This window comes from Colias eurytheme, chromosome 18 (genome assembly GCF_061535395.1).
Source record: "Colias eurytheme isolate Ceu_HAF_F1 chromosome 18, ilColEury1 Martin Lab GWU primary, whole genome shotgun sequence".
Taxonomy (NCBI): domain Eukaryota; kingdom Metazoa; phylum Arthropoda; class Insecta; order Lepidoptera; family Pieridae; genus Colias; species Colias eurytheme.
The window spans coordinates 6,446,867-6,555,572 of record NC_142997.1 but is presented as its reverse complement, the minus strand read 5'-3'; the positions used below and the strand labels follow the sequence as shown (position 1 = coordinate 6,555,572).

The 108,706-nt window shown below is 33.7% G+C and overlaps 18 protein-coding genes and 1 pseudogene across 31 annotated transcripts; 12 read left to right on the top strand and 7 right to left on the bottom strand.

The window, feature by feature from the left end:
- Positions 1 to 7,669: 7,669 nt before the first annotated feature.
- On the bottom strand, positions 7,670 to 9,366 carry Pcd (pterin-4a-carbinolamine dehydratase). Its single transcript, XM_090112243.1, has 3 exons — positions 9,093 to 9,366; positions 8,740 to 8,949; positions 7,670 to 7,921 (listed from the first exon to the last, which is right to left on the bottom strand). The coding sequence occupies exons 1-3, from the start codon at positions 9,270 to 9,272 to the stop codon at positions 7,838 to 7,840; spliced, it is 474 nt and encodes a 157-aa protein (XP_089968369.1). The 5' UTR covers positions 9,273 to 9,366; the 3' UTR covers positions 7,670 to 7,837.
- Positions 9,246 to 15,955, top strand: spn-B (X-ray repair cross complementing protein spindle B). The gene is made up of 2 exons (XM_090112242.1): positions 9,246 to 9,311; positions 15,038 to 15,955. Exon 2 carries the CDS (start codon positions 15,040 to 15,042, stop codon positions 15,949 to 15,951), a length of 912 nt encoding a protein of 303 aa, XP_089968368.1. The 5' UTR covers positions 9,246 to 9,311; positions 15,038 to 15,039; the 3' UTR covers positions 15,952 to 15,955.
- On the top strand, positions 11,978 to 13,091 carry LOC149900736 (uncharacterized). The gene is made up of 2 exons (XM_090112244.1): positions 11,978 to 12,397; positions 12,480 to 13,091. Exons 1-2 carry the CDS (start codon positions 12,055 to 12,057, stop codon positions 12,584 to 12,586), a joined length of 450 nt encoding a protein of 149 aa, XP_089968370.1. The 5' UTR covers positions 11,978 to 12,054; the 3' UTR covers positions 12,587 to 13,091.
- Positions 15,956 to 18,386: 2,431 nt separating the features above from the next.
- Positions 18,387 to 21,062, top strand: LOC149900734 (abscission/NoCut checkpoint regulator). Of its 2 annotated transcripts, XM_090112808.1 has the most exons (6): positions 18,387 to 18,591; positions 18,671 to 18,757; positions 18,845 to 18,918; positions 18,986 to 19,244; positions 19,929 to 20,171; positions 20,307 to 21,062. In XM_090112808.1, the coding sequence occupies exons 1-6, from the start codon at positions 18,544 to 18,546 to the stop codon at positions 20,514 to 20,516; spliced, it is 921 nt and encodes a 306-aa protein (XP_089968934.1). In that variant the 5' UTR covers positions 18,387 to 18,543; the 3' UTR covers positions 20,517 to 21,062. The 2 variants fall into 2 exon arrangements, with proteins under 2 accessions (XP_089968934.1, XP_089968935.1); XM_090112809.1 differs by lacking the exon at positions 18,671 to 18,757.
- On the bottom strand, positions 20,611 to 22,727 carry LOC149900733 (CCA tRNA nucleotidyltransferase 1, mitochondrial). Of its 4 annotated transcripts, none has more exons than XM_090112802.1 (6): positions 22,545 to 22,727; positions 22,229 to 22,428; positions 21,874 to 22,157; positions 21,350 to 21,670; positions 21,061 to 21,274; positions 20,611 to 20,928 (listed from the first exon to the last, which is right to left on the bottom strand). In XM_090112802.1, the coding sequence occupies exons 1-6, from the start codon at positions 22,584 to 22,586 to the stop codon at positions 20,628 to 20,630; spliced, it is 1,362 nt and encodes a 453-aa protein (XP_089968928.1). In that variant the 5' UTR covers positions 22,587 to 22,727; the 3' UTR covers positions 20,611 to 20,627. The 4 variants fall into 4 exon arrangements, with proteins under 4 accessions (XP_089968928.1, XP_089968931.1, XP_089968929.1 ...); XM_090112805.1 differs by having other exon boundaries at positions 22,637 to 22,705; XM_090112803.1 differs by having other exon boundaries at positions 22,229 to 22,454; positions 22,545 to 22,699.
- Positions 22,728 to 23,373: 646 nt separating this feature from the next.
- On the bottom strand, positions 23,374 to 26,178 carry Srp54k (signal recognition particle 54k). The gene is made up of 7 exons (XM_090112480.1): positions 25,874 to 26,178; positions 25,611 to 25,787; positions 25,078 to 25,307; positions 24,841 to 24,991; positions 24,463 to 24,611; positions 23,991 to 24,252; positions 23,374 to 23,907 (listed from the first exon to the last, which is right to left on the bottom strand). Exons 1-7 carry the CDS (start codon positions 25,949 to 25,951, stop codon positions 23,449 to 23,451), a joined length of 1,506 nt encoding a protein of 501 aa, XP_089968606.1. The 5' UTR covers positions 25,952 to 26,178; the 3' UTR covers positions 23,374 to 23,448.
- Positions 26,179 to 28,251: 2,073 nt separating this feature from the next.
- On the top strand, positions 28,252 to 32,228 carry LOC149900731 (26S proteasome regulatory subunit 4). The gene is made up of 9 exons (XM_090112807.1): positions 28,252 to 28,400; positions 28,483 to 28,770; positions 28,852 to 29,022; positions 29,108 to 29,236; positions 29,514 to 29,699; positions 31,018 to 31,118; positions 31,355 to 31,451; positions 31,631 to 31,840; positions 32,024 to 32,228. Exons 1-9 carry the CDS (start codon positions 28,398 to 28,400, stop codon positions 32,156 to 32,158), a joined length of 1,320 nt encoding a protein of 439 aa, XP_089968933.1. The 5' UTR covers positions 28,252 to 28,397; the 3' UTR covers positions 32,159 to 32,228.
- Positions 32,229 to 33,228: 1,000 nt separating this feature from the next.
- Positions 33,229 to 33,823, top strand: LOC149900730 (26S proteasome regulatory subunit 4-like). Its single transcript, XM_090112756.1, has 2 exons — positions 33,229 to 33,435; positions 33,619 to 33,823. Exons 1-2 carry the CDS (start codon positions 33,232 to 33,234, stop codon positions 33,751 to 33,753), a joined length of 339 nt encoding a protein of 112 aa, XP_089968882.1. The 5' UTR covers positions 33,229 to 33,231; the 3' UTR covers positions 33,754 to 33,823.
- A 1,430-nt stretch (positions 33,824 to 35,253) lies between these two features.
- Psn (presenilin) lies at positions 35,254 to 48,869 on the top strand. The gene is made up of 9 exons (XM_090112279.1): positions 35,254 to 35,558; positions 35,785 to 36,002; positions 36,170 to 36,379; positions 37,900 to 38,120; positions 43,010 to 43,108; positions 43,846 to 43,968; positions 45,430 to 45,630; positions 47,123 to 47,235; positions 47,502 to 48,869. The coding sequence occupies exons 1-9, from the start codon at positions 35,412 to 35,414 to the stop codon at positions 47,655 to 47,657; spliced, it is 1,488 nt and encodes a 495-aa protein (XP_089968405.1). The 5' UTR covers positions 35,254 to 35,411; the 3' UTR covers positions 47,658 to 48,869.
- A 1,448-nt stretch (positions 48,870 to 50,317) lies between these two features.
- On the bottom strand, positions 50,318 to 56,048 carry LOC149900727 (adipocyte plasma membrane-associated protein Hemomucin-like). Its single transcript, XM_090112214.1, has 6 exons — positions 55,833 to 56,048; positions 55,540 to 55,748; positions 55,127 to 55,415; positions 54,664 to 54,857; positions 52,022 to 52,239; positions 50,318 to 51,757 (listed from the first exon to the last, which is right to left on the bottom strand). Exons 1-6 carry the CDS (start codon positions 55,952 to 55,954, stop codon positions 50,852 to 50,854), a joined length of 1,938 nt encoding a protein of 645 aa, XP_089968340.1. The 5' UTR covers positions 55,955 to 56,048; the 3' UTR covers positions 50,318 to 50,851.
- LOC149900728 (transmembrane emp24 domain-containing protein 5-like) lies at positions 52,266 to 54,640 on the top strand. The gene has a single exon (XM_090112216.1). The coding sequence runs from the start codon at positions 52,508 to 52,510 to the stop codon at positions 53,216 to 53,218; it is 711 nt and encodes a 236-aa protein (XP_089968342.1). The 5' UTR covers positions 52,266 to 52,507; the 3' UTR covers positions 53,219 to 54,640.
- Positions 56,049 to 56,588: 540 nt separating the features above from the next.
- RpS29 (ribosomal protein S29) lies at positions 56,589 to 57,531 on the top strand. Its single transcript, XM_090112478.1, has 3 exons — positions 56,589 to 56,734; positions 56,839 to 56,938; positions 57,487 to 57,531. The coding sequence occupies exons 1-3, from the start codon at positions 56,673 to 56,675 to the stop codon at positions 57,493 to 57,495; spliced, it is 171 nt and encodes a 56-aa protein (XP_089968604.1). The 5' UTR covers positions 56,589 to 56,672; the 3' UTR covers positions 57,496 to 57,531.
- A 1,183-nt stretch (positions 57,532 to 58,714) lies between these two features.
- LOC149900724 (uncharacterized) lies at positions 58,715 to 72,108 on the bottom strand. The gene is made up of 7 exons (XM_090112185.1): positions 71,872 to 72,108; positions 65,579 to 65,744; positions 61,823 to 62,058; positions 60,813 to 60,989; positions 60,290 to 60,478; positions 59,160 to 59,338; positions 58,715 to 58,839 (listed from the first exon to the last, which is right to left on the bottom strand). The coding sequence occupies exons 1-7, from the start codon at positions 71,921 to 71,923 to the stop codon at positions 58,828 to 58,830; spliced, it is 1,011 nt and encodes a 336-aa protein (XP_089968311.1). The 5' UTR covers positions 71,924 to 72,108; the 3' UTR covers positions 58,715 to 58,827.
- LOC149900725 (NADH dehydrogenase [ubiquinone] 1 alpha subcomplex subunit 8 pseudogene) lies at positions 67,636 to 68,437 on the top strand (annotated as a pseudogene).
- Positions 72,109 to 78,720: 6,612 nt separating the features above from the next.
- Polr1C (RNA polymerase I and III subunit C) lies at positions 78,721 to 80,715 on the top strand. Its single transcript, XM_090112333.1, has 6 exons — positions 78,721 to 78,955; positions 79,039 to 79,339; positions 79,416 to 79,535; positions 79,899 to 80,081; positions 80,245 to 80,472; positions 80,544 to 80,715. Exons 1-6 carry the CDS (start codon positions 78,902 to 78,904, stop codon positions 80,651 to 80,653), a joined length of 996 nt encoding a protein of 331 aa, XP_089968459.1. The 5' UTR covers positions 78,721 to 78,901; the 3' UTR covers positions 80,654 to 80,715.
- Positions 80,716 to 84,727: 4,012 nt separating this feature from the next.
- On the bottom strand, positions 84,728 to 88,207 carry LOC149900722 (uncharacterized). Of its 4 annotated transcripts, none has more exons than XM_090112252.1 (7): positions 88,111 to 88,178; positions 87,281 to 87,460; positions 87,068 to 87,185; positions 85,644 to 86,623; positions 85,403 to 85,558; positions 85,100 to 85,311; positions 84,728 to 84,983 (listed from the first exon to the last, which is right to left on the bottom strand). In XM_090112252.1, the coding sequence occupies exons 2-7, from the start codon at positions 87,413 to 87,415 to the stop codon at positions 84,827 to 84,829; spliced, it is 1,758 nt and encodes a 585-aa protein (XP_089968378.1). In that variant the 5' UTR covers positions 87,416 to 87,460; positions 88,111 to 88,178; the 3' UTR covers positions 84,728 to 84,826. The 4 variants fall into 4 exon arrangements, with proteins under 4 accessions (XP_089968378.1, XP_089968377.1, XP_089968376.1 ...); XM_090112251.1 differs by having other exon boundaries at positions 87,281 to 87,546; positions 88,111 to 88,176; XM_090112250.1 differs by having other exon boundaries at positions 87,281 to 88,207.
- A 99-nt stretch (positions 88,208 to 88,306) lies between these two features.
- LOC149900721 (zinc finger protein 711-like) lies at positions 88,307 to 94,979 on the top strand. Of its 2 annotated transcripts, none has more exons than XM_090112248.1 (10): positions 88,307 to 88,750; positions 89,175 to 89,462; positions 89,597 to 89,747; positions 90,210 to 90,319; positions 90,709 to 90,896; positions 91,208 to 91,332; positions 91,646 to 91,854; positions 92,618 to 92,785; positions 93,406 to 93,528; positions 94,001 to 94,979. In XM_090112248.1, exons 1-10 carry the CDS (start codon positions 88,463 to 88,465, stop codon positions 94,196 to 94,198), a joined length of 1,848 nt encoding a protein of 615 aa, XP_089968374.1. In that variant the 5' UTR covers positions 88,307 to 88,462; the 3' UTR covers positions 94,199 to 94,979. The 2 variants fall into 2 exon arrangements, with proteins under 2 accessions (XP_089968374.1, XP_089968375.1); XM_090112249.1 differs by lacking the exon at positions 88,307 to 88,750 and adding an exon at positions 88,990 to 89,061.
- A 3,564-nt stretch (positions 94,980 to 98,543) lies between these two features.
- On the top strand, positions 98,544 to 100,885 carry LOC149900720 (3'(2'),5'-bisphosphate nucleotidase 1). 6 transcript variants are annotated; one of them, XM_090112143.1, is made up of 7 exons: positions 98,544 to 98,703; positions 99,064 to 99,203; positions 99,283 to 99,396; positions 99,472 to 99,616; positions 99,719 to 99,823; positions 100,120 to 100,406; positions 100,546 to 100,885. In XM_090112143.1, the coding sequence occupies exons 2-7, from the start codon at positions 99,084 to 99,086 to the stop codon at positions 100,804 to 100,806; spliced, it is 1,032 nt and encodes a 343-aa protein (XP_089968269.1). In that variant the 5' UTR covers positions 98,544 to 98,703; positions 99,064 to 99,083; the 3' UTR covers positions 100,807 to 100,885. The 6 variants fall into 6 exon arrangements, with proteins under 6 accessions (XP_089968269.1, XP_089968275.1, XP_089968270.1 ...); XM_090112144.1 differs by having other exon boundaries at positions 98,546 to 98,699; XM_090112146.1 differs by lacking the exon at positions 98,544 to 98,703 and adding an exon at positions 98,812 to 98,927.
- On the bottom strand, positions 99,907 to 107,997 carry LOC149900719 (luciferin 4-monooxygenase). The gene is made up of 9 exons (XM_090112142.1): positions 107,580 to 107,997; positions 107,287 to 107,494; positions 106,851 to 107,169; positions 105,775 to 105,958; positions 105,193 to 105,338; positions 104,660 to 104,786; positions 103,343 to 103,570; positions 102,909 to 103,079; positions 99,907 to 101,101 (listed from the first exon to the last, which is right to left on the bottom strand). Exons 1-9 carry the CDS (start codon positions 107,700 to 107,702, stop codon positions 100,973 to 100,975), a joined length of 1,635 nt encoding a protein of 544 aa, XP_089968268.1. The 5' UTR covers positions 107,703 to 107,997; the 3' UTR covers positions 99,907 to 100,972.
- Positions 107,998 to 108,706: the final 709 nt, after the last annotated feature.

The window sequence follows — 108,706 nt, the reverse complement described above, 5'->3', positions numbered from 1 at the left end:
TACAATATTAAAATATGTTACTACAATATTATAAATATGAGAATTTATGAGAATGGATAGATACTTAGGTCTATTTCACGGGAAAACCACTGAGCGGATTTTGATAATATGTACAAGAATAATACGTATAAGCTAGCTAACCTTAGTAGCTAATGTCTAACTTTTCCGTTCTATCACAGAATACATATTAGTAGTTAATTATAGTTCTATATAGGCCGTTTCCATCTGCAAGAAAACTTCCGCAAGAAATATCCGACAGTCTGTCTGACAGCAGCTTGCAAGTCTACTTGCAGGTGGAAACGCGGCCTTGGACTTGCAAGCTGCTGTCGGACAGACTGTCGGACATTTCTTGCGGAAGTTTTCTTGCAGATGGAAACGCGGCCTTAGGAATACGAACTCTCTGAGCTCTGGTAAAGAACAATGACATACTGTCACATCTTAATCATAACACAACATGAAGATGTAAAAACAGAAATAAGAAAAATACCAAGAAAGTTCACACAAATATTCATAATCACACAATGCATAAGGCAGCTAAAGAAATGAATGAACAAGAAACTAAAAAAGATTGTTTAGGCGAGGCGCCGGGTGTTCTTGCTAAACGAAATATAGTGCAGCCTGTGCCTTGGTGTCCCTTACCGGTATTCTGCTTGTTCTGCTCCCATTAGTCCAGAATAAATTGATTTATTTTCATAGATTGTATGCAATGAAACTTTACAGTACACAATTTTTTAGAAGATTAAGAAATATTAAGATACAAACGCGCTTTCTTATTTTTTTCAACTTCTTATCAAATACTTTTAGCTTGCAGATAATACATACATAGATCCTTCCTGTGACCCCGATAATCCCCGTAAGATAACTTACAAAGATGTGTCGAAGGCAAATGCTTTAATAAAGGAAGAATTTTCAGAAACTCCGCTATTGGTAGGTAAATTAAAATTAACAATAGTAATTTTATTATTTCCTCATGACCTAGTGATTATGAAAATAAGAATAAACATTATGTTTTTTAGAGATCCAAATGTTGTAAGCAATTTCAAATGGACGTTTATTACAAACTAGAAATATTTCACCATACTGGAAGGTAACGTACGAATAAATAAAAATTACTGTCTTGAGTATTAACGCATTCCTATTTTATATTATCCTTTATTATACGGCAGTTACAATGAGAGAAAAGCATTTTATGCATTATCAATGTTAAACGAAGAACAGCGAAGTCGAGGTGTTATTACAGCATCTTTAGGAAACTGGGCCCTGGTTAGTGTATAAAAAAATAATTTATGACTTCAAAATACCAAGTAATTTTTTATATGATCACGTGATCCATCCACTTGGTCTTTTCAACTTTACTGTACGGTTTACGGTTTGACTTTGAAAAACGAGTTTTAACATGTAATACTTTCAGGCTTTAGCATACTACGGTCAACGCTTGAAAATACCAGTTACTGTGGTACTTCCATCAAATTCATCAATTATCTATGTAGGAAGATGTCATGAATTGGGTGCATTTGTGGTCTCATTCGGAGAAAATCTTGACGAAGCTAAAGGACAAGCCTTCGTTATGCTTAAAAAAAGAGGACAAGTGTATATAAATGGGTAACTTTACTTTAAGGTTATCGTTACCGATGCTGATTCGAAAAGAGCAACGATATAATAGGTTAAAAGGAATAGATATTTAAAAATTGTCTAATTGGATTTATTTCTTGGTTAATGCATTGGTAATGAGCAATTCAGACGAGAAAGCGGACATTGAGTGAGATGGAAGACGAAGAAAACTAAACTGTACATATTATAACATTAATTAAATCATCCATCTGGAGATAAGTAGTTCAAGTTAATACTTAAATATCTTTGATTAATACCTCGTTGTGCTGATCTTATAGATACGACCATCCGAACGTTATCGCAGCGTCTGGTTCCATTGGGATTGAAATTCTGCGACAGCTTCCGCAGACTGACGCCATCATGGCTCCGGTTGGCGGTGGTGGTCTTCTAGCCGGAGTAGCTGCTGCTGTTAAACACATTAAACCAGAAATTTTAGTCTATGTAAATATGTATAGAATATAAAAAACCTTTTTTGTCATTTACTACTGTGATAATTGAGTTTTTTTTTTTTAATTTTACATAGTCACACATAATATCAACAATTACCCACTTCATTTAATTCGTTACTTTCTCTTTTTTATCTTAATAAAATTGTGTTTTCTTGAATTCAGGGAATCGAATCAAACAAAGCACGTAGCTTCTTTAAAGCTATGGAAAATGATGGGCCTCAAAAAACGACAGTAACTCGAGGATTAGCAACGTCGCTCGCAGTGCCTATTGTCGGTTATAACGCTTATCATACTGCTAAATCGTTAGTGGATAAATTGGTAAGTTAAGACGTTTACCACACTAAAAGGTTAAATAAACAATTTTGTATGTGAAAAAATATACAAAGAAAAAGCGATTATTCTTACTCTATGAACCAAAAAGCTCTCTCGATCTTTAAAACATGACATACCACCTCCTATAGATATACTGAAAAAAAGTGATCCAAAAATAAAATAGGATTGACAGGTTTTAGTTGATGATGATTGGATCGCACGGGCTATTTTAAATTTAGCAGAGGAGGAAAAGCTAGTTGTAGAGGGAGCAGCTGCTGCAAGCCTCGGAGCATTCATGGCCCTTCCTGATGTACTTCCAGAATTGAGACACAAGTCGTATGCATTAAAAAATATTATAAAGTTGATTATTATCGTAACACGATTTATTAGGAGCAGTTGCTCTATTACTCGATTGAATGACAATGAAACGTAATTGATATTAGTTATATTGTCTTTCGTTGAGTTTAGATCATACAAATTTGACTTGAAAAATCGAACTTGGTAATGAAAATTTTATATTCTTTATTAGTAGCATACTTCCCATTTATTTGGTTGTATTTAATTGGTTGTTCTACTATAATTAATGAATAGGTACATATATCATAAAAATAATAAACCTAAAAAACATAATTTTTATGCCAGAGTTGTCTGCATATTGACCGGCGGAAATATAGAAACAAAAACGTTGTCCCGATGTTTAGAAAGAGCAAAAGCAATTGAAGGACGCATAATAAAGTTAAGCGTAAGAGTTTCATACTAATTACTTCTAAGATTTACTTAATCAGTCTGCCAATTATTCTTTGGAATATCATTAATGCACTAGGTGCGCGTGCCTTCAAATGATCCACATGAACATTTACGGGTTTTGAGTATGATTGCCAACGTTGGCGGCAATATAATTAATTATTTCTCTGAGAAAGCAATGCCCGAAGAGGACGAGTATGGTATTAATTACGTGAGTCAATAATGGCGTTAGAAAATAAATACCTACATATAGTTACTTAAATAAGCAATTCTTTAATAATTTCTCTTATTCCAGCTTAAAATATTATGTGAAACGAAAGGTATAGAGCATGCTTGCACAATCAAAAGAGTGATGGAACGCATATTTCCAAATCAGTGTAAATTTCTAGAAGAACCTTATAGCCCTATCCCTATATGCGCCTGTTTTCCTCGAAGTATAAATTAGTAAAAAAATCTTTAAGTGAACTGCTATCAAAACCTTTTTTTTTCTACATCAAAATAAAATGTATCTAATTGACGTAAGGCGTCAATTCATTTTCAATAATCTTGCAGTTTGTAAATAATATTTCAACAAACATATTATCCAAATTCATAGTACTTATTATTCTAACATCTATGATTAAATTATAATCAAAACATGACTAGACGATACGTGAGTATGATGATTTAAATAAATAAAGTAATATCATAAAATCTGTAGTAGAACTGTAGAATTAACATAATTAAATTAAAATTATAACAACAGGAAGATTTTGATGAATTCTGTGATCCAGACAATCCCAGGACTATAACATATGACGATGCAGTAAACGCACAAGGCCGGATAAGAAAATATATGCCGGATACGCCTTTTACCGTACGCTAAAATTACTATAAATTTGAATAAATGATTATAATTAAAAAAAATACAATAACTATCTACCTAAGATTCAAAATATTTATTGCAGATATCGCATAGGCAACGAGAATTTGCAATGAATATTTACTACAAATTAGAAACTGTTCAAAAAACTGGCAGGTAACAAAGTGCCACTATAGGTACTACCAGTAGTTTAACCACCTCATAATAAATAATACATTTTTTTCTATAATTTATAATGAAATGGACAGTAAATATTTAAAAACAAACGCTTGCAATGAAAATTCCCACAAACATAATGAGATATATCAACGTCGTAATGACCTTCCTCAATTATTTCTTGTTTACCTAGTACCTAATTATGAATATTTATAACAAAATTCATACTGAATTAAAAAATCACACATAAAAAAGTTTATTATAATTTCCTTTGTGCAAACTTTACCTACATATTTTTAGTTTCAAGGAAAGAGGAGCTCTTAATGCATTGGAGATGCTACCTTTAGATAAGAAGAAATTAGGCATAGTTGTTGCTTCATTGGGTAATCAGGCTATGGGACTCTGTTATTATGGACATAAACTTGGCATACCTGTAACAGTTGTAATGCCTGTCTCTGTACCAATTGGTAAATTGCAACAGTGCCACAACCTCGGAGCCAAAGTTGTAGTACAAGGAGGAAATCTTTATGAGAGTCAAAGAATCGCGAGAGCAGTGGCCAGAGAAAAGGGATTAACTTATATTAATGGGTATGTATTACAATATTTTTTATTACTATCCAAAACAAATACCTAATAGTAAATAGCAATGTAAACGTACGATAACTTCTGATTTATGAATATTACGATGAATCGATTTATGACAACTTTACTGACTTATTTCCAGTCGTGATCACCCGCATATATTAGCTGGATATGGTACATTAGCGTTGGAGATCCTGGATCAGATCCCCGCAGTGGACGCGGTGTTAGTGCCGGTGGGAAGTGGCGGTCTGGTTGCTGCCATCGCCGCTGTTATAAAGCACGCTAAACCCGAATGCCTTGTTTACGTAATGTTACTGTATACATCATGTATTATGGTTCAACAAAGACTAATGTTATATTTAATTAAGCACGCGCCTCAATTTTTTTTTTCTATCACATCAAATGTTAACCGTCACGAAAATCTTTAAATTGTACCTACATATGCACCTTCTTATTATCTAGGGATTCACCCTGTTTAAATCAATACCATTTTTAGGTTTATTTATTTTTACAATATCAATTATTAACAGGGCATACAATCCGAAAAAATGCCGACGTTTTTTAAGTCCCTTGAATCCGGTGAACGAGTCACCCTCCCGTGGCAAAGTTCAGTAGCTGATTCTATAGCGATGCCAAACGTTGGCATCAATGCATTTCACACAGCCAAACCACTCCTTGATAAGATGGTAATAATCATTATAATTTCGATTTTTAATAAAGAAAAAGTTCTAAACGATCATTACAAAATTATAAATTAGTCTGATCAATATATTTTAGTTACTAGTAAATGAGGATTGGATCACAAAAGCAATTCTGCATTTAGTTGAAATGGAGCGTTTAGTGGTCGAAGGCGCCGCCGCGTGCACCCTATCTGCAATTTTAAGCAATCTTGTGCCAGAATTAAAAACGAAAAAGTTAGTACTTTTAGAGCGACGTTACACGGACGGCTCGAGCGGTCAGTCGTTGATTGCTCGAGCTGTCGGTACAAACCACGCAGTTGACGGCTTGAAGAGGTCGCGACTGCTCGAGCAGTCCATGAACGGCAGTGAATGAATGTCTATAGTCCACCGCGCGGTCGCTGCTTCAAGCCATCGGTCTCAACTGCTTGAAGCGGTCAGTGTACGGCCGCCCTTAAACGTACTTAGTAACATATAGTACCTACATATTTTAACTTGAAGTATTAGAATTTGTATTCATATAACCAGAGAAGTACACCGTACTAGCTTTAGATACAGTAAATAAACTAGGTTCCAATTAGATTAATTTTAGACCTATATACGGTATACCTTTATCCGTAAGTGACTTCGCAGTTACTTCAAGTACATCCAATCCACCACGCTGGCCACTATGAAGACCTCGGACTTCAATAGAAAAGTCGTGCAAGAAAATAATTGATTTTTCTAATTAATCCGTACATTATCCATATCACTGTTCGAAATGGTGAGGAGACCGACATGTCCAAGAATCAAGATGAGTATGATGCGAACCCGCACTTGGCCAGCGTGGTGGATTGAATCCCATGCAGCTGCAGTGGGAACATTATGGGGCTGATTATGAACTTTTATATTACTATAATTTCAGCGTGGTGTGTATTTTAAGCGGAGGCAACATCGATGCAATTTTGATAAGCCGATGCCTAGACAGAGGATTGGCAGCGGAAGGTCGACTTATTAAATTTAAAGTAAATATTACTACAAATACTAGTCACAAAGATTATCTAGACAAACAAATAATAATACATGTAGAATAAAGATAAATGTTAGCGAAAACTTACGTCGCAACTATTGCTGTAAAAGCCTGATAAAGAGTAGCGCTACTATAGTATTCACAGAGCCAGTGTAATAGCAAGTATCCAGTTAAAGCGTCTTCATACATTATAATTAAAGACTTCATTATACTTCAAGTTTAAAACTTCTTTCAGAAAACAAGACACTATTCCTATTAATAATTTCTTAACTACTATGTATTAAGACTTTATTGAATCTTTTTTAACATTGTGCTGTATCTGCTTTTAAGGTCCCCATAAAGGGTACTGCAGTATCATTCCAAAAGCTTTTAAGCTTTTTGGCAAAAGGAGGATACAATGTAAAACGGTTATTCCAAGATCGTGTGTGGGTGGAAAACGACATTTATAGAGTAGAGGTATCTCATATTTTAATAATGTCAATATCATTAGAAATCGTCAGACCACAAATCTTGAAAATATGGGATACATTTAAATTATCGTTAAAAAATTCCTTAAAATACGCGTCGGCGTCATGTTGTATTCAATATGCTAACTATTTAGGTATATAGACATAGAGCTTAACAAGTATGTCTGGCTATCATATAATAATAGCTCCCGAACGGATGGTTCGATTCGAGTTGTAATTTTTATGACATGTGGTACGTGGAGATGATCTTTTTCGAATAGATAGAAACAGATAAAAATATGCAATATATGAATGGAAAATCTTGATTTTGTATATAATAGATTTTCTATACCACTGTAGTACAGGGTAGCCTGTGTTGTGTGGTTTTTATTATTAACTAGCAAACCGGGCGAACTCCGTTTCGCCACCAGAGACACATTTTCTTTGCTATAAACCTCACGTAGCCCGAGACCTTTCCAACGAATGCAAAACCGTGGATATCGGTTCGTGCGTTCTGGAGTTATAGCGTCAGGAAGGAAAACCCGACTTATTTTTATATAGTAGATTTAATTTAATTTGATTTATAGGTTAAACTTGTATGCGAAACAAGAAATTTAGAGCATGCTCTGGAATTAAAGCGACTAATGGAGAGAGAATATACCAACACAGTTTTCGAAACAGAACCGTTCAACGATAAATATACATGTCCTTGCTATGTAAGAAAATGTTGTTAAATTAAATTACATAGTTATGAACTCAATATTTAAAAAAATGTTGATTTTTATACTAATATTAATATTAATTTCAAATAAAATTCAATCTCAATAATCACAAATTTTGTTTTATTTCTTATAAACAATTATACAATTAATATACTTGGCTTATTAAACAATAAATAATAATAACAGCAATATATTAGTGGTCTCCACTTGGTTCACATCTAGTATGCATATAAGTTTTATATACTTTCTGGAAGATTCCACATCACATTAGTTTTTAATTTTATCCATGAATGTTGCCATCTTGATATCTCTTTTACTGAGACCGTTTACATCATGAGATGAAAGTGTTACCTGCAAGAAAAATAAGGAAAACATAGAAAACTAAGCAAATTAAAATAAAATTGAAGGTACTTTTTATTCAATTTTCATAAGAAATGCATGCAATGCATTCAATTTTAATATTTTTAAAGTTGCATGAATTGAAGGTTATAATGAATTACATAATAGGTAATTCATTATAACCTTTGCATTGACATTAAAACATAAAACTATTTTTTTAACAAGGCTGAGAGAACTAATTATTATCAAGGTTGAACCAACAAAGATTAGAAAATAGCATAATATTGTATACTCCAGGATCCATAAGAAATACACATAAACCAACTGATAACACAGACTGGTTTTTAACTTATTTTATTTAAGTGGTAGACAATGAAAAAAATAAATCAACACTGTCCGTTGGCCAGAAAATGTAGGCAATCGAATGAGTTGAATCCTTTTTAAATGTGTCCATTTATCTTATGGATGAGCCCTGTTGCTTTGTTATCAAACTCAGAACGGTTTAAAAGATATTAATTAATATTTTATGAGAGAATTTCAAGTTTTAATCGTTCCCCATTCTATTTTTATTTTTCCATTTTTTCTTTACCGCTTGCATATAGAAAATTACTTTTCTCAAAGTATATATTTTTTTATTAGCCGCTTGAAAATGTAATTTACATTTCTTCTACTTTTTTTATCTTATGGTTTCAGCTGTTTGTAGTATAAAAATGTTAGGCTTGCACTTTTTGGATTTGCCTAACTTTTTTTTAAGTTTTATTAACTTAGCACTATTGGCCATTTATAATCTATTATAAACAAATTTCAAATGTTTAAAAGTACTGTAATACCTGCACTTTGTTGTAAACATTAAACCACTCGGGATGATGATCCATTTTCTCAGCGAGCAGAGCAACTCTAGTCATGAATGCGAAGGCTTCATTAAAGTCTTTGAACTGGAATTCCTTTTCAATAGCATCCCTGTTGCTTTGTACCTTCCATCCTGCTTTTAGCAATGAACTAAGTTGTGTATCACGGTCCTCCTGAGTTAATTTATCAGCCTAATAGAAAACAGAAATGATGAGCAACAAGTAATTTGAAAATCTTATCACTACAATATTTTATTAATCAAATAATAATAAGTCTACCATTAAACGGAATTTTTAGTAATTATAACAAGGTTGAATAAAATTAAACTACTTACCATTTTCCTTGTTTTCGCTGACGAAGTAGCACTAGCAAATCCGGCAATACAACTGCCTCGACTGGCAATGGCATTGATCGATTTCGAAACGATTGCGCTTTGAATGTTTGCGGCGGGGTGAAAGTGTATCGCTATTGAGCGCACAGAGTTGTATAAACTTCGGCTCCGAGATATTATCATTATCTTAATTTATAAGTTAATAAAAATTTGTCGACCTAGGTACCCAATATATTATTATCTATTTTCTTATTACAATTCCGAGGGTGATTTTATTCATATACCTACCTACCTTGTGTAGGTGAGATCTATGAAGTATGAGTTGAAACTTGAAACAGTTTGACGTTTCGTTTCGTTGAGGTTAAACTTAACTTAGAAAGAACATATATAAAAACAATTCAAAAACATAGTGCGGGCAGTTTTGTAACAAAAATATAAAATTAGTTTTAACCTACCTATTTTAAATACTTTCACACAAAAATTAAGTAGGTACCTAGCTATTTAATCACAATTGAGAAATCAAAATAGTTAGGTATAGGTACCTACATACATTGACAGTTAAGTGGTGCGTAAATTAAATAGAAGTGTAAATTATTTGATAGACTGACACTTTTTATTACAAAAATAATTCAATAAAAAAATAAATCAATAGCTAAATGAAAAGTCAAAGTTAAGTTTGTTAGTTTTTGTTTTTGTATAAGTGGTCTATAAATTCATACTGTTCCTACCAGGCAAGCTGTTTGGGCATATTACTAAACTGCAAACTTCTGAAGATTAGAAACAGTTTTATTTTGTGTAATGTACTAATGTGTAGTGCTTGAAGAGTGAAATTTGATTACTTTGAATAAAATAACTCTAAAAATAAGTATAAAAAAGCAGTTTGCAATGCACTTTTTAAAATAGGGTTATAGAACTTGTAAAATTTAACTGTCTACCTAATTAGAATATTTAGAACAACGTTCTTACCTAGTTATTTTAAGTATTGGAATTTGATTGGAATAAATATACGAAAAAGTGAATGACAATGAAAAAGCTCACATCAACCATTTTTTTTTAAGTTAAGGCCTTCACTGTGATTAGTGATTAGTGCAAGTGATTAGTGATTAGGAGTAAATGTGTGTGGACAGCATTGAGCTATTATTACTACGTATAGAGGAGACACCACGAACAAAATCTGTGCTGCAAGCGCGGCGCCTGGCGGCGCGGGGCGGCTACTGACTTACTGAGTCATAGTGTAAGTCCACACTGCGAGCCTAGCGCGGTTGCGACGGCGGGCGCGAAATATCAAACGTATGAAACGCGCCTTTGCGTCCACATTGAAATGACTATGGCGGAAGCCTAGTGCGACGGTAATGAGCGAGCCAGCGCGCGTAGTTTTCAAACTCTCCTATCCGCGCGTTCTGGCCACACTACGGGCCTAGTCAGCAAGCGACCCAATGCGCGGACGGCGGGGGTATCAAACCAGTTCGGTCTTGTCGCTCGACTTCTTATATTATATCCTTTATTGTTTTTCGTAAAATAGCGGTAAATACTTAATTGTTGAAGTGAAACTTCTTTATTTATGAGTGCGATTCAATCTAAAACACTTACATACACCACAGTAATTTTGTAGGGTATAATCTCAATTCTTCATATAAGATTCACACGTTATTCCTCTGTTTTATTTATTTCGTGTACAACTTCTAGACCGGGAGATACTGACAGAAAATTTCGAGTCATTTGTATCAGGATGGCGGTTCTACAGGGGTCTTAGTACGCAATGACAAAAAGAAAAACGATGGTGTGAACACTGGTACCGGGGGCTTAGTCGCGTGGGCGTTAGTCGAACTCGTCGGAAAAATAGCAAAGTCAAACGATTTGTAACACAAAAATTTTAGAATTTACCGATAGCCCATAAAAAAGAAGTAGGCGGTAGTGTCATGCCATACTTTTCCGGTGTGACTTACAGCGCGCCATACCGACGCGAATGTGTTGATTTAAAAAAAACAATTCAACCATTTGTACCGGGCTAACTTTTGCACAGGTAACCATCGTCGTGCAGCCATTTACGAAAATCGCCATGCCATACTTTTCGGACGATTCCAAATGGTCGCCATACCGCCGAAAATCTGCAAATTTTTTTTTTCGCCGAACCATTTGTAACACCCTAAATTTTTTTTTCAACAACTCCTGAATGATTATAAATAGAAGTGTGATAATGCCATACCTGTGGGAGGTGGCGAATGTGTATAGGATTTTTTTTTTTTTGTAAGATTTTATTCGTATTTTGAACGATTAGTAACAGTATGGAACTAATTTTTCCTGTAAGTTTGAGGTTCAACGAATATAAATACAAAATTTCAAAGATCTAGGTGGTGGAAATCTTCACTTATAACCAGATGTTTATTTTGTATAATATTGTACGGCTACTATTACTACTATAGACCGGGAGATACTGACACAAAATTTCGAGTCATTTGTAACAAGGATGGCGGTTCTACAGGGGTCTTAGTACGCAATGACAAAAAGAAAAATGATGGTGTGAACGCTGGTACCGGTGGCTTAGTCGCGTGGGCGTTTGTCGAACTCGTCGGAAAAATAGCGAAAGTCAAACGATTAAAGATAACGATATAAGCAAAATCCACGATGCATTGGGTAATAAAATGTGTCGTGCTTTGCCGGGCCTCCATGCGTTAACGGGCTGCGACTATACTCCTTGTTTTTTTCGGAAAGGAAAGAAAAGATCGCTGAAAATACTTCTGAAATCAGAAATGTATCAGGACGCTTTTCTGAAGATGTTTGAGGACAAAGAAGAGAGCTTTACTCAATTAGAGGCATTTGTTTGCAGGTAAAATATTTTTACTACTAGCAGCAAATTACAATAATTTATTGTTATAATTAACGAATTACACATTGTGGATATATTTTCAGGCTGTACAACCAACGAAAAATTGATGAGGTAAATGAAGTGAGATTTCATCTCTTCATGAAATCGTACAGCATGTCCCACGCCGGGCAGGATTTTATGAAAAATGTGAAGAACTTTGACGCTTCTTTACTTCCACCGTGCAAAGCCGAGTTGCGTCAACAATTAATGAGAGTCTTGTACATAAGCACTATCTGGTGTAATGCTCACCTCAAATACCCTTCTTCTCTAAGCCCAGAGGATTGCGGGTGGAAACTAGTGGACCCAGACCACTATGATTTCCATTGGTTCGACGGCGACGCCATGCCAGGCACCATAAGCGAGATCGTTATGACTGCAGCAAACGATGAAGAAGAGAAAGATGAAGAGGAAAAAGATGAAGAAGAGAAAGATGAAGGCGAAGGTAAATATTTACTAAATTATTTTTTTGCCAACGATTTGCAATTGTCTATTGCGCTTGAGTGAATAAATTAAATCATTTGTAGATACTGATGCAGTAAGCAGCGACGAGGACGAAGAAAACGAGTTCGAACACGCCGGGGACTCCAGTTTTAATGACGTTGAAAGTCTAAGTGTAAATCTTTCGGAATAAACTGCGTTACAATTGATATTGCATATATTTTTTTTATTCACATGTATAGCGTTCACGATATTACAGGTGGTTTTGGCACTTTACTATAAGTACGGTGTAATTTTCCCAGAGCATACTTTTTTCAAGTTTCGAAAATTTGAAATGCTATACTGAAACAATTTGGTCCAATTATTTTATTAATTTTTCTTGAGCGCGACAATCTTCCGCCCCATGGTAACATTATGGGATAATAATTTTTAGGTAGAATTCCATCCAAACGAACCGAATACAATGCTGCCATACTGTAACAAATGATTTTATGTCTTGCACCTTGAAAGCCCCTTGAAAAATCAAGTTTTTTGAAGTATGTTGCCCCTTTTTCCCTCTATTAAAAGTATGGCAAATATAATAATGGTCACATTGCATCATATACTTTCCAAAAATCCAAATGCCATACTGGTACAAATCGCCAATTCTTTTTATTTTTTTTTACGTCTTGGCTTAAGTCTTACAATCGTCCGCCCCATGTTTGCAATCTGCGATATTTTTTTTTAGGTAGAATTGTATACAAACAAACAGAATATAATGATCCCATACTGTAAAAAAAATATTTTACGTATTGTACAGTCGTATTTTTGAAACGTGACGAATAAATTAATTTCTCAAGTATGGCAGCACTTTTTCCCCCTACTAGAAGTATGGCAAATATAATAATGGTCACATTTTATCAAATACTCTCCAAAAATCCAAATGCAATACTGGCACAAAAAGTTTGGCGAAAAAAAAAATTTTTGCAGATTTTCGGCGGTATGGCGTCCATTTGGAATCGTCCGAAAAGTATGGCATAGCGATTTTCGTAAATGGCTGCACAACGATGGCTACCTGTGCAAAAGTTAGCCTGGTACAAATGGTTGAATTTTTTTTTTTAATCAACACATTCGCGTCGGTATGGCGGGCTGTAAGTCACACTGGAAAAGTATGGCATGACACTACCGCCTACTTCTTTTTTATGGGCTATCGGTAAATTCTAAAATTTTTGTGTTACAAATCGTTTGACTTTCGCTATTTTTCCGACGAGTTCGACTAACGCCCACGCGACTAAGCCCCCGGTACCAGTGTTCACACCATCGTTTTTCTTTTTGTCATTGCGTACTAAGACCCCTGTAGAACCGCCATCCTGATACAAATGACTCGAAATTTTCTGTCAGTATCTCCCGGTCTATTCTATAATGATCTCATCTCAAAATCGGACTGTCCAGTAAAAATAGCAAGTCGTCCCAAAGTTTGCAACACCCGAAAAACGTCGAACCGCTACTTGAGCTCGCGCGTCGGTGTGGCCACTAGGCATGGGCGTTGAATCAACGGACTAGTTAAATTAACCGTCTATGTACACTCAACGATTCGACTAGTCCATCGTTCATCAACGGACTAGTTGAATTCAACGACTAAACAAAAGAGTCGAAACGATCGTCAACGCGTCCGCGACGGTTAACTCTTCGACGTGTCCTTATAATAGTCCACCGTAGACGGCTAAACGACTCGTCGTAGACGGCTCGACGCGTCGCGAGTTGATGGTTCAATATTTTTACCGTTAATTCCGTTTGACTTTTAATGAGATTACTATGATCAATGCTCGAAATATTGAAAACAAGGAGATTAATTTGTATTAATTTGATATTATTGAATTGTCTTAAAAATCTAAGATATTTTTTTATTCAGTTAATTTATTACATATCATAAGGATTACCTACTTATAATAATATATTGAATAATGTTAAAATATCGACTATAACTAACGACTTAAAACGACAAGTTAAAACATAAACAAAAACTTGGTGATAAATACCTATATATGTAATTGTTAAAAAACAGCTCTGACTTTTTCTTTACTAGAGACAACCCTGACATTGAACTCTTTGAAAATCTATAATTCGTAATAACTTCGTTGTAAGAATGTGGAATTTTACATGTAGGTAGAGTGTAGACCTCAGTTCAAGGTAACGAACGTTCGATTACCAATACCGTCGCGCGTCGGTCGACCGTGTCAATTCGTTTCAGTTTACACATCGACTAGTCGAAGATTTTAACTAGTTGATCGACTAGTTGATGAACGACATTTAACGGTCTAGTCTCGTTGATGAAAAATGCGTCGACGACCCATTCCTAGTGGCCACCGCGAGCGCCCGCTCGTCGCGCCCGCCTAGGCCGCCGCCACCGCGCATTCAGTGTGGACGCACACATAGATTAAGCGATGTCATCGACTCACCGCTATAGAGGCGAAACTTTGCAAATATTTTGCTTATTACTTATCAATTAAGAACAAACGATAACTGAAATTAATAAAGAAAACCACTAAACAAGAATTTGAGCGTAAATGATATAGATAGATATAATAAATAATGATATAAATGATATATATAGATATACGTAAGATTTATTTATAAAATATTAATAGTTAACTTCTTTTTAAAGGTATGGAAGGTCTCAAGAGAATTTTGCCAGCAAAAATGTACGAAATGCTTGAAAGAGCTGGTATTTGTACACCGAAAGAAATAGTTACCCTATCAATGTGGGATTTAAAAAAAGCAACAAATATGACAGACCAAGATATTAATTTATTGAAAACTATAACAGCAAATCACATACGTCCATCAGTTCTAAGTGCGGTAGAATTAGAAAGTGAAAATTATGTTTTATCAGGTTGCCCTAATTTTGATAAAATTTTGAAGGGTGGATTTAAAAAAGGCACTCTCACTGAATTATATGGGGAAAGTGGTTCAGGGAAAACCCAACTAGCCATGCAAGTTGCTGCTCAGTGTGGGATGGATGGAAGCGTTTACATTTGCACCGAAGACATATTTCCTGTTAAAAGATTTAATAAAATTAGCGAAAGCGTTCATGGCAATATAAGCCATGAATGTCGACAAAATATGTATATTGAACATTTAACAGAAGGACAAGATCTTTTATCGTGTATTCGAGTTCGTTTACCGAAATTGTTGGGTAATAAGCGAGTATCAACTATTATTATAGACTCGATTGCTGCACCTTTTCGATGTGACAATTCAAATTATGTTCAACGAGCAGAAGATCTTAGAGAACTGGCGATATCATTACTAAGTATAGCTCAAAACTTTAATTGTGCCGTTATTTGTGTAAATCAGGTCTCATCGACCTTTGACGAAACTGATGATGTGCTACCTTCCCTTGGGTTAGCGTGGTCAAACATGATAACATACAGGATGCTATTAAAAAGAACAAATAAAGTAATATATTTTCAAGACTCCAATACTAATGTTAGAGAGTTAACAATAGTGTTTAGTCCCTGCTTACCAAATAAAATATCCGAGTTTATTATAACAGCAAATGGAATAAAATTCTTATAAGTAATGCTGAGCACTTTATTTTATTAAAACCTTAACCAAAGTTATTAAATCACAGGAAATTACCATGTGAATATCAGTTTCACTCTCTATAGCGTCCTAACACAGTATTAAAATAATACTGACCACATACTGACTTCATTCGACACAAAAGTCATTTATTCTCTGTCTACGCTCATTTGTGATGTTATCGAAGACTTACAAACAAACACACATAAGCTATAGAAGGTATTTTCTTGTGTTTGATTTGACGAATTTTTAATTAAAGACGAACAAATGACTCGACTAGCTGTGCCCTGTGGTTTTACATTAAAAAAAAGACGGGTTGCACTCCAGGAGTGCCGGCAGAAGTGAAAACTTGATTATTAACGTTGAGCATGTTTGATATTTTGGAATGGTATCCGTCTTACGCTTTTTCGATCAGGTCACGTGTCCTGACGCGAGTTTAAGATTTTATACCCATTACAGAAAAAGTGCTCAACGCCGCTAAAGAAGTTTTCACTTCAAAAATACATTTAAATTATAAACACCGTTAGATGATCTCGCGGAATTCCGTCCCGCGTAAAATCCCTCAAAAAAAAGTCAGCAGGTACCTATTGTCTGACAGTATTTTCAATATTTATTGTTTAACATGGTGTTTTAAATTACTTATAACTTGGGACCCATGGAAAAATGTTTAGAAACACAACAACTACGTAAGTCTTAGTGGAGAGATTAGTTTAATGTGTTTTTCAAAGCTACATCGATACATATTTATGTTTCGCGCAAGATAGAATTTTAGATATTATGTATCTGTCGTCGTCATCTTTTGATGGAATGGCTAGGGGCTAGGCTATAAGTTCACGTTGATTTAACAAGCGTCATTCACCGTGTTTTCCAATTACAGCACTAGAGCGCATTATGCGGCATAATGCTTAACGTTGAATGTTCCATCGATTTATCGTTAGTAATTATTAATTGTTGGAAAAAATTTTAAAGCTTTCGTTTCATTGTAGTTTTTTCGAAATAATCAAAGTTAATTCAAATTGTGTTAAAAAAATAAATAGTATGGATGAAGGTACAAACATTGAAAAAAATGTTAATGAAATAATCAAAATCCAAATTACTTAAAATAACCGTAAATATTTTTCAACCAATTATTATGTATACTACTTTATTTACACATTAATGAGGTTATTGCTAACTCTTTGAATATTTTTTTTTCAACACTGAACTTAGCGCAACCTGCTGGTGCGTTTCACGTTCCAATTAAGCATCAGCATAATTCGGCATTGTGCGTCACTGAGTCGCATTATGCTCTGTAATTGGAAAACAGCCTCAATGACCAACATAGCCCTTTGAACAGAGCGGATATCCGTTATATAATATTATAATATGATGAATAACGTTCAGTCGAGACGTTTCAAGGACGTTATAGTGCGTTTCACGCATGGTTTCACGCATGGAACTATAGCCATTTCTCTTTCACCACTTCTAAGCGTATGCAGCATGATGCCAATCTCTAAAACATTTATAAATTTCGGAAAACTTCGACAACTCTGTCGCTTCTTAGCTCGCTTCTTTAGCTCTTGCCTCTTTGACGTTTTTGACAGTCAGGTATGCCAACATAACGGCAGGGGAACTCTCTCGTGAAACGCACAATACATTCAACAACAACGAGTTGTTCCTTAGTCATTCAATTAATTAATATCGTCATTCAAAGAAGGCGCTAGTCATTCCATCAAATAGGAGATTCAAGATGAATGCGACTATCTATAGTCTGTCCACTATAAGAATTGCTTTTTGACAGCTCGACGGGTGATACCAGAAGTGATGTTCAAAAGATTATCGATTGTGATACCATTTCAATAATTATAAATTAAAAATATTATCATAAATCGAATCAGGTACGTAAATAATAATTACAACGTAAACGTACTAATAAGATATGTAATAATAAGACCACATATCTATGCATTGTATGTTAAAACTAAACTAAACTAATATTTTATTATTTATTGGTTTCTATCTTACAATTTGGTTGTCTTTACGTTTAAATTATATAACATAATAGAAGAGTTATTCTGCATCGGATATATTTTACAGAGTATTTCTATCGATTATTATAATCTATCGACCCATCATTGAATAATTCTGTGTAGACATCACTAAGTGGGCGGGACCTGTCCATGAAGAACGATAATTATTTGTATGACATTTTAACATAGACAATACAATCCTTCATAGGCGTGAAGCTGTCAAAAAGCAAATAATATAATGGACAGAGTATACGAGATTTTAAATGTTTTATATTGCCTAGTGATGAGTATTACTCTGTGGTGGGGTCGATGACAACTTTCTATACCGTATTTCCAAGCGTATTTCCGGATCTGACACAGTAATACTGTGACTCAAAAATGACAATGACAACTGACAGCTAATAAATAAAGTAGGTAATAAATCTAATTGTAAAATTTCTTCAAAAATCAAAAATTAAATTAATTAATTGTTGTTTGTGCATTAGAATAAGTTTAATAACAAATATATTATTGTTGTTTGTCAAACAACTAGCACAAAAGTATCTCTCAAGCTTCAATACTTAAAAAAGTTAAAAAAATGTCGTGCACTTCTTGTTTAAAATCGTATTCCTTTTTGCGTCCTGAAGTAAGAATCTTATTTTTAAATTTACCATATCAAATAATACTATCTATATAATTATTTTTATTATAATATGTATTTTTAGAAAGGTTGTCCTGGCTGCGGTTTTAGTTATTGTTCTAAATGTTTAAATAACAAAATATTTTTGCACAAAATCAATTCAGAGGCGAAAGTAAGTAAAATACCTATTGCACTGCTATTACTGTGGACTTTAGTTTATACATTTGAAATTTACTGTTTTAATTCTTAAAATTTTCAGGTGTGTGGAAAATGTAAAAATACTGCTAATTCTCAAGACAAAACTAAGTTCGATCCACCAGATGCTTACTTCAAGTGGGTATATTTTAAATATATTTATGTTTTTTAAATAATTTACTTATTCACCATTTGCAAATTACAGAAGAATAGGTGCTATTGATCCTCAAACAAATGTTAATAAAAATAATTTTGATGTAGAATCCAAGGATCCCATTGAAGAGGAAATACAAAATAGATTACAAAAATTAAAAGAAGGAAAGCAAGAGCCTTTAAAATGTACTGTTGAAGATATTACAGACCGACTTAACAAATTGAAGAATATTCCTACAACATCACAGGCAGAAATAGAAGAAAGATTAGCAAACCTTAAAAATTTGCCTGTAACAGCTCTACATAGTAAAGTAAATATTTTATTTTAAATCTTAAGTGCCAGATGCCTCTTTCAACATTCAACAATATTTTTCTAGGAAGGCATTTTATCTAAATCAGCCTTTCCCAACATTTTCCAAAGGCGGACCCCTAGCGCCACCTTACCATGATCTGTGGACCCCCAAAAAATCTTATTTTCATAAGTTAAATTGATTGATTTCTTGCAGTGTTTTTGTATGAAATAGCTTAGCCACCCATCACTTGACAGAAAAATTCCATCTTAAAACTGAAAAATACAAAGTCCGGCCGTCAAAATACTCTCTGGTCACTAAGGTATTCGTAATTTTCTTGATTTGCCTGCGGACCCCTGGGATATGCTTGCGGACCCCAGGTTGGGAAACGCTGATCCAAATTATCAACAGGCTCAAGTTTTTATCTCAAAAGTTTTATAGTTATCTTTTTATTTTTGAAATACATATATATTTTATTTTTAACTAGATAAATATATTTAGGTATATTTAAATGTAGTTTACCTTTTTCCAATATAATAAAAATTTGGCGTTATTAATAATATTTATTTATATACATACTGTATTATGGAATAAATGATATTAATAATAAGTTTTGCAATCATGTTATATGGGGCGAAGGACACTGGACACAAGTACATTACAGTACACCTAATTATTTAATTAATAAAATACACATAATTTTAGCCAATTTTACCATGTCCCGATTTAAGAACTGAGGAGGAGCAAGCAAATGATTTAATGAGACAGTATATGGAACAAACCGGTATTGATAAGAAATATAAGGATGAATTTGAGGAAAAAGTTGGTGAAATTGAAATGAGATTACAAAAATTGAAAGGAACGGCTGGCACAACCCAAAATAATGTTCCCGAAGAAAAGGAGGCGCCAGAAAACGAAGAGGATACTATTAAAAAAATTATTGAAAAGGTATTAATAATTTATAGTTGTTACACATGCAATATTCCGACCTATGTAATTTAAATTTTCTTTATCTAGGTACTCATCTTCTCATGCAATAAATAACTATTCACCACTTTCTTTTCAATTTGTTCATTATTTCAGGCAAAAAAGGAAGCTCTATTGGAAGATGAAGATGTTTCAAGTCCCTTAAATGAATTGCCATTTTGTGAAATATGTAATGAAGATGCAAAGATGAGGTGCCTGGGTTGCAAGTATTTGTTTTGCAAACAGTGCTTTATGGAACACAGGGATGAAGATGATGGTTGCGATAAATATGAGCCTTATACAGCACCAAAATCCTTTCAATACTGAGATATATTTCTTGTAATTAAATAATGCTTTTTTAATTAATAGATCAGAACTATATTTATAAAGAATATATAACTATTTATAACAAATAAATTATTTATAAATTATATTACTTTATTTTGTTTTACATTCATCAATTACACCAGGAATTAATGTAACTAAATCGTCACATGTTTGTTTATACTCATTATCTATCCATATATTTTTTAATTTTTCCATAATTCTTCCATACATCTTACCAGGCGGCACACCATTGGCTTTTAATGTTTTTCCATTTACTGGAAATACAGGTATCTCCCATTTATTTAATTGTTCAAGAAGATTTCTGTCACCTCTATATTTGAGGACTTCTTGTACATAGTCAATGGCATCCTTTTGCTTAATTTTCGTATTTAAAATTAGTTTTTCATATGGCCTGTGAAATATATAATTATGTTATGAAATAGGTATTTTATTATCTATGTTTATTTTCATTGTCTATGTTATTATTTTTGTAGGTGTCTGATTAAAATTATTTGAAAAAAATAAATTAAAACTGTGTACTTACAGCATTGGTCTGGATGCTTCTTTATCATCCCTATGTTCAACAATAAAATATGTCATATCCCGATCATAGCCAGAAAATTTAAGCCTGGCATTCAACAGAGTAACATCATCAATATCATTTAACAATGCTGCTAAATAACTCATTGGATGTAAATCTAGATGTTGACTCCTTTTCAGTAATTTTTCCAACTCATCAATATTAGGATTTGGAATACCTAAAATTTTCAGTATTAAAAAAATATTGAACATTTATAATATACAACAAATGTATGAAGTTGAATGCTACCAACCTATAAATTGTCCAATACCAACATTAAGCATAGTTTTTAATAAGTCACCAGCAAAATTGCCTTGAAGAGTCTTCTTCAGTTCCATCCAAATCCTCTCCCCAGATACATTCTGTAGACCAGCTACATTATTTGTAATTATATTTAGAGTTTCTTGTTCATGATTATTGGGTTTTTCTGCAATTCTACCGTAGAATCGAAAATAGCGCAAAATCCGTAAATAATCCTCCTTTATTCTAACATCAGCATCTCCAACAAAAGCTACTCTGCGGTTTTTTAAATCATCATATCCATAAAAGTAATCATATACAGATCCATCAAAGCCTGTGAATTAAAAATTAAAATATTAGTATTAAGAGAAAAAATAAATTTCCATAATTCAGCAAATTCACCAATAATCAGTTTATGCTATACTAGAAAATAATATAGAATGCCTGAATCTAGAAATGTGCTATTACAGGATTGAAAAGCCTTCATTATGGCATTATTCATTTCCAAATTACACATGATTGCATTATATTAATTACCTAAAAACATTGAGTTTATTGTGAGATCTCTCCTATTGGCATCTAATTTCCAATCTTTAGTAAATTCAACTTCTGCATGTCTACCATCAGTGACCAAATCAATTCTTAGAGTGGTCACTTCAAAATTTTCTTTGTCATTAATCCTTGGAGTGATAGTGCCATGCTTTTCTCCACTCATATTAATCATTCTAACATTTTCCTTCGTAAACATGTCTTTCATCTGATTGGGTGTGGCTGTAGTGGCAAAATCTAAATCTTTTGCTGGTTGACCCATCAATAGATCCCTTCAAATAATTTTCGGGTTATTTACTCATAAAACAAATAATTTTGTTTAATTAAAAATATTTATAGTTACCGTACAGCTCCTCCTGCAATTCTTATTTCATAATTGTATTTATCAAATATTTGTTTTAATTCTAAAACTTCTGGAGTAAAAATATTTTTAAATTCTGTACTCTCCAGAACTAAAACTACCGGATTATCGCGACATTTTAAATTTTGGTCCATTTTAGAACGAATTCTTTTTCGCACTGGCTCCTTTATAGTGCAATAATTCTAGAATTATATGCTAAATTTAAACACTGAAATAATAATGTAAATAAACTAAAAGGATTAATACAAAGAACGAGAAATCTCGATTAAAGTATTAATATTTAGAATTAGTTGCTTACATTCCGAAATAACCTAAAAACATTAGCATACACAATTTTCATAACGTATCAATCGAGATAATTTAAAAATATTATATAATAAGTTTTATTACATATGTGTACTGAAGATTGTTAAATGAAAGAAAATTTTAAAGTTGTTTTATAAAATGCGATTTCAACTTCCAGATCAAAATAAATCATAATGACATTTGACATGACAACAAAAAGTCAATGCATTTTTTTTGGCCATAGACAAAATTAATTTCTATTTTCTTTTTAGTGCTACAAGCTATAATATGAGCCAAAATATTTTTCTTTAATATTATAAATGCGGAACTAAAACATTAAAAAAGAAATGTGCAGCTTTGCCAGTTGGAGTTCATTCACCTATATTTATCTGTTTAGTTCCTTTGTTATTGCGCTTAGAATTTATTAGAATTACAATTTATTCTTTAAATTTGTGTTACAATACGTGCATCGATTTTAATTATGTCTCGACGAGAAGCCAAGAGGCTCGAAGATTGCAACCTACTTGCTATAATAATATGTAGAAGCTTGGTAGAAGCCGCAGAAGCCTTGCTGAAGCGATACACCGCGATTCAAAATTCAAAATTGTTTATTTGGAACAATACATTACAATATGATGAATGTCAAAAAATAAATTTTTTTGTATTTTTTTAAATGAGAAAAAACATTATATGATGAAAATTATGTATAGAAATGTAATGTTAATTGTTTTGTAGGGATTAAAAAATATGCAATTTATTCAATAATATTTGTGTAATGTTTTTAAAATACTTATAGTCTATTGAAAAAAAAGTGGAAATATAGAAACAGTAAAACGAAAATAAACCAATTAAAACTGATTATTGTAAACTTTGAATACAATGATTACAGTGGAAAATGTTTCAACTTAATGCTACTGTCATTTCCCACCCATTAAACTATTCATTCCACTGGAGCCTTGCTGTAGTTGGCGCATCATGTTGTGTAATCCAGACATGCCACCCATCTGTTGCAAAATACGAGGATCCATCATTTTAGCCATTTGCTGGTTAAGTTTAGCCATTTGTGTTTGATTGACATTCTTGGCCATGTCACCACCTTTGAACAGACCCTTGATACCACCCATTTTCTTAACAACAGCTGCAAACTTAGTGTATTGAGCTATCAAATCTTTGACGTCTCTCTCGGTAACACCAGCTCCCTGTGCTACTCTGGTAATCCGGGTGGGTTGTTTGGAGAAAAGCTTTGCGCCATCACGATGGTCTAGTTCACCTTCATTCATGGAATCCATTATTGTCATCAGACGTTTCAATTTTGCCATGGACTCTTGTTCACTTCCTTTTGACATAAGGTCTTGTGAAAAGCCTGGTATCATGCCCTGAAATAAACTCAACAAATTATTATACATATTTCAATTAATAAATTATGAAAAATTGTCTTGACAGAAAAAAATCTTTATACCATTATTTGTGAAAAAGGTCCCATTTTCATGATATTTTGAAATTGCTCATACATGGCTCTAAGTGTGAATTGTCCATGCTTTAACTTTTCCAATAGTTCATCATTATCATCTAGTTTTAATTCATTGACTTTGTCCAGCAAGCCTTCAATATCACCCATACCCAGAAGCTTGTTAATGAAGGGTTTAGTTTTGAATGGTTCTAGATCATCAATATGTTCGCCTGTTCCAATAAATATAATTGGACTCTGTGTTGCTGCTACACTGTAAAATAAATGTGTTTTTAATAAATTTGCTGCATAAAATATTACCACATTAAAGTACCCTCTAAACTTCATTGTTACATTTTTATGAAGGAAATAATTACGAAACTTCATATGAGTCTAATCTGACATGGAATCAAAGAACATACATGATATATAGCATGTTTGCTTATATATCGTATAACATTAAAATTTAAACCCAGATACTTACGCAGAAAGAGCTCCACCACCCTTTGCATGGCCATCCAACTTTGTGATTATAACGGACCCAATGTCTACTTTTTCTTTGAAAGCTCTAGCTTGAGCTTCACAAGCCTGTCCTATAGTTGCGTCCATTACGAATATAATGTTGTCAGGTTTCTGCAAGTAGAAACAATTACTTCAGAATAAATTACAAGCCATAAGAACTTTATATTCACTGCTGTCTGAATTAACAACAAAACATTTTAAAATACAGATGTTTGCTAAAACCTCTAAAATATGTTATGTATTGAATAATTACAAAATCTTTCATAAAAATTACATTTCAGATTAGACAAGAAGATCAAATTAAAATTGATTACTTTTACATAATTAAGTTCATACTCACAATAGCATTAGCAACTGCCAACATCTCTTCAAAAAGTGACTCTTCCTGTTTGTGACGACCACTTGTATCCACAATAATCATTTCAAATCCTTCTTTCTTGAACATGTCCACACCAGTGGATGCTATAACCACAGGATCAACTTCTGTGTAACTAAAATAAAAAATTAATATCAGTAATTTTTAGTTATTAAATGAGATAAAGCCGCAGCCAAATCAAAATAGAAATTAAAAACTAACCTGCCGTAAAATGGTATTCTTGCCTTAGTACAATTCTGTTTCACTTGATCATAAGCACCAGCTCTGAAGGTATCAGCACAAACCAGACATGACTTCCAGTTCTTTCTTAAATAATGGTATGCCAATTTTGTACAAGTTGTGGTTTTACCAGAACCTTGCAATCCTACAAACATTATAATATTTGGCTTGCCTTTGACTGGTTGGTAGGGCTTGACTCCAGGATCTACTAACTGAAATATGCAATATAAATACATAAATACAATTAAATATTTAAATAATTTGTATAAAAGTATAACATAACTTTTGTGTTTGGATATATACAAAAAAAATATGTGTGGCTTCGAGGACTGCCACATATTAATAACCATTGCTTAGCATCACATCGTTATGCCAGTTGGAGTGGGGGGTGTTAGGTTTTTTCGTTACGGAATTTTTACATTCGGTCGCCGCGCTCAGTCTGAGATAAAAGCTATGCAATAGCTTAGTAATCATATTGTAATAGTAACTTATTTCAGTAATAGAGACATTATTACCTTTACAAGTTCTTTGAAAACAGCGGACTGTATCATCCGTCGCTTGTTGAGTCCACCAGCCATCTCATCAAAATCAATAACAGCACGAACATTTTCACGGAGGTTTTTTACTAAACGTATATTAACATCAGCTTCTAAAAGTGCAGCACATATCTGCTTTAGCATAGAGTTTAAAACCTGCAAGATGGAATGTCTCGGTAGATCATTGTCATAATATCATAGGTATGTAAATATAAACGCACATTTCGTTATTTGTTACTTACCTCTTCATTGATAATAGTAGCCCGACTTAGGGACTGTAAAGCAGTGGTTATTTTACGACCTAAATCTGCTAAAACCATCTTGAATATTTATTGAAATACTGTGTTCAAACCATATATTTCCTGTTATAGTAAGCACTTGTTTGGATGGATTAAAAACAATCCTTTGTAATATTTCATTTCCTTCAAATTCTTATAAGCTTTTCTATAATTATGTGAGGCAAATTCTGTAAATTACAATTAAAAACAGTCACTAGGACCACGACGTAAGAATAAATTTCATTTTCATTTGACGTACATATTGACACGTCAAACGTCATCAGACAATCGTCAGACTTCATATCGCTTAAGGTAAGTCCACACTCTACACTAAACAATGCTTGCTACACTTAGATCAATAAGTAATGGATAACACACGCAGGCGCTTCCCCTTTTGCCGAGGTATAAGATTATTCGAATCGAAAAATCTTATGCTTTCATAAAAACTACTTGCGTAATCGATTACGAACACTCTGCGTATTCGTAAAACATCGAAAGGACGTCTGTGAGTGCTCCGCTAAAAATGCCGTTTTGCACTGTCAAGTCTTGCAGAAGCAATTCAAACATGTCGAATATTAAAAAAGATGGAATAACCTTTCATTTGTGTATATTTTTTTATTTTTTTAACGTACATTTCTAATTAAATGCAATTTCTAATAATCGTCGATGTATCGTTTAGCGATATGATCAAGACAAATAATCGAGTCATGTGTGTACTCGATCATTGATGCGGCCTCACGAGACTATCATGGAAAGAAAATATACAAATTTAATCTTTATGAACTAAGAGATAAAGTTGAATTTAAAACGCGATATTGAACCGCATTCCCCACGAGACTATAAAGCGATGTAACGAGACTATCTTGAAGAGAAAATATACAAATTTAATGTTTATGAACTAAGCGATAAAATTGAATTTAGAACGCGATATTGAACCGCACTCCCCACGAGACTATAAAGTGATGTAGCGAGACTATCTTGAAGAGAAATTCAAATTTAATCTTTATAAACTTAGTGATAGAGTTGAATTTAAAAACTCGTCGCTTAAAAGGTCGTAAATTTTTACGACTTTCTTAGTGACGGACTGCTTTTAACTTGAACGTCGATAAAAAAATATTTTTCTAAGTATAATTTGAAATGAGATGAGAATTAATCTTTTTTATATTAAAATTTTACACAACTGCATAAAAAGGAGTATAATGTTTATTTTGTAAGTATTGTATATATTTATTAAAATTTACGCTCGGTTACTTTTAACTGGCAGAACATTTTAATGGTACGGAACCCTTCGTGCGCGAGACCGACTCGCATTTAGCCGTTTTTTTTGTAATGTTAATCTTGTAACCTTTCTATTATGTAATCTATACTAATATTATAAAGCTGAAGAGTTTGTTTGTTTGTTTCTTTGTTTGAACGCGCTATTCTCGGGAACTACTGGTCCGATTTGAAAAATTCTTTCAGTGTTAGATAGCCCATTTATCGAGGAAGGTATACATATATCATCACGCTACGACCAACAGGAGTGGAGCCACGGGGGTGAAACCGCGCGGAGCAGCTACTTTGTTTATAATATGTATGTACGAATATTGCGTATATTTCAGATTTGCAAAAAATCCTGCTTTAAGGCTAAGGTGGATTGAATGCTGTGGGAGAAAATCAGAATGGACACCTCGGTACAGAAATAATAAAAATTTCTGGACCGATATTTATTTTATTGAATATAATATGTGATGTGTTGAATAAATACATATTCAAATACAAACAAAATGGCAGTTTATTGTTTTTTCGTATGCATATAATAATGATGAAAACGTTACAAATGACCTGTGTAGTATTTTTTATGAATATAATATTAATGTTATTTCTAATTTCAACAAAATTATTATTTTTGTAATATCGATATGGTTACATCCCTTTAGAGCGATTGTATTATTACGTATATGTATAGAGATTTTTCTGTGTAATCGATGTATGTGTGCAAAAACATGCTAGTCTGTCCATTTTGTAATAGTTTGAGTTTGTAAAGACACAAATTATTTTTGTGAATGTGTGATTGTGTTTCAAAGTGTGAGTTACCCTCCCCGCACCAAAACCGGCAGAAAGTTTAGTTAGAACATTTGCCAGCGTGCTCCATCCATTACTTAATGATCTAAGTTGCTACACGTTAGCGTTAGCTCTAATATAAGCTTGAGATCTTATATTACATAAATTAAAGTTAAAACTTTGTAATGTATACATAGTTGATATAATACCTATTGTTAAATAACAATAATTAATTTACACAATTATTTATAGTATCGTGTAACGACCAAAGCACGAGTATCCAAGTCAGTGAATAAATGAAATAAAAGAAACAATAATTTCGCTTTGTAATCGCTGTCAACTCAACATTCAGAGATGAAGTAAAAATTGATTCTTAAAATTTTCAATCTCATTGTTTGTGTTATAAAAGTATTGAAATAAAGTTATTACTTCTTTGATCTGAATTATGGTACGGTCAATTTTTATTAACTATATATTATATATTTGTGTACTTATTCATAAATCATTACTTTTACATTTCTTTGTATTAGGGTCAAAACCAATCAGGTGGTGGAAGCGGTGGTGACAAGAAAGACGATAAAGATAAGAAGAAGAAGTACGAACCTCCGATCCCTACGAGGGTTGGCAAGAAGAAGCGTAAGGCTAAGGGTCCTGATGCTGCATTGAAGTTACCACAAGTGACTCCGCATACGCGGTGTAGGCTAAAACTGTTAAAACTCGAAAGAATAAAGGATTATCTTCTTATGGAAGAAGAATTTATTCGCAATCAGGAGCGTCTGAAGCCCCAAGAGGAGAAGATTGAAGAAGAGCGTTCTAAGGTACTAAGAGTAAAAAAAACAATATATAAACAAAAGTAAAGTCCATTTAACAGGTCACTATTACAATTAATATTTTTATAGGTCGATGACTTAAGAGGAACACCTATGTCTGTTGGCAATCTAGAAGAAATTATAGATGACAACCATGCCATTGTCTCTACATCTGTGGGAAGTGAGCATTATGTTAGCATTTTATCATTCGTGGACAAAGATCAATTGGAGCCTGGATGCTCTGTACTATTAAATCATAAGGTATAACTTTGTTATAATTTTTATTCATATTTATATACAGGTATATGAAGGAAGTGTTTAATTAATTTACTGAATGATTTATCAGGTTCATGCAGTTGTTGGTGTATTAGGTGATGATACAGATCCTATGGTATCTGTTATGAAGTTAGAGAAGGCTCCACAGGAAACATATGCTGATATTGGTGGTCTTGATACTCAAATTCAGGAAATTAAGGTAATCAATTCTCAATGCCAACATGAACTTTAATATTACAGTAACAAAGATATTTATTATCTGTACAAATATTATAAAGCTGAAGGGTTTGTTTGTTTGAACGCGCTAACCTCACGAACTACTGGTCCGATTTGAAAAATTCTTTTAGTTTTCGTTAGCCCATTTATTGAGGAAGACCAAGGAGCGCAGCTAGTTCATCATATTTATGAATGTATATGAATGATCAAATTTTAATATTTTACAGTACAGATAATAATTGTTAATAATATCTCAACAGGAGTCAGTTGAGCTACCGTTAACTCATCCAGAGTATTATGAAGAGATGGGTATAAAGCCACCAAAAGGTGTAATTTTATACGGACCTCCAGGAACTGGTAAAACTCTTCTGGCTAAAGCTGTTGCTAATCAGACATCAGCTACATTCCTTAGAGTGGTTGGGTCGGAACTCATTCAGAAATATCTGGTGAGTTCATTACTGCATCATACTTTTGGTATTAATTAGGGATGTAACGATACCGATACCGATACCGATATATCGGCCGATATATCGGCAAGCCGATATATCGGTATCGCCGATAATAAATCAACCGATACCGATATTTTTTTATTAAATTCTTTCTTTTCTTCTATGTTTTTGCATTGTATTCATTCATATTGTTTTATTTCTGTTTCTGTAATAGTGTTAAGGAAGAGCGGAACCTCCTGACACAAGCATTTTATTTGCTTACTAGGAGTGTTCCAATCACAAATTTGTTTATAATAATTTGTTTAAGTAAAGGAAAGAAATAAATAATTTTGAATTTTTTTAATTTTTAACGTGATAACGTTTTTAAAATCGTTTTAGTCGGGTGACATGTTCATAAACTTGTGTCACACCAAAACCTCACGAGCGCGATCGCAGGTATAACGAGAGAGAGACGGACCGATCTCCCGTTTCATCTCGAGCGCTGCCACTGCATTATGTTATCACGTAAACATCTCGATCGTAAACCTACTTTACAAACAACCAATTTTTTTGATATCAAATAATTCAAAAATCCGCGCCCAATGAACGATGCGGGAGGCCGCCCGCGCGTGCGCACTTTGTTTTCTGAAAAAACTCTACCAATTATAGTAAACTTTTATTAGGTACTGATTGTATGTGTATTACTTAAAGTTTAACTGACTTCGTAAAATAATAATACTAAAATAAATGGTTTTGTTGTTTTTTGATTTGGCATTTTTATTTAAAAGAATACGATTAACAGTTGTCTCTGTTAAATGTTGGTAACTTTTTATGCATAATTCACTATTTATTTTTCTACCAAGCCATCGATATCGGTATCGGTATCGGTATCGCCGATACATTACTACAAATATCGGTATCGGTATCGTATCGGCAAAATCATGTATCGTTACATCCCTAGTATTAATATTATGTACTTTTTAAGCTATTGCCTAGCTTCTATCGCGGGCCTTGAGCGCGGGGACCGAATCCAAAAATTGCGTAACGAAAAAACCTCACGCTCCCCACCACGACGGGCACATGCAATAGCTTTACCGCGGCAGTCCCCGAGTGCCACACGTCTTTTTTATTTTACATAAATTAAAACAGAAAAGTTATTACATAATATAGACCTTATTTCTATAATAATATGTACTCTCTGTTTAGACATTTTAAAAAGAGAATGCAACAAATGATGTGTAATCATATTATGCTGTTATGTAAATATGTGAAGTAAAAATATATTATTTGCCAATCTATCAATTGTTGTCTTTTCAATGTTTAACCTTATTTTTAGGGTGATGGACCAAAACTTGTACGAGAATTGTTCAGAGTGGCCGAAGAACATGCTCCATCAATAGTATTCATTGATGAAATTGATGCTGTTGGTACAAAACGGTAAGCATAATTATTGTACATCAACTACACATAGTTATATTGATTATTCTATATATCTATATTTCCAAAAATGTTTTGTTTTTAAAGCACACTTAACCATTTCTGTAACAAATCTCTTCATACCAGTAACAAATGAGATATTGTCTTTTTAACTTGAGCTTATCAGTTGGAATTTGGTGATATTTTATTAGAGGGGCAAGTTACTTATAACATTATCACCATTATTTTATTTATAGGTATGATTCAAACTCTGGTGGTGAAAGGGAAATTCAAAGAACTATGTTGGAACTGTTGAATCAATTGGACGGTTTTGATTCAAGGGGTGATGTCAAGGTATTGTATACAACAATATTACAATTCCTATTTATAGATACTTCATAAATGATTATAAAATCCATTGGGATTAGTTTTATGCTTAGCAGTTTGTCACTGATTTCTAACGTTTTTATAACGTTTCGTATGATTCGTTATGATTCGTATTTATAACGTTTTCATGTTGAACTATTTTACAGGTCATCATGGCTACTAATCGGATAGAGACATTGGATCCTGCGTTGATTCGTCCAGGACGTATTGATAGAAAGATTGAGTTCCCACTGCCTGATGAAAAGACAAAGAGACGTATCTTTACTATTCACACATCAAGGATGACGCTAGCTGACGACGTTAACTTGTCAGAGCTTATTATGTCCAAGGATGATCTCTCTGGTGCTGATATAAAGGTAGTTAAACAGAACTTTTATTGTATTTCTTTTGTGAAATACATTTAAAGCAATTAAATTTAAATATTTGTGTTAACGTACAAATACCAGAAGAAAATCACTAAATAAATCAAAAATCTTGTTTATTTTTTTCTCTCTTTCAATTGGTTTTATAACTGCATAACATTTTTGTAATAATTTTAGGCTATTTGTACTGAAGCTGGGTTGATGGCATTGCGAGAGCGTCGTATGAAAGTCACTAATGAAGATTTTAAGAAGTCTAAGGAGAGTGTCTTATATCGTAAAAAAGAAGGAACTCCTGAAGGATTGTACCTTTAAATATATAATTTTTTTCTTAATTAATATGTGCATTGTAATGAAAGTTGATTAAAAAAGCTTTTAACCTCCATTGAGATTTGTTTTCATTATTTATACCGAGTTTTACCAAGAGTAAAGAAAGTCAGATGGGAAAGTGTTTATTACAGTGTTTTTTATTTTATAGGCCGGTTGCAGAGCTTCACCGACCATCAGTGCGTACGTCAGTCGCGCTTGTCATATGTATGGAAATTCATAAAACCGTTCATAGCTAGACCGACCATATATACGCACGCTTATTTCCATATGACAAGCGCGACTGACGTACGCACTGATGGTCGGTGAACACATCGGTGAAGCTCCGAACCGACCATAAATAAAGTACTTTTGCAGCAGATGTCGCTCTGATCAATAGATCCCACTTTGAACTTTTTAGCGATATTTCGCTAAAAAGTTCAAAGTGGGATTTGTTAAAGACTAGCCATATGTAAGATTTATAAATATTTATCACAAATAAATAAAAATGATTTGCCAAATGTATTAATGAGCCCAAAGTTGATGGGCCTTTTTCACTATCAGGAGTTCAATTCTATTAATATATTTAATAAAAATCAAAAGAAATTATACAAGTAACTGTGCAAGTAACAAATTTTTGTCTATCTGTTGCCGTAAAGTGAATAGAAGCGTGTTCTATTTTTTTGTGAGTGGACTGCGAGTAGCCACGTCCCGCGCGCCCTCCCTTCCCCCTCACTCGCAGCGTGCCTGCACTCGCACTAATCACCTTCACTCGCAGTCAATTGGACACTACTCGCACTACACACCTGCACTCGCACTAATCACCTGCACTCGCAGTCAATTGGACACTACTCGCACTACACACCTGCACTCGCACTAATCACCTGCACTCACACTAATCAAAGTGTGAACCAGCCATACTACACAGCCTACTAAACACTCGCACTAAACAGTCGCTGTCCACACGTAGTACTACTTATCACCTGCACTCGCACTAATCAAAGTGTGAACCAGCCATAAAGGCTGATTCGTTATGATTCGTATTTATAACGTTTTCATGTTGAACTATTTTACAGGTCATCATGGCTACTAATCGGATAGAGACATTGGATCCTGCGTTGATTCGTCCAGGACGTATTGATAGAAAGATTGAGTTCCCACTGCCTGATGAAAAGACAAAGAGACGTATCTTTACTATTCACACATCAAGGATGACGCTAGCTGACGACGTTAACTTGTCAGAGCTTATTATGTCCAAGGATGATCTCTCTGGTGCTGATATAAAGGTAGTTAAACAGAACTTTTATTGTATTTCTTTTGTGAAATACATTTAAAGCAATTAAATTTAAATATTTGTGTTAACGTACAAATACCAGAAGAAAATCACTAAATAAATCAAAAATCTTGTTTATTTTTTTCTCTCTTTCAATTGGTTTTATAACTGCATAACATTTTTGTAATAATTTTAGGCTATTTGTACTGAAGCTGGGTTGATGGCATTGCGAGAGCGTCGTATGAAAGTCACTAATGAAGATTTTAAGAAGTCTAAGGAGAGTGTCTTATATCGTAAAAAAGAAGGAACTCCTGAAGGATTGTACCTTTAAATATATAATTTTTTTCTTAATTAATATGTGCATTGTAATGAAAGTTGATTAAAAAAGCTTTTAACCTCCATTGAGATTTGTTTTCATTATTTATACCGAGTTTTACCAAGAGTAAAGAAAGTCAGATGGGAAAGTGTTTATTACAGTGTTTTTTATTTTATAGGCCGGTTGCAGAGCTTCACCGACCATCAGTGCGTACGTCAGTCGCGCTTGTCATATGTATGGAAATTCATAAAACCGTTCATAGCTAGACCGACCATATATACGCACGCTTATTTCCATATGACAAGCGCGACTGACGTACGCACTGATGGTCGGTGAACACATCGGTGAAGCTCCGAACCGACCATAAATAAAGTACTTTTGCAGCAGATGTCGCTCTGATCAATAGATCCCACTTTGAACTTTTTAGCGATATTTCGCTAAAAAGTTCAAAGTGGGATTTGTTAAAGACTAGCCATATGTAAGATTTATAAATATTTATCACAAATAAATAAAAATGATTTGCCAAATGTATTAATGAGCCCAAAGTTGATGGGCCTTTTTCACTATCAGGAGTTCAATTCTATTAATATATTTAATAAAAATCAAAAGAAATTATACAAGTAACTGTGCAAGTAACAAATTTTTGTCTATCTGTTGCCGTAAAGTGAATAGAAGCGTGTTCTATTTTTTTGTGAGTGGACTGCGAGTAGCCACGTCCCGCGCGCCCTCCCTTCCCCCTCACTCGCAGCGTGCCTGCACTCGCACTAATCACCTTCACTCGCAGTCAATTGGACACTACTCGCACTACACACCTGCACTCGCACTAATCACCTGCACTCGCAGTCAATTGGACACTACTCGCACTACACACCTGCACTCGCACTAATCACCTGCACTCACACTAATCAAAGTGTGAACCAGCCATACTACACAGCCTACTAAACACTCGCACTAAACAGTCGCTGTCCACACGTAGTACTACTTATCACCTGCACTCGCACTAATCAAAGTGTGAACCAGCCATAAAGGCTGGTTCACACTTTGATTAGTGCGGAGTGCAGGTGATTAGTGCGAGTGCAGGTGTGTAGTGCGAGTAGTGTCCAATTCAACTGCGAGTGCAGGTGATTAGTGCGAGTGCAGGACAATGGTGAAATTCGCGACGCTACACACCACGCTAAACACTAAACACTAAACACTCCTGTCCAGACGTGTTTAGGCAGGCACACTGCGAGTGAGGGGGAAGGGAGGGCGCGCGGGACGTGGCTACTCGCAGTCCACTCGCAAAAAAATAGAACACGCTTCTATTCACTTTACTACACAGCCTACTAAACACTCGCACTAAACAGTCGCTGTCCACACGTAGTCCTACTCATCACCTGCACTCGCACTAATCAAAGTGTGAACCAGCCATAATATTCATTGGTTCACAATTTATATTATCTGTAGCATTTCACATTTGGCATTTATTATAGTCTGTGTATAGCTGTCGTTGAATTTCATGTTCATGTCTCATGACGTTTTTAATTTTTATAGTTATTTTTTGTACGAATGAAACAGAGAAGTGAAAAGCTGATTGTGTATTGTTGAAAAGTAATTTTACGTAGTTTTAACCAATAACTCATAAATGATTATACATATAACTTTGTGAATAATGTGCGTGACAATTTTTATGGATGAGTGACACGGAAAACGATAGAGAAGCCACCGAGCGCACTGCACTGATGGACGGCCACATCGCAGAAGCCCGATCCGATAGGGAAATAGCTGAGAGAATTGCTAGGAAGAGGAAAACTAAAGCAGACCCTCAGCGAAATTATGGGGTGAGAATTTGTATGCATTCAAAGTGACATCCGCTACTTTTATCAGTGACTAATCGTATATATTGTTTCTAATAACGAAATGATTGTTGTTATGTATAGTTTAAATCCCCAGATGGTGTTATGCATACGAAAGTGCTAAAAGTTTATTTGCATCCAATTTATTTTCTAGATTTAAAAGATATATGGATATAAACATACAAACAATAAGTTTTTTTAAATGTTACAGACAGTGGTTCAAACCGAAGAAAATATGTCGAGTGCAGTAGGCGGCTCCGGCCCTAACGCTCCTGGCCCTTCTCAGGCTCCTCAACTTGGTGAAGAATTAGAACTCAAATATGGGGCACGACATGTTATCAAACTTTTTGTGCCTGTGACTTTGTGTATGATTGTTGTTGTTGCCACTATATCTTCTATAAGATTCTACTCAGTGAAGGATGTTTATTTGTGAGTATGAGATTTATCAAAGATATTATTGAATAAGTATGCATGAAGTAAGTTAACATTCTGAATATGAACATTTGTCTGCCATTTGGTGACCTCTATGATGCATGATATTTAAAAATATTGATTCCTTATTTGTATAAAATTATTAAAAAATGTTATGTTTCCAGGGCCTATACACCATTTCATGAAGAAAGTCCATATGCAGTCACAAAAGTTTGGAATGCTCTTGCCAACTCTATGATTCTTTTGTGTGTGATAGCCATGATGACAGTTTTGCTTATAGTCCTTTATAAAAAGAGATGCTACAGAGTTATCCATGGCTGGCTTATATTATCATCACTAATGCTGCTGTTTCTTTTTTCTTATCTATACATTGAGTGAGTACATATCAATTTATATGTAAATATGCTAAAGCGATCTTCACACTGCCCCGCACCACGCTGCATGTTGCGTGACTGCGTGTTTAACGTTACTTGTAAGTATCTCCGTTTGTATAGAAAACACGCACAGTCCAACACACTGAAAATGCAACCACGCGCGTACATGCGGATCACGCGCATACACGCGGAGAAACATGCATCCCCGCGCATAGGTGCGGGGCGAGACGCAAGGTATGGCACACCGAACCCGCAGTGCCGCGCGTCGTGATGCTCAGTATTGTACGACCACCACAGAGAACGGCGAATAAATGAGAGCTGCCGTGCGTGAATCTACAAACGCACCTACGCGCGTGAGTGCGCAAAAAACCCGCACGATGATGCAGATCTGCACTCCCGCAGGAACGCGCGTAGGTGCTTCGACACGCAACATGCAGCATGATGCGGGGCAGTGTGAAGATCGCCTAAGTAATTCATTTGCTTCTTTACTAGGTATGACTTAGTATAGTACAAACAGCTTCACTGTATAGAAAATGTTTAAGACATAATTTGGCTGAGAGAATAAAGTGCTTTTATGCTATTTTTTTATATTTGATAAAAATAAAATTATAAGCATGACTGTTGCATAATTTGGCAGGATAAAGCAGTTTCTTGTTTCACATGTAGTCTAAGATCCGAACATAGGTCGACCTTCACCGGCGTGATAATGGAATGAGACCAATTTTATAATAAATTTAGTGTATTAAAAAATGTATTATAAATGGGTTGACTGGGAAAATCCTGGACAGGACATTTTTAATGAATTTATTTTCATTTTTTATTAATTGCAGTTTCGAGATAATAAAATAATTTTGTAATAAAACAGCGCTGACAAAATTTTTTTTTCATCATCCTATCAAGTGAAAGTAACTGGTACCGACATACCGGTTTATACCTGCCAACCTAGCCGTTTGTCCCGGTAAATATTAGAAAACGACTATGACTGCACATTCTGTAGGTTTCATACTTCTATTATTATTTTTTTTATTATCTTGATACTGCAATTAATTAAAAAAAAATGTTTTTTTTTAATTCATTTAAAATGTCCTGTCCAGGATTTTCCCAGTCAACCCATTTTTAATACATTTTTAATACACTAAATCTTATAATATAAAAATGAATCGCAAAATGTGTTGGTAAGCGCATAACTCGAGAACGGGTGGACCGATTTCGATAATTCTTTTTTTATTATATTCCTTGAAGTACCAGGATGGTTCTTATGTAGAGAAAACATAAATATGTACCACGGGCGAAGCCGGGGCGGACCGCTAGTTTATTATAAAATTGGTCTCATTCTATTATCACGCCGGTGAAGGTCGACCTATGTTCGGATCTTAGACCAATGAGTATTAATTGTTCCATTATAACAGGTGAAAGATTATTGTAGATAATTATTGAAGATGATGGTTAAATAGAAGGGGTGAAAAATGATATTGTAATAAAAGTATTGTTATTTATTTAAATATAAATTATTTTTTAAGGGAAGCCCTTCGAGCATATAACATACCCATGGATTATATCACACTATCATTTGTACTGTGGAATTTTGGTGTGGTTGGAATGATGGTTATTCACTGGAAGGGGCCACTGAGGTTGCAGCAGGCGTACTTAATATTCATAGCTGCATTGATGGCATTGGTTTTCATTAAATATCTACCTGAATGGACAACCTGGGCTGTGCTTGCAGTTATTTCTATTTGGGGTAAGTGTTGAATAAGATTTCATATAGAGTATCAACGCTATTGAACTTGCTTTTGCTTGTTATCAAGGAAAGAAATAAAAAATTAAGTGTAAACAATTTCTTGTCCTATTGGTCAGTTTTAGTGTTGAAATAGAAATAGAAATAGAAATAGAAACACATTTATTCCCAAAAAATGATACAGTACATTAGATACAGAAAATACTTATAACTTAAAAAACAAGGTATAACTGGGTAAAACAATATATTGTGTAGACGTAATAATATTATATTATATCTGTATCACCTCAGGGAAAAGGATTACTGACTCAGCATGAATGTTACAGCTGAGGCTGTAACGCTGTTATTCTGTCAGCACCATATAAGTAGAGAGGAGTGACTAATAAAATTAGGTATAATTTTAAGGAACGGACTAAATTATGCTATACAGTATTACAATAAAGTAAGAAGATTTTGATGTATGAAGTATGTAACATAGTTTGCCAGTCAGAACGTAAAATCCGCTGAGTGAGTTGAGAGGAAACGAATCAGTAATAAAAAATAAATAGTGTGTAATAATGAATTTATGTGTAATTTATGAATTTATATTGCCAACGCCAAGTACGTAGAAGAAGTTAAAGACATCCTTTCCAGAACAATAATATATAAAACGTAGAATATAGATAAAGTAAAAGAAGGACACAATTTTAATGAATATCAAGGAGGTTATAGTTTATAGTAGATATTATTAAACACAGAAAATAACTATAGGTATTTATGTAGACTGTTTTTGAATAACGAGAAAATAAGCTTTCAACTTCTTTTTAAAAGTGTCCCTTGATTGAGAATTTCGAATAGGAGGCGGGATATCATTCCAGCATTTCGTAGCAAGAAATCTAAAACTTCCTCTAAAGGCGGCTGTTTTGTATTTAGGCACAGAAAAAATATTTGTGCATGACCTACATTCACTCGAGGCTTTGGAGGACCTCCATAAAAGTTTATCATATAAATAAGAAGGTTTTTTAAATTTAATAACGTCAAAAAGGAGACTGGCAAAGTAAAGTTTTTGACGGTTTTTCATGTTAAGTAGGTTATGCATGTTTAGGTATGGTGAGATATGTGTTCTTGGAGGAATCTGAAAGCAATATCGTGCACAAGCATTTTGCACTCTCTGAAGGAGACGTTGTGTTCTTTGAAGCAAACAAGGACCATAAACTGCCAGAGCATAGTTTAGTTTGGACAAGACTAGAGTTTCACATAGGCGAATGCGCATAAGATATAAAACTTTAATACGATAAAAGCAATTTCGAGTAACGTTTAACACATGGGCTTCAAATTTCAAATTATTATCCATTTCAATACCGAGGTTGCGCACCTGATTGACACATTCGAGAGGTAAGTTATCGATACAAATTTTAGGTTTTAACTGTGATAAACAATTGACCTGTTTTTTGGAACCAACGATCATGAATTTAGATTTTATCGGATTTAACACTAAAGAGTTATTATTAGACCAACATGAAATATTATTTAAATCCGAATTAAGTTTCGTGATAGTCTCATCAAAATTGTCCCTGCTGATAGGAATGAGAAGTTGAAGGTCATCGGCATATAAGTGAAATTGACAATGTTTAATTGACTGTGTAATGTCTGCTGTGTACAATATAAACAGGATAGGCCCTAAAATACTACCTTGAGGTACTCCTCTGGTAACTTTCATAGATTTTGAAAGTATATTGTTGCCATTAGGATTACGTAAAAGAACTTGTTGAGTACGATTTTCCAAATAGCTTTTAAACCAGTCAACAGTATTTGAGTCAAATCCGTAGTACGATAGCTTAGCTAAAAGGAGGGAGATGTTAATACTGTCGAAAGCACGAGAGAAGTCCAAAAGAGTTAGGACAGTTCCAAAGCCTTTATCTTGAGATGCAAGAATTTTATCAATAACATCAAAGAGAGCTGTTGAGGTCCCATGTTTAGCCCTGAACCCTGATTGTAGAGATGGAAATATGTTATTGGATTCACAGTAATGCACAAGCTGCTTTTGAACTACTTTCTCTAGTATTTTCGACAGGTAGGGCAAAATACTAATCGGACGTAGGTCCTTTAAATCTGAACAATTGTTAACCTTGGGGAGGGGATGAATTAAAGCATTTTTCCAAAGAGAGGGAAAGACACCTGAAGCAAGCGATCTGTTGATTAAATTGGTTATGAATTTTAATGAATGAGGTAATGTCAATATGATCATATCTCTATTAATTTCGTCAGACCCCACTGCATTTGAATCAATTGAAAAAATAATTTTAGCTATGCTGTCTTCACTAACAGATGTAAACGAAAATGTAGCGTTTGAAAATTTTTTTGAATTAAAATGGAGAACTGTATTTGTATCTGCTTTGTTATCTCCTGGAATATTGAGAAAATGAGTATTAATTTTATCGGGGTCATTAAAAGTATGTGGTAGTGATGTGTTAGATTTAAAGTTAGGTAGAACAGATCTCTTTAGATTTTTCCATAATGCTTTTGGGTTGTTTAAATTACTGTTTATATTATGATTAAAGAATGCCCTTTTTAGGGTTCCGTACCTCAAAAGGAAAAAACGGAACCCTTATAGGATCACTTTGTTGTCCGTCTGTCCGTCCGTCCGTCCGTCCGTCTGTCAAGACCCTTTTTCTCAGGAACGCGTGGAGGTATGAAGCTGAAATTTATATCAATTACTCAGGTCTACTGTCCCTTGAAGCTATGAAAAAATCAAACTTCTAAGCCAATGCAATCAAAAGATACAGCCGTTTATGCCGCAAATTTTCGACACTTGCAAGGGAATCAAAACCTACAGGGTGCTTCCCGTGAACTCAGAATCTTGAAATTTGGTACGAAGCAACGTCTTATAGCATAGATAAAGGAAAAATTACGAAAACCATAAATTTTTAGTTACATCACATAATATATATTTTTTTAATAATTTTATACTTACTACCCATTTCCTCATAAACGCGTAGAGGTATTAAATTGAAATTCATACCAAATACTCAGGTCTATAATACCTTTAAGCTGTAACAAAATCAAACTTCTATGTCAACGCAATCAAAAGAAACAGCAATTTAAGCTGCATATTTTGAAACTCGCAAGTACTCGCAAGGGAATCAAAACCTAAAGGGTACTTCCAGTCGACCTAGAATCTTGAAATTTGGCATGAAGCAACGTTTTATAGCACACATAAAGGAAAAATTCCGAAAACCTTAAATTTTTAGTTACATTACAAAATATATATTTATTTTTTAATAAATATAAACTTATTACTTTTTTCCTCATGAACGCGTAGAGCTATCAAGTTGAAATTCATATCAAATACTTACATCTAATTGCCTTTCACCCGTGAAAAAAAATATTGCAGGTTTGTACGGAACCCTCGGTGCGCGAGTCCGACTCGCACTTGGCCGGTTTTTTTCATTGAAAAAAGCACAATTGACTAACTGCTTGAGACTTTTGTAAGCTTCTTTATGGACATCTGATTTTGAATCTTGATATTTTCTGTGTGCTTTATCGCGTAAAGAAATCATATACTGCAAATTGCTTGTGAACCAAGGTGGAAGCGGTTTTCTGATAATTGAAGTTTTAGTGGGTGCATATTTATCGAACAGATTAAGAATGATACCATTGAATAATTTAACCGAGTCATTTACGCAATCCTGCTTTAGAAAGAGATCCCAGTTGATAGAATTTAAATCAGAGTTAAATGAACTAATAGGTATATTTTTTAAGGGACGATATTTAATATATTTGGGTGGAATTTTTTGTCTTTTAATTTTTAACTCAGTAACAATAAGGGAATGTGCACCTAATGTAGGAATTCGATGGTTAACTATACTCACTACCGGGGCATCTGTACATACAAGATCTATTAACGATTCACTGTGAGGAGTGATATGTGTAGGTGACTGCACGTAATTTTTTAGACCGGAGTAATATAGAAATTGATTTAATTGCAAAGTTTTCCCATCATGCTCATTCAATAAATTGATATTGAAATCACCCATTAAGAGGAGATAGCTGTAGTCATTAAACGAATTAATTGAGGAGGTCAACGCATCTAGGAACAATTCTGTGTTAACCCAAGGAGGCTTGTAAGCTGTTCCAATTATTAAACGATTCCCATTTAAGTGTATAGATAGCCACATTTGTTCCACTGTATCATCAATCACAGGAAAAGCCAAAATTCTGAAAGAAATTCCTAGTTTACAAAAAAACCCGACCCCACCACCGCGTGCCTTGAGATTGTGTTTACGAGGAGAGTTGCGAAACTCATAACCTGGTACCTGGGGGGCTAAGCCTTCTTGGCCGCTTCTTATCCAAGTTTCATTTATAGCAACTATGTCCGGAGATTCTCTGGATATAGCTGCTATAAATTCATCATGTTTGTTTACAAGTGAACCCGGGTTTAAGAGACCTAATTTAATATGTTTTGTTTTAATCATTGCAATATGCTTGTGTTTTTAAGAGTGAATTTATGATGACTTTGATTAGTGCATAATTGTTTAAAAACCCGGTAAGTAAGAATATAGGAGAAATTAAATTATTAAGAGAGCGTGATACAGATATCATATAATTAACTACAGACTTATAACTAAAATATTGATGGGTATACAGACAGACTTGAACACCGACAAATTTTGACATAATTTTATAGTTGACAATTACATGCTTATTATACAATAATGAACTGATGATTAATAATGTTGAATGTGATACATAAGTTAGAAGGTAAAAACCATATTTAGATATTTTTAAAGTAACTGAATAACAAAAAATCCAAATCAAAAGTAAATTTTGAAAACACATTGTTTATAATTTTTTTTTTTTATTTACCCTCTTCCTTTTCTATGATGTATGTTAATATAATAATTTTATTACAGATCTTGTAGCTGTATTGACTCCTAAAGGACCACTTAGGATATTAGTGGAGACTGCACAGGAAAGAAATGAACCTATATTTCCAGCTCTTATTTATTCCTGTGAGTATTTAACTGGAATTAGAACATTTCAAATTACAGGGTATGGTATGTACTTTCCTGAAATTGGGAGAAAAACAACATTTCATGAATATAAAGTATATTTTTGATCAAATCAAATCAAATCTGTTTATTTGCTTGTATATGGTCATATTAAGGTGTTAATATACAATATTGAATATTTATATCACATATACTGCCATTTCAATTGTACATAAATTATTTTTTACAAACATGAATCCTTTAGTAGTGAGATTTTGAACATAATATATGCACAATTTAAATATCAATAATCAATTTCACTACATATGTATTATAAAACAAAGCTCAGTCTGGTCTTCTGTTTGCCCTAAACTGGAAGACTAAGTTTAATAAAAACAAATATATGATAAATGTAAACTTATAATACCTATGCTTAATAATGGGTGTTATTCAAACGTTTAGCAAATAGTGTATTTGTGAGCAGAAATATATATTTGGTAATTACCAAGACATGGTACAAAGGAGGACGCGTCAAATTGGGCCTGAAACTTGGGTTAAGACAAAATAAAACTTGATGTGACTGTACAAAAACCCGGTTGAATATTTTTTTATATATATTTTTCCCGTTATGTGTGTGCTATGATCTATTAAAAACAATATCTCATGTGTATTGGTCCAAATCAAGTGTTCAGGCCCAACTTCTATAGTAAAATGCCCATTCTCCTTTCAGCTCATTTTAAAGTATAATAATATTCCAGCGACGGTGATGTACTGCCTGGTGGCGGCTGGCGCGGAGGGCGGGGCGGCGAGCGGCGCGCGGGACGAGCGCGCGGCCCGAGGTGAGCCGCGCGAGCGGGAGCTGCGCCCTCTCAACCCGCATGGTCGGTGCACGATACTAACTGAAGTTGCTAACGAACCAACGTAGTTTTGTGACGTCAAGTGTATAGTACGATTCAAACTTAAGGGGCTGTTAAGAGAAAATTTAACAGTGATTGCGCTCTCCTTTACTCCCATACGATTGGACAGTGTGCCCAAACGAGAGCGCAATATCACTGTTACTTGGCGAGGCCAGGACGTAGAAGAAAATAATAAGAAAGTGATTTAAGGAAAAGTGTGGGTCATATACGAAATACTAGTGGTCCGCCCCGGCTTCGCCCGTGGTACCTACATGTTTAAACTATCCTATCTCTCAAGTTGGATCGAACTGTACATGGTGTGCGAATTTTATTATAATCGGTTAAGTGGTTTAGGAGTCCATTGAGGACAAACATTGTGACACGAGATTTATATAATATATTAAGATGACTCGTTAGAGTTTCAGGTATGAATATGTTGACTTCGTGTTTTAAATTGCAGACCCGTACGTCAAAAAAATAAAGACATAGAATCGTTTAATGATGATTTTAAGACCAATCTTTGCAATTATTTTCAATCGATCCGATTTCGTCCAATTATGTATCGAATCCGCCCACGGTCTTCGAAATATGTTGAATATTAACATATATTTTTTTTGATGGGCTAGAATAAATATCTTTTCCTAAAAAACTGCTTAAATAACTTCAAATTGGTGTTGTCAGCCCCTTAATGGCGGCTCGGAACATCGAACGGTCTGATGCGCAGAATACCCGCGCGCTCGTGCATTCGCTGCTAACTTCCGAACCGCCATTAAGTTTGAATCGAACTGTACTTATGTTATTGAGTAATGTTGATGAAGTCCAAGCACAAAGATGTTGGTTCCTTACGCAATCTAAAACTTTGCTTGTTATAATAAATACTAATCACGGCTAATTATCAAAATATATATGTACTAATATTTTAAATATGTATAAATAAAATATTGTACTAAATATGCATATATATCTATTTTTAAACAAACATCATTCCAATTTTACATAAATATGGTAAATATGTAAATAACTAACACCATGCACATGAATGTTAAATTAACAAAAATGTAGTTACAACTCTTCCAATAATATTTTGCTTCTTTCACATACAAAGGGAGTGTCTACTGAGTCCCATTGAGCCCCGAACGGCCCGATCGGCCCGATCGGTCCACGACACAATAGATTTTCTATTGTGTCTGTGATTCCGGGCCTCCGGGGCCTGAGTTATTACTATTACCAAGAAGCTTATATCTAATATACTGGAGATTGCACTATGACCATTAACTTGTAACAAGAAAATATGATGTTGAATGACGCCTGTATTTTTTTTTATCCCTTTCACACCTATCTTGGCCAACGTCATATTTTCTTGTTACAAGTTAATGGTCATAGTGCAATCTCCAGTGTATTAGATATAAGCTTCTTGACTATTACTATTAATGTATATACTAGCAGATCGTTCTCGTCGTCTGGTGCGTTGTGCGAGCGAGGGCGCAGTGGTGGGGCTGAGCTCGCGCGAGAGCGACGGCGACGAGGGCGGGTTCGATTCCGCGTGGCGCGCGCGAGCCGGCCGCCAGCTGCGCGTGGACAGCACGCCGCCCACATACACCACGCGCCTCGACCGCGCGCCGCACCACCACGAGCTGGACGATGAGAGTGAGTCCGTACCACACCCCGGACACTCCATACAAAATTATCGTTTTGACAGTCACACTGTAGAGACTGCAAATGTGTGTGTTAACGCTTTATGGTTGGCACATTTTTGACTAGCGTAAAAAAAAATTCGCGTTTTTCTGATGAAATACATCCGTAAACAGCACAATATCTATCCATTTTCTACGAAAAACGATAATCACAAATCCAAAATAATAAAATTACTTTAAGTCAATTTGATTAATGTTGTCAATCTTCGTTGCGTATCGTCCCTGTAGAAAAATGTGGACCATTTTAGACTGATCGTGCGGGGTGAGGTAAGTGTTTAATTTTGACGGGAGGCGGAGAGTGTCCGTTCTGTAGCGTTTAGCTACTATTATGTATTCTGTGTCCATACGCACGAGAAGTACTCATGAGTGCGTGCGGCTCTTCACAGCCGAGACCGTTCCAGAGTCGAGTCTTTGACTTTTTGGTTGTACTATAAATGTGTGCGTGTGTCGTTTTAGGCGATTGTCATTTTGCGCATCACGCAGCGTAGTGCGTGAATGCGCATGTGTTTGTTAGAAAACACCATTCGTTCAACACATTAACGTGCTGGCCACGGACAATTCGCTATAGCGAAAATTCGCGCGGCGCGACTGGCGGCGCGTCTTGCGAATGAATCAAATGTATGGAAATGTACTGGGCATGCCACGCGCAGCGGCGACCAGCGAGACGACCGGCGAATTTCCCCGAGCGAATCGCGCGGCACGACTAGCGATCGAAACAAATGTATGAGTTATTACGGCGCAGGCCACGGAGTCGAGCGGCAGACGCGGCGACTACTCCCGGAGCGAACTTAATTTAAAATAGTTTGTTTTTTTTTTCGCGAAAATGGAGACGGAAGCTTTTATTGCAGAAATTCTAGCTAGACCAGCTATTTGGAAGTCTAGCCACCCGCAACATAATTTTTTATCATGCCTATATTTATCATATTTTTGGTGGAATTCTCCGTCTGTAACACGATTTCTATTTAATTCGTGTACTCCACTATATCTTCCAAACATTAAATCTTGAGCAAAAAAGCTGCTACTCTCCAAACAACGTCGAGCTAACTTTGATAAAGCCATCTCGTCTCCTGGTCTACACTGGTCGCGGCGGCGAACGCAACTGCCCGTGGCATGCTTACCGCGCCGCGCGAATTGCCGCGCCGCCCGTCGCGCCGTCGGTCGCGCCGCCGGTGTCCGTGGCCAAGGTGTAAAGGCGCATTCAGGCGCGTGCAGTTACATACTTTAGATCACGCATTCGCGCGGTACGCTGCGTTGTACTGGGTAGTGCCCATCGGTTTCGGATACTACGTAATTTTAATTCAATACATCCATCAAAATCATGATCGCAATTTTATTGAGTTGTATCTTTCATGAGATCCTTCTCCTGACCAAGGGAAATAGGCATTTTTTATATAGAGACTACAACTTTTGTATTAATTTTACTACAAAAAAATTTATTATTTCAGAGGGCGTAAAACTCGGTTTGGGCGACTTCATATTTTACAGCGTGTTAGTTGGAAAGGCGAGCTCGTACGGTGACTGGAACACTACATTGGCCTGTTTCGTGGCTATACTTATTGTAAGTTTCTTTACTTTCATTAAAAATGTATTTTTTTAATTTTTTCTCAGCATAATGCATTTTATTTACAAATTCATTACAGCTTATATCCTCAAAAAAAATTGCGCAATCGAAGTAAAAGCTTAATTATTTTCTTAATAACGGATTACATTTTCACTTACTAGAACTTTACGTAGATTGATGATGCAGCTGAATAGACATAATATACAACTATACATTATATTCCAACATTTTATTGAAAAATAAACTACAATCTTTCTTCACAGGGTCTATGCCTCACTCTGCTTCTGTTAGCGATATTCAAGAAGGCCCTGCCAGCATTGCCTATATCTATAACTTTCGGACTGATATTCTACTTCGCAACACGAGGCGTCGTCAAACCCTTCGCAGACGCACTCGCGGCAGAACAAATATTTATTTAGCTACCGCCCTTATAATAAATTTAATTTGAATACTGAAAAGACTAATTCATTTGTAGTATTTAAGTAACTTATTTATAATTGTATCGCCCTCAAATTGGAAATCATCCAACCGATGTAATTTATGTTTTGTTTTATACAATTCGTCTTAGTATTAAAATAAATATTAAAAAATTCATGGTATGAGTTTTGATGAGATTTCTGTCGATATGTTTTAAGGTTAGATGATTTCAATTAAGGGTTTGAAAGTATGTTTAGACTATAAATTCAAATATAATTTCTAGCAAGATGTATAAATAATCTTCACTGTATGAAAAATAATTGTATACATTGTAACTTGTATAACTGTAGATATTACATAGAATAGTAAATTGCAATAATGTTGGATAGATATCATTGAACGATTGCTAGAATGTACATATTATTATGAAATTGTGCAAATAGTCCACTTTGTATATCTTTGAAGTAAAGTTTAAGAATGGAAAAGCTTTATCTTAATGAAAATAAAATGGAAAATTTGGTGGTTTTGTAAGTATTATGGATCAAGTGAACTATCAAATAAACTTCAAACTATATTCAATATATATTATAATTTATATGTGATGTTAACAAGTTACTTAGGGCAGATAGTTAAAAAAGTTAGATCACATTGTACCTAACCTTAATGGCAATAAGGAACAAAATACAGAAGTACCTATGCACTCCTAATATGGTTCCTCTCTATCTCCTCATAATTTGATGATAGCTATAAACCGTATTAAGAACTAAAAAATCACAGAAATATAAAACTAAAAAATCAATACATATCTTTTTCTTTATATCGCAAATAGATCAGTATTTGTTGCTAAGCTAATTTTTATATCTTTATTGGGATTTATGAAATCCTGTAATACAGAATACTTTTCGTATATTTCTACTAAGTCTGCTTATTGCCAAGTTCACTTGTCCCATAATATATGTTCTAGTAAGATAACAAAATTATTTAGAACTTAGCTAGAAAAATATACTTTGAAACGATTGTATAAAATGTTACGAATTATGTAGTCCGAACTCCGAACTTAATATTAACCTCATTGTAAATTATATAGGTTTTTTTTTATATATTTATGTTAATTATAATTTTTTTTCACATTCCAATGATTTATAAGATGCTAATTATAATGTAACATAATTTTAATTTTTAACAGAACCTCTATCGATAACTACTGTGTTGCCGAAATAAATAAAGTGAAATTGAAAATGAGTTTGATTTTATCTATACTTTATCTATACTCTTACATTATATTATAAAGCTGAAGAGTTTGTTTGTTTGAACGCGCTAATCTAAGGAACTACTGGTCCGATTTGAAAATTCTATATAGGTTAATTATATCATCACGCTAAAACCAACAGGAGCGGAGCAATGTGGGTGAAACCGCGGTGCACAGCTAGTCATAATATATAAGGGCTCCCACACATAAACACGATACGACGTCGCGTCGTACAACGATGCGGCGTCGTTTCACGCGCGAGTGGTCTTCGCACACGCGGCCTCCGAAGGAGGCTGCGTGGGGGATGCTGCTCAGGACGATTCGTCCTCTGCATCAGGTTGCTGGCGCCGCCCGCTAATACGGGCGGGTTACCGGGAGGACGAATCGCCCTGTATAACTTCACGATAAGGGCTCCCACACATAAACACGATACGACGCCGCATCGTTGTACGACGCGACGTCGTATCGTGTTTATGTGTGGGAGCCCTAACTAGGTCATATTATGCTCAAATCTCAAAGACAAAAAAACGCTCACAAGTCACAACGCGTTTTCGGTCACAGTAAAATATCCATGAAAATGTTATCGACGCGTCGTGACAATCAAAAAGACGATAGAGTAGAATACGTCGGCCAACATACCTACTCAATCAAGATGCGTTGTGGCAATGAGAGCCATGACAAAGTAAATATGCTACGATCTACCTTCCTAAAATAATAAGCAAGTTTAAGTTTTTTCTATGACAATTAAAATGGTTGTAAATAATATGTTTACTTATGGTTTACTCATTGATCACTCTCTGTTGTCACACATATTCCATCTACTTTGGATTTTGAGTCATGACCGGACTATAAGTTTGGGAAGTAGCGGATTGACGTACTACTAACTATATCTGATTGTATAAAAAACCGCCGCTTTCACAGACAACCCAGGATAAAAAATAGCGTGTATGTACGTCACTCCACCACCATTGCTGATTTTTAGTGACTACGATTTTTTTAAGCTATTGTATAGCTTCTATCGCGGGCCTTGAGCGCGGGGACCGAATCCAGAAATTCCGTAACGAAAAAACCTCACGCTCCCCACTCCGACGGGCGCGGAGGTGTGGCTTGAAGGCATGCTATGCAATAGCTTTACCGCGGCAGTCCCCGAGTGCCACACGTCTTTTTTTGTATTTATAATAATTTTAAATTTATACTTACTCGGAGATGATTCAGCTTTCGAATGGTGAAGTACAAGTAGTACTTATTTGAGTTACATCGCAATAATTTAAATATTAATAAAATTTATTCAGATAAAATGGGAATAATAAGTAACAATAGGAATTCCAAATTCGTCTATTATTACTTATTGCTATTATTAATTACGAAATCAATTCGTTATGGAAACGGGCTTTATTCAATTAAAACGACGGATTGAAAAACATAATTTATTGCCTCTAGTTTACAACTATAAATATTTTTATAACTTTAAAAATGTGTAAAATTGTTATGAAAAATATTTGGGTGTAAATATCTATAAGAATCAGATGTATAAATAATGTATCTCTAACAATACTAAACAACAACTTTAATAGAAATTAAAGAATATGAAGGTAAAGAATAAAATAAAAAATTGTAGCGATTACCAATCCTCCAATATACAATAAAAGATACAACCATGAAAGTGTAATGTGTTTGAACAATCAAGTGTATAACATCACAATATATTGCACTCAATGTGTCATGTTCTTAATGAGATAATTGTGAATACTTATATCCTAGAATATCTTACACCAAAATTTAAAAAGATTACACCAAAAAAGAATAAATTACGATTTATAAAATGGAATGTAAAAATGTCTTAAAAATCCATTACCATACATACTTATTTGTGAGAGATCCCACATGAGATTAATGAGTGATTATTTAAAATTAATGAGAATATTATTAAGAGTAACACAACCTGTTTTATATGTGAGGGTTTGGAATTTCTTCTGGTCCACTTTTTTTGATAACCTTTAATTTATCTTTATTTGGTTTTGCTGTGTCTGAAACGATTTCTTCTACAATCGGTATGGCGTTTGGTACAGGTTTTTCTTTCTTAGGAGTATTTTCTTCTTTCTTTTTATCATCCTTTTGTTTCTTTATTGGTTTCTCATCTGTTTTCTTCTGTGCCTTGCCACTATCACTAGCCTTAGACTCTGCTTGCTTTGATGGAGAATTTTGTTTTTCTGTACTTGGTTTAGGTTTTGTTTCCTTTGCTACATTTGGTTGAGACTCTTTTTTGTTTTCTGGTTGTTTTTGCTGTGGTGTGTCTGTTTTCGTAGGTTTCTCAATATTATCAACCTTTTTTTGTTTCACTTCAGGCTCCTTTGGTGAAGGGGTAACTTTTTGCTGCGGGATTGGTTTCGTTGAAGGTTTCTGTGTAGTTGTTGTTGGTCTTTCAGTAGTTGAAGTTGTTGTAGGTTTTTGAGTCGTAGTAGTTGCTGGTTTTTGGGTTGTAGTAGTAGTTGTTTTTGGTTTTTGGGTAGTAGTAGTTGTTGGTTTTTGTGTTGTAGTAGTTGTAGTAGGTTTTTGAGTAGTAGTAGTAGTTGGCTTTTGTACAGGTGTATCTTTAACTTTAGGTATCTCTTTCTTTAAATCATTTGCTAAATATGCCTTTTTAATTGCTTCTGGTATTGGCACAGCTGCGACAAAGTTTTGTTTGTGTGGTGATCCTAATACAAGTTTGTCATTAAATACAATAGCATCGCTAATATGTTTTACACTGCTGTCTGTGTTATAGAATGAGCTAATGATGTTTCCATTCCAATCGGCTATCAATAAGGCGGTGAGATCAGGGGCCACGGGCGTTACGGTTGCTATATGACCAATCTGAAAGGGAAAGTAAAAAACGATGTAATTAGCAAACTTTTCATTTTATACAGCCTATTCTATGACTCAAAATTTTTACTTGTGATTTTTTTTTAATACCATAAATTTATTTTTATTATACGATGTATACGATTGTATAATTAAAATAAAATTACATATATACTTATTAATATAAAATATATTAATTTGATTAAATTATACAAATTTTTAAATATAGTTTAAAAACAGAGATAAAATATGATTACTCAATAATTAAATACTTACTTTATATACAGCCTCTTCAAAGATTGGGTTAGGGAATTGACTGTTCAGGTACTCAAATGGTATTTCTATCAGTCGCGTTACACGTGCAAGGAGCTTTCTGAATGTCGGTAAACTTGCTAAATGTCTTGTTAAGATTGGGTTGTTCTCATCAGATGCGGAATATAAAGCTATCTGTATACCAGACTTGTCAGGTAGAGCACGAATATTGTCGGGGGTACCTGAAATACATACTTCTTTGTAACAAATATACATAGGGAAAAAATTGTTTATATTTATATTTCTTTAGCTTTGTTTATATTTCTTGAGCTTTCTATTTTTTATCTATCGATTAGTTTTTAATCGAAACAAGAAAAATATTTCCTCTTGATAATATATTTTATATTAGCATAGACAGTGTCGAAAGAACTCGTAACACCTGAACAAATATTATACGAGTTCCATACAACATTTTGGTTAAATTTTCTACAAGTTATAATCGTTATTAACATGGATCTGCTACAATTAGGAGTGCTGTTAATAACATGTAAACTTATAGCGACTCAAGCAATATTCGAATCTGATGTAAACATACGAATCGATGCAGGAACAAGAACCTGCATCTTCGAAAAGGGTCAAGCGGGTCAGATCATGGAGTTTTATTATCAAGTATTGGATGGACAGCATGGCGATTTAGATATATCTGTTGATGTCTTCGATCCCAAGGGAAACAAAATTATTGCCGAACATAAGAAGACACAAAACTCTATTATAATGGACTTGGAAAACAGTGGAGATTTCGTGTTTTGTTTAGACAATACACATAGCCTAATGAATTCCAAGCTTGTGTATTTTTACGTAGTGATTGAAGATAAAGAGAAAAACGAAGAAGCGACGGTCAATGCGGTTGATAATAATGGTCAAGAGTATGAAGAGAGCGAGGTAGTCGAGTGGATTGGAACCGATGCAAATGGTGAAGAGTATACAATGGATGTATCGAAAATAATTGAATGTTTAATGCGTGTCCTCAATCACGTTGTGCGTGCTCGCCATATGTTAGACATTTATAGTGCAACAAAGACGAGAGACAGCTACATAGCATTAGAAGATACATTTATTGTCGATGTCTGGTCTGCTTTTCAAATCACGTTCATGGTTTGTGTAGGAATGATACAAGTGTATATGATAAAGCGATTGTTTGATCGACCGTGTTGCATTTAAATCATTTTTTTTACATGTGCCATACCATTCATTTGCTATAAATTGAATTTAAAATCAAGAATACTACTTATATAAATATTGATTTGACAGATTTATTCATAACCACGACAAAGTACAGACTTTGTATTATATTGGACCAACATAATTTCCTTTTGCCATTGTTTCAACAATTTATAATGAGACCTTCATTAATATTGATGAGACATTATAATGTATTTGATATAGTGAATCTGAATAAATAAATATAAAGCTTGATATTACTTATTAATTTATGTAGGTGTTTACACAGACTGTAGACTTACGGTAAATCGTCATAGTGTAGGTGTAGGGTGAGCTCAACTTTAATAAAAATAGTAATGGGCTATGGCATAATTCTGTCCGAAATAAAGCTTAATTAAAAAATTAATTTTCTTTAATTTATAACACATGGGCTGAGAGAACTAGGAAGCTCAGTAAAAATTTTGTTGATTTTCTATTTATCTGGATATTTATTCAATTACCACCACTCTTATGCTGGGTGCAAATTTTCATGTCTTATATTTATTCAAAACCCCTTTTAAACATTACACATATAGTTATTGTACTAATAGCTAAAATACATAAGTGATAGGGGAATTTAAATATGACCTATTTGAAGGATGAACATGTTATCATATTTGTTATTAAATGCAGTTCAAACAACCTTATTTGATATGAAGTTCAAGGTTCAAATTTAATTTATAACCAATTATTTTAAATATGACAAGAAATATCTACTTAAATAGTATATTACCTAAGCTGAACTTGCCAAGGGATCTAAATATTTGTGTTATACATTCTGTTAATCTAGATACAGTGTAAATAAAATGCATGTAATATCACCTCAATTAACAACAAGCTCTTTATAGCATCTCAGATTTTGTATGCTTTAGCCATAAATTAATACAATAAATATTAAATATCATTATACACTCAATAACCACAATAATAAAAAGTGTCTTTATGTTACTAATCTTCTTATATATAAAAATGAATCGCAAAATGTGTTGGTAACCGCATAACTCGAGAACGGCTGAACCGATTTCGATAATTCTTTTTTTATTATATTCCTTGAAGTACGAGGATGGTTTTTATGTAGAGAAAAGATGTGTTTTTTGTACCACGGGCGAAGCCGGGGCGGACCGCTAGTATTTTAATAAAAATAGCACAGCAGTTTTCTTTTATATCTATGTATGGCAGCATACCTACCAAACTTTCTGAGAAATCAGTTCTTTTGTCTACCCATTATGATATTGTTGTGCATGTTTAGACTGTATGTAATGTTATAGATCACCAGGATGCATCAATGTGGTGAGTTATGATAGTGAATTCATACAAATCTATATATAGAAAACATTGCCAAGTTCTATACTGTGGTTCTCAATTATTAAATGGTTTTAAAATATACAATAAAGAATATTACATACCAGGTAATCCATCCACAAATACTTCCGACTTTCCTTTTTTTGGTCCACTTATGTAGTATTTAAGTAATCTTTGTTTTAATGTCTCCACAACTATGATAAAGCTCTCATCCGGCGACAGGGTAACACCATTCGCAAACCAAAGATTATCCAGAAGAACCTTATTTTCTTTTGTCGCTGGGTTGTAATAGAAAAGCCTGACAAGTAGTAAAGTAGTACTATGTTATTATTATACAAATAGAGTATGTGATAACAATTGGACTGGTATTAGATAATTCATTTTATATTTAAAATTTTACATTTTTGTTTATATATATTGTTCTACCATTTTAAATCCTGTATATTTATATTAATTAATAAATAATTATATTAATTATCTTTTTTAATGTTTATTTTATGAGTTTGATAATCAATGATAGGTACTGTTTACAGTTTTTTAACTAAATATTTAAAGAAAAATAATTACCTGCCAGAAGGGTCTGATAAACCAACATAAACTCCATCTTTTAATGTGTAGTCACTACTGGAATCTGTCCAGTAAACACCCCCATTTTTATCTAATGTGATTGCATTAAAGAACTGTGGTTTTTTACCATCTATAGGTACATTTGGTGAAACCAATTGCTGTTTTTTATCTGTTTTAATATCCACTTTCCAAATACCATAATATGCATCTGTTATATACAAAGCACCACTCTTTTCATCAATATAAAAACCTAGAGGTCTACCACAAATATGTTCTTGTATCAGGCCAGCTAAAACAAATTATTTAAGATAGAAATAAAATTTTAAACTATTTATAATAAAAAGTACTTTTTAGTTATGTTATACAACTCAATCACATTGTATTATTATATTATAATAAATAAATATACTTACTGCAAGGTTTACCAATTTTAGTAACAAATGTTACATGGCCACCTGGCGAAAGTTTTACTATTTCCCCCGTGGCTAAAGAGGTGTAAAGTTCATTTTTCCATATTTGAAATGCTTCTGGGCCCAATATTTTACCTTCATACAACTTTTGAATATTGTTTAGAGCATCATTTGGTGCTAAAGCTCCAATTCTTTCCTGTTCCGATGCTAATCTACAAAAAAGAGTACATGTAGACAATTTTTTATGGGTAGGTTAACGGTATTTAAGATTCAGGCTATGTGCAGGTTTAACTTACTGGATGTGTGAAAACTTAGTGTATGGTGGTAAATTCGGTATTAGAACTATAAAAGTTAACACTAGTGTTAAATATATAATAAATTTAAAGCTTCTTTTAAAAATACCATATATAAACCCCATTATGGAGTTTAATTTTAACTAATTTACACGAGCCGGTGGCGGTAAGTGAAAAAACAACTTTTCAAAAGTTCAATGATCGGTCACCTTTGTAAATTGGAATAAGGAATTTGTCTTTGAATGGTCTTTGACTTCAAATCCGTACAAATTGACATGACAAGACGTGACAAGATGACGTTTACTTTGAATAATCTTAATATAAATAAATAAATAAAATAAATAAATAAATAAATATTATAGGACATTATTACACAAATCGACCTAGTCCCACAGTAAGCTCAATTAAGGCTTGTGTTGTGGGTACTAGGCGACGATAAATATAATATTTAATAAATACATATATAGATAATAACACCCAGACCCAAGAACAAATAATTGTGTTCATCACACAAATATTTGCCCTGACCGGGGATCGAAAAATATGATCATAATATTAGAAAACCATAAAAAAACTAACAAAGAATAAATAGATATTAATCTTCTGCAATTCTTAAGTTATTCTATTGTATTGAGCTAAGGTATTGAGTATCTAATATTTTATTATTAAAATTAAATATTGCCATGTAATAATTATAGATTATAGAATTTTGACACTGACAGAAAGTGGTGGAATTGGCCATAGACTACTTTGTCCTTCAAATGTCAATCTCTTTTTTCGGTGAAGTTCGCCATTTTGAACGTGTTTTGCGCGTAAGCTCGCTCGAAACTCAAATAATTAAAAATGGGTCACGAAAATATATGGTATTCTCACCCCCGTAAATACGGACAAGGATCACGGTCATGGTAAGTTATGTTTTATTCTCTTGAGCGGTCCCTTAAAATAGTATAAACTATCCACCTAAAATATGGTTAGAACACGTGTTTCATTCAAAACTAATTGCTTTCAGCCGCGCCTGCTCCAACAGACACGGTCTTATCCGCAAATATGGACTGAACATTTGCCGACAATGTTTCAGGGAGTACGCTCACGACATAGGATTCAAGAAGGTAAGGATTGTCATTCTGTTTAGAGTAGATGTTTGAAGATAACCATTTAAATAACTGCTGTCCACATATCTACATACATATGAATGAATTCAGTAGATTATATCATCTTATAATATATAATAACTAATTCAAATAACATTTGTTGTATTATCTATCTTATTATTATTGAAATTTTCTGAGTTTATACATTCAAAATGTGACTAATAACATTCAAAAATTAACTTTATTATTTTTATTCATATTAGATACTTGGTCAACTTTTTAGCTGCTAAAAATTATTTGTTAAGATTCATACATATTAAATACAGTACCTATAATGGAAATAAATTAGGAGGGAAAAGATAAAATAGTTGAAAGAGAATGTATTTGTTATTGTCTGAAACATAGGCCATGTGTATTTTGGGCTAAAACTAACTATTTTTATATAATTAAGAACAATATTTTATAATTTATAAGTTAGTGATGAATAATAATATAGTTATTCCCTGTTAATTATTTTTTTGACATCTGTTTAAAGCGTTTCTAATTGTTGTTTTTATTTGTTTCAGCTGGACTAAATGTTTGGAGATTAGGTTAATAAATTCTAAAACCCATTTTGTGTTTAATTTTTCAACATCTCCATAACAAAATAGAGGTAAAAAGAGCCAATTGATTTAAATTGATAATGTTGATTCCTTTCCTTTGGAAATCAGTAAATATGTAAATAAAATTGCTATTGTAATTGTAAATAAATTTTATATTTTGTGCTAATGCAGTGTATCCCAGCATTGCGAACATAGATATTGAAGCAGACCACGGTATAATTTCATTTGATCTATTTTAAATATAGATATAAACATTGAAAATTAGGGACAAGTAAAACACTTTTATTCAATACTTTAAAAATTCGAAATACAGAGTGATAAGTGATTTTGCAATAGCCCTTAGAAGGAAGGTACTGTTAATACTGAAGAAAATTATACTAATAAATCATTACATAATTTACTTTGAAAAGAAAGAACTGCATTCAAAGTGTTTTGAAATTAGCTTGTAACCACACTTGGAAATTGAAATATCTGTTAATATTGCACCTGTACATTGAATGCATCTTAACGGCTAAGTATGAAGTCTATAACAAACTTGATGAAAGGAAATCTATGATACTTTAAAATGTTGAAATAAGATATTCTTTTGACTCCTTTGGGAATCTAACTGTATTCTGCACCAAGCACGAGCATGGAGACTGAAGAGGCTTTTTTGTATGTATTAGATAATAATATATAATGTACCAATACATACTACTTTTCGCCTCGTAAAAAACCCACATAGTTCCTGTTCCCAAGGGATTTTCGAGATAACAAACTATCCTATGTTACCATAATATGTGTGTCAAATTTCATGAACATAGGTTCAGCAGTTTTTGCGTGAAGGAGTAACAACATAGGTACTTTTCGCATTTATAATATTAGTAGGATTTTTTTTTTTATTGGTAATAGGGAAGCGCTTGACCACAATCTCACCTGATGTTGAGATGTGGTCTAAGATGGAACGCGCTTCCCTAGAAGGTACCTTCACTCTACGCTTGAATTAAAATTATTTGATTGCCATTGATCAATCCATACAGAATTTGATATTTCGCCTTTTTTTGTGAGGGTAATTTAATATTATACACGCGATAAACCCAGTATACATTTGCATGTACTTACGTACCAAACATAAGAAACGTAAGTCAGTCGGTTTTTTGGAAATACGGAATAGACTTTATTCATGCCGTAATATAAGCAAAAAAAACAACTGTATATTTTAATAACATTTTAATTTCGAAAGTACAAAAATATCACATATTTGAATAATTTACATATAATTTCTTAATCTATACACGTTTTATGACTAACTCTATCCTGTACTTCTTATCCGAATCTCTGAAACAAACAAAAAAAGATTTTAAATTGGGAATCATACAGGTACCTACATATTGATCAATAAGTAGGTATACACTTCTGTATATTTTTGTTCTTGCAAATTACTTGACTACTAAATAAAGCGTTCCGATAAAAAGTCTAAAATCTATGCTATGTTCTTTCTCAGGTTTCAATCTATCTCTGTACTAAATTTCTTCTAAAACGGTTCAGTGGTTTAAGTATGAAGAAGAGACAGACAGAGTAAGAGGTTACTTCGCATATTTTAGAATACATATTAGTTAAGTAGGAGTAGGATTATAAGTTTTATAGATATTCATTACCTGAGCCGCACCAGCTAATAATGACAAGAAACTACGCTGTGGGGGTCGACAATGCTTCTTGCCACCTTCTGCACAGCACAAGTTAGGGAAGCAGTCCACGCTAGATTGACACTTCTGAGGAAACGAGTCGAATTGCGGCGGTGGTGAGCATTGCAGGTAAGACTCCAACATTCTTATTGCTGGAAAAAAAAGAAAGTCACCATCAAGTAGAAATAGACAGTAAAAGTGCTGGAGCCAACGTCCAGCATATTATGTAGCAGCCTTCAATAAATTGTACACTAAGTAAGATATGTAGTTTTCCTCGCATCTATCAGAATTATAGAATCTAAAGAGAGTTCTCCATTGCTGAGTTGTGCCTATTTATTTGAATTTAAATAAATTCACTATAATTTAAACGACACAATTCATTAAATGGAGCGCGGTAATCGGTTATCATGTCAATAAGTTAATTACATATGTAGCGAGAGAAGTAGAGTTTCTATAGTTTTTGGTGAGAATAGGTGGTACTAATGCATAATCAGAGAGATTTTAAAAATAAACGTGAAAATGGCCCTCAATTCATTGTCGTCTTGAACTTTAGTAACCCTGACCATAACTAGTACACAATTCGACACTGTTTTTTAGATCTGTGGTTTTTTACGTGGGTAGGTACAAAATTAAAAAAAAAAGTAACAAGGTTTCTGATCCATTATATTATATATTATCCAGCTTACTTAACATAGATCGGTAACAGGTCTACATTATTATAGAAAATGGTTCTCTTTCCTATAAAGAAGCAGAGGTTTCCAAATTAAAATAGGGACATAGACCGTACGTATTTGAACGGATATTCCCACTAAATTATTATCTGTGCACGTACCCAACTGCAAGTACACAGAAGAATTCTTTCGTTAAACTTTCATTTAAACCAAATTTAATTAAATAATATAAAGGCAACTAAAAACCTACGCAGTTGTTACATAACTTGTATTACGGAAGCCGTTACGAATGTATTATTTAATTCTTTAAATTGCGTCTAATCCACTTTTATGTATTTTGTAGTTTGTGTGTAACCTTACTCGGGGATTCCCTAGAGGCTAGAGTTCTACTGTTCTACAAGATTTTTCCTGCTATGAAAAAAATATACTAACGAGCCTCTATCCTATTGGCCACTGGAACAAGGTCGAGGCGAGCTCGTGCCGTGCGGCAGTAGGAGCGGGTGCCGTCGGGGCAGCACACGCGCGGCCAGCAGTCAGCGTCCGTCTTGCATGATTGTACTTCGAACAGCAGCTCGCCCAGCGGCGTGGCGGGACATTCACGTGGAATGACGCCCAGGATTGCTGTATATTGAGAAACTTCTTTGAAATAAATGTCTCTAAATCTAAGTATATTAACTGCTAATAATTCCTGTTCCTGTTAGATTGTTTATTGATGGAATAATAGAATAAAATTAAAATGAAAATAATAAACCTAGTATCTAATTAAATATCATGAACAGGAAACGTCAAATAAATTATTGCTGAATATAGATAATAAGCACAGATTCTGTTAGCAATATGAATTAATTAATTTGAAAGTAATATAATTGTATGCATACGCGGAAGACAATTTGGACATTATTTCGAGATTAACGTGTTTGGACGTTTATTGTTAAGTAATAAAATTATATCATACGCTGGTGTGTTTGTTCCTTGACAGTAGGTCGTGGAGCTGGCACGCCTTTCACGCATTGCCCTTGGCAGCACACCTGGTCGGGCCCGCTGCTGGCGCGGCATTGCGAGTTGTTCTCACAAAGGAGTGGAAACAGCACTGTTGGTATTGACTTTGGGCACACGTACTTTTGGCTTTTGCCTGTAAAAATTGTTTAATGTAGAATCATGTATGTACTTATTAGGTAACTAGCGGTCCGCCCCGGCTTCGCCCGTGGTACATATTTACGTTTTCTCTACATAAGAACCATCCTCGTACTTCAATGAATATAATAGAAAAGAATTATCGAAATCGGTTCAGCCGTTCACACGTAATGCCGTGACAACGCGAAACGGGTGCAGACCCGCCGCCTTTTTAAGTTTTTATAGCTCCCGCCGCGAAGCGCGTCGAACGCGGCAACTGATACACAAAAATAATCCTTATGGCATGATTCTGTATTCTCGCGCGATGACTTGTAGAGTATATTTTCATGTATAACTTTGGTGTTTCTACACCGATTTACATGATTCTTTTACTATAACCTGCCCAGGAGTATGAAGAATAATTGTGCCAAATTTGGTTAAAATCCGTCGTGTAGTTTTTGTTTCTATAACGAATATACAGACAGACAGACAGACAGACAAAAATTTTACTGATTGCATTTTTGGCATCAGTAGCGATCCCTTATCACCCCTTCATAGTTTTTTTTTAAATATATTTCATGTACAGAATTGGCCTCTCTACAGATTTATTATAAGTATAGATTAGCAAAGACATACAGATTACAGTATAGGCAGCTGAAAATCTTTAAGTTGTTCCATTTCGGTTATGAAATAGAGATTTATAGCTCTATTGATAAGTTGTGTAACGATTAAGGAGCAGACATTAAGGAAACTAAGACCACACTATGTACCTACTTAGGTACTATATCAAGAGACCTTTTGCGTTAAAAATATAATATAGGAAAATAACAAAATCAAGACACCATTAGTTACCTAATTTAGCTGGAGCGCTACTCTTAGGTGTTGTTTGGATGGGTAATATCTGCAGGAACGGTCTCGGTGGCTCCGTCGAAGTCGTCGTGGGCTTCGGCGTCGTAGTCGTGGTAGTGGTGGTTGAACTGGTGGTACTTGGAGTTGTTGTAGTGGTAGTAGTGGTTGTTGTTGTTGTGCTAGTGGTGGTGCTAGTGCTTGTGCTGGTGCTCAACTCGAGTACACTCGCCTCGGTGCTTCTAAAATATTACATTACGATTGATGTCCGAACTACGAAAGCGCTATAGTGATAAGCGGTGCTTCTAACAACTTCTAAACTAATGCATTCCAAAATTTGATAATAATGATATCATCTACCTACTTAGTTACTACCATTACTACTATATAACTATTCTAAGAAAATGTCTCTGTTTTTAATATTAAACTTCTTGCAATAGGTAATACGAGTAAAACTCTAAATAAATATTATGACAAGGTCTATTAATAATACGGTCATTCAGTGAAAACCTACGGCTTCAGCTTCTAAACTTGTTATGTGGTTATAGGTAGTTACCTATTTCGTTTATAAAATCTTAACTATGTCTATTTCCATCTAAGTACAACTTATAGTTTTTTAAATTCGTTTTCGATAAAAGTAAAAAAATGTCTTTTATTAAAATGTATTATACAGGGTGTACCAAAAAGTAGTGATGAACGGAAGCTGAGAGGTAGAGGACCTAGAGGGCTATCCGAATCACCCTCATGTATGTTATGCGATTTTTCGTATTTTCGGAGTTATGACGATTTTTTCAATTTTTCACCTATCGCCGAGTACGATGATATTTTCACTCATGCTGACGTCAATGATTGCGGAAGATGCTTGATTTTTTTTGTGTGCTAAGCTGAAAGATAGGCCAATTCAGTATGGTAACATTTACTATCGTTAGATCTTTGAATGGAATAAAAAAAAGAATTAAATGGCAAGAAAGATAAAATTACCCAGTATGTTCACCACTTCAAGGGCCCGTAAAAAAACAAAATCACATAAAAAAAGTTTTCCGTTTGACTTTTAAAAACTTGCTCTATCTATCAGATAGCTACCCTGAAAATTTCATTTTATTATTCAGAAGGCTTCAATCGAAAAATTTAAATCTAAATGTGGTAAGTGCAAAAATTGAATTAACATGATGATCATTAAAACCAATAAATAGGTGTTTAATTACCAGAAATTTTTAAAATAACCCCGCTGTTGCTCAATGCAAGTGCGACATCACCGTAAAAAGTTGTCTTTTAAATGTCTGAATGCCCTTTTATCATTTTTAATGGTTTCTTCTGCTACTATGAATTTCCGGGTTATTTCGTCCAAATTGTGGCAGTCTCTCGTCTTTGTAGTATCCCCACGGAAAAAAATCAATAGGGTTTATGTCCGGGGACCGCGCAGGCCAGGCTAAAGGGCAAAGATACCCTGAAAGATGGATTGGTCGTTGCAGCCTGCGCATGCGCCGGTGACGCCTGCCTTAAAGCCTGGCCTCCACGGTCCCTCGACCTAAACCCCATTGATTTGTTTCAATGGGAATATTAAAAAGACCTCGGCTACATGAGAGAATGCCACAATTTGGACGAAATAACCCGGAAATTCATAGTAGCAGAAGAATCCATTAAAAATGATAAAAGGGCATTCAGGCATTTAAAATACAACTTTTTACGGTGATGTCGCACTTGCATTGAGCAACAGCGGGGTTATTTTAAAAATTTCTGGTAATTAAACACCTATTTATTGGTTTTAATGATCATCATGTTAATTCAATTTTTGCACTTACCACATTTAGATTTAAATTTTTCGATTGAAGCCTTCTGAATAATAAAATGAAATTTTCAGGGTAGCTATCTGATAGATAGAGCAAGTTTTTAAAAGTCAAACGGAAAACTTTTTTTATGTGATTTTATTTTTTTACGGGCCCTTGAAGTGGTGAACATACTGGGTAATTTTATCTTTCTTGCCATTTAATTCTTTTTTTTATTCCATTCAAAGATCTAACGATAGTAAATGTTACCATACTGAATTGGCCTATCTTTCAGCTTAGCACACAAAAAAAATCAAGCATCTTCCGCAATCATTGACATCAGCATGAGTGAAAATATCATCGTACTCGGCGATAGGTGAAAAATTGAAAAAATCGTCATAACTCCGAAAATACGAAAAATCGCATAACATACATGGGGGTGATTCGGATAGCCCTCTAGGTCCTCTACCTCTCAGCTTCCGTTCATCACTACTTTTTGGTACACCCTGTATAAATGTACTTACACAATTAGCATCTCTATTGAAATCATAAACTAATTACTTAGGCGATTATTGCAAGCTTCACACAAATTAAATGTGACACAAATTGAATACAAAGTTAATCTTCGTAAAATAAGAGGCAATTTAATGGTATGCGTAATTGGTACAATATTGGTTGAATTCTAAGGTTGAATTAGAATAATAATAAAATTAAATAAATTAACTACAACTTAGATAAGAAATTAGCTAGGTCCGGTGGTGAATGGCCTTAACCTGAACCCTGGCCACTCACTTTTAAAACTGGCAAATTGCTGTATAATTTTAGGACCCGGTGATTATTTGATCATTTATATATTACCTACTTTTAGATAAACAGCTTGTAAGTATACCTACTTGATATAATTGAAATAAATTACAACTTAATTGGTGTAAGTGAGGCTATAGGTACCTATAGTTGTATACGTAGTATATATGTTACGGCTAAAGGTAGGTGAGAACATAAACTTAAGATTAGCCGGCTAAACTTAGGTTTATTTTCGACGAGGTGTTAATGTTAGTTTGTTCTATCTTTAGCCGGCTAAACTTAAGTGTAACCGCAGGCCCGTGGCTAAAAATGTCGGGGTGGGTAGATTTGGTTACTATAATACATGTAAGGAACAGGGCGAGTGTTTTCTGGCACTTCGCCGGCTGCTGCCGCAGCACGCTCGCTGCGCTCGCTCGGCTCGTGCGGGTCTTAAGAGTTCTAACCTAACCTAACCTAGCCACCAGCTTTCTGCCCTGAGTCGGGGTGGGTAGATTTGGTTACTATAATACATGTAAGGAACAGGGCGAGTGTTTTCTGGCACTGTGCGGGCCCCTCAAGCCCTCCACCGGCCCGGCGCTAACCAAATCTACCCACCCCGACATTTTTAGCCACGGGCCTGCGGTTACACTTAAGTTTAGCCGGCTAAAGATAGAACAAACTAACATTAACACCTCGTCGAAAATAAACCTAAGTTTAGCCGGCTAATCTTAAGTTTATGTTCTCACCTACCTTTAGCCGTGACATATATATTATTATTAGTAGCTGTGCCTATAGGTAGTAAGGTAGGTACATATTAGTTAAGTAACTACCTATAGGCTGGTGGTTATGAGCCTTTAATGCAACTTTAAATTTAGTGTATCATTGAGATCGCATAAAATAAGAAAACTATCTTAGAAAGTGTAGAAGCCGCAGGTGAAAAGCTAGTTTTTCGATAGGGAACAACCAACATTGCGAGGATATCCTAGCAATTTTGTTTTTTTACTGATCTCATGGAATGATGAAATCTAACTCCAAGCAGAGTAGTTAAGATATAAAGAAAAAACAAGTAACTAAAATGAAACTAACATATTGACTAGACAAAAACGTACTTCAGTACACTAAATATTCTTCTGTAGATGAATTAAAAGATATTAAGTATAATTATTTCATAAATTGGTAAACACTAAACAGATTTGTTATATATAAACCTCACCGTATCTTAGCGGCGCCTGGTACGCCCTTTGTACAGAACCCCTTACAGCAAAGCTGTTGTGCTCCCATGAGACTACATTCCGTGTGCTTTTTGCAAGGCAATGGGAAGAGATCCAACCATCCGCTACTTGTGCGCACCTTCGGACATTGTAGTGATTGGGAGTGACCTGAATAAAAATGAATCATTTAATGTTATGGTAATATCTTACCAACATTTCTATTGTGTATAAATAGTCTAATATACTTATTATTAATTATAGTTACTACATAGAAACTAACCGAAACTTTTGGGTTGGGTATAGTACTCTCGTTTAGGAATTGACTTTGAGACCTTCGTCGTTGATTTAAATGCAGCTCCAGCGCGGTCGATAGTAATCGGATACAGCAAGCAAGATGTTCGATATGAGGCGATATGCAATCCGATCGCTTGTAAGTTAGTCGACATTAGGGATGTGAATTCCTGAACCCATGTTTAAAATAATTATAAATATTTAGGTATGTATATAAATAACAATAAGGTTTTGTCTCTTCCAGTAGCTTATTGCACGCCTCATAAGCGAAGCGTTGAGGTGGGTACTACTGTCGCTTCGCGCAAAACATCTGATTTTTCAAACTTAAAATGTCTTTATGTATCATACATTGCACTTGTAAGATAATACATACACACACATATTAAGAAAAAACACTATTTTTAACGTTCATAATATTTTTGATGTCATTTTTGTTATTTAAACTAGTTAAAAAACAGTTTAAAAAAGTTCTGTCTTGGACGTCCGTGTGTCTGTATGTGCGGATCCTTTTTCTTGTTAACACGATAGCGACCGAAATACTTTACTAATCGAATCTTTTTTTTTCTCTTACGCTTGAGTATGCTCAGGAATAGAACCCTTTCATTTTTCAGGGTCTGATTCGATGTGGCTTAATTGTTATTAAATAAACAAAAATAATAATTAATAAATAATTATTAAAAAAAATGATGAGGCGTGCACTTTTGGATTTTCCAAACTATTTTTTTTACTTATTTCCTTACCTAAATTAAATAACAACACGTAAGTCGTGACTCAATTACACTTTTAATTTGATAAGTTGATAACGCTTACGATTAGGTGCTTACATTCTTTTTTCTTTTCGGATAATTTTAAGCATTGGTTGTAGCTAAGATTAAGATTAAGAAGCTATTGCAATATTTACGTAATGTTCTGTTTAAAATTTAGGTAACACAACGCATGTTTAAGTTGAAAACATAAAAGTATCCGTCCGGTACAGTTATGTGGTTAAGATAATATTTAGACCGCGTCTATATTCGTTCATTGTTTTCAAAATCTGATCAACCACTCAAATCTACTTCCTCGAATAAGATCAGAAAATTAAGGAGAAATGGAAATATATTCATATATTTTAGTAAAAATTTAAAATATCAATATTATTAATGCGGACCAGAAAAAAAATTGAAAAAGAAGGCTGACCTTAATACCTAACTATTCAGTCTATAAAGAATAAGAAGCAGTGAAACATATGGAAATTTCATTAATCTATATGTACTAATATTATAAAGCTAAAGAGTGTTTGTTTGAACGCACTAATCTCAGGAAAAACTGGTCCGATTTGAAATTTTTTTCCGGTGTTAGATACCTCATTAATATATGAATGAATAGGCTATAATATATCATCACTAAGACCAACAGGAGCGGAGCCACGCGGGTGAAACCGCGCGTCACAGCTAGTAATTAATAATGCTAATTTTCTTACCCGACAGAGAAGAATAGAATAAGTAGGTATTACCGTATTATGAGACAAACATGTTGAAGGCAAGTAAGAAAAATTATTGAACGATATTTTATAAGGTCTCCTTCGACACGTGTCAAGTAGGTATTAGAGTTGTATAAAATATATTATGTACATACATACAGATCCAATTTGTTCCTGATGCTTCCGTTAAAAGTTGGGTTATTAAAGGTCAAAATAATAGAGTAGGTACCTACCTTACCTACTACTTACTACCTATAAGCTCACAAGCTCTACAAGATGACATTGTACAAGTACCTATAGGTATTATAACTTTATGGTTTCCTAACACAATGATATTACGTAATAAAAGAAATTAATAAATACGTCATAGTTGACACAAAAATGATTTATTTAAGTTTGATAAGAGTTTGAATATTGATATCTCCAACAAACGAAATCTTCTTACTTGAAGAGAGAATTCACACAAATCAGTTTTGCCCTTAGGTGAATTAATCATGGTTATCACAAATGACATCCAATTGCCTGAATTTAAAACCCTCACCGTTCCAGAGGTAAATTTATCAACACCAACATTAATGGCTGCTGCTCCATATCTTGGCAAGGATTGCGAAGCTATCAACAACGAGTTTATGCTATGTCGGTTTGAGTCTCGGGATCCTAGAGTTTGTGTAGACCTAGGTAAACTGGTGACTTCATGTACACTACAATTCTTTAAAAAAGTAAAGAATAATTGTAAGCACGAATTTAATCAATATGCCCAGTGTATAGATAAAAGTTCTGGGGATTTTTCGTTCTCGGTTTGTCGAAAAACGCAAGCCGTATTTGACAAATGCATGGATGAGAAGTTATGTATGAAAAGACCCGATTTTGGATACTTTTGTCGTGCTCGGGTACATAAGAGCCGTGTTGCACCTCCACCACCGGAGCCCTGCCCTTGCCACTCGAAGGTGCCGGATCCGACACCGTCTCTACCTGACTGTAAACCACGCCCTCCACCACGCTTCGGATCCCGAAACTTTTGGATGACTGAGTGATGATTTATTTTCAATTTAATTAATTTAGGTATTATTGTTTTGTATTTTTGTTATTAATAAAAATTATTATTTATTTAAAACTTCAAGTTATACCTATGCATATGAATTGTACACAGTGAAAGAGTAGGTACAATAAAACCAAGATTTATGTTGAAAGTGTTATGTAGACATTATTTTATTATACTTACTGCGAGTAGTAGATAATAGAATGTATAATACGATGCAATATTGTGCTATTATAGTATTAATGTAAATGTAAGTTTAACAGGGTTTTTATTATCTAAACTTATTTTTACTAAGACTTAATTACAAATAATACATACAATGAAAATCAATAGGTAGGTCCGTATAATAAAAGATGTAGAGTTTTTTCTTAGAAACTACTGGTCGAATTTAAAAAATTCGAGATTCGGAATAAAACAGAGTCGATTTCGCTCTGTCCGTCCCTATAAAGTTTTTTTTGTGTGGTGTCTCGATGTTAGCCTGCAGAAGGGCTTCTACATCTTAACGCGGACGCGTGTTTACGATGTAGAAGACCTTAGAAGATGCCCGAAGGTGAAGGTTCACCCTGGTAGCGACATGCGCAAGGGCGTCCCCCCTTGACGGGGATCTCAAACCTCGGCTTGGGCTGTCGCTTGAGTGGAGGAGGACGGAAGGGGGACCAGTCGGACGGGGTCCCTATTTTCACCTATTTTGCTTAAATCTTTAAAACTAATTTGTTAAGTTTTAGATAAAGCATACGAAGCCGCGGGCGGAATACGATATGTATTACCATATTACAAAATAAAAATTATGTATTATATATTTTTAGTTAATAAAAATAGGTATCTAAGAGTACGATAAATTATTTTTAACATATTATTATCTACCTACATTTAGTTACTACTGATATTGCAAAAATGAAAGGTTTTAGAAGGAAATTTCATTGAAGGATAAGGAGGTGAGGTCACTATTAGGTACGGTATAATTTTCGAAATATGTTGTAAGGGTAACTACTTACTAAACATACTAAACATTATTTTTTTGCATTTAGTTTTTTAAATATTCACACATTGAATGAATATAGCATTTCCCTAGCTATATTCATTCGTAAACTAAATATGTTTTTAATCTAATTTTAGATTTTCATAATGCTCTCTATTAGATAGGGCAGGAAAATCGTCACATGATATCTCTGTCGGTGATACTGATTTTTTACGAGACGTTAAGAACTCAAGATCAATTGAATTACGTAATTGTTTGTAGGCTTAGTTTTGTCTTATTTTACTAGATACTTAAATTATGTACACTGTTTAGCAGGCAATTTGTTGGTGCGCAATGTCCATGATATCATTTCACATAAAAATAATTATAGCCTATAATAATTAATCTTATGAATTATGTGCATATTTATATTAGGTATTACCTATTTAATCCATTTCAATTGATGAAATAAATTATTATAACCTATAGGTATAGGCTATAGATATAAGCTTCTTGGCTATAACCAATTATAATCTGCAGCTGCAAGCTGCAGGTTCTGTAGACTGTAGGTTTAACAAATCTCAACACGAATAATAATAAACATACCCATCTCTCTATACCTACATATAATAACATTTAACTACATAATGGTAGCCTACATTCTAGAATTTTCTCCCTCCGATTGATCATTAATGAACTTCAAGGAACTCTAAAATCAAAACTGAATGAGTTATTGTATAAAAAGACAAAAATTTTGCCAAAAAAAATATATTGTTATTAACATTAAAACCTGCAAAATTTTGTGTTTATTGAATTAAGTCATCTCTTTCTTATCTATTATCAAACATTTAGGTATGATGTAAACGATCGCAGTCATTAGAAATTTGAATATGGGCTAATTTACCAAGAAAGGCATAAAAAGTAGACTATGAATCTTTCGTAAGAGTAAATGAAGTAAATACACTAAGAAGGTAATAGAGACTATACCAATGCTGAAACCATCCACTCAAATGATTTACCTAATTATTTATGCATTACAGTATGCATCATGCTAGACACAATATAAATGTTTAGTACCTAGGTACCTAATATGTAATGATGGACTAGGTACAACTTACAATCTGTGCAAGTAGTTACCTACTTATTCTATATGTAGGTAGATATGCGTAAAATTTTATGTTATCGCATTAAACTTTCATATGGAAGCTTTTATAAGATTTCATCAATCCTTGCTCTTGAAAGCACTTTATATAACCAAAATAACCCAGATCCGGGACAAAATGTCACAAGCAGTCACCTACATATAAGTTGATTGGTATTGCGCACTTGATAGCCAGTAACCACCAAAGACTGGTGATTATTACATCTACACCAAGAAACAGGAAAGCTTGCAAAAGTAAAATCGAAAGTATTTAAATGGAAAGTTAAGTACTTATTGCAGAATTATTATGTTCCTATTTATGACGTAAGTCTATAATACAAAATATGTAGGTTTTGAGTACTTACCTATATTTTTTGTAAAAAATAATGTAATGAGATGCCGCTAGCTTATTGCAAATTTTTAATATTCTAGAAACAAGGATATTCGAAATAAGTTTTTTGGGGAACGAAGTACGAACTAACCTTCTATCATCAGTGAATAAAAAAAAATGCATTACAAATTAATGATAAATTAATAAGGTTAATTTTAGCAGTCAGTTAAATATATATCATTAATTTAATATATCTAAGTTAAATCTTAAGAGTAATTTATTGAAATGTATATATATGTAATTATTATAATCTAAAAATTATTTCGAACATATTTAGATTCGACCCCATTGACATTAACTACCTACCTAATAATTATACTTACATTAAGGGGGCGCATAAAGCAAAATAACCAATCTTGATACGTGTAATATGCAAGACCAAATCTAAAAAATAAAATATATATCAAACTAGATGATATGTTCAACGATTCTGTTTAATCAAAAACATAAAATATTAAAATTTACTCGATAAAAAAAAATCACCAAGTTAGCTCTAATTTTCACACTTTTACGTTTTCTACTTGACATGGTAATACTTATTATGATTTTTTTTTCATAAACAATTATATTAAAACATTTGCAAGATATTTGTCAGAGCATTTTGTGTAATTACTTTTAGTTTTGGTTTTATCTGCGATAAACCACTTTTATCGTGACAAAATCAAACGTTTATCTCGAGAAAAAAAGAGCAGATTCTCGAAAACGGTGAACCGTTTTCGAGAATTAGAGGGCGGAGAGCGCGCGGTCACAGCATCACTTCCAGGTCAACCGGTGTGCGCCATATACATTATAATTTATAGTTGATGAACTATCAATGATTATAAATATTTGTCAATTTTTCTTAACAATTATATTATATTTTATCATTTTTTTCCTAACTTATCCACTTTTTATTCAGTAAGTATTAATTTAAAATTTAACAACACTTACCTGCCCATGTAATTGTATAATACATACCTATAGGTACATAAATAACCACTAGGTAAATTAAATTTAATTAAAAGTTAAAACCTCACCTGTCTTGATAAATCCAAGTAATAAAAAAAGCGTTAAAGCTTTAAGCTTCATAATGTTTTCACAAATAAATCACGAAAGATCACAAATACACAGTTTATCTAAATGCGCGCCTTGTACTAGAGGCTCTCGTCAACTCTTTACTGTCAAGCCTGGGCTGGCGAATGGCGCTCTGGGCCCAGCCGTTGCATAAGTACCGGGCTGTTGATACAGATTATCATTTGGCGGACAAACACTTTCGCTGCACTTTATTGCTTCAATGTGCTTGCCCTCCTTACGGTTCTGAGGTTCAACTTATTGTAAAGTGCCACTTATGATGATTATTCTTTATGTAGCCTCCTGCCTCGCTTTCGGCAAATTTTCGAGCAAAGATTTACTTGTGTATTACATATTATAACATAACGTTACCGAACCTGTATGATTCGAAATGCTACTTATTAAAGTAGGTATTTAAAATGTTGTGTAACATAACGTATAAAAATTGTGCTCCTGACCGATTTTTAAATCTAGTGTGTTGAGATCATTGAGATATACATATGGAGACGACACCGCCTACATCACGTCTTATGTTCCGCTCAACATACGCCATATGGCGTAACTGCGCGCTCATTTTTTATTTGTTTTAAAGTGAAACGCATCAAATATGCCTTCGTGTATGTTACGAATTAGGATATTGCACAAATAATACGGAAAAGTGCAAAGGAATAACTTTCATTGATAAGTACCTAACTAGATAATAATTTTTAAAACTTAGTTAGAGCAAAAAAATTGGCGCACAGATTTTGTTCGTGGTGTCTCCTCCATACGTAGTACTATTATCTCAATGGTTGAGATATGATTAATTTATAATGAGAAACCCTTTTCTCAATAATTCTTACAAAGAGGTGCGGCGGAGCGAAAGCACATAAGATATCAATATTAAGAGATTAGGATTTAAAAAGCTAACTCTAGAGTCTAGAGCGTTAGTGAAGCTTCTTCATGTACCGGTTTTTAGTTAATATAATATATTAAATTTTAAATATTAGTAACTTAGCTACCTACACAATATTTTGATTTGAATTAAATCCAAGCCCAGATGAACATCATATACTAAGTAATTGAAATGATGTTTTATATATCTGCACTCTGAAGATCAATAGAAAATAATTATGAAGTTACTGTTACACATGAGAATAATTTATCTACATTTTTGTAGCCCAACTATCCGTTATATGAACAAATCCAGATTTTTATTATTTCGCCGATTTGTTTTATTTTGTGCGATTTCAAAATCAAAGATACATATACCTTAAAAATATATAGACAACATGACAGACTTTAATAAAATAATGTTATGTTTGAGACAAAGATTTGGTATTGGAAAAGAACCTGGGAAATATTAAGTAGCCATAAGTTAAGTAGGTATGTACTAGCTGACCAGACACACATTGTCCAGCTGTCTTCGCGCAAATTGTCAAACCCATGCTTTTTATACGCCCGTATTATTTCAAATTTTCTCAATTTTTTGATCCCAATTTCTTGATTTTTCTTTCCTTTTATGAAAGAATGAACGCACCAAAACAAGAATCATCAAATCCGGTCGAGCCGTTCACACGTGATGTCGTGACAAAGGGAAATAGGGATTCATTTTTATACACATGTATAGAGATAGTTATTTAATATAGTGATTTTTCATAATATGCATACGTCACGTCTAATAATACAAAAAGATACAACCCTAGCGGCATTCGTGCAATGACGTGCTTGCAAGTGAGTCGCACGGCGGGCAGCACTATCTCGACACTTTGTGCGGGTAGGTAGTACTTATGGTATATATATTTTCTTCTCGATATGTGAACCGTAGTTATTATTATTAAGATTTTGTAGGCTATTATAGCGTAGTAATTTTCACTTTTGCATGGAAGTGATGTATCTGCTAGTATCTAATCTGTGCTATACTGAAAACATCTGGCAATAACCGTTATAGTGGGAACCGAAAAGAGCCCTCTCAGCCTCTCAGGTATAAAACCTAGACTATTTAAATGCTAGTACCTATATTAAATAAAAATACTATGCTAGAGTGAGAATAATAGTGATTTAGTAGGAAAAAAAGATAGCTACAGAGATAGTACATGCATAGATCTGACCATGGATAAGTAGTAGCTAAGTCTTGTTGTCTGTACTTAATGAAAAAGTCTGCCGTGACGAAAATAAGTTTTTAAGACCCTAATAAATAAAATATATGAATCATCGAGATAGAATGTACTACGTACTAGAGAGGCGATCGCTACTACACTCTCTTTAACACGAGCTAGAGGTAAGAATCACAAGTCTCTTTAGTCTGTGTCGGACTGTGCCCCCCGCTTGCCGCGTCAACACGTGTTATTGCTCTGTTCAAAATGCCTTCGTGTTTGCTTAGATATTGTTTTAACAGTTCCCATAATACAAACAAAGCCCGAGGAGTGACTTTTCACCAGTAAGTTTCCTTATTATGAGTAAGTCATGCATTTTACTAATATTGTTATCATTTTGCGAAAAATCACCACGCGTTCTGCGTTTCGCGCCATTTTTCATAGACTTACAGCACAGACGTGACACTATCGATGAGTCTGTTAAAAAAATGTAACTGGATTTTTTTAACTATGTATATACAATATCTACTAGGAAAGATTACCGTGGTGTAGTACCTAAATATTTATACTTTTACCCGACTACGCAAAGTAAAACGGTAGGTTATATTAAGTAATATTTATTTATTTACCTATTTTTATTTATTAAAAAAAGCCTAGTCAATAGTTGTTCCAATAGGATTTATAAATTATTATGCACAACAATTACAAATGAACACAACATTCACAGAAACTAATACAGTAAAAGTTCCTTAATCGCGCTTCCTTTATTCGTGTTTTCACTATTCGCGGATTAAAAAAATGCGACCCAATTTCTATATTCACGACTAAAAATTTTTTTTATACGCGGATTTAATAAGTACATACATAATAATAAAATTATTCCAATAGGTATCTTACCCAATATCCTTGTCAAATGGACTAATAAGAAAGTAAAATAGATCTTATAACAAGTTTGCCTAAAGTACATAATATTATGTTCTTAAATGATATCGCCGAGGCCTTTGACACAAGCCGCCTTTGTCGCAAGCCACCTCTGCAGCGATTGATGTTTTTGAGAATGTAAATAAACAGAATGGAAGCAACCTTATAACTCAATAAATAAAGTATATTTTTAAATGTAGTTCCGTTTATAGTAAAGTTACAAAAATTGTGATCGAGTAAGGGGGCGTCCATAAATTACGTGAGGTGTTTTTTAAAATTTTCTGCACCTCCCTCCCCCCCTGGTGAGATGTCGTGAGAATTTATTCAACCCCTCCCCCATCCTCGAATCTCGCGTGAGATTTTTCAAAATGTGAGTTTCTTATACGTAAACGCCATCAACATTGAATCATCGTATCCATATAAATTACATCATGAAGCAAAAACTGATAAAACTATTGATTACTACACAAAACGACAAAAGCTTAATAAATTGATATTATTTAAAGGAAATTAAAATACATAGTTTAATATAAAATCCTCGTTTTATTAATTCCCTAGTATCAGTACCACCAGATAGTACCGAGTAAACAGATTGCACAATGTGTCGCATCTGCACGCATTGCTTAATCTTTGAACTTGAAGCCACGCCTCGCTCGTTCCACACGTACCCCACCACATCGGCCGCGCGCAATGTTTTTGTTTGGAATAACCCCTCTAGTAATATATCTCGATGATATGAATGGCAGATCTGGTCAATTACTTTCAAAATTTTATTTTTTTCAGTATGTACTTTCATAAGTGTCTGCCAGAATGTTACCCGCGTGATAATGGTCTGCCATTGTTATTTTCCGATAATAATAATAATGTATTTTCAAATATCAAACTGGCAGACGTGGTCCAATGGATTTAAAATTCGCCAAAAATTTCCACCTATCTTACCTGAGCACCCGCCGTGTCCACCACTCTGGGCTTAGTGACTCCCCATCTCATGTAGGTATAGTAGGTAGGTATATAGAGGAATCAATACACAAAAATCCAGGTCTGGTCAAATACATACATGATACAGGTAGCTTTGCGCTAGCTCTCTTAACTATTACGTCCGTTGACTACGATTTAAAATTTTAACGTTCTTGTTAAGGTCCTGGTAAGTGATAAGAGGGTAGCTAGCTTAGTTTACAGCTCATTAATGTATGTATTATAATTTATAATCGATCCTTGATGAGTGTACAAAGTTTTAATTAAAACAGTCTGTGTAAAATGGGTCAAAATCAAATCTTAAGGAGTCGGTAACATACAAAAATGTCGGATACATACAAACGTACAGGTGAAGCTAATAAAAGCGTGTTAAAAATGAATAGCTAAACGTGTTGCTAAGCGTAAATCTCGAAAACGGCACAACCAATTCACATATTTTTTACGTTTTAGGCACAAGGTAAGTAGGTCAGGGAGAGAAAACACGAAAAGGGGCAATACACAGAGCAAGTAATATAGGGGCAATAGGACAGAACAACGTCTGCTGAGGTCTGGGGCAGCTGGTTCGATATCGATAAACGCTGTCATATTTTATTCCAATACCATGCTACGTGGGTAAATATTTAAAACTACATAATAAAAAATAAAGAGGAAGTCATAATATATTCGTAGTATGTATATAGTAGATTTTTTTGTTTAACTTTAAGTCTTAGCTTTAAGTAATTAAGTATGTACATAATTTTAGTCAAACAGACCTCTGACGTCAATCAAAAAGTTGAAAGTTCCAGACTAGATACGTTTGAAACACATATAAAACATAACATAAATATTTCAATTTGTGTACAACGTTGAACGTGTACAACTTAACCACTGCAAATTGCAATATTGTGATTTGTGTTGCAAATCTGAGGTTGCAATACTACAAGGCTGAATTATCGACTAACATCTTACTTAGACAAATATCAACTAATTTCAGATAATCAATTCGGATTTAGAAAAAACAAATCAACAGAACATGCTATCTCCCTACTCACCAACTTAATATCTTCACATATAGAAAATAAAGAATGTTGCATAGCCGTATTTTTAGACCTGGCTAAAGCATTCGACACAATATCACTCGGACTACTCGCAAAGAAACTGGAGGTAATGGGAGTTAGAGACACAGCGTTAAATTGGTTTAAGAGCTACTTAACGGACCGCACTCAGTGCATAAAAATTGACAGTAACCTTAGCTCTAAACAAAATATAGAATTCGGTGTTCCACAGGGAAGTGTTCTCGGCCCCACTCTCTTCACCATTTACATAAATGATATACTCAAACTGACTATAGAAAACTCCCACACAATTGCTTATGCCGATGATACTGCTGTTCTGTTTCACGGTAATGATTGGAAACATGCACAAAAGGTTACAGAACTAGGATTATTAACCATACTAGAAGCTCTCAACAAAAACCTACTCACCTTAAATCCTAGGAAAACGAAATTCTTGTCTTTCTCAAAATCCGCACATCAAAAGCTTTTGCCAAATCAGACTATTAAACTTCATACTTGTACCAACCCCAACATCACTCACTCAACATGCGACTGTAATCACATCGAAACCACTCCGTTTATAAAATACTTAGGAGTTACTTTAGATAGCAACCTAAACTACAGTCAACATATAACAGAAGTTTCAGTTAAAATAAGGAAACTCATCTTCATAATGAAGAAGCTCCGCAACTGTACCCCCATTAATATTTTACGACAAGTATACATATCTCTCTGTCAATCCGTAATGAATTACAGCATCTCCGTTTGGGGAAGTGCCGCTAAATCACACCTTCTGCAATTGGAGAGAGCACAACGTGCATTAATCAAAGTAACTCTAAAAAAGCCTTTCCGCTTTCCGACAAACGAACTGTATCGGGAGTTCAATGTTCATCGCGTCCGCCAACTATACATACTATCAGCAGTTACCCTTACCCACAAATCTGTTGCTTCACGCCCCGATTACGAGGAACTACTAAGGAAAAGAAAATATCGAATCCCACTTCCTTCATACAACTCAAAAATAGCTAGACGAAGTCCATCTTACTCACTCATCCACACTTACAATAATGTCTGCAAAACTAAATCACTGAAGAATTGTAACTTGCACAAATGCAACAAGATAATGAAATCCTGGCTTCACGAATTAACGTATAGCGACACAGAAGACCTGGTTTAAACGTAAGAATGAAAACAAAGCAATTAATAAATTTTCTTCTCGTCCGTTTTTGGAACAAAATATAAAGCATTGATAGTACAAATACACACACAGAAGTATAAACTCACACTCAACCACACACACACACAATCACAAACACACTCACACACACATCACACACTACTCTCATATACACAATCACACACGACCCTCTTATACACAATCACACTTTTTGTTAAATAAATAATATTTCTATTTTAATGTCAAAGTGTTCCTATGTAACTAAACTTTAGACATTTTAGAGACCTGTATAACATTTCTTAGATCCAAGACACAGGCAACAGCCTAGTTTGGATCTCCTATAAAACTGTAATGTACTGCTTTTTTGGTAAATAAAGATTTTTATTTTATTATTATTTATTTATTATATTTTGGATATGACTTATGAGTATGCTGTATGGATAAAAGTCAAAAACATCTTTCTAGATACTGGCATGTTCGACCGAGACCGAAAATACTCAACGCTTTCGGTAGGTACTTTATTTTAAATTTTTTTGTGGCAGTGAACAATTTTTCTACTACGGCGTTTTTAATTTGACACCAGCAAATAATTATAATAACTTCTTGCCATCAAGGAAAAAAAATACTATGGCGTTTGACAAATGACAGTGACAGTTTGATTTGTTTACACGAGGCAACTTTTACCATGTGAATATTTGTTGTGAATGTAATTTTGTGAAATTCAAACATTTAGTTCACAGTAAAGTTAAATTGTTATTATCTTGTTATTAAGAAAAACATTTTAAAAGGCAAAGTTTAAGAATATATTATTGAAATGCCAAAATTAGACGAAAAGCCACGAGTGTATCTTGAGGAATTTCGAGTTAAGGTTAATTTTGTTCTTGATTTTATTAATATTTACATATTATTTAATTATTTATCGGGATAATCATATAATTATGTCAATTACAGAATGCACCCAATGATTATGGAATGGCTGATGAGAAATGGAATTTTAAAAAATTTACAAAAGAAATGCGTATAGTTATCGTAAGAATGGATAATTTAGAAATGGAATTTGATATAATTGGAATACAACCAGCTTTCGCAAATGCCTTTCGTAGGCTTATGTTGAGTGAAGTTCCAAGTATGGCTATAGAAAAGGTTTTGATTAGAAATAATACATCAATTATTCAAGATGAAATTCTCGCTCATAGACTTGGATTGATTCCACTAAAAGCTGACCCGAGGTTATTTGAGTACCGTCCAGAAGGTAGTAATAATGAAAACGGAATTAATTTACTTCAGTGAAATGAAGAAATATATATTAGATGCTTTTAATGTTTTAGGTGCTACTGAGGGTACTGAATTTGATACATTGGAGTTTTCATTGAAAGTAAAGTGCACTACCAATAAATCACAGACAAAAGAATCATTTAAGCCTGACGATTTATATGAAAATCATAGTGGTAATATATTATTTACAACACTATTATTTTAATTGTATTGAAGATTCTGCGCATCTTTTTCTATACATATAATAAACTAGCGGTCTGCCCCGGCTTCACCCATGTTAACTACATGTTTAAACTATCCTATCTCTCAAGTTGGATTGAACTGCACATGGTGTGCGAATTTTATTATAATCGGTTAAGTGGTTTAGGAGTCCATTGAGGACAAACATTGTGACACGAGATTTATATATATTAAGATGGTTTGAGACTTGTTATTCTTAATTGGTTAATACATAAATATCTTGATTCTTTTGAGAAAAAGTAATAATGAATATAAATTACATAATTCTATAATTTTTTTTTTCTTAAATGTTTTAGTGTACTCATCTCAAATAAAATGGCATCCAATTGGCAATCAGGCATCAGTACACAAGGATGGAGACATAGGTCCAGTTCACGGTGATATTTTAATATCAAAAATGAGACCCGGTCATGAATTAGACCTAAGTCTTATAGCCGTCAAAGGCATTGGAAAGGATCATGCTAAATTTTCACCTGTTGGTAAGTACAATAATGTTTAAAAATGCTTTATATTTTAAAAATGTAAATTAAACAGTCATAATATACATAATAAGATGATGGCATGCATGAATTGATATTTTTGTCTATTGTTTTAATACATAAAATCATATTTGTAATGAATTCTAACTTACATTTCTTCTAGCTACGGCGACATACAGGCTATTACCAGAAATTATATTGACGCGGGAAGTAAATGGAAGCGATGCGTGTTTATTACAAAGTTGCTTTTCACCAGGAGTTATTAGTATTGACTCAAATGGATGTGCCTATGTAAAGGATGCACGCTACGACAGCTGCAGTAGAAACGTTTACAGATATGACAATATAAAGGATGCGGTAATATTAAGCAGAATAAGGGATCATTTCATTTGTAAGTATCATTATGTACTCATATATCTAGAAATGTTTTCATTAGATATAATGAATTTTTCTTTTTTGCAGTCAATGTTGAATCCATTGGTGCAATATCTCCGCAGGCAATCTTTGTTGAAGCAGTTAAAATTTTAAGAGACAAGTGTAAAACATTATTGGATGAGCTGAACACATTTTAAGTTCTAAGAAATAAACACCTTGAATATTAATAAAAAATAAATAAATAAAACAAGTTTAACTATCTTAGGTTTTTGTATTAATTATTACTTATATATAATTTAATATACCTAATTAGTAATTATATTATATTATTTTAATAAAATTGTAGGTTTTAAAACAAAACCCACCTTAGTTATTCTAAAAATGCTATTTGTAAATCCTACTACTACCATGGACGTATAAAAAAAGACGGACGCCGTATTACGAACAAACAACGTGAAGCCACCATAGTAAGCTAGCGATCGTGTAAAGACAATAAACACGCACACACTCTCACCATAGTAAGCTAGTCGGCCGCCATTACGTCGTGAACTACCGACTGATTAACTGCGTCACTGTTTCACAAAAAATATTTAAAATTCCGTCTTGCGTGGTTAAATGGTGTCGCAACAGTACAATTTTAAATAACAAAACACGAGGGATTACATTCCACAGGGAAGCAACTTATTTCTTTTATGTTTTAATGACAAAATTATTACGGCAAAATTTATAGAAAAAAATACAGCCGCCATTGTCAACAGGACAGCTGTTGCCATGGCAACATGGCACACACACATGGATGTTTCGCCGCCATTACTAGGCTTCACTCAATGTTTAGGCGATATACCGTCCGTCTTTTTTTATACGTCCATGACTACTACATTGAATTGAATAAAGAAAAACACAGAATAAAGAATATGTTTACTATCTTATTTTTGAAATTTATCATAATTTAAAATAATAAAAATTCATACAATACTTTTATTAATATTATTTTAACAAAAACAAAGTTTTCTTACCTCATTTCAGATCTCAAGTTATTATTACTTTTTGTTGTGAATCATTTAATTATTTTTTCTAATTTAGAGTAAAATTCCTTTTAAACCTTGAAAATTTGCAGCTGTCACCATTAATACAGTATTATACAGGGTGTCACACTTTCGGTATACTAAGCGCGAAGGGACTTGTAGTTTTGCATACACTGATCACGTAAAAAATACTCAAATAACAAAATTACGTGAAAAATTTTTCGCCAAATTTTTCCTTAAAATCCATGTATTCTTCTCTAGCTTCGCGCAGCCGGCATATATCGCTTTGCTAATATGAGCATTTTGTCTATGAAAACATAATCTTAAACGATAGCTCACGTGCGGGTGGCCAAGTTGGGCGGGTTGCTTTTTAGAATTTAGGGGTGTACACATGGAATTTTAAGAACTCCTCTATTTGAAAAAAAAAATGCGTCTGGAATTTTATAAGTATTTTTTACGTACTCAGCGTATGCAAAACTACAAGTCCCTTTGCGCTTAGTATACCGAAAGTGGGACACCCTGTATAATAAAAAAATATGTGAATAAATGATAAAATCGAAACAACTTTAGTTAAACATTTGAAGAAATTTAACGAAAACTATAATATTAATCATCATTATTAATTTTTCTACTCTGAAGAAAAAAAAAACGAAAGGAACAGGTATATATTCTATTGAATATGATAGCAGGTCAATAAAATCAATATTTTTACTAATTAATTTTTTAAACACTACAAACCTTGCCTCGCTACTCGCTAGCTATTACATAGTAAACCTACAAAAATAAAATATCAACAACACAATACAAGGAAGATTGTTTTATTCAGATACTCAATTTAATAAATTATTTGACTGACATTGAAAAATTTTGTTCATTAAACATACAAGTAAGACTTTAAACAGTAAATGCTGTAACAAAAGTCAGTACTGGTAAGAATTTAAATGTTTATTGGGGATTTTCAACACTTCATAATATGACAAAAGCAACATTATAAATCATGTAAAATAATATACTTAACTTTAAATTTACTTCCTGTCACACCTGGTTTCTTATTGCATTAATGATTAAGGTATAAGAAGGTACAAGACAACAATATGTATATAGAAGTAGTCGTTGCATCTTAACATGGAAAAAATTTAATAAATTTTTTAACGTCAAAACAGTTCTACCCAAATCTAAAGAACACAGATTCTAATAAAAAGTATCTTCTACTATGTGACACAACAAATTCAAATTGTATCTATTTTGAATGATAACATTGTACCCATTCAAGAAGCTTATATCTAATACACTGGAGATTTCAGTATGTCCCACTTGCCAAGTTAGGTGTGAAAGGGATAAAAAAACATACAGGCATCGTTCAAGGTAATATTTTCTTGTTACAAGTTAATGTTCATTCTGAAATCTCCAGTGTATTAGATATAAGCTTCTTGTACCCATTACATATATTACAACAAGATTGTCATAATATGTCAACGTGAACTTCCATTTTGACTCTTCATAATATGATAACAAACATACAGTGTAGTTTTGCTGATAGCATCACTGATGCCGAGTGCTAATGAGTGCATCTAATCATTAGATCTCAACATAGTGTAAAACTATATACTTTTACCATGTTAAATGACTCATATGATCTGTAGTATATAATAATAAACACTAAGATTTTAGCTGGAGATAAACATTTATAAAACTTATAATAACCTAAATGGTAAACTAGATGAGGATGAAGTATTGCTTTGAATATTTATTTTGGTATGGGGGGATGTGGAGGTCCATTGGAGTCACACACACTAACATAGCACCCTCTGATCACTCTGGCTCGCCTTTGGCCTTTTAACATATTGGCTGCCTGTTCAATGCGCATTACAAGTCTATGTTGATTCTCCAAGCGCTCCAAACAATTTTTACAAATCGTTTTTGGAAGGGGGTCCGAACGAGATACCTTTAAAAAAAATATGACTTACTTGTCTATATTATTTAATTTCGAAATAGTTACTTACGTAGTTGTAAATATGCTTACATTGATTGAGAGATAACGGTTTATTTTCTCTGATATGCACAAGCGAATTCCTTCTTCTCCATAAATATGTAAGACTACACGATGCATTTCCGAACATAATCTACAGATAAATCCAGTCAATACCCCTTGATCTAAACTACCCATTGTAAAATCTTTTTACTTTAAACAAGTACTATATAGGTACACAATATTTTTTGAGTATTTAATATGCAGAAAGCATCATCTATTGTATCACTAAATGAAACTGAAACAATAAACACAATTATTGAGATTTGCTTTTGTCATTGAGTTGAAGTATCGAGACGTATTTTTTTATTTTTCTCTTTTTTTTTCATTGCCATTCAATCACAGATAGAGTAATGTTATTAAATCGAAGTGTCAGAATAACAGATAAAATATCATTAAATGGGTAATCTATGATCAGTGTCTATAAGTTATGAACAATGTATTTATTAAATAACTAGCTGCTCCGCACGGTTTCACCCCCGTGGCTCCACTCCTATTGTTCGTAGCGTGATGATATATACCCTATAGCCTTCCTCGATAAATGAGCTATCTATCACCGAAACAATTTTTCAAATCGTAGCATTCTAGTTCCCGAGATTAGCGCGTTCAAACAAACAAAGAAACTATTCAGCTTTATAATATTAGTATAGATTAGTTTTTAGACAAGGCGGGCGAAGCCGCGGTCGGAAAGCTTGTTAGAATATAATATATGTACATCTACATATTATTATGTAGCTATATATAAAATTGAAACCAGTTTCACGTTGTCACGGCATCACGTGTGAACGAGTGGACCGATATCGATAATTATTTTTTTATTATATTCCTTGGATGTTTCTTATGTAGAGAAAACATAAATATGTACCACGGGCGAATAAAAACCCGCATAGTTCCCGTTCCCGTGGGATTTCCGTGATAAAACCTATCCTATGTCCCGGGGTAAAAAGTAGCCTATGTCCTTTCTCGAGTATCAAAATTTCTCTATACCAAATTTCATGCAAATTGGTTCAGTAGTTAAGGCGTGATTGAGTAACAGACAGACAGACAGAGTTACTTTCGCATTTATAATATTAGTATGGAAGCACAGATGGAAGTATGGATATTTGGCTCTGTCAGAAATCAGAATTATTATTTCAAATGTTTAACCCGGATTAATAGCAGAAGTATTGATGCGTGAAACGATAGCCGAATAATGAACACATGGGTACACTATTTTAACTATAATATATTATTATAATGATCTTTACAATATTTTAATTGGTATCCTAAACAATAACAAAATGTAAACTCTTCACAATTAATTAATTCAGTTTAATTTAATGCATATTCCCAGTTACTAAAAGTCTGTCGATCCTAGAATTGTTTTTATAAATTATTATTTTTAGGTCGTTGATTTTCTCCTGCTTTTCAGTAATTTCTGTTTCTAATTGACTAATTTTTGAGTGAAGGGGAAGCAGAAGCTCTTCACTTAATCTGAAATAAATGTACAATACATTAGAATTTATTATATTGATGGTTTGGCTATTGGTAGAAAAGTTGCATGCTCATGGTGTTGTATATTATCGGAATATTTTAAATAATTTACTAACGTTTTCTGTTTTAACAATTCTTTATAAGACTCTTCGTATGTTTGTATCCATTGAAGAGATTCTTGTCGCATAACTTCTACGTCTTCCTGTATATGATCCAATAATTTACCCAAAGGATTTGCAATCCGAGAGAGAGCTTGTATATTAAAACGCAATTGGTCTATGTCTTTATTTGTATCATCTCTTGCTTTCTGTGCGTCGAATTGCCATTCCTGCAAACATTCATTAAAGTCATTCATTAAGTACGTCATTGTAAGGAAAGTTAAGATAAATAGAATCCTTTTAAAAAGTGAAACGTCTTACAATTTCAGTTCTACCCGAAACATTTGTAAATTCTTTTTGGGAATCTAATATTTGTTGAACTAAATGACCATGCTGATTAGGTACAACATGTTCAGGTTGATTTAACAATCCATCATGATCTATATTATTTTCTATAACAATACTTGCTTCTTCATTCTGAAACAAATAAATGAAACAAAGTTATTAACATTATATAAAATCATTTAGTGTACAATTTTCAAGGCGAATAAATTAAAATTACCTCTTCCGATAACAAATTTTCGGATATAATATTAATCTTCCCAATAATGGTAATATTGTTCGAAGATACATTATTTTCATGTCTTTCACGTACTCTCGGTGCACCCGGTCGAGATGACGCAGGTCTAGCACTGGGTGGTCTTATGTTCGAAACATCAATATTTTGCAAATCATTTACTTTCATATTTGCAGATATTTTATCAGTTTCCTTAGGATAATCTTTTTCCACTATTTCTTTTTTAAAATCACTTTCAACTTTTATACGTTCACCATTTATGTCATCGTTAATGAATTCGTGTTTTTCTGTATTTTCAAGGTCTGCATTGCCTAAGTCAGTTTTTTCAGTACTTGCGAGATTAAGTTCATTTAATTCACTTAATCTTGGACTGTGCACTTGAGCTATATTGGCAGTTTGTATACTGCTCTCAGTATTAAGAGATTGGTTTAAATCAATAGTATTGAGGTCATTATTTCTAGGTTTTTCATTTGGACTATCAATGTTTTTCTCTAAATTGATTGATTCATTAGTATTTATCTGAATGTTATGAGTTGAACTTGGGTCTGTATTAGTATTTGCAGTTTCTATAGGTGCTTTAGTTAGTGTTTTCTCTGGCTTCTCTTTAGATTTTAACTTGTTTTGTTGCGATGTAATTTTGGGCGGCGATTCTTTTTTGACTTTAACTGTTTCTTTTGATTTATTCTTAAGCGTTTCTCCTTGATTGTAACCCTTTTTCGATCGTTCAATCTCTCTCGGTGTACTCTTTTTTTTAGAGTCAATTTTCTCAATTGGACCCTTTGGATGTTTGTCTTCTTTAGCGCCTCTTCCTTTTTCATGTTTAAATTGTTTAACTGCATCATCTGATGTAAGTTTTTTATCAAGGGCTAATGCTAGACATTGCAATAACTCATTTGTTTTTTCTGGTTCTTGGCCGGCAACAATTTTGGACGGTTTCACAAGCAGTTGCTCCCCAGTCGTTCTGCCTTTAGTAATAAATCAGGTAGTTAAAATCGGGATATAAATCAATATTGAAATTTAATCCAAAATATTTAATTTTTATGTTGGTAAGTACCGTAGTAGTAGTAGTAGTACCGTCAATAAAATTATTTCGTTTCCTTTTTTTCTTAAGTTAACTTTGCGTTTACGATTATACCAAAGGTACTACTCAGAATTGATTTTTTTTTTGTTATGTCGTTCGAGTGTCTTAAAATCTAAACTGTATCGTTAGAACTTGGAACTTGGATATTGAATCAATACAGAAAATATTATTTTTTCTCCTTGTTAAGAAGGTGCGTAAATAGTTACCTACTTCAAAACAGGGTGGCAAAATTTATCTGTTTGAATTTTATGAAATCCCAGAGTTGGTATATGGTCCCGGTTCCGTCTACTTTATGTACTTAATTATTATGATTAAAGTTCTTACATACCCACTACATATATAATTTTATTTAAAAACGATATTTTAGCATCTCTATCCTTTACATTATCAGATATGAGCTCATTTTCATCAAATAGACCATTGAAGAAACCTGTAGATTTTAACACCTGAAATTAGACAAATTAAGAGAAACATACAAAATCATTAATCATTTTTGGTATCATAATATAGTGATAGAAGACGGTAAGTACTAGTTTCTTACTGAAGTCACAATATCGTGTAAAAACCGAAATGGTGGTTTTTTCAATAACTTATCACTCAAGGGAGGACGTTTAACATATTTGCCAAGCGATGTTTGTGTTGCTTTTATTATATTTGGATCCAAGTCTGATTCCATCTCACATTGTTTTTTATATATAAGTTATATGTAATAGTCCCACTTCTATAATATATTGAAAATATTACAACAATGTTTTCATTACTGTTATTACGTTCTTGCTTACAGTTGTCGGTAGCCATGGTAACCACCTTCTCAACAAATATAATTATTGATCTGTAGGTGATGTAGGTAAATCATATGTACACACGCTACGGTCTACCGTACTTGTGACCGTACTGTATACCCCACAAGGTATACCCGCTGTATAGTCTGTATACCGTACTCACAGTACTGGTATACCAGCGCAGGTCAACCGACCATAGATATATAGGCTCCAAAAATCTGTACTGGTCTACTCCCACATACGTAACGGTCTACCTGCGCAGGCATAATCTACTAAAGGTTGTTCAAACAAACAAACTCTTCAACCTCGAAAAGAAACGATCTATTGACCGCATCACAGACATATCATATGTCTGTGGACCGCATGGAATCATAGATGCGGTCATTTAATATTAATTTGATAAAAAAAGAACGTGTGTACCGAGCACCCGTCTCAAATACCGTCACGCTATGGAGGCGACGATTTTGGTATCCTTCAATCTTGCCAAAAAAATTTCACTTCTGTATACGTGTGGTCGTGCACGGTGTTCGGCACACACGCTCTTTTTTTTCTAAGTGTTTTTTAATGGTTAATAAGTAATTGTCTTCACATTATTGATCATTAATATCGACACATTATCGATCATAATAGGTACTGCTAAATTTATTTCATATTCTCACTGCCCATTTTTAGATTATACTTTCCAATGATACCAGATTTTCAATTTTTCAGTAAAATTATTATAAATTGGTTGTCTATGGAGCTGACGTTTTGACAGTTGACACTTCTAATTTACCGTCGTCGTAGGCGCAGGCAATTCGCCTGTCGCCATTACATTTAGTTGTCAAAAGCGCCTAGGTAAAATAAATATCAAAGTTTCTGTAACATAATAAATTAGATTCATCGAAGGAGTTTTCATTCGTTCAAAAGTTTTATTTTAAAGTTATTTGTTATTTACGGAAATGGCTCCTAAACGAGGTAGGGGACGTCCAAGAAAATTACCTGCATCTGATAACCCGAGCACTAAACTAGCTTTCGAAGAAAATGATGGCACAATCGAAAATAATAGCAAGCTAGTGATGGAACGCGTTTGCTCGATCTGTGACAAAACTTTCGAAAGCAAACTTGCATTGATTGAACATTTAATTGTATGTAATGAAAATAGTAATAATTGTGAACAAGATTCTTCAAATGAATCTCCCAAGAGAATACATAGAGAAAAGAAATTTATAAAAAACCATGAAGATAAGGTATTTTTTATTTTTATTATGTATTAAATTGTCTTATTTTAAAACTATTAAATATAAGACATGTACGGGCATTGTGGAGTACAGGGCAAGACACCTGGGGTCTCCCGGGTCCGTCCCTGAAGCCTTCGGCAGCCCTCACAAGCTGTTTGGCTTCATGGAGGAGCTCGGGTGGTTTCAGTTTTATCTGGTTTCCCCCACCTCCCTCTCTCACGCAAAATAGGCGCTTGACATTGAGTTGCGGAGAAATGCCCGTATATAAGACATTAATTTTTAACTTGTATGTGGTGCAATTATAAATTATTATGTCAATAGTGAGTACTTGAGAATGCTGTGTATTTTAACTAATTTCAAATTCATCTTTTTTGTAAAAATTATATTAAAATGATATATTAGTATAAAGCCCATTAAATATTTCCCTTTTCAGCCAAAACTTTGCTGTACTAAATGTGATAAAGTCTTCATTTTTCAAAAGTGCTTCAACAAACATATGGAAAATGACCATTCCGAAGCTCCGAATAGTGTATCTTGTGACATGTGTGACGTAACATGTCCAAATAAACAAATATTGTTAAAACATATCAAAAAGAAACATGACACAGGCTCATACTCTTGTGAATATTGCGGAAAGAAATTTGTACGCAAAGCTCATGTTTCTCGGCATTTATCACAGAAGGGTTGCGATGGCCGAGATCTATTAAGATTCTCATGTGAAGTAAGTTACATTTTTTGTTGTCATTGAAAGATTGAAAAGAACATTTAAAGAAATAATTCTACTGTCATTAATAATAATTTTTATCAAAACAATATTTACCTTTGCTTTTTAAATAACTAAGTAATATATTTCAGATTTGTGACACTTTATTCACAAGGAAAGATAATCTAATGATGCACCTCAGACAGCAACACATCACAAAGGGAACATACCTTTGCAAGCAATGCAATTATTTTACTAGAAACTTCTCCAAACTCATTGTGCATAGCAGGAACCATCATCAACGTGAGTTGTTGGTTTAAAATCAAGAAATACGTATGAGTGCTTAAAGCCGATGTATTAATAAATTATAGACGAGCTGCAGTTTTGCCGCATTGCTTTGCACCTATTATTAGCGTGATGATATAAAGCCCAACCTATTAGAAATATTCATGCAAAAATTGAAGTAAATCTATGCAGTACTTTTTGAGTTTAGCCTCTAAAAATTCTAAAAACTATATTTTTCACTTTGATATTGATTGTAGATCACGCTCCAAGTATTCTTTTAAAAAAAATATTTAATGTACAGATTTGACTTTCCTAAGATGTTATTAATATGAATAGACTTGTGCAAAAAACATTCATTAAGACATTTTAAGATGGCCAGCATTAGAGTCCTAATAATATGAAACATCTTGAGTGTCTTTGTGCTTTTCATATAAACACCATTCTCAAACAATTGAAAATAACTTTAGTTTGTTATTACAGCAAAGCCATTACGTTTTGAATGTGACCATTGTGGCAAAGTTATGAACAGCAGAGCATCTATCTCAAAGCATTTAGAAATTCACGGTGAAAAAAAATATCTGTGTGGTGTGGTTAGTATCAAGAACATACAGTTTATTTTAATTATTATTTTTACTTATTAAGTTAACAGGTTATTTTTTATGCACAATTTTGTTCATACCAAGATATATAAGCAATATTACATAAATAACTTAGTAAAAGATTAATGATTGAAATGTATAATTTATGCTCCCATGGATTTAATTTAATGGTAAGTACACAAGTTTTAAAAGATAAAGAGATTAACATCCTTAAACAACTAGCTACATGAACTTATGAAAGGCATTATACATGAATTAATAACCATCAATAATAATTTTCAACCTTGGTTTGTTATAACAGAAGGTTTAACACATTCAGCAAGTGTAAGAGTTTCATTTAATTTTTTATTCTCTGATCTTTATTGTATCTATATTCACAGTGTGGCTACAGAACTTACACTATCGAGGTGATGCGTCGCCATACGCTCACGCATGTTGACAATAAACCATACAAGTGCAATAGCTGTGATCGTTCCTTTATTCAAAGGTCCTTACTTGTACGACATCTTGAGAAACATGTTGGTTTCACATGCAAAATTTGTCTCCAGCGATTTGATGATAAATATGAGTAAGTTCTCAATTTATTGAAAACCTAATATATAGATAAATGTAATGAATTTTAATGGCGGCCGTTCACGGACCGCTTCAAGCAGTTGAGACCGCTTCAAACCGTCAACTGCGCGGTTTGTAGCGACAGCTCGAGCAGTCAACGACCGACCGCTCGAGCAGTCCATGTACGTCGCTCAGCCGTTAACTACTCGAGCCGCCCGTGTACGGCCGCTCTAAGACTTCATTTATTTAGATGTAATTGTGATATTTGAGTAGGCTGACTTATTATTGCCTTATCAACAAAATCTTATTGCCTAAAACTTTTTCCAGATTAATCCGCCATAAGAATTCACATAAAAGTGATGATGAATTGAATTGCACATTTGAAGATTGCGATAAACAAAACTTCAAGAATGCTGCTGAATTGGAGAGACATATTAAGGAGCATTTAACTGGTGAGGAGTGTTACAGAAAATATTGTTAGAAATTTACACGGGAGGCCGGGTTAAATATTAGTTTGAATGTAATAAGAATGTACTGCGATTCTACACAGCTACCTATTTGATGTAGGTAGTTGATAACAAATCGCAGCAAGTCAACGACTATTAGCAAAGTGAGGGTAGTTGGGTCGAACGTCATATAAACAACGTCCGAGCCCCAATTTCAAACCGTATAGAACATACATTTAGTAAGAAGGCGCTACTAGTTTAGTATCTATGGTATTGTCGATACAAAAACAATCCCACTGTACCATTACTCCGTCCCCAGATCACAAATGCGAGATATGCGGCAAGACGTTCAAGAACGAGATCACTCTGGGGCGGCACGTGACGACCCACGCGCTGGACCGGCCGCGCCGCTGCATGTACTGCGTGTGCGCGCGCGCGTACCTGCGCGGCGAGCACCTGCTGCGCCACGTGCGCAACCACCACGCGGACGTGTTCAAGCAGCGGCTGATGCACGTGCGGAAAGTGCTGGTTAGTACATGGACACACCCCGGACACTCCATACAAAATTATCGTTTTGACAGTCACACTGTAGAGACTGCAAATGTGTGTGTTAACGCTTTATGGTTGGCACATTTTTGACTAGCGTAAAAAAAATTCGCGTTTTTCTGATGAAATACATCCGTAAACAGCACGATATCTAACCATTTTCTACGAAAAACGATAATCACAAATTCAAAACAATAAAACTACTTTAAGTCAATTTGATTAATGTTGTCAATCTTCGTTGCGTATCGTCCCTGTAGAAAAATGTGGACCATTTTTAGACTGATCGTGCGGGGTGAGGTAAGTGTTTTGGCGGGAGGCGGAGAGTGTCCGTTCTGTAGCGTTGAGCTACTATTATATTGTATTCTGTGATATGGAGAAAAAACTCGCTCGGCCAGTGTTCGAAATTCGAATATAACTTCAACGATAAACAAGAGAGTATGCCTCAAATAGACTTCTTGCCTTGAAGAAAGAAAAAAAGAGTATGCTTGTGTTTGTCAAATGCATGGTAGTGTGTGTGATGTTTTTTAACAGGCTTATTTATTAGCTTCACCTGTATGATTGTTGTAGTCGACTCTTTTAGACTCGATTTTGACCTACATACTTTAAAAGGACAGGATCAGTGACGATACAATAATTTCATGAATTCTCAAAAAAATCAAAACGTGTTTTTACTATTTTTAATATTTTATTACATTGCTTATTATCTACGAGATTTTCTTTATAACTGCAAAAATGATATTTTTAGGGGTCATTCGCGACTCATAGCCGTGTGAGCAAGTCGGAACTGGAAGCGATACTGAATGTCCTGGACGCGGAGTCGGATCGTATCATCGAGGACTATGGGACAGGCGTGTTGTACGGAGGCCTGCAGGCGCCTAACGAGAATGAAACGATTTTAGAAATACCTGTTAAGGTAAATTTAGAATGTTTTAATGTATTTGATATTTTTGGTTTTATGGTATTGCAATGTTTTATAAATACAAATTTATAAAGAATAGAAAAAAGTGAAAGGGGATCACGGGTGGCCGAGTTGATCAGGCCGCCCCGGATTGGCGTGAAAGGATGCGGGCTCGCATCTCGCCTCGTGATCTAATTTTTCTATTCTTTATAAATTAATATGTTTTTTTTTTATTTTAAAGCATTCTCTTTATTCATGTTTTTTGTAAGATATAAAATTATAGTGGTATTGATTATTGAAAATTGAAATATGGTAAATGGAAATTTTTAAAGTGAAACTTTTATTACATCGTCTCAAACTTTTTGGTCTGTGTAGCGCATGTCGCGTGTATCGCAGCTGCCGAGTAGGTATACCTACTCGGCAGCCGACCGTCACGCGACATGCGCTACACAAAGCAGTGTTCGGAACCGTTCGAACAGTTTCACTTTTACCGTGGTTTCATAAAACCACACAACATTTTTGTTAATGTTTAATGTTTAAAGTTGTTCAAGTGGTATTTTCACATTCATTGATTATTATTATTCAAATGTTACCTCGATGTGATTGTATCAATGTGATTTTTTTGTTGTTCACAGACGGAACCGAGCCCCTTGTTAGGGGAAGAGGACCTTGCTGATAACCTAAAATTAATGCTGTCGAAGCTAATTGATAAGGACCTTCTTGCTGAGTATGGTTGGCCAAACGATAGCGTTGACGACGTATGTGCCTATAAATATTGTTTAAATTATCTCCCTCAAAAAAATCATCTACCATTAAATACTAATAAACCAAAAGTTTTAATATTTTACTCATTGATTGCTATTTAGATATGCATTGAGTATCGGTAGTCAATCTCACTACGAAACTTATACTTTGCATTTAAATTTTTTGTTCTATTTACTACCATTATACAAATAAAATTGTAATATGACATAATACAATTTTATTTGTAATCTAAAAAGTCTCTAATGTGTTTTTAACGTGATAACGTATTTAAAATCGTTTTAGTCGGGTGACATGTTCAGAAACTTGTGTCACACCAAAACCTCACGAGCGCGATCGCAGGTATAACGAGAGAGAGACGGACCGATCTCCCGTCTCATCTCGAGCGCTGCCACCAATAAGACGTTATCACGTAAACATCTCGATCGTAAACCTACTTTACAAACAATCAATTTTTTACCCTATCAGATATTGGAACGAGTGATTGAAAACTGCGGCGCTCGCGTGGCAGAACGCGAAAAATGGAGTCGCGTACAAAGATTGAGAGAGAACGCTAAACGTCTGTTTCTTTATGTCATCGAGGATAAAAACATCGCCAAGATGTTAAGCACACACACGATCGATCAGGTCGTAGTGCATATACTGGAGCGCGTTAGCGAAGATTAGTTTAAATTGGGTAAATGGTTCGGTAAATTTTGTAGGTTAGGAAAAAATATTGTTACATTGCATGATTTTTTTATGTTTGAAATTCCAAAAGACAAAAAAACAAAAATATTTAGTTTTATTGTATGTATTTGTTATTGTCAGAAGGTATAGGTAAATGAAATTTGTAAAAAGTCGTAAGACATTGATCAGAAAGGACCTGGGGCACGCGGCTTTAAATAAATAATTGGTTAGTTAAAATCCTTTAAATATAATAAACTTTAAAAAAATGATATATTTTTCTTGAAGACAGGCAACATACGTCCAATATTACAAGAATCGATTAGTAATAAAGTTTTAGTGCTAAATATGTGCCTTAATATTACATACATTGTTATTTATAAAACTTATGGAATTTTATTGGATTTTTATCATGCCTAGAGTATTTTCATTTTATTAATAGAATATAGCAAACATTTTGAATAATATTGTATTGTTTATTATAATTCGTTATAATCATATTTTATTGTTTATAGTTTTATTTTAATTACTTAAGATTTTTATCTACGGGCGAGTAGCAAAAAAAAAAACGTTTGATATAAGATTAACTTAATGTGACATTTGTATATTGTTGCATAATTGAAGAGAATGGATAATTTTGTAATGATTATTTTAAAGCATTCCAATTCAAATACCTTATTTAACAAGAACAATATAAATCGTCGATAGGTATATCAAATATGATCAACTTGAAACATTGTTTGTAATGCACTATGTTGACCATGAAGGATTAAAATTAGGCATTTTTATCAACTTTTGAGTTTTTTTGGAGAAAAAAAATAAAAAGTTCAAGTATCGTAACTACCCTAATAAAATTCAATTCCCCGTAAACGCCTCCGTGGTGGAATCTGGTATTTTGATCAATGATAGACCCAATTATGAGCAATCTATCTGTACCGGTCACAAGTTGCACTTTTGAGTTTTTTGGAAGAAAAAAATAAAAAGATCAAGTTCAGTAACTCAAACTGCCCTAATATAATATTTTGACAATCGATTCCTCCTAAAGGCTTCCATGGAGGAATGTGTTTATTTTACCAATTATAGACCTAATTAAGAGCAATCTATCAGTACCGGTCACAAGTTGCACATTTGAGTTTTTTGGAAGAAAGAAATATTTTTTGATCGATTGATGTGGAAATTGTTTGAGCCAAAATCATGTTTTACTGCGTATAACTCAGAAACGGTAGGATATAGGAAAAAATGATTTAGGTACAACTTGTAGATAATTTTATGGCCTTTCAACTTTTTCTTGAAAGTTTTTCTCTAACATGTACCGTTTTTGAGATTTAAGCGAAAAATGAAAAAATGGACCCATTCCCCCCCTCCCCCCACTCCGGGGCTCCTCCTAGTGTCCCGGGGTTTTAGTATGTTTATTACCTAGGGACTCTTAACATGTTTCCGAAGAAACATCTTACGTTACTAACTCACGCACTCTAGACCCCCCTTGGAGGGACTCATTCAATGGACTATTAGATAATTTCGTCGTAGACTAGATAAGTTTTCCTTTTTGTTAAAGATCAATAGAATTATGTATTATTGTAAAATCTTAGTTATATGTAAATCATATAAATTGTTTTATTTCGTTTTAAGCATAAATGAAATTTTAAATATTTTAAAAATTCTAAAGATATGTTAAATTCAGTCATTATGCGAGATTCGGACTGCGCCTACAAATATTTTTAATTGCTATAAAAACTATACGTTAAATACGAAAAGATTACATTTTTTCTCTATTGTATTGTAATCTCTACTCTATTGTAAATTGTAATAATTGATATAAGGTTTCGTATTGGTTCAGATTTTTAATTAAAATCTCAATAGATGGCGTGGGGTGCACTTTAGACACACAAAACAGAAAGAATAGAAGAAATTAGATTCTGAGGTGGGATCGGATGGGTAGCTGTTGTCGCTAAGGGGTCGCCACCGCGCCCGCGCCGTAAAGACTAGCGAAAGACGTGGATCCCCGCCTCATGATCGACTTTTTCTATCCTTCGGAATTTTTCAAATATTTGTATAGATTGTTACAATGTTAAGATTACATTTATTTTATAGTTAATAAGCAAATATAAAAATATGTTAAATTGGGATTTTAAGTATATAATGGGAATCAAGTTAATAAAGTTTATTAAAAAAAAAAAACAATTTTATTTCCTAGCCTAGTCCTAGTCCATTCCTTAAAAATATTGCCAAAGATACGTTAAGTAAAACTATTGAAGTATTGAATAAAGCCTGTCCACAAAATGTAGGGATCAGTCTAGGTCTTGTTTCTAAACGAATACAGGTTTAGTATCCGATTTGTCATATTATGGGACCCAACCCCATGACTTATCCAAAGGATCAAGCATCGATTAAGCCACTTTTGTATTTTTTTTTCAGTATCTTGAATCACGATGACACCAATAATATTTTTTTTAATAAAATATGATCTATTACTAGTCAAGTTTATGGTTGTTTTGCCTTTGGGAGACCTATCGCTCGGACCGTTTTTGGTTAGCTTCCGCTTATAAGGAAAAAGCAACTTCAATTATAAAGCAATAGATCATATTTTGGCTGTACTATCTAATTAATAGCATAGTGTATAGAGAAAAGTTAGTTATCTTCTATACGTGTATCGCGCCGTGTGTACGCGGAGCGCTTGGCCACGCCCCCGTACATGTACGTAACGCTGCTTGACGCACGCACACAACGCACAACGCCCAATAAGATTTGTCGTTGCAAAAAAAATGTGTGCGTGTTAGTGTGTGCGTAACTAGTGTACACACGTAAGAAGTGAAACTTCTTTATCCTCCTAAGGACCAATGGCCTCATATAAGTACATAAACACCATCACCATTACAACCCAAAGCACCAAAAAGTTTTAACTAAATTACCAACCACCGTCCTCATCCGATGACAAAATCGAAAATTCGAAATATCTTAAAAAATACCGCGCTTTTCTGCCTATGATCACTGTGTAACGCGACTGGCTGAATTGAACTATTAGGTTTGGTAGGTAAATGGGTTATCCAATCACAGAATTTTAAAATACTTTAGTTCAAGTTTTTAAAATGGCTGGTCAATGTAACAGAGGTAAGTTAAATCGTTAATTATCATATTAATCTCTCACTTGATTTTCATTTGGTATTGAAAAATAAATAGTAAAAACAGTACAGGAACGTATTTTAATTAAATTTAACGAAACAATTCATATTGTATTTTTTAAATTCACGGATAATTTTTATGTGATCATGTGAGAACATTGGTCGTTACTTACAACATTATTTTCATTTTTTTTGTACTCAGTTGAAGACATTGGTAGTCAATGACTATAAAACATTTAATTAGTTAATAATTTATTTTGTTGTTTTACAGTAATTTTGAGTATAATTGTCCTGTTTTATGATTATAATTTATTTAAACTGTCAACAGGAATTACTATTGCAATCAAAATAAACAGTTATCTTCCTTATTTTTTCAGTTATTCGTGACGATAATATTTCCTAGCCGACTGACGGAGATTTTATTCCTAGTGATGAAGACTTAGGAGACCCAGCATTTGTTTCCAAATCGATTTTTAGTTAGCTCATTGATATTTCAAGTTCCTAATAATGTACTTCCAATGTTTTTATTTCTTTTTTTAACATATGTTCAGATAGTTTAGATATTTTATTACCTAATATGTAGTAAACTTAGACATTTAGAATTTAAGAAAAACTGTTTTTAATTCTTTTGTATACTTTTTAGAGGTTATTGTATGATCTCATATGTTATAACATAAGTAAATAAAAAAATCTACAAGTAAAACCTAATTTTAATAAAAAAAATTTTGGATTCACTTAGGTCTGATGTGATCACATGGGAACAAAATAAATCGAGTTTTTTTTTTCAGAAATGTATTCTATAAGCTATATTTTACACAGATAAAAAATCCCACAAGTAAATTTTAACTCTAACAATAAAAAAAACAAAAAAATACCATTGGGTGGCAGGTCTGTTGTATTTTTATGTACTCAGGTGAGAACAATGGGTGGTAATGCAGAATAGGATTTTTTTAGCTTGGTCCTTAGGAGGTTACCTTATTTTTCAAAAAATAATTTACTATATGCAACTTTACAGAAATACGTCAATCACGCGTGTAAGGGATAAAAACAAGATGGCGCGTAACGGAAAAATGTTACACTAAATTTTTTTCCAACCCCGATAAAGAAGTTTCACTTCAACAAAAAACTTCATATAATTTATAAACCTTGTATCTAAGCTTGTATCACTGTTGAGTGTTGACTCTGTGGTTTTGACTGTTCACAGTTGACACTTGACAGAAAGTTTTAATTAAAACATATTTTTACAAATGGTTAGTACCTACTTCATTCGGTTCATTGCAGTTTCCTACAAAATTTTAATAATATCAAGTGCGAATTCGATATCACCAGCAAAATTCACTTCTTCAATTCTTCATTCGTGTTTCAAACTTGAACTTAAATAGATAGTAGGTAATTATAAATTAAATAAACTTTAGCATATTGCTATCATTCGTAATTAATTATTATTGTTAGACAATTTTATGTACCGAGGCATTGATGTAAATTGTTTGTTCATGATTGGGAGACTGCTGATTCAAGACTTTCTAATATATTAGTTTTAGTTCCGCTGTCAGTTATCGACTATCGACTGCTGAGTTCATGTACTACTGCTTGCTTGGGGTTCTGGGGTCAATGTAAATTTTTATTGCAAGTGCCTACTAGTCTGTACTTCTAATTACATACTATTTCATGCATTTTCATCTAGTGAACATATTTATAATAATTCAACAATTATAAAAATATTAAAAATAAAATTTTCATTATTTTTAGCATTGAAAAATAATCAAAAAATGTCACAAACGGTGCCTCTCATTGTACGACTTTTAGCATCTTCAGTATCTGTTGCTAACAGAGCTGGAAAAATTGTGAGAGATGTGATGAGCAAAGGGGAACTTGGTATTGTTGAAAAGGTAAATAAATTTTTCTTGATTAAGTTTTAGTACTTATAATGAAAATTATAGAAGTATAATGTTTATCATAAATTAACAGGGAAAGGATGATTACCAAACAGAAGCTGACAGATCAGCTCAGAGATGTATTATTGCCTCACTCTCAGCACAGTATCCAAAGGTTAACATTATAGGTGAAGAAGATGGAAATGAGGTATGTAAATAACATTTTTGGTTGATTTATATTATTTTGAACATTTTATGCCTATAAAATCCATTTTTATTACAGAGTCAAACCTCTGGAGAATTCCTGGTTTTAGATGGTGATAGCGAAATATTAGCTTTAGAATGTCCTAAAAGTTTGCTTGGAGTAAAAGAAGAAGATATTGTTGTTTGGGTTGATCCTTTGGATGGTACATCAGAATATACTCAAGGTAAATTTTCATTTTTGAGCTTTAGTTGAGTAAAAAATTATTGCAGAAAACTATAAAGTAACTTCTAAATCTTCAAAATACATATGTAAGTAACAATTCTAGGTGCCTTAATGTTGAAGAGAGATCCATGGGAAAGATGGAAAATGTACTTAACTCATCCATTTATCAGTATCAAATGGTATTTAAGTTTACTGCAATCAAACTATGGTAAATGGAAAACTATTGAGTGTATTAGGTAGTGTTTTCATGGGTTTTATACATAATTCAGTATAAAAATAAAAAGCAGCACAAAAATTCAACAAATGTATTAATCAATATTAACAATTCAGATTTGTCACATCATATTTCGGTGCATGATCACAGCTTCAATTGAGTTATATTTTGTAAATAAACCACTATCTAATGAACTTCTGAGTCACTCGACAAATTAATTATTGCTTAAAATGCATGTGAACATATTTTTAGTAATTTATATAGATAAATAATCATCACATTTGTTTCAGGCTTTCTTGAACATGTGACTGTACTCATAGGGATATCAGTAAATGAAAAACCTGTTGCTGGTGTGATACATCAGCCATATTATAAAACCATGGTAGGCAGTGAAAAAAAGTTGGGTCGCACAATTTGGGGTTTAAAAGATGTCGGCGTTGGTGGATTCACAATTGCACCACCCCCTGATTCTTTAATCATCACCACTACTAGAAGCCATTCCAACCCACTTGTTGAAAATGCCCTTCAAGTAATGAAGGCTGCGCAAGTACTTAGAGTTGGTGGAGCAGGTTTCAAGGTAACAGTAAGCCTAAACTAATTTATTTTTTGTCTGCACTTAGAGGAAATGCTAAATTACTTCCTTCTTTAAATACTGTAAAACAAGGTCATTATTATACTGTTACAATACATTCTATGTCTACATTTTTCTATTACAGGTTTTGCAACTTTTGGAAGGAAAAGCATCAATTTACGTTTTTGCGAGTCCAGGATGTAAAAAATGGGACACATGCGCCCCTGAAGCAATATTAAATGCAGCTGGTGGAAAATTAACAGATATTCTTGGAAATTTTTACAAATATGGAGCATCTGTATCAAAACCTAACAAAACTGGTGTACTGGCAGCTGTTAGTACTGACCTTCATGATTATGCTGTTAGCAGAATACCACAAGATTTAAAGGAAAAGCTTGCTAACTAATAAATGTTGAGGTGTAGATATTTTTTTATATTGTATATATTTTGAAATAAAATACGATTATTTATAAATTTTGTTCAAATGCATTTCTCTAATTTTAAACCTAAATGCCTTCAATAATCTACTGGCCCATTATATTTAAATAGTTATTGTCTATTGGCTCAAGTTATTATAACTTGCTCTTTTTAACTGATGACAACTTTTTCCGTAATTCCCGTCGCAATATTTTGCCAGATGGATTCTTGGGAATTTCATCGACGAATATAACGCCACCGCGCAGTCGTTTGGCAGGTGAAACCTGAAAGCAAAGTATAGTTTAAAAATCAATTAAAACCCCTTTTTTTGTTAGTTTCAAGTTGTAGATACACAATCCTGTTTTATGAGTGATCGGTTAATTTATTTTTCATATTAAAAGCAATGTCACACAACTAATAGACGATAAAAAATTCTCTTGATAAATACATTTAAGAATAGATATGTTTGTTGCGATATGAACACAGCAACACTGTTAACTGTTGTAAACAGATGATAAACCATACTTTGTTTCTAGTTTATATAATTACGTCATTAGGATAAGCTGCTTTGATAATGCATCGTATGATATCTTTCAATATAATATTATATATATACGCTATCTTAGTCTGTTGGGCTTTGACGGGCTTGACCATAACTCGTAAGTAGTAAGTAGTTACAAATGAAAGGAATATGTAAGAAATTCTGACCCCAGGTTAAATGTAAATTAGTGTCTGTTCAATACATTATAATTATCATTGAGTTACTTAATATGTACTACCTACGTATAATTATTAATTTTTTCTTGCTATGAGTACGGAATGATTGAAAAAAGTACCTACCTAGTGTTATTCTTCAATAATATTATTACATACATTGTACAACCAATAAAGATAAAATTTACCATAATATTGAATTAGTTCAGAACAACTCTGCCTATTTTACAATTTACAAATGACTAAAATCAGGGGTTGGAAGATGGTTAGTGGGTTTTTCTTTGACTACGCGGGCGAAGCCGCAGGCGGAACGCTAGTATATAGAAATATCTCATTTTAAAATTATTTCTTGCTTCTTATCTGATTCCATTTTGTTGTGTGTATGGTGATGTGCATAACACAATCTAAAGAATAAGGCAGATAGAGATCGCACATTAAAATGTCAAAGGAAAAATATACAGTAATATATTTTAACTGATAGTTATCCAAGGTTTTAGTAAAGGTGCAGTGCCAAACAATAAATCTTTTTATAATGATCGAGTCAAAGGGTAGAGCTGCATTGGCGCATTTTGATCAGCATATACCTCGTCTCTCGACAAAACATTCGTTTACAAGTGTCGTCACAAACTAATGTCGTCATAATTATTCGTAAATAAATTAGTGATCGACATTGGTGCCATTTGACTTCCAAAAAACTTCCGCAAAATTTTTCCGTTCGTAGCCTATGCCTCGTACGAATGTGTAAATGCACTCTATGAAAGTCGTATTTTTTGGTGGGCTAACCGCTAAATGACTGCATGGTAAAAAGAGAGAAGTATCTTCGAACAAAGGTACATTAAAGATACCTACGGTTTGGTGACAACTAACATGTCCACTTTACATCCACTTTCTTCATCTTTAAGAAGTTTCAGCTATACTATACCGAATTACGTATTAAACGGATAGACACGTTATGTACACTAACCATATTGTCTTTTAAAATGGCAACGACCGTTTATAAGCCGCGCTTTCTTCTCTTTCACTCTCCGGCATAAAACAGATTGCATCTCGCTCGTTCACCCATACGACTTAGGCCTTACCCTTAAATTACTAAGTTACCTGATTTGACAATACATAGAATAAAACCATTATAGACTACTAGGTTTCCGCCCGCGGCTTCGCCCGCGCAGTCAAAGAAAAACCCGCATAGTTCCCGTTTCCGTGGTATTTCCGGGATTGCATCATTTTCCCGGGATAAAAAGTAGCCTATGTCTTTTCTCGGGTATCAAAATATCTCCATAACAAATTTCATGACAATTAGTTCAGTAGTTTAGGCGTGATTGAGTAACAGACAGACAGACAGAGTTACTTTCGCATTTATAATATTAGTATGGATACCTTATCGTGGATGTACTTGACGATATCACTTTCCGACAGCGTAGCGTTCGGTTGCAGCACAACAAAGGCGATGGGCAGCTCTCCAGCCAACTCATCGGGCAGACCCACAACTCCGCAGTCAGCTATTCCGCTCATACGGAGGAGTAACGCCTCTATCTCTGCGGGTGCTACCTGGTGAGATACGTTATACGTATTATGCTCATCCGTTTAATATCTAAATCAGTTTAATAGTCAAGCGTGAACAGACTGAAAGATGCGTGGAGGATTCTTAAAATAATATTTATTGATGTTTAATTTGTATGTTCGGAATCGCAAAAATTCCAGAAAAAAATTATTGCTGGAGATCGTTACTTTTTATTATATTATTAGCTTAATGTATTTATTGAAAAAAAAATAGTGGTTTGTAAAGATGTACATGTTAAGAAAAATCTTACCTGGAATCCCTTATACTTGATGAGTTCCTTGAGTCGGTCAACAATATAGAAAAATCCATCATTGTCATAATATCCAATATCTCCAGTTTGTACATATCCGTCCCTGTCAATAAGAGCATCGCTAGCGGCCCTGTCTCCCATATAACCTTTCATACGTAGCGGGGACTTAATCCATAACTCCCCTTCTTTGTTCGGGCCCAACTTCTGACCAGTTTCTATGTCGACAACCTGAATAAAATAGAAGCAAATAAATGCTATAAAAAAATTATAATTTCACGACTTGATATAATATTTCATGGGTACAGGGTATCTATTAGCCAGTTTTCATAAACAGAAATTAAAGACTTTTTAACGGATTTAAAAGGCGTTTTACGTTTCTAACACAATACATCGGGCGTGGTCACGGGAGAGGGGAGACGGAGAAAGTCTTTAATTTCTCAATACATATTAACAATGTGTTTGCGTTAATAAATTAATTGGCAGACTGAAAATCAGCGCTGTTCGGGTGTTAGCCCACAGCATGAGTCTGTTCCGATTGCCTAATACAATGTGTTTACTTTTAAGTTAAGATAGTCTAAGTTTTTGTTGGCAATACAGCTTTTTTTTCTTTCTTTCTGTCAAAATCAAACACAAGAAAATACTAAGTTCACATAATATCTCTCTCAAATCATCTCGCAAATCATTTTTCATTCTAGTTGTCGTAGGTATTAATTTAAAGTTTTTGTAAACGTATAAAGATGATAAAAAAATTGTTTCCAGCTACTAGTTACGTATTGTTTTAGCACAAAAAGAGATTCAAATTAAGATAGTGTCAACATTTTTTTACTTCATTATAGTGATATTGAACTTTAGACCTCCTTTAGACTTTGATTCGCAGATTATAAAAGATTAATACATATTTTTTTATAGCGCTATTTTTGGATAGCTTTTGTATTTTTGCTGTAACCTATATTTTTAATAAGAATAAGAATAAGAATAAAATAATTTTTATTAGGCACACCAAATTACCACCACCAACACAAACAAAAAAAAAAGAAACAATATAAAAATATTGTTTCTTTTTTTTAACATTGTTATGTTTTATGTCTCACAATCCAATCTCAAATTGAGTTATCTATTGGGTAACAACAGTAAAGTGGACAAAACGTTGTTAGAACTATCATAATATATTATAAACTGTGCAACAATAATTTATTCGTGAAATTTTTAAGCGCGTTTTTATATCCCTATAAAACTACCTAATTTTACATTTATATTATTAGTCAAAGTACACCATTCATTATTAACTTTTATTATTGCTAAATAAATAGTTTATACCTTAATCTTCATGCCAGGTGCAGGAGTGCCACAGGAGCCAATTTTTTCTCCGTTGGTGAGATCGACACAACACGCCATTGTGACTTCCGTAAGACCATATCCTTGTCTAATATATTGAATACCAGTTCTGTTAAAATATAATTAATAATTTCAATAATTCGTTCAATACAGAAAACCTATTTCTTATGGATATTGAGAGGTAGAGAACTGTAGAAAGTAGTGAACTGATGTTGCTGTTCAAAATTATTTATGACTTACAAGTAAATAGTAAATAATACTATTATAAAGGCGAAAGTTTGTAAGTATGGATGTATGGATGTATGGATGTTTGTTACTCTTTCACGTAAAAACTACTGAACCGATTAAAATGAAATTTAACACACATATAGAGGGTAACTTGGATTAACACATAGGATAGGTTTTATCCCGGAAATCCCACGGGAACGGGAACTATGCGGGTTTTCCTTTGAAAACGCGGGCGAAGCCGCGGGCGGAAATCTAGTAGTAAATGAAACTTAAATCTACGTAATTACCTTTGAGTAATAGCCGACTGAATTTCCCGCGACAGAGGTGCGGCCCCACACCACACTTCGTTCAGTGAGGTCAAATCATACTTTAGTACAAGTGGATGTTTTGCCAGGAAAACTGCTAATGGTGGAACTATTGTGGTCATATTTATCTAGAAAAGAGATTAAGGAAGACAAAATTTAAACAGTAGAATATAATTTAAGAATACTTTTTTTTCTGCTCAGTTCATTATTTTAGAAGTTTTATATCATTAGTCCTTGCTACTCTATAGCATATTTGGTACTAAGATTCAGGCAAATATAATTTTCATCATATGTTATTGAAGAGTTATGAAAGAACATAGGTGGCAAAATAATACAAAGAGCTTTTATAAAAAAAGACAGCTCTTTGTATTAATTATTGATAATTAATTTTACAATATGTATTTTAATACAGAAATATAGGGAAATTATCAATCTAAGCATGAGGAAATATAATGTTTAATTGAATATTATTGCTATTTTCCCTCTTATACATATATGTATTGTGTAGGTATGTTGGCTAATTGAAATACAGTGGTATATTTTAAAAGCATACAAATTTCATACCTTGTACTTCTGTATGGTTTCCAAGAATTGTTCTTCCTCAAACCTCATTAGGAAAACCACTTCAATATGTAGAGACATAATTGCTAAAGTAGTAATAAAACCATATGCATGGAACCAGGGTATTAGTGAAAGAGCAGTGTTTACTTCATGCTTTTTTCTTTTCTTTGAAGTCTCCAAATAGTACCTAAGAGCATTAACATTAAATTAATGTTAAGGCGCGGGTCAAACACAAGCGGCGCGGGCGCGGGCGTGCCATAAGCGCACCTCTTGAATCTGTTTTGCACCACGTCCTTCTTATACATTTTGTATGAAAGAATTTTGGACAGGCGTCGAGACGGCACGCCACGGTTGTGCCAAGGTTGCGCCAAGGTTACGCCTTTCCAAAATTATTTCATACAAAATGCCAATAGCGCACCCGATGCACGCCGGCAGCGCGCCCGCGGCGCGCTCCCGGCGCGCCCGCGGCGCGCCGCGCCGCTTGTATATGTCCCGCGCCTAAAGAGTTGATGCACTTTACTTTCTCCTACATACCTAGCTATATAACTATCATTTTAACATAAATATCATGATCATAATATTTAAATTATTAAAGTCGAAAATTTTATTGAGCAAAAATATATTTATTTATTTATTTATTTAACACTTTATTGTGCAAAAAACAAAATATACATAAAGGTTACAAAAATAAGATTAGAAAGCACTAAGGGCGGCCTTATCACTATGCAGTGATCTCTGCCAGGCAACCACGGGGAGAAAGGCAAAGAAGCGCAAAATGTTGTCGGACAAAATAAAAACATATTTTTAGAATAGGGTAGAAATAATAAGAGAATACAATAAAATATATACACATTTTATACAGTACATGATATAAATACGTAAAAATGAACAAAAATAAAAAAAATATATAAATAATAATATTACTAATATTACCTAAATAAATATTTGAAATACAAATATGTATATCATAAGATACACATACATACATACACATATGCATACTAGATAGTAGTAACTATATAAATATTAAATATATATAATATATCTAAATCCATTAAAACTTTTCATATTATACTCACTTCATATGAGCTGACAGGGTGAGAAAATTTACATGTGTCAACATAACACCTTTTGGCAATCCTGTGGTGCCTGAGGAGCACATGACGGCAGCTACATCTTCTGCACCATTCACATCAACAAGGGTAAAGTCATCTATGCTTATCTGCTTTTTGACCAAGTCATTATAGAACACAGCAGGTACAACATCATATTCACCAAAGAGTATCAATTTTTCTACATGTGCTAAATCTTTACAACAATCATAAACATTTTGTGCAGTTATTGGCGAAGTAAAAATGAACTTTGGTTTTGTGATTGCCAGTAGATGACTTATCTCACCTGAAAATATTAAATTAAATGTTTATAGCGAGCATCACAGTTTTCTCTAATTCTTAAGTAATAATCTTTCTATAGAAGTGATAACTTTCGGGAGCTATGTTTAAATATGATATGTACCTGGAGAATAAGTAACATTTAATGTTGATAATGTTCCACCACAGTAGAGAACAGCAAGAGATGTAACAGTAAACTCAAAGCGATTCTCACAGCTCAGAGCCACTACGTCTCCTTTCTTCAATCCAATTTCTAGCAGAGCTGTAGCCAAATTAACACTGTTTTGAAGAATATCTCGATATGATACTGACCTGCCGCTCTCTGCACAGATCTAAAACATTTATAAATTAAATCTGAGTCTCATAGTTCTCATCTATCCATAATATTATTACGAAAAAAAATGTGTGTGGACTCACTTGAGCAATTTTATCTCCGCCACTTTTTAATTTGTCAAACAGAAATTGCCCATACGATAAATGCGCTGGGATAGGCTCTTCTTCTGGTCCCGATACAACATTTTGATGTATAGTTACTGACATTTTATTTGTGACTGAAGAAATCAAGTTAATACGGAGGATATGATGAGGCGTTTTGTATAATCGGTTTTATGTGATAAAATTAAATGATTATCTCATGTGTATATCAATTTGTGAACACTATCGTTAAGTGTGATAAATAAATGGTTGATAATATTTTAATTAATTATTATATCAAACTTGTACTAACAGATAAATGTTATAGCAAAGTAATTTAACAATTATGTATACGGAGTACGGACAACGGAAATAATAATGTTTTGAATTGAAATTTAGCGCTCCCAAAATCCCTGCCAGTTGCAAACCATTTTATAGTCGATGACAATTGACATTGGTGAATGGCTCTGAGGTGAATGGTGATTGCAGATTGGTCGATGATTACCGCACGCCGCAAGGCAAAACGTAAATGTCAATTGTCAAGTGACACTGACATAAACGGCAGTGTTGCCAACTCAGAAGTTGAAAATAACGTAAGTATAGGTGTTGTATGAGGGACGTAGAATCTTAGATCATTAAGTAATGGATGGAGCACGCTGGCAAATGTTCTAACTAAACTTTCTGCCGATTTTGGTGCGGGGAGGGTAACTCACACTATGAAACACAATCACACATTCACAAAAATAATTTATGTCTTCACAAACTCAAACTATTACAAAATATAATTTGGAAAATCCAAAAGTGCACGCCTCATAATTTTTTTTTTTAAATATTTATTAATTATTATTTTTGTTTATTTAATAACAATTAAACCACATCGAATCAGACCCTGAAAAATGAAAGGGTTCTATTCCTGAGCATACTCAAGCGTAAGAGAAAAAAAAAGACTCGATTAGTAAAGTATTTCGGTCGCTATCGTGTTAACAAGAAAAAGGATCCGCACATACAGACACACGGACGTCCAAGACAGAACTTTTTTAAACTGTTTTTTAACTAGTTTAAATAACAAAAATGACATCAAAAATATCATGAACGTTAAAAATAGTGTTTTTTCTTAATATGTGTGTGTA

What these genes read in the sequence shown, in the direction of transcription:
- spn-B (XM_090112242.1), top strand. Translation starts at nt 15,040, where the DNA reads ATGGAAGGTCTCAAGAGAATTTTGCCAGCAAAAATGTACGAAATGCTT.
- LOC149900734 (XM_090112808.1), top strand. Translation starts at nt 18,544, where the DNA reads ATGTCGTGCACTTCTTGTTTAAAATCGTATTCCTTTTTGCGTCCTGAA. An exon ending in AAATCAATTCAGAGGCGAAA is followed by an intron (nt 18,758 to 18,844) that starts GTAAGTAAAATA and finishes TAAAATTTTCAG; the next exon opens with GTGTGTGGAAAATGTAAAAA. An exon ending in CCACCAGATGCTTACTTCAA is followed by an intron (nt 18,919 to 18,985) that starts GTGGGTATATTT and finishes TGCAAATTACAG; the next exon opens with AAGAATAGGTGCTATTGATC.
- LOC149900731 (XM_090112807.1), top strand. An exon ending in ATTCAAGGGGTGATGTCAAG is followed by an intron (nt 31,452 to 31,630) that starts GTATTGTATACA and finishes ACTATTTTACAG; the next exon opens with GTCATCATGGCTACTAATCG. An exon ending in TCTCTGGTGCTGATATAAAG is followed by an intron (nt 31,841 to 32,023) that starts GTAGTTAAACAG and finishes TAATAATTTTAG; the next exon opens with GCTATTTGTACTGAAGCTGG.
- LOC149900719 (XM_090112142.1), bottom strand. Translation starts at nt 107,702, where the DNA reads ATGTCAGTAACTATACATCAAAATGTTGTATCGGGACCAGAAGAAGAG. An exon ending in AAATGTTACTTATTCTCCAG is followed by an intron (nt 107,170 to 107,286) that starts GTACATATCATA and finishes TAATATTTTCAG; the next exon opens with GTGAGATAAGTCATCTACTG. An exon ending in CAGTCGGCTATTACTCAAAG is followed by an intron (nt 104,787 to 105,192) that starts GTAATTACGTAG and finishes ATATTTTAACAG; the next exon opens with AACTGGTATTCAATATATTA.
- Pcd (XM_090112243.1), bottom strand. Translation starts at nt 9,272, where the DNA reads ATGATAATATCTCGGAGCCGAAGTTTATACAACTCTGTGCGCTCAATA. An exon ending in CAGCGAAAACAAGGAAAATG is followed by an intron (nt 8,950 to 9,092) that starts GTAAGTAGTTTA and finishes GTTTTCTATTAG; the next exon opens with GCTGATAAATTAACTCAGGA. An exon ending in ATGTTTACAACAAAGTGCAG is followed by an intron (nt 7,922 to 8,739) that starts GTATTACAGTAC and finishes TTTTTCTTGCAG; the next exon opens with GTAACACTTTCATCTCATGA.
- RpS29 (XM_090112478.1), top strand. Translation starts at nt 56,673, where the DNA reads ATGGGTCACGAAAATATATGGTATTCTCACCCCCGTAAATACGGACAA. An exon ending in GGACAAGGATCACGGTCATG is followed by an intron (nt 56,735 to 56,838) that starts GTAAGTTATGTT and finishes AATTGCTTTCAG; the next exon opens with CCGCGCCTGCTCCAACAGAC.
- LOC149900721 (XM_090112248.1), top strand. Translation starts at nt 88,463, where the DNA reads ATGGCTCCTAAACGAGGTAGGGGACGTCCAAGAAAATTACCTGCATCT. An exon ending in TAAAAAACCATGAAGATAAG is followed by an intron (nt 88,751 to 89,174) that starts GTATTTTTTATT and finishes TTCCCTTTTCAG; the next exon opens with CCAAAACTTTGCTGTACTAA. An exon ending in TATTAAGGAGCATTTAACTG is followed by an intron (nt 91,333 to 91,645) that starts GTGAGGAGTGTT and finishes CTCCGTCCCCAG; the next exon opens with ATCACAAATGCGAGATATGC.
- Polr1C (XM_090112333.1), top strand. Translation starts at nt 78,902, where the DNA reads ATGCCAAAATTAGACGAAAAGCCACGAGTGTATCTTGAGGAATTTCGA. An exon ending in ATTTGAGTACCGTCCAGAAG is followed by an intron (nt 79,340 to 79,415) that starts GTAGTAATAATG and finishes TTAATGTTTTAG; the next exon opens with GTGCTACTGAGGGTACTGAA. An exon ending in TGCTAAATTTTCACCTGTTG is followed by an intron (nt 80,082 to 80,244) that starts GTAAGTACAATA and finishes CATTTCTTCTAG; the next exon opens with CTACGGCGACATACAGGCTA.
- LOC149900733 (XM_090112802.1), bottom strand. Translation starts at nt 22,586, where the DNA reads ATGAAAATTGTGTATGCTAATGTTTTTAGGTTATTTCGGAAT. An exon ending in TTTTTAGGTTATTTCGGAAT is followed by an intron (nt 22,429 to 22,544) that starts GTAAGCAACTAA and finishes ATATAATTCTAG; the next exon opens with AATTATTGCACTATAAAGGA. An exon ending in ATTGCAGGAGGAGCTGTACG is followed by an intron (nt 22,158 to 22,228) that starts GTAACTATAAAT and finishes AATTATTTGAAG; the next exon opens with GGATCTATTGATGGGTCAAC.
- LOC149900720 (XM_090112143.1), top strand. Translation starts at nt 99,084, where the DNA reads ATGTCACAAACGGTGCCTCTCATTGTACGACTTTTAGCATCTTCAGTA. An exon ending in AACTTGGTATTGTTGAAAAG is followed by an intron (nt 99,204 to 99,282) that starts GTAAATAAATTT and finishes ATAAATTAACAG; the next exon opens with GGAAAGGATGATTACCAAAC. An exon ending in TTGGTGGAGCAGGTTTCAAG is followed by an intron (nt 100,407 to 100,545) that starts GTAACAGTAAGC and finishes TTTCTATTACAG; the next exon opens with GTTTTGCAACTTTTGGAAGG.
- LOC149900736 (XM_090112244.1), top strand. Translation starts at nt 12,055, where the DNA reads ATGAAATCGTACAGCATGTCCCACGCCGGGCAGGATTTTATGAAAAAT. An exon ending in AGAGAAAGATGAAGGCGAAG is followed by an intron (nt 12,398 to 12,479) that starts GTAAATATTTAC and finishes AATCATTTGTAG; the next exon opens with ATACTGATGCAGTAAGCAGC.
- LOC149900722 (XM_090112250.1), bottom strand. Translation starts at nt 87,415, where the DNA reads ATGGAATCAGACTTGGATCCAAATATAATAAAAGCAACACAAACATCG. An exon ending in AAAATTTGTTATCGGAAGAG is followed by an intron (nt 85,559 to 85,643) that starts GTAATTTTAATT and finishes TATTTGTTTCAG; the next exon opens with AATGAAGAAGCAAGTATTGT. An exon ending in TTTCGGGTAGAACTGAAATT is followed by an intron (nt 85,312 to 85,402) that starts GTAAGACGTTTC and finishes GAATGTTTGCAG; the next exon opens with GAATGGCAATTCGACGCACA.
- LOC149900727 (XM_090112214.1), bottom strand. Translation starts at nt 55,954, where the DNA reads ATGGGGTTTATATATGGTATTTTTAAAAGAAGCTTTAAATTTATTATA. An exon ending in TAAAATTGGTAAACCTTGCA is followed by an intron (nt 55,416 to 55,539) that starts GTAAGTATATTT and finishes AATTTGTTTTAG; the next exon opens with CTGGCCTGATACAAGAACAT. An exon ending in TTATCAGACCCTTCTGGCAG is followed by an intron (nt 54,858 to 55,126) that starts GTAATTATTTTT and finishes ACTACTTGTCAG; the next exon opens with GCTTTTCTATTACAACCCAG.
- LOC149900730 (XM_090112756.1), top strand. Translation starts at nt 33,232, where the DNA reads ATGGCTACTAATCGGATAGAGACATTGGATCCTGCGTTGATTCGTCCA. An exon ending in TCTCTGGTGCTGATATAAAG is followed by an intron (nt 33,436 to 33,618) that starts GTAGTTAAACAG and finishes TAATAATTTTAG; the next exon opens with GCTATTTGTACTGAAGCTGG.
- Srp54k (XM_090112480.1), bottom strand. Translation starts at nt 25,951, where the DNA reads ATGGTTTTAGCAGATTTAGGTCGTAAAATAACCACTGCTTTACAGTCC. An exon ending in CTACTATTATCAATGAAGAG is followed by an intron (nt 25,788 to 25,873) that starts GTAAGTAACAAA and finishes TCCATCTTGCAG; the next exon opens with GTTTTAAACTCTATGCTAAA. An exon ending in TGGCAGTTGCTAATGCTATT is followed by an intron (nt 24,612 to 24,840) that starts GTGAGTATGAAC and finishes TTCTACTTGCAG; the next exon opens with AAACCTGACAACATTATATT.
- Psn (XM_090112279.1), top strand. Translation starts at nt 35,412, where the DNA reads ATGAGTGACACGGAAAACGATAGAGAAGCCACCGAGCGCACTGCACTG. An exon ending in ACCCTCAGCGAAATTATGGG is followed by an intron (nt 35,559 to 35,784) that starts GTGAGAATTTGT and finishes TAAATGTTACAG; the next exon opens with ACAGTGGTTCAAACCGAAGA. An exon ending in TCCAGCTCTTATTTATTCCT is followed by an intron (nt 43,109 to 43,845) that starts GTGAGTATTTAA and finishes ATAATATTCCAG; the next exon opens with CGACGGTGATGTACTGCCTG.
- LOC149900728 (XM_090112216.1), top strand. Translation starts at nt 52,508, where the DNA reads ATGGATCTGCTACAATTAGGAGTGCTGTTAATAACATGTAAACTTATA.
- LOC149900724 (XM_090112185.1), bottom strand. Translation starts at nt 71,923, where the DNA reads ATGAAGCTTAAAGCTTTAACGCTTTTTTTATTACTTGGATTTATCAAG. An exon ending in TAGCGCTCCAGCTAAATTAG is followed by an intron (nt 60,990 to 61,822) that starts GTAACTAATGGT and finishes CAATTTTTACAG; the next exon opens with GCAAAAGCCAAAAGTACGTG. An exon ending in CAAGGAACAAACACACCAGC is followed by an intron (nt 60,479 to 60,812) that starts GTATGATATAAT and finishes CTCAATATACAG; the next exon opens with CAATCCTGGGCGTCATTCCA.